General features: G+C 37.8%; 1 long non-coding RNA gene across 1 annotated transcript; it reads left to right on the plus strand.

Moving 5' to 3' along the window:
* Positions 1–20,803: 20,803 nt before the first annotated feature.
* On the plus strand, positions 20,804–112,469 carry LOC128854196 (uncharacterized). Its single transcript, XR_008453169.1, has 3 exons — positions 20,804–20,942; positions 40,381–40,455; positions 108,850–112,469. It is a non-coding gene; the product is annotated as an uncharacterized LOC128854196 (long non-coding RNA).
* The last annotated feature ends 31,710 nt before the right edge of the window (positions 112,470–144,179 follow it).

Here is a 144,179-nt window from a genome sequence, read left to right on the forward strand (position 1 = left end):
TGGGTGGCTACAAAAGATTCCCCATTGAATATTTAAGGCCATCGATGAGCTAAGGCTCTGTTGGTTTGATTCAATGCACACAGTTGTATTAAGATCATGTAAGTCTAAAACGTTTAACTTCTCTCTGTTAGGAGACCATGATCTTCTCCCCTTCTGTTATCAATGTGGGAGGATGCATGCACACTTGCACTAGCATGACTTCACAGACAACACAACAGCTGTAAGTGAAGTCAGAGCTGACAGCATTTTCCTTTTCACTCTTAATTTGTCCATGATAAGCAGAGACACATCACATTGAATTTCTAAACAAAAGCACAACATTCAGGAATTTGGTGACAGATTTGCTAGGAATTAACAAAGAGTGGTACTGTTCCAGAGGGGCACTGCTCTGAAAACTGTTGAGTTGGACCTTTGATTTGTGTTCTGTGTTCAGTCTTAACATATTATTTGGGGATTTGCTCATGTGCAGTTTTGTTAGGACCAGAGGTAGAAAGTTTTAAATCAAATCAAAGGTAGAAACTAAACTAAGTCTGGGTATTGGCTATATTTCTTTATGCAGTCTGTTACAAAGTTTTTGCAACCATGTGGTAAGCATTTGGGTATTCAAGGTTACAACTCACCAAGCTCAGTAAATAATGTGCAATCTGAGCAATAATTGACATTACAGAGGGAAAGACAGGAAAACCTCATTCCCCCAATCTTTTCCCTTTTTACCCACTGAATGGTCATTTTATGGATGTTAAGTGCTTTTCAGAATTTTGGCAGACTAAAGTCTGAATAAGGTCAGTTTGTTCCGTTTCTCCCCGTAAATTCCTGGTGACACATTATACTGCTAGAGGCAGGAAGAAAGGCCTTATTATTCCCTTGACAGGTCATTTTCATGCAGAGGAACTGAAATTATGAGTTTGAACTAATAATGTTTTCTCTCATTTCTCCACTGGAGAATTTTCCTTCCATAAAACAGGGTAAGAACTCAGCATTTTATATATACAAATTGTCATGATCTGGAGAGGTCAAGGTCAGGAGCATAAAATAAAGTCCCCTGTGGTACAATTGTTAACAACCTTCACTTCTGAATTTATTTGATATCTTTTGTAGTAGCTGCAGTAGTGGTATTCCTAAAAGTCAATACAAAGATGAAGAGGGGAAAATGAAAGTGATACTCCATTCTGTTGCAGAGAAATGATGAGGGCACCTCTGTAGAGCTGAACTCCCTAACACACTTTGCAAGTATTTTCCATTTGTGAGGCAAGTCCCTTTCACGGGCCCTAACTACAGCTCCTTCCTGAGGATGTGTGTGCCTCAGGGGTTTATATCGGGCTAAGTTGCCTGTTCTTTCAATAGCTGATAGTGGGTTGGGACATTGCATCAACCTATATATTCTCACAGTGACCCCATGTGTGTTTATTTCTTTCTCTTCAATGAAATCGAATATTCAGCCACCATTTGTTTTGTGACTGATATACAGACACAGTGCTTTGAGAAAAGGAAAAAGAACACTTGTGTTCAATATGTGAACTGCAGATATACCTTAGTTATCATTTGTGCTTTCAATTTTACACTCTTTTTTCATTATCTTTTTCTTCAGTTGTGAAGACATTAAACTGACACGTCTGAATGATACTATAGATACATATGTTAGGATTTTATCAAATATAAAAATCATGTAAGTTCTAGAATACTCTTAATCACTGTACTTTGTCAGCTCGTTGTGTTTGCAATTGAAAAAAATGTGTTACTCTCAGCTTCAATATAAAAATAACCAATATTTATTATTCTTACACCATGTTCTCTTATAGAAATACTCAGAGTAAGTATGTAATTTCACAATGGGCATGTTAAATAAATTAAGTGATCACTTAAGGGGTATGCTAAAACTCTTCTTAAAATCTTTCCTACAAATGTTATTGAGGAAGACATGTTTTGCAAAGTGCATGAATGATCTCAGCTGATAGTTATACTTTAGGCATCCTGTGAAAGAAAAAATCCAGCTATATAATTGTGGAAAGCCAAGGGTTTAGGAAGATTTTAGAGACAGATATATCAGCAATTGAAGATCTGACCTTGGACATTGAGTACTTTCACTGGAAATACCGACTTTGCCTCTCTGAAAAACTGAATCTAAGAGAGAGCAGGAATAGAAACTAAGGCTTCTAGTCTCACATGTTATCTAGGGACATATATTAATTTCCCTACTGTCTACAGGGAACTGGAACATTCTCTTACTAAGTGCATTCTGTGTATGAGAAGGGAAAGCAGCCATCCTTAATTTCTAAACTAGCTTAAATACCACTATGCCTTTAAAAACGTAAAAAAAATAATTAAATTGAAATGAAATGTTTCTAAAGTTTCCATAACTTTATGCTCAGATGCTGTGCTCTTTCCATGGATAAGTGTAGTCCAGCAAAACTCTGTTGACAGCAAACCTACATACACAGTGCCAGAAAACAAATGGAATCAATCATTAACTACAAATTTTGCTGGACTTAATGGAATCTGGAAATAATGCTAAAGTGGGCAGGGCACAGTAAGGGGTGATGAATGTCAGGCTAATGTGACACATTTAGCTTTCAGAGGTATTTACTGCACATTAAATCTGATTTGCCTTTAGATCACCCAAAGATAACAATTTCAGGGAGTACGGGTTGTGCCCAACTCTCATAAATCAATACACTATTGGAGCTTTGCTGATTTAGATAAAGAACATGTCTACTGCTATATTAGCTGTATATGCTTAAAAGCAAATTTTTGCCATGAAAGAGCTGAAACTAGAACTTTCAAAATACCCTTAAAGTGGATGTGAATCAGATGAGAAATACATGAGGCTAGAACCATTCGACGTGTTTGCAGACCAGAAAGCTGTACTGAAGGAAGATCCTACAGTCTCTATTGATGTACATTTCATTTCTGGGTAGAGATTAGTATCATTGTATTTATCACATGAAGCCATAAACCATTTTGAATCCTGGCTGTGTGAAAAAAATTGAGCTATCCCTTCTCTTGTACAAGACCATTTGAAATGGTAATGAAAAAAACTGCTCCGTTTAATGGTCTCTTGGATCAAAAGGTGATTTAAGTTAAAGATACATAAAAATTGCTAATTGCTGGTATGCAGATTAGTGCTGTAAATAAAGGTAGAACTGGAACATCACAGATGTTCGCCATGATTTCTAGTAACTTCAAGTACACTTCCTTTTAAGCCATAATTGATTTTTCTTTTTTCTTTTTTTTTCAGAAATTGCAATGACATCCCTACCTAAAGTAACTAGAGAATGAAATTAATATTAAGGACTCGTTTATTCAGATCCCTAGCCTCTTACGTATGTAGGTGGAGGTATGCCCACCCTTTTGTGGGATCTCACATTTCTAGGGGAAATAAAGCCATTTCAACATCATATGTTCTCAAGAGGGAGAAATTAGAGTGCAAAAGGGAGAGTAGTCATTTATTCCTTTTTAATGAACTCCTTGGTATAATCACTTGGGAAAATACTAGTTTAAGCCAGGTGTGGTAATTGTGCGTGTTATGTGAGAGTCTTCATGTGTTGTTCTCCCACTAGTTAAATGCTTGATAAAAGCTTTGTTACCCCAGCCTTTGTAAATGACACACAGACACCATCAGGCATAACCTCTATCCTCACGCAGATGGAAAGATTAGAGATGATCCCTGATTTTAGTTACCAATAATTCATTCAGGATTTTGAATTCATTGAATTTCCACCTGAGCTGGGTTACAGACAAAGAAGGAATTTTGTGTGGTGGCCTATGGAATGGTAAATTTAAACATCTGGGGCACCAGCATATATCTTAAGGAAGCAGTTAAGTATTAGAGTGGTTACAACGTGTTATTTATGCTAACAAAAAGGTTTGCATTATCTTTCATTCATGTACATATAAGTAATGTGAAAAGAATAAACACTTTATAAAGGAAGTGTAATAATCAAGAATTCCTTCAGTAACATCAAGTTTTACACACTGGTTGTTGTTTCTTTCATCTTGTTAGCACTGTGATTTTATGTAGAAAACAATCTTCTAAATGAGTATAAAACTTCCATTGTGAGCCAGGGTCTATGTTATTGGGGAATCTCTATTTATAAATTTTGATGATGTTTATAAATGGACTTTTTTTTTAGAAAAAGATCTTTAAAAATCACTTACAATTAATGCAGTTACTTAAAAAATATTGTATGTCACCTGCATCTTAATGAAGGACAACTAAAATATCTACTGAATTTCTGTTTAATTGATGAGTATGTGGGTGATTAGCTTTCAGAGATATAATGCAGTTATGATTCTGATTGCTTCTGGGCAGAAGATGCACGATCTTCAAGTTCAGTTTAATGAATGTAGAAAAGTACATTGCTTTAAGCCTCCATAACTAAATAAAGGCTGGAGCGTCTGTGCTATTTGTTCAAGAAGGAATAATTATGCCAATTTCTTCCTGTAGAGCTTCTAAAAGATTTCTATTTGGGAATTATTGTTTAGAAAGCTAAAGAGCAATTTTATAAATTTAGAGTATTCATTCAGAGAACTGATGCTCCTACCTTACTTTGTTTTTTTTCTGTAGGTAAAAATGTTTGTATTATCATTATTTTTGTTTTCCTTTACCAGATGTTTTTTCATAAATTAGGAAGAATAGATTAGTGGATTTCTTGTCCCTTCTGGTGAAGCATCTGCTGGTGAAAAGACTGGCTGTTTGGTTAGACAGACCTCAAAACCACCTTGAAGACAAGTCTTACATCCTTAAGAATGTTCTTGACATGAACAGACTAGGATGGAAAAAAAAAGCTTACAAAAAAACTGGGCAAAGAAATCAGATGTGAGAGAAGTTACTTTGCTTTGAGCTGAAATCTCTTTATGTCACTGTGGGAGAGTGCTGACTTTAACTTTATATACGGGTTGCAAAGACCCAGAGAAATTTGAATTGGATAGACAATCTGATCCTTGAAGTTAATCTCTAAAAACACTCTAATAAATGCAGGTAAAGACCAACAGGAAAACAGAATAATCTTCTGGCTTTTATAGCTTGCTTTCCAGAATCTGTTCTTTGTTGCTGTCTCACAGCTCTCCAGCGTATCTTAGTCCTGGTGTTTAGCCTGAGGCTTTTTGGAGCAAAGAAGCCTAACCCAATCTCCTGTCATATTAGTCTTTAAAAAAACCCCAAACTTAAAGTCCATATGTATGTATTTTAAACAACATTTATCTGTTGTAAGGAGGAGAAATGTGCTTGGGTAGCTGTGCCTGTGTTCTGATCATGAAGATCTTTTTCAAAGGAAAAATACTAAGAAAGGAAGGATTGGTTTGTGATTAAAGTCTGAGAAGGAGACTGTGGATCTTGCATCAGTCTATGGTTCTGTAACACATTTCCTGCATAGACTTAGGAAAGCCATTACCATTTCTGAGCAGTCTGCATCTCAAGATACACAAAAGGCTCAGGGGAGGAAACTATTTCTTTTCTACCTACCCTTTTATCCATCTTTCATAGATAGCCTCTGTTAGGGTCTGTCTCTTTCAAGTGCCTGCACAGTGCCTGGGAAAGCAGCTACTGGTATTGCTCAGTTTTGGTTTTACCTGGAAATAATGTAAACCCCAAATATTATTTAAAAAAAGAACAAACCCAAAACAACACAAAATCCCTCAAAAACCCAAAGAGGGAGAAAAAGGGGAGTAAGGCTAAGAACTCATTTGCCTGCCAGCCCAGCCTTAAGAATAACACAAATGAGGGAATGAAAGGAGAAAAAGAGAATCTCATCTTTATTATCCTGTAAACAACCTGTGAAAATGCCAGCCAGTTTTCACAGTATTTTATGTAGCTCTCAGCTGTCTAGGGCAAGGTCTCTTTGGGGAGAGCTTTGCTTGATTTTGCTATACTGCTTTGCTGGATAGAAAATTCCTCTTATTGTCAATGCAGTTTATAATCTTTGCTTGTTTATCCAGCTAAAACTGAAACACGGAAAAACATGTCTCGGTTAATGCTTAGTTAATGTTTCTGGTGGAAAGTAGTTGTATGAATCAAGTGTGGGTTTGTGGACAACTTTTTTTCATATAGGACATACCAAGAAGATTTGAAGCCAGAAACTCCTGCCACCAGCCAGCTGATGCAGAAAAAGCTATGAAACACCGTGCTGACATGATTCTGTAACTGTCTTGATTTGGGGTAGTCCTGAGCCACTGCCTCAGTGAACAATGTGGACCAGCCTCCCTTTGGTTGTCAGTAGTGCCAAGACTAGCATTAGCTCTTGTAGACCAAGACCTCTATCACTGAAGCAAGGCTGGATTGTTTTATAAACACTGTAAGACAAAATACTGAAGAAACAAACATAAGTGAGTGATAGATAAAATATATCCAAAATGTTGATTAAAATGCTTATATATGCAGATAAAAAAATCTATTCGTATTTTATGCGTGCGTGCATCCATGTCAATACACTTTATACACAAACACATCTACCTATCCATTTGTATGAGTGAAAGTAAACATCTAAGCAAACAACTTTCTAATTTCTGGGTGTTTTCTATCAGGACTCAGAAATCAAAAAGTTAACTTATATAAGATGCATACAGCTGTCAAGAAGTGATAAAAAAAATGACATAACTTTTAGCATCAACATCAGTCCTTTAGAAGTTTCTCCTTATGTATTTCTGATACAGTATCACAAACTTATGGTGCTGACAACTGACTACATTTTATATTAAATTTCTGACATTGTAGTTCTGATAGAGCTTGGAAAATCATAAGTAAAACTCTCCTAAACTCTACACAAATAAGGATGGTGTTATGGATTGGGAGCTGCATTTAGTTCTTTTGCACAGATATTTGCTGTAGTTTTCTGAAGTAAAAAAAACCTGCACATGTTATAATACAGCACATAGTATTGTTCTCTACACAGTACATTTTGAGGATGATTCCAGATGAGTCATAACATGTTTTTTTTTGTTTATGTTCTGCAAAAATAAAACAAAGGCAGGATTTTTGTATACATATAAAGCAAGAATAATAAATTCATCAATTTGCATTTCTTATGAGAATAAAGTTGAATTTCTTAAAAGAATAGGGAAATCGGAACATCTATGTGTCTTACTTTTTATGCACACAGAGAAGTTGAGCACTTCTGGATCCTTCTCCTTATTACTAGTGAATAACTTCTCACATCAGTTTGCTGATTCTTTTCTTCTAACTATACCAAGGAAACTCTCTGCTTTCCTTGCTGAATAAAATCTAAACAGGGACATTCACCTCTGCCTATTTCCACACAATTCTGCTACTAGTCAGTAATATAGGGTATACTTGTATATGTGAAACAGAGACACATCTTATGAGTGACAGTTCCCCAGTTCCAGGGAAGCATGTACCTAGAAGTTATCTGTGGGTAATCAGGAAGACTGGAGGGAAAAGTAGAATCAGTGGCAAGGACAAACGCAGTTATACCTTTTCATTTGAAATGCCCAATGCCATCTTCCCTGCTGGATCTCCTGATGGAAGAATCAAGTCTTTCTCTTCTCTCAGATATCATATCAGTAGGCTAGTAGGAACCACAGTCAATGAAAAAAGAAAAAGTTCATTAAGTATGAGTTCGAATACTGATACTTTGAAATGGATATGCAGCCAAGAAAACTATGTAGTCAATGTGTGTATGTGAAGTAATGGGGAGACAATAAACAGCACATACAACCTCCATCTCTGGCTTGAATGAACATCTACAAGTGGGTCTCTCAGGAGGCCACTTTTTGTAGGTGTTTTCCTGGTGTATTCCTCTATTCTGCCTCAGAGAAGACCTTAGCCATGTTAGCATTTACGTTTGGTTTTGCAGCTCAGGCAGTGCCAAGTGCCTCAGGTCTTTCAGCCAACTGTGTATTATTCCAGGCTGGTTACACTGTTCCTTTCCTGTGCTTTTTGTTTAAACCACCTCCACCACGCACACACAGAGCACAGCTGGGCTCACTGGAGAGGCTGGAGAGAGAAGCTCTTAAAAACAGTACTGGTATTTTAATTATAATCTAAGGATTTGAGAAGAGAGGTAGAGAAATTTACTCCTACTAACCGGTAATTGAAAATGTAAATAGTAATTAGCTGGTGTTGATTTCCCAAGGGTAAGCGTTTGCCTACCTGTGGTACTGCATGTGGCTGATGCATCCGGCAGAGAGAGAGGGAGACTATGGCTGCACACAGTGTACCGATGCAGTTCATTAGATGGTTCTGACTGGGGACTGGCACAGAGGAATTTTAATTAATTTCCTTAAAAGTGATAAATACTGAAGCCAACAGGTGAGATTTCAGAGCCATCAGTGAGTTTTGGAGTGTTACTAGCCTTACTTATTCAGAAAACTGTTTTTTATGGGGCCTTCATAAGAAAGCGGATGCTAGCCTGGAACTCAAAGCATCGCATCCAGCCCAGGAACCTGTCTCCAGCAGCAAGCAGTAGTAGGTGCTCAAGAGTTTTCTCTTACAAGAATTGGCTGTGGCAGTGTGTTGCAGAGATACGCAGTACAGCTTTTACCACTTAGTGTTCAGGCACGGAGAGAGGATGACAGGATGACCAGTCAGATATGCTCACTGTCTGTTACTGAGTTTCCCAGATTACTGTGAGATGTTTAGGGAGAAACTCTGTGAAGACTTTCAGCAAAATTTCTTAGCTAGAGGGGTGTAGGTCTTGTATTCAAAAAAAAAAAGCAATTTGAGAAATTATCATAATTTCAGCATTATTAAGAAATCACAAATTTCTGATCAATTGAGCTAGCCAATGTTGTACACCTGCTGTTGTTTCCAGAAGGAATAAATTACTCTTGTTCATGTATAAAGCCTCCAGCTCACGAAAAGCAAGCATAATGCTAGTGCCATAAATCTGCAGTCTGCAGCTGGGACTGGTAGAACCATGGTTCAGAAGGAAAAATCAGACTGTGTCAGGAAGTTTGTTGCTGTAACTTTAACATATTTCCAGACTCTTTCTTTTTCAGGATTCGGTTCCATTTTGGCATGGGGAGGGAGTCAGGAAAGAGAGGAGTAAGAGGTGCTACGGTATGATGGATTCTGGGTTCTGATTGCATGGATCATCTTACTGACAGAATATAGTAATCCCCAGACTTGCACAAATGTTACCCTTCAGGTTGTACAATTATAAAATATGAGTAAGGCTGGATTAAAGTAGGTTAGCAATAAAAAAATAAAACAGCTTTGTTAGAGTTGAGCACAGAAGCGTTATACAACCTTCTGTCTCTCTGGCAGCTGTTTATTTGAAATCATTTTATGCCCAAGGTTAAGATTCCATTTATTGACAACAAAATGTAGAAAATGTGAACTCTGACCACAGAAGATTTGAGGATAAACTTAACTGCAAGAGCTTGATTCACCCCCCAACAGCCACCCAACACTGCTTACTTTCCTTTCAGTTCTTTGTAGAATATGCTGTGATGGATAATATCACATCTACTTAAGTAGTAGCACAGAAAAACAGTAATTCAATATTTATTAAAATTGCATAAAATACTGTGCTGCGACTGCTACTTGATATATCTTATCCAAAGGCATATAAAAATATGAATATCATGGTCCATAAATATTTATCTGGGGGAAAAATTCTAATGATAGAAGTCTTTTTAATCTAGTAGACTGCATATCAAGATCCATCCCCAGAAAAACTCAGATACTGCAGGCAGTTTTTTTGGGTTTTTTTTTTATAATAGAAGGGGTAATTAATCATTAGAATAATTTGTCCAGGAGGTGTTCTGGCTTCTCTGTCACTTGGAGTTTTAAAGTCAAGATTAAAATGTCAGCCTAAAAGATTTGCTGTAATCAGCTGGAATTTATTGGACTTGATACCACAATGAATAGGCAAACTTCTCTGACTGTAATAAACAGGAATTTGGGCTAGAAGACCCTATCTCTTCCTTTCAGTCTTACCACATCCGGCTTTATGATGTCAGAGAGAGCTTTTAGGGACTGAATAAATACTTGAAAAGAGTTAAATCTATAGACTAGAGCTCATCTGAGATAAGGACAGACAAAGTGCAAGCACCATGCTCTAGCTGACCCTGCTCTAAGTGACCGAGTTGGATTAGACAGTTTCCAGAGGGTTCTTTCCCACCTCAGCTATTCTGCAGTTCTGTAGTGTAGAACATTTTTGTACAAACTCAAGTAGTTTTGGGACCAGCAGACCTCTGCCCATCTTCAAACTAGGTAGGACTAGGGATACTGTAAAGGTCTTTCTTTAACAAGGACCCTCAGATGCTCACCATTTTCCAGACTGCAGTTTGACAGCTGTGGTAATAGCCTAAGATGCCATTAAGTGGACAGGCAAAATACACCTTCTGTCTATCTGAGCATTTCTGTCACTTATTCATTATTTACCCTTCATTAGTTACTAAAGAATGTAATTTCCATCCCACCTCCTACCTCCAAAAATAGATAGACCCAGGAATGAATCTGCTAGTAAAAATGGTGAAAAAGCTGAGAAGATGAGGAGGCAATAATAGAGGTCCTATTCGGACCTGAAAGAGCCTTAATAAAGGTCTTATCTGGTCAAACGATACTGCTTTGGTCTGTGTGTGGGCTTGGGTATTGTTGAAAAGAAGCAGTAATTTTGTCTTTACACAGGAATCCGAATAAGCAGTCACCAAGGTCCCAGGTTGCTCTGTGGTGTTGTGTCTCCACTTGAGAGAGGAGACTGGTGTAGTGCCTGGTGGGTGTTACAGCTGCAGACAGCAACATATTGTCTAGCTGGTTGATATTTAAATATATTGGAAGGCCTCCTGAAACCAGAACATGGACGACTTTATGCCTAGCTGCTCTCCAAAGCATTTGGCTGCCTTGCTGGGGTGGGAGGTTATTTTCCCATGGCTTCTATCTAGAGTGTTAAAATGTATGTTAATTTAATTCTGCAGTGGTTTACTGAAGGCAGTCTCCAATGATATATTGGTTTCACAGCATTTCATTTTCCGTTTCATCTCTCAGGTAACAGTTCCTCTGGATCTTCTAGGCTCCTTAAATAAAATATAGCTTCTCTATAATTCTTTGCTGTCCCCTAAAAAGAAGTAGGAACAGGCATATGTCTGATGCAATACTTTTTATGCCACATGTATTGTTACCAGGCAACCATCCCATGCAGCTTTGGCAGAACAAAAACTTCCTCAGCCACTAACCCTTCAAATACCTGAACCAAGATGTGCCAGCAGAAAATGTGAGAGATCTAGGCGAAGAAATGCAGTAACAAAGATCTTCAAAATCAACAAATGATTAAGGACAATTGCACTTAAATTAGCACTGTGGTCACCATGCATGTTTTCCAAAATATTGCCACAAATGAGTGACACTTAGTTGCATATGAAGGTTAATTTTATCTGTTGCTGAGCGGGGGCATCCCAACCTTTCAGGTTGTCGATAATAGTTTTACTTTGGAAGGTTCAGTGCACTTTAATATAAAATTGGAAAAACATTCACAGCTTCCATCCCCAACTAGAGCAAAGGGAGAGAAGAGAGACTTGCCAGATCCAACCAAATTCTCTCTCATCAAGCACTACAGGCAGTCAATTGTGTCAACACAAAGCTGGTATAAAATTATCTTACCTTATAATGGCGTTACTGAAAAGTCTTCATTTTCACAGCCATTAGAATAAAAGCTGTGTACTTTGCTCAGCTTCCAGATTTGTGGCTGTCAGTTTTTTTGGACTCTATGCTTTTAAGTGGATAAGCAGAAATGAAGAATCAACAGGTTTAACTCCTTGAAATTCAGCTGGCTACAGTCAGCTGACATTTGCCAGACAACTTTTATTGGGTGTACTCATATATGCCAGTGGATTAAAGAAGCACAAAACAACGTAGGTAGAGAAACAATTCATAATCCATGGATATAGATACAATGACATTTGTACTGGAGGGCACAAACATCAGCCAAAATAAACCAGTTAGGTAAGAAGTTTTGGGATGGGTTCCTGCCACTTGAAAAGAGGCAATTTCCATCTTATCAGCCTTCCCTCTGCTTCTCTGCTGGTCAAAGGAGTCTTCATTCTACAGAAACACAGCTTGGTTCCTCAAGTGAAAAGGTGTTATAGTCCACCTAACTTCTTTTTATTCCATAAATAGAAGCAGGAGTAAGAGAATTTTGAAAAAGTGAACATAAATGTATATAGTTACACTCATCAGGTTGAAAAAAACCAGAATGGGAAACAGCAGGTAGATGATGAAGCTATTGGCACTCAAGGTCATAACTTTGCTCAACACTGGCATTTGTTTTGCAAATGTAAATGTTATGAAGTGCGTCTATAAATCATAGTGTGCAGAATCTTGCATATACAGAGGCTAAGTTAGTCCTTTCACATGCAAATAAATATCCAAGAGCCAAGAACAGCAGTGCCTGAGGTCCATTTGACAGTTATGTGATCGAATAGAGTTGACAGGTCCAGTCCCTCAGATGCTGTAGACGCAGCACTCAAAAGTGTTTGAAGACTTCCTAGCACATTGAAAAAGCCGGAAGATTAATGCTGACCAAATGTATGACTCAAAGGCACAAATTTATCTTTCTCTTTGATTTCTTTAAGCTTATTCCAGGTAAAATGTTCCTAAGGAATAATCCTAACTTCCAAACTGTACCCTGTTCTCATAAAGAAAGATACATTTTTAAATATGTTTATAAATTTCGCAGTTAGTGTTTTGCGGGCAGAAGGAATCATTAAGTAAATAATTCTATTTTGATCTTTCACACAAAATTTCTTTGAATGGCCTTTCAGTGAATTGAAAAGGGCAGGAACAAACCTCTGCATGTTATTTCCTTCAGCATTTCTATGGTTTTAGGCCCTTCTTCCTGTCATCATGTATCATGTCTCAATGTGTGATTTGCACTGGATTTGTGAACCTTGGCTTTTTGAGACTTTATTGCACTACTTTTTATTGTCTGTTAGTAAACATTTACAATTAAATCAACAGTACTGTATAACCAACCATGATCAAAATGAGTTTCCCGCTTTTTCTGGATTCTACAATAAAAGAATCACATAATGATAAAAGTATCGATGAAGATGTTTCCTCAAACTTTCTGCAGTGCTTTTAGTCTATGCATGACATATGTGTTCCCATTTTTATTTAAAATCTTGCATATTTATGAATTCCTATTCTTGGTGGTATGCCAGGGTGCCCTGTTGACAAGACAAAGAAAACACATGGCAAAATTGTCTAATTCTTTTCTATTTCCTTCTAGTAAAAAGAGATCATTACAGTCTGGCTTGTTCACATAATAGGGCTACAGGTTTTATCTCTGAATTCTATTCTGAATATATTATTTTAAATATGAGTCTTCATGCAGAAATACCTGCTTCTAAGAGCTCTTCCTGTGGCATTAAAATTAATACAAGATGTTATTTAAAAGGAGGATCACTGACAACTTTAGTATTTCTTTGAAGAATTGTCTTGTTTTAAAATGATTTATGGTAGCACTGATGCCTGCTAACCTGGACACTGCTGTTCCTGCTCATTATTGCAAACAGGGACATAAAATTCAGATAATAAAATGTTCTACTGCACAGATGAAATATTGCAAAAGTTCAGTCTTTCTTTCCTTTTTTTTCTGAGTGTGTGTCAATCCTAAAACTACATTGCATGCTTACTTTGCTGTTATTTTTTTCTTTTTAAAAAGAATTTGTTTTCCCCAAATTCAAATCAAATAACTTCTTTTCATCTCATAGTTTTAACAAATTTCTCATGATTAAGTGTTACAGTATTGTAATATACAATTGTATGTTGCATTTTGTGGATGTATGTAGATGATGTCTGTATTGAGACCCAATAAAAATTCTCTTACAGTAAAGGGAACCCACTTACAATATCAGATCCCTGTGTCTTGAACAATTCACACATCGATGATTTTTGATTTATGCATTTACTTGGTACCTGCATGGCTTTATCTTTGATTGTCATGGGGTGACTACGCATGGAGATTACATTTACCCTTCAGTATCTGAATTAAACTCTTTCCTGCCAGTTACATTACAGAACAAATTTCACAGGTAGATAAAAGCAATTTTTCCTGAGTTTAGGATACAGAGAGTGCTAGTATTGTAGTACTCGAAGACCCTAATAAAATCAGGTCTTTATTCTTCTGTTGGATAAACACATGCACATTACTAACTGGAAATTATTTTAAAATTGAAAACATTTTTCCATTTATATATTTTGGGAAAGGGGTTTCTAAGTATTTTTTCACACATTTGTCAAAATTGTGTGCAGCCACATTACATATGGATAAAGGCTTTGACCAGAGCAAAAATTATTTGCTTAGTTTATAGAGTTTCTCTCCAATTCAAGTTAAGTAAGAGAGTCCAACAATGGTGTGACAGCTTTTCCCACTGATGGGGACACCACTTACATCAGTCTCCAATACTTCCTGCGGAATTCTGTGTTTAACATCCTTTCCTCTGGGAAGTAAATGCAAAAACGAACTAATCATCAGGGAATGTCAGTGTCCACTCAGTACTGTTTTGTCATACAGCATCTGAGCTCTTGTCGTGGATAATGGACAGGTAATCTGATATGTCACTTTCTGTTTCCTTTTAGGATACATATTTTACAGCTTGTCATGTATAATAAAGACGTGACATGTGCAATAACCTTTTCTTTCTTTGTGAATAAAAATGTGTTATAATAGAATAGTATGGCAGAGTTTCATCAACCAGAACACTTCCACAAGTAAATTCCTTCATTTAAAAAAGAAGTGGAGGAGGAAAAGAATGTCAGGTTGTCTTTGAAACCAGGAACATGCAGGGTCTCGTGACATAATTTTTCAATATAATTTCAAGCAACAATACATAAGTGAATAAATGGATTATTTATCTAATTTGTATTTTGGATCTTTTTCTTAATTAATTTTTGAGCTTTCTGTGCATCCATGACCCTATAAACTGCGTTAAAATGTGGTTAACTCTGCAGGTATCCATCAGCTGTCAAGAAAAGCAAAGCAAACTTTCTAGAGAGCTCCTTCTCCAGAGATTCTATGTTGTGCACAATTTCATCTTCCAGCAAAACTCATATTATGAAAAATCACACCTGTTACTTTTAACAATGAGGAAAGGGGGGCTTTATGTGTTTTTCAAGCATGCATTTCCACACTGTCTTGTCTCACCAGAGGAGATTTTATCAACATCTGATGTACTACCTGCTTTGGCCCACTTCTGATTAAATTATATGATAATATTGCGAATTATACTACTACTTAATGTTTTAGGGGCCTCTTACCTGCATATATGATAGGGAAAATAACCTTCTCTGTCCTCCTGTGAGTTAACCTGGACATAGGATCATGATGAAGATTATCCTCTTGAGAAGAGCTAACTGGTGTGAACACTCTGATACTTGACTTTTTACATTCTAACAAGTCATTAATCATGGGAATCCTGTAGCTTGAGTCCTCTCCTTATTAATTCAATTGTTTCTTTCTTCTTCTGTCCCTTCCATTATACCTCTTGCTCTCTTTGTTTTCTTTCTATTACCACTCCTAGTCTTTAGGCATTTGCATAGGAAAATTACCGAAGAGTAATAATAGACAGACACAGAAGTGCCCTGTGTTTCTGCAAGTTGTCTTTGTCATTGTGAAACATATTTCTTTCCATTCTTGTAAGCATAATTCATGAATGTTTTTAGGCTTGAAACTGGCTGTGATACATGCTTTTTAGTTTCTAAAAATATATCTTTATAAAATTATTATAATTTGTGAGAAAATGACTTTGATACATAAGTATTTAACTGGGAAAAGTATCAACCTGTGCTGTATTCTCCTAAAGAAAAACATGTAACTTCACAGATGCTTAAAATCCCTGTAATACTACATGAAGTTTCAATGATACAAAGCTGACAGAAATATCCAAATGGATTTTGCAACAGGCAATTGTATAATTTGTATAATTATCAAAGAAAACATTTCTTATGAAAACTTGCAAATGTATAATTACAGGAGCATCTTAAGCATTCTGGTGTAGTAGTGTCTCAAAGAAGCAATATGGTTCAACAGGTATGACATTAAACTGGTTATTATGAGAACCAGGTAATTTTCTCAGCTTTGATTGCAGTGAATTTTAGACACTTCATGTTAGAGGTTATTAATTTGTAAAATCAGTTTAATAATTCCTGCCCCCACTTGCATATCTACGATGGAGCACTTTTAACTATGGTATCTTCAAATACTGAGGAGTACAGATTTGTTGGAAAAAGGAAGACTTTTAAGAAGGAGAACAATACTTAAACAGACTGATCATTTTAGTCTTTTGGCTCAACAACTATGCTTAACATAGAATTAATCTTCCAACTGAAAGTACTCTTAACACTCATGATCTCAGGTTTTTCAGCATTTCCTGCCTCTTAAAACAATTTAATTTCCTAATAAGGACTGAGGTGAATATGGCAATTCTCCTATGTCTGTCACATATTCTCCTTTATACGGACATGACTGGATGCTAACAGAATCTGCAAGAGTGGCCAGTCATACACAACATCGTAAAAAATGCAATGGCAAAGTTGTTGCAGGAAGGATATAAACCAGCAACACAAATGAAAAATGAGAATGTAGAGTGTGTAATCATCAAAAGAGTGCATGCATGGATGGTTCATAGTTTATGGAGATCATGTTGGCTTAATATTTTATTATTGGTCTTGAAAAAGGAAGATGATTTCATTGAAGAAACAGTGATTTCTTCCTGCCTGTTACTGAATTAGAAGTGGTTTTAATGGAATTAATTTGAGCTACATATTATTAATCGAAGGGTCTTCATTTCTAATCAACACCGCAAATAGATAGTAGCTGATCTCCATCTATAATACTGACTATATATGTACTTCTGCAGAACGAGTCTCTTTACAGGTCTATGTACCATACTTTAAGCCATTTAAACCTTTAGGTTGATCCTCTGCCTTGCTGTCCTGTTTAAGGTGGAATTGTGTTATCTTTCTTTGTTCAGAGCACGTGACAGAGCTTGTCCATCAGGACTTCCATGTGAGAGAGAACAACAGTCCTAAACCATGGACAAAAGAGTACATACTCACTATGGCAAGAAATTCTGCCTTAAATATAATCCCTGAAACTCACCAGGGCAGGAAGAGGAGTCACTTGGTTAGCAACAGTATTTTGCAATATCCCCTGAATTTCAAAATAACTTTATTTGCCAATTGAGACTCTTCAGTTCGACTGCTGCTTAGTAATTATAATGAAAAATAAACTGATCTACAGTCACTGCCACAAAATGTATCACTGCCTTTTAGAAACATTGACCAATATGCAATTCCTTTAAAGGCAGAAGCAACGCTCAGACTTCTGTAGCCTTGAGGCAAGTATTGTGTTTGACCTTAGGAGAAGTACTTCAAGGACAGCAGAACGGTTCTTCCTAACAGTCTTGGTGTATTTCAGATCTAAGGTGAAGGGAACAACACTTAAAGGTATAGTGGCCAAGACCTACATGCCTACTGAGGTCCTGACACTTCTGCAAAGATGGCCAATTAATACTGATTACGTGATACACATTCTTCACCTAAAGAATGAAAAACAACTTCTCATTTTCAGTAAGGTCATCGAACATTCAAGAGTAAATATTAAACTTCACTCGTCTCCGGGGCAAAATGGATCCAGAATCAGAGCGCTGCTTGCAGCAGGTGCCTTTTCTGCCTGGTGAAAGGAAACACAGCAGGACTTTTGGGTGTAGGGACCCCCAAGCACCTGTCCCACTGCCACATATAGCTCTGCTCCAAAGAGAGGTCACAGCTGTCATCTAAGCACATTGGTACTGTGCTTAGAAGAGCAAGCACAGTGGAGCACAACCTGCTCCCTGCTAGTGAGCTCTTCCTTTGTGTGCCACATGTAATAGACTGATAGGGTTATATTACGCTTCACAGCTCCCTAAACATAAATCCTCGCTGGAGTTCTGGGGAGGAAAAGGAGGCAGCTAAAATGAATAAGATGATTGCATGATAATGAAATATGCAACGCCAAAGGTACCTTGGAAATATTTGAAGCTCTTTGATTCTTTTTTTCAGAAGATGAAAGGAAAACGAAGTTCAATATAACCAATAATTTAGCGTAAATTACTTTCCAATTGTTTTAGTTTCACTCAGCTCAACATGTTAGTTATTTTCCTCCCCTTCCTGTTGGATGTTTCAGCTATTTTCAGGAGATAAAAGATATTTCACTCCAAAGAAACAGAAGAAGCTTTTTCATTATTATTTTGAACAGCAGATAAGAGAACTCCATAAAAATAATTCCAGAGTCAGACTACCTTGAAATCTGTGTGACAGAAGTCATGAAACAACTTTATCAAAATGTCTTCATAAATCACAGTAGCTGTCCACTGCTAGATTGAGAAAAAGCAGAGAAAACAATTAACATTTTAAGAAGTTGTCTGTTTCCTCCTTGTAATTTAAGGAGTTCTGAAGAAGCATATTGCAAGGTCCAGGTTTTTAGATTCGGTTATAATCTGGATATTTGCAGTGCTATATTTCAGTTAGACATAGTGGAAGTTATTGCTTAGGACTCTACAAATACAAGTTTGTTCTGTCAATCTCTCTTGAAGAAGTGTTGCTTTCTTTTTTTTTCGTTTCTGTGTCTGTCAAAACTTCAAAAAGTTAAAACTTATCATGAGGAAGAAATTTTAAAAGGAAAAACTCAGAAGTTAAATAGCTATAGTTTTGGAAAGTAACAATTTAATGAAAACCAGGATGATATTCAGTCTATATTTAACTGTAACAATACTTGTGTACAAATTTTGTAGAAGATATGGACAAATAAAGGGTGAATTTCTGGCTTGAAATACATCATTTCTGATGACTTCCTCCATGAAGTAAAGCAGAAATGTTTAATTAACCACGAAGTAATAAGAAGTACCTGTGAATTTTTTCTAAAACCAGTAAATACTTTTTAATACTTCATGCAAGTAAAATGAAACATATCAGAAAGCAACTAGGAAATATTTCCGTTTGGTGTTTTTGTAGCCTTCAAAGTTTTCTGTTACTTGTTTTTCTGAAAACTTTTATCACGTTACAATTCACTTTTTGAGGGTGTGATATAGCTAGAAAGAAGTTGTTAGACACTGTCTATTAGAAGGAACTGTTACTACACTAAGTTGAAATGACAGTCATGTCTTCTGAATTCACAAATAAAAGATGCTGATGCTTGGAAAGAAATGGGCAGATCCGGCAAAATGGTCTCAGCTGAAGAGTATGTTGACTGAGGTCTGAACACACAAATTCTGGCCAAGTGGTCTGAGATGTCTTCAGAAGGAATTGAGCTGCATTTAGATGCATTGGTGCAAGAAAAGCATGAAGAAGAGGGGCTCCATGTTGGCATGGTGCAATGTAGGTGGCACGCCAGGAGCTGTGGAGGGGCAGGTGCTGGTGCCTGTGAGGGTTGTAGTGGGAAGTGAGGAGGAAGGATTTGCAAGGCTAAACAGAATTTTGCACATGGAAACTGAAAGTGCTGTGTTATGCTGCATCCAGGTGAGTGTGAGAATATAGGCAAGTATAACCTGTCTCTACAAGTGAAGTGAGGACTATGCAGACCCACTAAAGATCAAATATGGGCAGAAAAAGGCAGTGAATTAAATGTCCCCTTGGAGATGAACAAAAATACATCTTACTTGAAAAAAAGGCTTACTGGACACCATTTAATGGTATAGATAGTTGGATGTGTTACTTATTAGTACAATGTAATAGACTGCTATGGGAGAATTTTCTGTGCTTAAAAAGGGAAGACAAGGAATATATATTCCCTTAAGAGTTATAAAATGAGAAGCACGGTGAAGAGTCCGAGTATTTATTTTCCAACAGGGCAGTAAATCTGAATCAATGGACTCCACTTGTAATTTTTTTGTAGCTGTAATAAACTTTACTACTGTAAATTCTGCTTATAGACCTAATCTTTAAGGATAAGAAGAGACAGCATACAGAGTGGTTTCCTTAACAACTGCATTTATGTAAACAACTCTCAGTTTATAACTGACAAGCAATGGTCTCCCCCTCCACTCTGTGGTGATAGTGAGTTGCACCTATTAGTCTAAACTAAAGATTGGTGAATGTTTCAGAAAGGAAATAAAAATTGACGGGCAAAGAAATGGTGAACCTAAAGTTAGGTCCCTGTCATGTGTACAGCAGTGCAGTAAGAATCCAGGCCTCTGAATTTCAGCTGAATGGACTGCAAAATCAGGGAATGATTCAGTAAAGTCCAATTCATTTGGGTGTGTGTATTCTCTAGAGCAGTTAGAAGTGTTATAACTTGAGAATAGCATTAAACCAAGATAAAGTTCAAGCCAGAAATGGATCTATGTTTAGTTCCCAAATGAAAAAATTGCATCATAAAACAGGCAAGGGATAAAATTTCCTGAACTGAACTTGTCCTATGCCTGCCAGCAGGTATCTCGAATTGCAGCCATAGAGGCTCCTGACAGTGAATGCACCCTACCTGCCTACCCAGCTCTGAAAGGCAGAAACCAGGTGAACTTTCTGAGCTTAGAGAACAATAGAACAAGTGAAAGAGGGGATAAATGCTGACAGCTGCTATTTGTGAAGAGGGCAGTAAAATCTTCCTAGGATTGTTTTCAGAACATTGTAAAAGGCTGGGGAAACAAAGCTCGTACAGAAACAGAAGCTTTAGGTATTTCTTGGGGAACTTTGGGGAAGCAGAAGTAATTACATTTCATGAATATACATTAAGGAATACTTATTTTGGTACAAGTCATAAATCACAGCTAAATACTGGAACCATGAATGAGGATTTTGACAGCAGACAGGCTTAAGAGTTTGGTGTTGATTTTAGCATTGGCAATGGCACATTTGCTGTCAGCCCTACGAAAAAAAACGAATGCATCTTTCTAAAGGAGCGCAAAGACAGTGCAGCTTTATACCAGCAGAACCTTTTCCTATCTTTGCCTAATGATCTTCCTCTGTCAGCTAAGGAGGACATCGAAATCAAGGAAAAGCTCCATTACAGGTAAGGTATTTTGTGTGTTTTTGAGGTAGAAAAAAACAAAGATGAAATTATGCTTTACTAGCACAGGAAACTCAAGTTAACTCTGAGAATGACTGTCTGCTGCAGTAAATCAAGTAATAATAACAAAATTTTGCTAGGAAGGCTACTAAGACGATTCTGTGTATAGCATCAAGGTGCAGTAATGAAAGCATGGAAACCCCAAAATTATCTGTTTAGGCCAGCTGGCCACAAAACGGAAGTGTTGTATGTGACTTATGTAGGAGCTATGCCAGACGCAGCACCACCATTCATGCCAAAGTGCTACAGAGCCCTAAAAACAGGAGAAATTTGGCTATGTAGACAAAAAAAAAACAAACAACCCCCCCCCAAAAAAAAACCCAAACCCAAATGATAAAGAAAACAATTAATATTACTTAGTTGTGGCTGAGAACTGATGCAGAACTGCTGCATGTAATAGCAACCTCTTCTATGAAGGCATATAAAACTGTGAGCCTTAGTTGTTACTTACAAATTGCAAAACTCAGTTAACACTGGAGATTTACTGTCTATCACCCAGTATTGTATGAGCTGGGAGAATGTTTTTGGAAAATGTTTGCAGGAGCTCTGGTCAAAACTAAGATAAGACATTGTAATGAGAGTATACTGTTTCTGCATAAATTTGCATTGCAAACAATGCTAGTGGTACTGCTTTTAAAATGCCAGCTGTAGACTAGATTTAATTACTAAAACCTGGATAACCAAGAGTGCTGGATTATGAACAAGTAGGAAATAAATTCTCTGAATACTGAAAGAATTGTAATATACATTCACTAGGATATGCTTCCTAAGACAGTCAGTGCTGGTATACCATTACAGAGGAAGAAAAGAGTGGAGAAAATAGCTCTTAAAGCACATAGTGTTACTTGTAATCTATTTAGCAAAGATCAAAGAGGAGGATAATGAAGAGTTCTGTTGATCATTTTGCAATCAGATGGAGATTTGCAGAGGTTACAAGATGAGGCTTCTGTGAGTGGTAAGAAGGTTACAGCTTTTGTTAGCTTAAGGAGGAGGAAGAAAAGATGGTATCAGAAAATGCTCACGAATTAAAAAAGAAAGCACTTATTCTGGGAATTATTTTCATAATGGCATTGAAGAATCAGAAAAAAAACTCCTAAAACCTCACTTCATCATGGATAACACTAGCCAAAGAGAATTTTCCAACTTACATTAAAATTACATTTTTACTGCATTTTTTTATTTGTTCTTCTCCAGCCTAGTTTCCTATTCTCTGTGCCTGCAAGCTCACATATCTGTTTTCTCTAATAAATTCTGAATTCTTCCACCACTTTAAATCATATTTTCCAAGGGATACAAGTTTCATATGTAGCACATTCCTATGACATTCCTATGAATGTATTAGTATGTCCTGTGGAAAAGACTGCAGTGTGAGTTCACTGCGTTTCAGTGAGCCCTGAATCTACATTACTGTTTGTGCAAGATCACAAAGTCAATAAAACTGGACTGCCCGGATGCTCACTGATCTACCTGAGGGAAGATATTGTTTCAACTGGGAAACATGCATCGAGGGAACAAGCCATGCTGCAGTTTTTAAGTAAAGCTTGAGGACTCCAAGGAAGCATGAGATTGACACTGAGTTTTCTCATACTTAGCCTAAAAGTTAAGTTTCTTGAACCGAAGTGGATTGCATTTTGTTAGCACTGTCTTCGTTTGTAAAGCTGTTGTGATCTGGTTTCTGCAGAGTTTAGTAGTAACATTTATTGTTTAATATTCTAGCCCCATCCAGAGACATTAATATTTCCTCTGCTGAAAGTTTTTCATTTTGTAAAGTGACATTTGCCACTGAAAATAAATAATGTGTACCTCATCTGTGGACTCCTCTTCAATTGTACCAGGCATAGTATTCAGGTACAGAAAGTACACAGTTTTCTCTTTCTTCTCCACTTACAGATTCAAATAGAAATATTTAACCTTTTAAAATCTTATTGTAAGCTTGCTCTATATAAACACTATACTCAAAGTCATTGTCTCTTTCCAGGTACTAAGGCCTCATATCAATAGTGTTTTATTGCTGAAATTAATGCAGAAGGGCAAATGGTGACATGCCATGTTCATCTTACATACTTAATGGCAAGATCTGGGTACTGCCATTTCCTTGACTGAGGTATCTTAGTCCTCAGCTAAACTATATTCCTTCTTCACCAGGGAAGCAGAATTTCAAAAATTAGCTCCACTTGCTTCAGGTCACACATGCATTTCTTTACTACCAGCTTTGATGTAAAGCTTTTGATGCTTTCTCCAGATTTCAGACAAATCTGTTGCTTGCTAGCTCGAGGCATCATAACAATTACTTTCTTCAGCTTTCTGGTTGTTTTCCTAATCATTTGGAGTTTTTTAGAAAAACTGTTTTGAAGAAAAACATTATAATCCTTCTACCTTCCAATTATAAAAGGTCAAATATCTCAACCTTTTTTTAAAGGTCAGATATGTTAATATTTTCCTGAAGAAATTACCTTACTGTCAATAGGTTGGCCAAGGAATAATTGGATTCTGAATATTACTGAGAAAAAACCTCTCTTTTCATAGAGACGTTCTCTATGCATTTATCTCCAGCATCTTTTATCTCTTTACGGCAGTCCCTGCCCCTTTTCCTATTAGACACTGCTGGCCCAAATACTATTGCCAAAACTTCTTTGAAAAACAAATATTTGTCTTGGGCTATAAGAACGGTGAATGATGCTAGCTCCATCTGAGAGGGTCAATTTATCATCTAACAAGTGACTGCCTATTACATGTGGAACTATACAAAACATCCCCTTTGGGTGTTTCATTTTTAAATTTTATTTCATTTTTTTTTGTACTGCTTTGAGGAACCCATGCAAACTTCGGAAGTTTTGTTTAGATTAAATTTCCCAAAATGTGTATTCCACATTATGTCCTCAGCATTGCTATCAGACTACAGCATGAGAAAGCTTTCATTTAACATGTACCATTCACCCTGGCGGCATCCGAATTAGAGACATCATAGTAAGAGGTTCCTTACTTATTTAGTTCCTTTTTTCCCCACGCATTGTATTTCAAACAGCATTCAGATATGCGAAGACATTTAAACATTTTTAAAATTTTAAAGCCCTCCAGGGGTCCTTTTTATTTTTCAGGGGAGGATCAAGGGAAATGATCCTATTTTGGACTGAAATGACACCTTCTTCCATATCTGTAAGTGAATCAAAATTGAGTCTATAGACAGACTAGCTATATCCACTCAGTCAAGACCTACTTAAGTTATATCCTGATGGGAATAGACACCAAGAATATCATATTTGTATGGGGTCATGTTTTGATTAAATACATCAAAACTTATGATTTTTGTTCTGCAAGAAACAGGGAACTCTTAAAATTATTTCTACTTTAAACTGAACCTGAATCAAATATTTTTGTCCTCCCTGCAACACTGCTTTCCAAAGACATTTGTAAACAAGTGCCCGGTGTGTCATTTGGGATTACTAAAGTTTTAATTTTGCATCATCTTTCATTTTATAGTGATTACATTTATTATTTTAAGTACTTTTCTAGTATTCAGTAATGCAATATATGGTGAGATAGATTTGAGAGTCTGAAAAAGATTGGTTAATTAGAAAACTGTTTACTGATGAACAATTCCATCTTGAGATAAGAACCCATATGAACACACAGCACTGTCACAATATCAGCTTAATGGACGCCAAAAGTTGACCACTGTGTGTGACTGGCAATACTGACATGGGGAAAGGAAGGTAATTCCCAGCATCTTAAAAAGAATGTAACCAAATACCAATGTACACCCTACGAATGTCCTGCTCCATGGCTTTTCTACTAGGTCCAACCAGCAGACTGGAGGCTATTCTACCTTAGCAGGCACAGCAACCCTTTAATAAGTCTTCTGGTAAATTCAGCTAACTAGGTATCTTAATTAACTATATTAGTCAAGAAATAGTGTTGCACTACAGGTCATGCTTTTACATCTCTGGATTATGGACAGTTTCTCGTCTATCAAGATGAGAACCTTCTCCCCTGACACCTGAAATCAGCAGACAGCAGGCTTCCAGGTGGATGCCCTGTGTTGAAATCACTTCCTAGATTTTCTTGAAAAGAAAATATAGATTCTTGAATAAAATAATGAAAATAGATTCTTGAAATCACCTCCATTTTCGTAACTCCTTTCTATCATCAGATCAAAATGAGGAATTGTGATATTTCAGAGGACTGTGTTTTGCAGAAAGTCCCACAGGTGTGTCTCTGAGAAGCAATATTTGGTGGGCTTTTTGTACTTTAAAATAATGTCTTCAATATAACATTCACAGAAAACTCAGTCCTTTGAAGAACATCTCTCTTTTCCCTTGTATCTGGGCAAATTTCAGCTGCTCAGTAGAAAGATTTGGAATAGATAATTCATGTGTGCATTTTTACTTTTTTATTCCTAGATGAATGTCAATTTTTAGGGAGCAGTATGCCAATGACAGCGTAGAGAAATAGTGATTGATGAAGAGTTATTACAACAAAATGTTATTACATTAACATTACGTTAAATTCTTGATGAAAATTACATAGTAGAGATTATTTTCTCCAAATGAATGTTGAAGAAATATAATCAGAGGTCATCTGTATAGTGAAAGTGACTACATGAGTCTATTATTCACAAAAAACAGTTGCTCAGGCATATATTAACTTCCCTAATTATTTAAGAAACTATTTAAAAATGCAAACATTCACAAATTTTAAATAATTCTTGCAATTAATAATGTTTTGACAGTGAGACAAACAAAATATAACTCTGAGTATTTTGTTTCTCTATCTGTAGTTTTCAGGATATTTATCCTTATTTTTTTCAGAGTGTGCAGTTAAGACTTGCAGACTTCGGTTTTGATAAGAGGCTCAGGTCTTTCATCACCTATATTCTACCATTTTAAACTTCTGGATTCTTCTACCAGCTAACTGTGGTAGCAGAGAGGTTGATATGAATTAAATAGGGGCTCCACTTCTTGCTTAGGTTTTCATGACTACAGTTTCAAGAGTTCCTTTGCTCTGAACTATTAGGAGAAAACACATTCCACTATTCAAAGTCTTACAATGTATTTTGAGCATAGGTTGTTCTTTTGTTTGAAGATCCACTTGTCACAAAAGTAATACCACATTGATTCTCTGCAAACCCCAGGACTGTAGACACTTAACTAGTATTCCGATTTTTCAGTGATTATATGGTAGATGTGGAGAATAAATGATTTTTCTGCTGTCATAAGGCAGGACGAGACTTTTTTTCCGTGCTCACTGCTTCTTTACTCCTTCTTCGTTACTCATTATATAACAACTGGTTTTATTACTGATCCACAGAAGCAGATCAATTCACATTAGACAAAGTATTGCATTCACCTTTCACAGCCCTAAACAAGCTATAAGAATTCAGGCTTATAGGAATGGTACTTAAAGCCCACATCCACCCTTCATCATTATTTCTCTTTCCTTTATTGAGTGTTATCTTCATCTAGGTAGCTCAGTAAAAAAGGAGATAGCCTGAAAGTCTGAAATAAGATTTTTGGGTTTGAGTTTACCGACCATTTTGGAGTAAATGAGGTGGAGCACTGCATCTTTCAGTCCTGTGCCTTGGCTACAGGCAGCGATGTTGTTCTGCCTGTCCTGTTGTAGCTTTTCAGTGCTTTATAGTGAGACCTGCTTTCCTTGAATAAAGTCCTTGCCTCAGAAGAGCCACAAATTTGTCACATATGTATGCCAATCCTAAAACTTATTTGACAAATTACCATAATTTTGGTTTTAATACATATTCTGAATCTTAAATATTCACCACTCAAATTTACTGAAAAGAGGGCAATTGTTTTACACTGATTTATATTCAATGACAAAAAAAAATTTAAAACCGAAATCTGTATTTTTTCCAAATTACTGCTATCCTTAGACTAGAATAAATTATATCTCAGGGGGAATTATGAGCCTAATCTCTCTGAATAGATACCAGTCTTGTATCTCAAAATACCTTGTAAATTTTAATCCCAAACACAGAGAAGTAAGTAAAGATCAACTAACACACCTATGAACTGATGGCAGTAGTACAAAGAAGAAGGAAATTTAACAAAATACATTGTGTATCCTTTGTTTATCAGAAGCTTTCAGCAGATGCAAAATAGAAACTGAATTTTCAGACAGAGTGGTAAAGCAAAGTATTTTTCAAGATTCTGAGAAGACAAGGAATGATAAGTTTGAAAAAAGAATGTAAAAATTAAACCAGTAACATCCTTTGGAGTGTCCTTTCCATTTAAGATACACTGAATTGCTACCGGAAAAATGACTCAAAAGGAGCAGACCTTAAAGGTGAAACTGTCAGTTCTGAGAATGCAGTGAACACACAATACATGATTTTTGTGAGGGAGTCTCACAAACTGAGCTCCAGTCTGGTCCTGTGGCCTTGACTTGTGGCATGCTTAACTTGTGGCCCATTAATAGCCATTTTCCAGTCCAGTTTCATCTGAAAAGAGTGAGTTAATCTCATGTATTCGTGGAATCATCTGAAAAGAAACCAGGCTATGCACTCCAGAACTTTGTGATGGGAAGGGACTGACCAGGAGAAGAAGTTCAAAAGCAGACACAGCTGATCTGAGCTGAAAGTCTGATGTAGGCTCCCCCTGGCTTTACCTTACACTTGCAGCCTTCCAAAGAAAGACAAAACAGAAACCAAATTTATGATGTATATGCTGATTCAGTAAATGCTTCACTTATGGCATAATCTAAGAAAAATATTTGGGGGATGGTGTTACAGATATTGAACCATATAATTTATAAAGAACAACTTACAGTAGTACAGTGTTTAAGATACAGTTCTTTCTGAAAAAAATGAAACTAATTGATACAATGAAATTTCATATATTTTGGGATCAAATCTCTTCAGATAACAGAAACAACTTTGTCTGCTCAGAGATATGGATACCAGATCTACAAATGGAACTGAGACTTTTTCAGGTTTCATCATAACTAATAAAAGCAATGTAATCCAAACCAGTCAATAGACAGAGCTGTGCACTTAGCTTTCCTCTAAACTGTATCCCCAGTAACAACTGGTGCGACCCATCAAGAGCAGACAGATTGTCTAGAAGTTGCAGATGAGAATCTAGCAAGCAATTGTTTGATGATGTGCATGAAGGATTCAAGTCTCATTCACTTCAGCGCAGCTGATCTTACTCTATGAGACTGCTATTCTTTTTGTCACTGGAGTGAGTAAATAAATACCAAAACTAAGTGTGAAAATATTGTCAGACCAGAACTACCTTAAGTCCTGTTTCTTCAGTTCCGCTTTCTCTTTTCATTCTGTCCTTACTAGCTGTATATTTTACCTACATGTCTATATTTTTTCAGTTCTGAAACTGAACTTTTGGCTTTTCTCAGTTTACAATTTCATCATAAACCCTACATTATCAGATACAGTTCTAAATTATTATATATATATTGATATGATGTATATATTTTCTACATTGTCTTATGTCATTTTTCAAAATATTTTTTCTCAAGCATGTGATTGAACTTTCAATTGTACAGTTTGGCACTTAGTTGTTAACAATGTTTAACTTTCAAAAATTACCTACTTCGTTTACCTATAAATAACCTGAGTATACAAAAATATAGGGAAGAACGATTTGATAAAACCATGATATTGAAAAGAAGAAAAATAGTCAGTTAGAAAGTTAAATTTTCTGAACTTCTATATTCCCTCCAAAGAGTTTAGAAAAAGATGTGATGTGGTTTTTGATATTTTTCAGCTTAAAATTATTGAATAACTTACAAAGTTATCTATGATAGTTTTAAAGATTGTAGTGGGGAGGAATTAAGTTATGAAGTTAAAATTAAATTATGGGATACCTTCCATTAGTAGAGATATATTCCCAGCAATGCTGTTTATACACAATATGTCCTACCTTATAATCACATCATAAACAAGACAGCTGCTTATTGCCTTTTTTATTAAGTTATTATCACAGACTCACAGACAACAGATCCTTTGAAGATGCAAGTAAGAGAGGAGATTTACAGAAAAGTACTGTCTAAAGATTATTGAAGAATTTCAGGGTATGATTTTACGTTACTGCTAATTGGTACATCCTTCAATGGCAGAATGAAATCAGAGTAAATTTTTTATCTTTCCATATTAAACTGGATCCTTTTACGCCTAGTCCTTAGGAGCCCAGAATCAGTGCACCAAAAATTTTAAAGACAATGTCAATCATCTTTAGTACATGGAGGCTGGTTGCACCCTTAAGACAAGGAAGTAATAAAGTCACAAACTCTTCCTGTGGAGCAGTGAGTCCCAAGAATATGTGGTATGGCTCTTCCTATTGACATAGTCTGTCATGAAGATTTCTTAACTTCAATGATCTCATTAAAGATGGGATTTTTCAAAGAAGCTAGCTGGGTTAGACTAGCTATCTAAAATCTCACTGTGATTTATTGTACCTTGCTTGCCTGATTTCTTTGAAAAATCCCATGCAGCAATATGATGGAATATCTTAAACTGCCTTTGTAGTTTATACAGCTTTCATTAATTCTTCTCACGTGACGAGGAATGACGAACAGTTAAGTATAATAGTTAAAAACTCAATTTATGTATATATATTAGCCTACCATCCATAAATCTGGAATTTTTAATAATTACGTGTCATGCATTTGGACAACAAGCAAAAAAACAGCATCTGTTTTTTGATCATCCATAGATGTGTTGCTGTTTATATTACAGGTTCTAGCTCATTGCAGTATGAAATAAGTTATTCAGAAAATCTATAGATAGATATAGATTCAGTGTGGGATTGAAATATCTTCAGTATCACTGCGTTCAAAACTGAGAGTTGGTATGGATCTGTTTTCTCATGTACAGGATTAGTGGGCTAAATTCAAACTTTGCAAAAGATTAAAAGGATTATTTTAATTTATTATTTACTATGAGGGTTATTAACTGAGTAGCAAAGCAAGCAAGAAACAGGCTAAAGGGAACACGTTGATACTGCATTGAAATGGGAACTACTGTGCTAGAAGGGAGTTTTAGTACATACAATTCTGAAGGTTTCTTTAGTACTTTCATTAGAGTAACTACTAAATAATAAAAGTATTTGTTCGAGATACCACACCGTCAGGAAGAATTCAATTACTTAAAGACAGTCGTTAGAGAAATAGGATGAAATTTCATACTGTTATATGGAAACACTTCCATTGAGGAATTAGTACTGTAAACGAAGGAGTTACCAGTTAGAAAATACAAAGCTGCTAAAGACTTGGAAGTACTGGTGGATCAGAACGTAGGTAAGAAAGTGACTCTGAATTTGCCATCCCTCTGTAACTCTTGCCGTGATGTGGGATGGGGCAAAGAAGGTGCTTCTATCTCAATTTGGCAGTAGGTACCCAGCCAAGACGTAAGTCTTGAAATTCATATGAGGCACTGGGAGGATTTTGGAGTTCTAATTCTCCAAATTAAGAAAAGAAGAAAAATAAAAAAGATTAATTCATGACATGGAGTTAAAAAAAATATTGCTCAACAATGTAGATGAAGTTTTAATTAGCTGAGTGAGTATATTTCTAAAACTGCATGGATTAAACATGAGAGAGGGAAAAGACTAATTTATGTAATTAATAGTGGTCTGAAGGAAGCAGAAGATAACTACAAATACAGTTATATTGACAGCTAATTTATAGCTTCTAAGACTCAAAGGACAGATGTTCTGAAATATCCTTCCTACAGTGGAAATCTAACTGATATTAAGTGAGAACTTGGTATATATATATCTGAAAATATTGCTTGATATGGTTACCTGTACCAGTAAGAGACATCACTAGAGGATCCAGTAGGTCTCCTCAATTCCTTTGTTCATTGAAAAATCAGCCATTTCACTGATTGCACTGAGGCAATTCTGAAGCAGTAAAGTGATACCTTATGTACACTCAACAAAACGATTTAATTCCACTGGTGCCCCAGTGCTCATACAGCACATTCTTTCCATTTTGGTAAAATTTTTCAATAACTGAATTTCTGTAATAGCTGCAAGAATGTATAAAACATCTTCACTTCATTAATTAGGCGGCCAGTGCAGAATTTTAAGCAGCAAGTGTTCCCAAACATCAGTAATTTTGCAGATGTTACAATGGATGGAGCTACAGTGAATAAAAGTATATTATTTACAGTAACGTGCAATTAGACACACCTAACTGCAATTGTTTATTTTAATACAACTGGGGAAAAAAATCCATTTCAACAGCATGAACATCACTTTAGATGATATGCTGTCTTTGTAAAAGATCTCAACTTCCATCCTCTTGGCTTATACCTATCCTTGAGAATTTGCATTCTTTTCCAACTTATTTATATCCTCCAATCTGGCTTATTGTCTTCTGACATGACAAATAAATTTCTGTCAACCCCTTTCTGACAAAAACTGCAACTTTTTTTTTCCAGCCACAGTGCTTTTTTAACATTTTTCGATCATTCCTGAAGTCTCATCTGTTTCACCTCTGTCACTAACTCTGAGAGCCTTTTCTCTTTGAAACCGTTAGTATGACTGCGAAAGTGAAAACATGGTGACCCAACACTATGTAAACAGGGAAAACGTTCAGTACACTTCCTCTGAGCCTCTGTTCAAGGTTTTCTAAGTGTGGCACACCCAGATACTAGAGTTTAATGTGCAGAGAATTAAACTGGCTTTTTTTACTTATTATGTTTTCTTCTTTATTCAAGAGAAGAGATGCTCCTTTTTACTGCCACATGGCATATATTGTGTTCAGTTTGGGGTCCCTCACTGTAAGAAAGACATTGAGCTACTGGAAGATGTCCAAAGAAGGGCAATGAAGCTGGTGTAGTGTCTAGAGAACAAGTCTTATAAGGAGTGGCTGAAGAAACAAGTTGTTTATCTTGGAGAAGGGGCTCAGGGGAAACCTTATCAGTCTGCACAACTACCCAAAAGGAGGTTGTAGTGAGGTAAGTGTTGGTCTCTTGTCCCAAGTGACAAGCAATAGGACTAGAGGAAATGACCTCAAATTACACCGGGAAGGTTCAGATTTGACATTAGGAAAAATACCTTCTCTGAAACACTAGAACACGTTGCCCAGGGATGTAGTCAGCATCTCTGGAGGTAATTAAAAGGCGTGTAGATGTGGCAATTGGGGACATGGTTTCGTGGTAGACATAGCAGGTTTATGGTTCATCTCAATGATCTAAAAGGTCTTTTCCAACCTAAATGATTCCATGATTCTAAGTCCCAGATGCTCCTTCATGATGCATGACAAAAAAAAAAGTCACATATCTGTCTATTTGAGATTTTTCTTAGTGCAGGTTAATGCAGAAAGCATGCCGTAGTTATTCATTTGACCTCATCTGTCAAACCTAGGTGGGTGCAAGGGTAGGAGGCACTGGGTTATGTACCAAAGGTCTCGAGTGGTTATACATAGAAAGCTTACATACAAAACACTCTTAAAAAAAAGGGACTGCAACAATGCCAACTGAGTGAAAGTGCAGGTTTGTGTGTTGTGTGCCCTTGTTTGTGTTTGAATTTATGCATACATCTAGGCATAGCTGTAATTAAAGCCTGTATTTGTTTTCAAAGTATGTATTTTCATTCATTAACTTGTATGTTTGTTTAAAAATTGTCCATACTTTTCATCATATTGAACATTTGCTATTTGATATAGAAAGCCAAAGAGCAGAGACACAGGATAACTGAAATCAACACTACTTTTTTAACCAATAACTTTACTCATTAAGTGGAAGAAGGTTATTATATTGTGCAATTCCCTGCTACTTTGTTATTTGAATAATCAGTTTACATAATGAGATTTGAGAAATCCTACAAATTGCCTTAAGTTTACTGAAACAAGCATGGAATGTTTAGTTTAACTCAAATAAATAACTGTAATGTTTCATCATAGTAATTAGAGTTATTTTGTAACATCTAGATATTAGGGCCCTGATGCTTCATTTATGATTAACACATCATTAAAGCAAGCACTTTATAAACTGGAGATACAAAGACAAATATCATCCTGAAAATCTTCTTATTTTAAATGTCAGTCAAATGCAAACAAAAGTCAGAGGGACATAAACCGATATTTAGCCTGCCAGCAGGCTGCTAAGTTTAAGATGCTTAAGATCACATCTCAATGAAATGAGCTGACACTGTTCTTTGAGAAAGAGTTCACCTGCCCCTGGGCGAAAAAAACTACTACTTTCACCTCCTAATTTCCATTATATTTCTGGAATATAATTTGGATTTTACCATTCTGAGGACTAAATTTCTTCTACGAGAGTTTGTAGATGCAGGAAAAATACAAACCAGTACCCCCTAGCAGAGCAAGCAGTAAGTCATGTATGTCAAAGGTATCAAACCCTCTCTCATTGCCCCCACAGCCAAATAAACTACTGAAAAGAAAGGAACCCCTCAAAGCCTTTTTAGGAATAATGGGACCCAGGAAGCCATCTTCCTCAGTGTCTTCACCAGCACTACTTAATGTTAATACGGGAATATTCCTTAGCATTACAGCCAGGTAGCAGAGAGCATTTCACCAGCACATTCCCTCCAACAAAGTTCCCCTCCCTTTCCCCAGTTCAGAGTAGATGTGTCCAAACTGTACATTATTTGGAGTGATCTCTGCATCCATCCTGTCCATCCTACTGGTCCATGTTCAGTATGTTCAGGCCTACTTAATTGGGGGCCTCTCTAGCATGTTGTACGTGACATCCTTCCGTTTTACTTACTCTATGCATATATGCACGTAGAGACTGCACACACAGTCTCTACAAAAGGGAAACAGCACCCTGTACATACAGGACTTTTAGCAGTTAACGTTATAATGTGCTTTCCATAGCTGCATGCAATGACAGTCTTTCCACAATTGTGCCATTTGATCATATTCACACCACATAACTTTAATACCTTATCTAGCCTAGGAATCATTCTCTTAAGGATGGGGCCAGGTGAGATACCACTTGCCAGAAGCATTGCAACAGAGCAGGAAAAACTTCTTCCAGGACCCCTGGAATGTAGACAAAGACTTAAAATAGATATTAGAGCTGCCTTCATCATCCTCATATGAGGGTGGGATTTCTTCCCACCTAGCTAGCCATACAGACCACTCTGTGCTGCTTTACACAACCTTTTTGATGCACCTTGAAAAATACCTTCTCTCCCTTATTTGGGTTATTATCTGATCCAGTGGAACACAGCCTTCATAGGACGAATTTGTATTGTATAGAGGCAGTCTTCCAGGGTGCCAAGGCAGCCTCTTGGCCTACCTGAAACTACTGTAATTGGGAAGAAAAGTCTCTAGTCATCTGAAGAAGGGGACTGATAACTGATTATCTCAATCAGGGACTCTGGACAAAGAATACCCATTGTTATAACACAGTGATCCAGAGCACAAGGGCACTTCTCCAGTGTTCTTGGGGTTCTGTGTGTCTGGAAAGAGGTCTCATCACCGTGTGAGAAAGAGTGACCATCAGTCATGACCCCCTGGACACCTGACAACAGGATCATGGCCCAGGTATTGTAGTCTGATGCAAGTAGTAGAAAGCTGCATTAGCGTGATATCTTACAAGTGCAGCCAAATATTAAAACACCAAAATGAATATTCAAATATCTGATGAAAGTCAATTATCTCAAAACCCTGTAAGTATGTGATTACGCAGGAGGCCCTTCGAGCTCTTCTCAAACATAGCAGGCAAAGACCAGTAATCTCCCCCTGAGCTGGAACACCTCTCAGTTGTAATGCACATCCTTATTTGCTAACAAAGCAAATGAAAAAGCCTCAAGTGAAGTTATCACCCCTTGAGATCCAACCATTGCCTGTCAGGAATGCTAGTGCATTATACATGAGTGTTCTCAGCAAATCTCAAGAGGGAAATTTTCAGACTATTCTTTCTCTCTCTCTCTCTCTCTCGCTCACTGTTATGACCCGTATGATTAAGTATGGATATGTTTTTGTATGCATACATATCTCTACATCTCTGTGATTGCATATATACCCATTACACTGTAGTAAATAGGAACAAAACTCATTGTTTTCAAAACTAATTGTTAAGAGATTTGATTATAAAAAATACATTGAATAATTTTTCTTGCTTTGATAATCAATTGATAATTAAGTGTCAATCAGAATTTTGCAATTTTACCTTTCCCATTTTGAAATATTGTCATCAAGTTAATTTGCCCCAGATAGTGAAGAGACTTCTCTGCAGTCACTGAAACCAAAATATTAATGGAATAATACAGCAAGTATGTAAAGGGTACTTACTCTCAGACCTGATGTGAGGACAACAAGGTGCCCATGAAAGCTCTAGGACTCCTAGAATGCTGAATAAATCAAGCTTTATGCGACCTCATCCATACAACTGATTATTAGCAGTGCTCACAATAGGTTGTTTCCCAGATGATTGCCAAATTTCATTCTAGAGAAGGCTAATTGAATTACACCAAAAGAGAATTTGAGAATGCCCTCAAAATTATGCAGTGTTGCTGGCCATGCATTTCATACTTGAGCTTGTTTCCTAGTGCCAATTTTGAATATGTATAGACATACAGAAGACACTGAGTACTTCAATTCTTTCTAGAGCCCTCTAAGATTACTCATACTGCAGGCAGGGAACTTTACCTACTCTCTACTTCCTTGTTTATTCATTAAAGCATGCAGAGAAAGAAGTGGAAACTTTGTAGAAGGAAGATTTGTCAGTCAGACTAGCACAAACAAAATTAAGGGCCCTAACCCAATCTGCTCCTCAGCCAGTACTGTATTCATTAATGCTGTCTTTACAAGAACTAATGAGATTAGTGTACCTCCAAAAATGCAAAAAAAAAAAAAAAAAAAAAAAACAGAACCAAGAAGGAAGGCAAAACATACTTCATTTAGCCCTGGGTCTGCTCTCCTTGCTCTTCATCTTCTTGACCAAACGCTCCTATTCCTTACTCTTCTGACCTCCTCTGGCAAGAGTGACATTTTGACCTCCTCTGGCAAGAGTGTCCACTGCAGTACTGAACAAGTCAGATGTGCACACTAATTATTTATAGCCAGGTTGCCAACTGGTTACCCAGTCTCATGGCTGTGAGCTTTATGGGCACTGGGGCCCTCTAAATATTCTTAGTCAGAGGACTTTTAGTATCATAGTATCATAGTATCATCGTATAGTTAGGATTGGAAGGGACCTTAAAGATCATCTAGTTCCAACCACCCTGCTATGGGCAGGGACATCCCACTAGATCAGGTTGCTCAAGGCCCCATCCAACCTGGCCTTGAACACCTCCAGGGATGGGGCATCCACAACTTCCCTGGCAACCTGTGCCAGTGTCTCACCACTCTCATGACGCAGAAATTCTTCCTAATGTCTAGCCTAAATCGGCCTGTCTCCAGTTTATACCCATTCCCCCTGGTCCTATCCACACAAGCCTTTACGAATAGCCCCTCTCCAGCTTTCCTGTAGACCCCTTCAGGTACTGGAAGGTCAATATAAGATCTCCTCAGAGCCTTTTCTTCTCCAGGCTGAACAGGCCCAACTCTCTCAGCCTGTCCTCGTATGGGAGGTGCTCCAGCCCTCTGATCATCATTGTAGCCCTTCTCTGGACCGATTCCAACAGCTCCATGTCTTTCTTAAGTTGAAGATTCAAGAACTGGAAGCCGTATTCCAGACAAGGCCTCACAAGAGAGGAATAGAGGGACAGAATCACTTCCTCGACCTGCTGGCCACGCTTCTTTTGATGCAGCCCAGGACACAGTTGGCCTTCTGGGCTGCAATCGCACATTGCCGGCTCGTGTCAAGCTTCTTATCAGCCAGCACACCCAAGTCCTTCTCTGCAGGGCTGCTCTCAATCACGTCATCCCCCATTGTGTACTGAAAACAGGGATTGCCCCAACCCAGGTGCAGGACCTTACGCTTGGCCTTGTTGAACCTCATGAGATTCTCACAGGCCCAGTTCTCCAGTCTGTCCAGATCCCTCTGCATGACATGCCATCCTTCCGGTGTGACAGCTACACCACTCAGCTTGGTCTCATCCTCAAACTTGCTGAGGGTGCACTCAATCTCACTGTCAACATCATTGAAAAAGATATTGGACAGCACTGGTCCCAGTACAGACCCCTGAGGGACACCACTTGTCACGGTTCTCCATCTGGACTTTGAGCCATTGACCACTACTCTCTGAATATGACCATCCAACCAGTTTCTTATCCACCTTACTGTCCACCCATCAAATCCATATCTCTCCAATTTACAGAGAACGATGTTGTGGGGGACTGTGTCAAAGGCTTTGCAGAAGACTAGATAGATCATATCCATCGGTTTACCCATGTCTAGTACTGTGGTTACCCCATCATAGGAAGCCACCAAGTTGGTCAGACAGGACTTGCCCCTGGTGAAGCCATGCTGGCTGCCATTAATAACCTCCCTGCCCTCCATGTGCTTTAACATAGCTTCTAGGAGGATCTCTTCCATGATCTTCCCAGGCACAGAGGTGAGGCTGACAGGTCAGTAGTTCTCAGGGTCATCTTTTCTACCCTTTTTAAAAACTGACACAACGTTACCCTTCTTCCAGTCACCAAGGACTTCTCCTGACTGCCATGACTTTTCAAATATCATGAAGATTGGCTTGGCAACCACATCCGCCAATTCCCTCAGGACTCTGGGATGCATCTCGTCAGGTACCATGGACTTATATGTGTCCATGTTTCTCAGGTGTTCACAAACCTGACCCTTCTCTACTGTGGGAGGGGGTCTACCCCCGTGGTCACCATCTTGCTGTCCCATGATCCAGGAGAGGTGATGAGAGCAGTTATCAGTGAAGACTGAGGGAAAAAAGTTGTTGAGTACCTCAGTCTTTTCCTCATCTGTTGATACATGATCCCCATTTCCATTCATCAGTGGGGGTACGTTCTCTTTGATCTTCCTCTTTTGATTGATGTACCTGTAAAAGCCCTTCTTGTTGGTCTTCACTTCCCTTGCCAAGTTCACCTGCAGCTGCGCCTTGGCCTTCCTGACTTCATCCCTCCACAAATGGGTGGCATCTCTATACACGTCTCAGGTTACCTTGTCCCTGTACCTGACTCTTGGATGACAACTGACAGCTGGATAACTATTGATTCAGTCTTAGTGCTTACATTGGCTCACAGTCCCACTGAAATCATAGGAACGCTAGGCAGGAATTGGAGTGTACCAATGCCAAGGCAAAGATATTTGGTATAAAACACATAACACATACCACAAAGCTTGTTTTGCTTCAGTTAAGTATTCTCTTGTGATGTAACCTAAAAATTGAATCTGAGACTCTCATAGATGCTGAATAGGGGTTCAAATCTCTTGACCAAATGTCTTGAAATGTTTCTTCTATCTTCTTATTCCAATCAACAAATACACCAAGCAGAAAAATCCTTTTCTGTCAAGGTCAAATCCAGAGATCTAGATAAAATCCAAGCTCTTTAAATGCTGTTTTGATGGTTGATGAACATAGATTAACATGGATTGTTGGATATTTGTTAGTTTGTTCTTGATGTTTTCCTGCAGTGAACTACTAATGGATATTTTCTTTTGACAACTCTTTAGTTTCTTAGTTCAACTAAATGCAAATAAAGTACAGGAAGAATATGATTTTTATTTTTTTTTTAAATTGCTGATTTTCTGCTGCATCTGTTTTCTTTATGCAGTTATTTTGTCTCCATGAGATCTAAACAAGGATTTTCCTTGATTACAGAATCATAGAACCACAGAATTGCTGCATTGTGATAGCACATTTAGTCCAAGATTTCTCTAGTCTGTCCTCCACTACTGTCTGGTTGAGTTTTGAAAATCTCCAACAATGGTGACTTCGCAAAGTCTCTGGGTGACCTATCCCATTGTTCAACCACACTCACAGTAAAAAACAGCAGTTTTAATGTTTAAAAGAATTTCCCAGATTTTTGTTTGGGCTCATTCCAACCTGTCATGATACTAATGAGAAAAGTCTGTCTTCTTCACTCCCTTCAGTGAGGCGTTTATACACACGGGTAAGATCCCCTTGAGGTTTCTCTCCTCCAGGCTGAACGTCCCAGCACTTTCACCTTTTCTTTTGATGCGAGAAGTTCCAGTCCCTCAGTCACATTTGTGGCCCGTGGCAGGACTCATTCCAGCATGCCTATGTTGCTCTTGTGCTGGTGAGCCCAGCACTCCACTCAGCACTTTAGAGTGAAGGATCACCTCCCTCAACTGCTGACAGACCTGTTGGCCACCATTCTGCAAGGGCATATTGTCTCCCTGTAGTCAATCCATTATCCATGATGGAAAGTCCCCTGTCGCAAAGCTGCTCTCCATCTGGTCATCTGCGGCCTCTATTGGTGCATAGGGTGATTCCTCCTCAGGTGTGAGACTTTGCATTTCCCTTTAGTAAACTTGAGATTCCAGATGGCACAATTCTTCAGTCTCTTGAGGTTGCTCTGAAAGGCAGCATAACTATCTCATTTACCAATCAACCACTAATGTTAGTTTTGGGTCATCTGCAACTTTGCTGAGAGTGTGCTGCCTTATGATCCATGTTATTAATGAAGATCTTAAACAGTATTGGTCTCAGTACCAGATCCATGGGTACAACCATGGAATTCCTCCAAGCAGATCCATGAGCTGTCCAGACTCCAGGGCTGTGATCCTACAATTTGCCTTGTTCCCTTCTCGCAGGATCCTGACCTCCAACATCTCATGGTCACTGCAGCCAAGACTACCCCTGATATTCACATCCTCCACTGGTTCTTCCTTGTTTGCAAATATAAGGCATAAATCAGTTTTGAGCATTGTGAAGACCTCAAATTTAATGAAGTATAGGCACACACATTCTAAAGGCAAAAGAATAAAGAAGTAGTGGGAAACACATGAAAGAAAAGCTATGCAACATCAAAAAGGTTGGAGGCAAGCTCTGTGTGCAGAAGCACTCTGCAATTTTAACACCTGCTACAGCTAATGGCACTAGTGAATACTGGAAATTAGGATTTAAAAGCTGATCTATTATGTGCCACTTATTTCCATAGTCCTTTTTTTTCCAGGTAGTTGCCTTTATTATTTTATTTTATTTTATTCCTACAAAACACAGCATAACAATTCCCTGAATAGTTTCTCATCTGGTCCGGATAATGCTTAAGATGTAGAGTAGGAGGATTGACAAAGATTGGAGTGAACGTTTCAGAAGGCATCACTGAATGGGCTGAGAGTATAGCAGATGTCTCCTAGTAATTCCCACTGTTGTGGTCCCAGATTTGTGAAAAATACTAGCCATTGGAGACAAGGCCACTGGTGGATTGCTGATGACTCTGCAACTACAGCTCCAGCTGTGCATGATGTGTTAGCAATCCACATATTTATAATAGAAAGAGCAATTTTATATTTCTCTTACTGACTGTGTAATCTTTTGTCATTTTCATACAGAGATATTCTCTGAGTGAGAGCTTTTCTCTTCTGGATTGCACCTAACAGTCACTTCTACCCACCTGTGCAAAGCAGGTATGTGCTGGATCAATTTTGATGTGTAGAATATTTATTTATATTCACATGTAAATAACAGTACACAACTAAACAGTTCTGAATGGTACATGCAGTATTGAGGTGAAATAAGTAATTCACATGGAAAACAAGATGTGTACCCTATGAGCATAATAGTTCTGTTGTTGGTAAGAGTATATTTACAGTTACTGAAACTTTTTAATGTTTTCTTACTTCTGGGAAGTATATGGATATCTCTCTTTCCAATAGTTCTATGAATGCCGTCCTGCTTTCTTGTCACCCTTCTACTTGTGAAGTTCTTTATAAGCCTCTACCTTTGTCTTAACTCTGCAAAACTGAAAGGCTGCTTCCTTTTTGCAGAAGCCTTATTGCAATGTGAGTCTGGGCAACTATGTCTCACTCTCCTAGCTGCAGTCAAGTACTTCTGGACCTGAAAACAAGTGTCTTGGAATCCCATCTGAGCAGGAGATCATATTTTCTCTACCCTTTCAACACTTATATTGGAGAACTGACGTTGTTCCCAACAAAATGCACAAATCACTACTCAACTATCAGTCCATAGTTTACGAATGAACCTTCTCTCTTTCAGGCTGAGACTTACTTACAGATCTTAACAAATTATGTCTCACAACCCTAAGGAAGGCAGTGTTATAACTGTCTTTATTTTGCAGTGAGGCTGATAGTAGCACCAAAAAGTTCAGTGAGTTTCCCCAAGCTGCAGAGCCAGTCAGTGGGAGGAGCAGAAAGATAGTTGGCATCCTTGAGGAAAAAAAATACCATCATTGCTGAAGCTACAAGCCTCAGCATTTTTACATAGTCTAAGAAAGACAGTTTTAAGATTCCTAGGTTTGGAAAAGTCTTGACCCCTTTCCTTTTGTGCAAGCTATAAAGTATGTGTCTCATGCCTAGTATCTGTGGTATGAAGATTTTGAAGTTTTTTCATAACGTTTTAGTGACAAGAACCTTTCATTGACACAGATGTTTGGAAAGAATATTGTTTTACTCCGGAGTGTTTCTAAATAGTACTACTTTATTGCATGGAACTTGGTCTGGTTTTAATGAACTGCAGTCTTTTAAATGCACCAGGATTTTTTTTTTTTTATATTTAGTGTGAAAGAGATAAAATAAATGATATTTCTTATTGTGGCACTCATCACAGACAGCTTATGTCAGATGCATAATTTGTTTATTGGTCAGAGGACACTCAGGCATGCCTATTGCAATTACTAAACTCCCTTTTCCAAGTACAAATCACTGTTTATTCATAGTGAGACACACTTAAATAGTCTGAATTTGCAGCATGCTGAGCTGTGTGAATAGTGTGCTGATTTCTTTTCGGAAAAAGAAAATGGCTGTTAAAACTCAGCTGCAGGTAAGTCAGCATTGATCATTCTACAGGGACACATGCTGCACCAGTAGCACAGTGAATACTTGCAAAAACCACCTGAGTCATTTTAAACTTTCATTCTTGTTCATGCAGAGAGGTTAGCCCTTTTCCTGTTATTTCTTCCATGATAATTAAGGGACGTTGACAGCCTGTAGAGGATGTCAGTTTTCAATCAAATAAAGTTGAACTAAAGCACAAAGAGTCTGCATTTTCATTATGAATTTTCAGGCTCTCCCAAAGCCGAGAAATCTTACTGTTTAATGGAAAAACAACTATAATGACTATTATTAATATTATTAAGTCTTATTACGATGATGGCACCCTAGTCCCAGCCAGGATTGAAGCATTTTTTTACCCTCTCTGCATGCTACTGAGGACACATAAAATAGCTCAGAAATGATGCCTAACAAAAAGGACTTGCTGCCTATGTAATACCTGTCCTTTCTGCTTCCTTCCCACCTTGCTATTTAGCATGATGTGCAATATACTGTGAATTCCTCTTGTGATCTCTCACATGATTATTCCTCTATGAGTTTGTTTTCTTCACCATTTTATTTTCTCTCTTATCCCATTTTTGCATCCTTAGTTCAGGGATCCTCATCCATTTAATAGATAAAATTTCACGAGCCTTCTCTTCTGCAGGTTAAACAGTCTTAGCTCTGTCAACCTTTCCTCATCGGAAAGGTGCTCCTAACCCTTAGTCACCTTACTGGCACTTTGTTGGACTCTCTTCAGGAGCTCCACATTTGTCTTATACTGAGGATCGCAGAACTGGACCCAGTATTCCAGATGTGGCCTCACTAGCACTCAGTGGAAGAGAATGGTCACCTCCCTCAATCTGCTAGCATCATTCCTCCTGATGCAACCCAAAATACTGGAAGCCTTCTTTTCTGCAAGGGTACATTGCTGGCTTCTGTTCAACTTGGTGTTCACCAGGACCCCCAGGTCTTTTTCTATCAAGCTCCTTTCCATTTTGTCAGCCCCCAGCATATACTGATGCATGTGATTATTCCTCCCCAGGTGCAAAACTTTGCCCTTCCCTTTACTGAACTTCATGAAGTACCTGTCAGCCCATTTCTCCAGCATGTTGAGGTCCCTCTGGATGGCAGCACAACCCTCTGATGTATCAGCCATTCCTCCCAGTTTACAAACTTGCTGAGGGTACATTCTACACCATCATCCAGATCATTAATGAAGATGTTAAACAGGATCAGATCTAGAACTGACCCCCGGGGTATATTGCTACCTGCCAGCCTCCAACTAGACTATGCCACTGATCAACTACTTCCAGGGCCTGGCTGTTCAGCCAGTTTGCAGTCCACTGTATGCTTTACAGCCCACAATTCATCATCTTTATGAATATCTAATGGGAGATGGTGTCAAAAGCCTTGTAGACAACAGTCATTGCTCTCCCTTCATCTACCAAAGCAGCAATTTCCTCGTAGAAGTTTATCAAGTTGGTCAAGCATGACTTTCCCTTGGTCAATGTGTGCTGACTACCTCTGATGTCTTTCTTGTCCTTAATGTGCCTGGAAATGTTGTCCAGAATTAGTTGTTCCATCACCTTTCCAGGGATCATGGTAAGGCTGACAGGTGTGTTTTTCATAGGTCTTACTTGCTATTTTTTAAGATAAGTGGTATTATCTTTCCTCCAGCAGTCAGGCGTTTCTCTAAGCCACACTATCATTCAGAGATTCAAAGTAGGCTCACAATGACATCACATATCTCCTGCAGCGCTCATGGATGCATCCCAACAGGGCCAATGGTATACCCTACTTGCTATGTCTTCCCTGACCTGATCCTCTTCCAGTCCTCAAGAGGCTTTGATCCACATGAACTATATGAGAACTCTGTGTCAGGATGGGATGAACCCAGGCTTGGAACTGCTGGCTTTATCTTTTAGAAACTCCTGAAAACAAGACTGCCCAATTGTCCTGTAGTAAACAATGTTGCAAGACTGTAGTGTTGATGTAGATTGATGCAACACCTCATAGAAAGAAAGGCTGGATTTAGCTAAAACCCAAGTGATTTTGGTCTCTTATGCTTCGGTACCCCCAGCAGCAGGATGACTGCAAGCAGCCTGCCAAGCAGCCCGGCACTGGGACACCTGCACCCAGGCAGCCTATCGAGAGTTGCTCACAGTGACATGGAGGTTGAGGAACATCAATATTTAAGCTAGTCCCCACACCACCTGGGGTCTTAGGAGTAAGAATACAATAAGGAGTGCGCTGGTGGGTTTTGATACATCCCATTATACCCTTCAGGTATGATAATCTCTCTATCCTGTCCCACTTCTGTGTGTCTGAGAGTCATTAGGATTCAGTCACTGTCTTTGTTTCAGATCTGGTTGTTCTGAGTAATCACAGGTAGATGAAGTGCTAGTATTTTCATGTTCTGCCACTGCAGGTTTCAGCAGCACAAGCCATTTTTTATGCCTGGCTGGCATTTTGCATTCACGTGTTCATATTCATTCTGCATTCATATTGGAATATACTTTTTTTTTTTACAGTTTTCCACAGCCCTAAAATATTCCTGGGTTTCTACTGTCTCATACATTAGAGGCACCTTAGCATCTGCTGAGCAAAGAAAATAAAACTTTCATGATTCACAAGTTTTCTTCTCAAAACTCTTCCAAGTTTCTGGTGTTGCTCCACAGTGTTTTAGCAATATAGTGGGATTGTCAACTCTCTACTTTCCTTACTCAGAATCACACCAGAACTACAAATTACTTTCATAGTTTACTTCCTTCTATGCAATCATTTTACCTATAAATTCTAATCTGATCCAGACTTTATGCTTCCTATCTCTGTTTTATTGGACTCTGCTGAGCTTTGTGGTATGCCTTTCCACTTCATTTTACTCCATCATTCCCCTTCCATAATCCTTTTTTATCCATGACAAACTGGAAAAAGGCTTACAAGAAAAAACAAGACACACTTGTCATTGATAGGACAGAGAATGAAGTCTGTTTAGTAATGGAAAAAAAGCCCTTCTTTTGCTTTTAACTAAATTCTACATACACTTTTTGTGAGTTGTCATAATATCCTTTCATTGACTGTCCTGCTACATATTCATCAAGGCCGGCCTCCTTGCTAATCAGAATTTTATTGATTATAATAGAGGTGTAAGCTGACATCAAATGAAGACCCTCATCCAGGTTTTCTATTCAGCATTTATAGTTGGGAGCAGCAGATGACTGCCTCCTGAGTTCTGTTTGACAAGTCACTGTTATAAGAAAGTCAAGATGTTCAATGGAAAACTAAGCTATGCAAGAATCAGGCAGACAAGATAGTTGCTTAAGGACACAAAATTCTAAAAAGGGAAAAAACACCTAAGGAGAAACTGAATAACAACTAAAATGCCATCTAGAAAGTTCAAGATGTTTAATAGCCTGGAAGCTTATTCATATCTGATGTTCTTAAGAAAACATTATGATGGTAAAGAATAATCTGTACTCATTTGAGCAGCTAGGGTCTCTCATAACTAATTTCAGTAGGACCATAAAGTCATAATTACGTATAGGTTTAATCAAGAATATTCCAGGACAAAATCACTTTAAAGAAATCTTATTTTCACACCTGTTAACAAAGAAAAAGTATTCACTGATAATTTTTAACCTGATAAGAAATAACATTTTTATATGACCATTAGAGTGTAAAAAAATAAAAGAAATAAAGGAATCATAATACTTGTATTTAAATAAATAGTTTCAACAGTTCTGAATACAGCAAAAATATCAGTAATATGTACATAGGAAAATAATTCAGTCTGTTATTCAACGATAGTCCTTGTTTCTTTCAAAGCTTTTCTTGCTGTTTTCTGCAACCTGGTGGCCCCCATGTCTGCAGTGCGAGGAACTTCCTGTTGTGATATGTGCCTGAATGAATTGGCAGGATGGATGGCAATACAGAACTGGTGATCTGATACTGTTATACCTGATCTAATGAAAATCTTTTCCTCAGTTGTACAGCAATATTTATTTATTTATTTATTTATTTAGGAGGAAGCATCTCTTTGTTCAACAATATCCTCACTAGAAGGAAGCATTAAAATAAAAGAGAAAAAAATAACGGCTTTTCTCTGCATCAAGTCTGTTCTAGTTGCAGAACAGATTGTGGTAGTCTGACTACTGTTAAGGAGGGGTGGTTTTGTAAGGACAGCCAGTGTGCTGTTCTGGCCACCTTTGGTTCAGAAACAGAGTTTAAACATACATAAAAAGTTATACTTGGAACTTTATAGCCTGCTCATAGGCCAATGCCAATCACTGCATGTGGGCATTGGTTTTGCAATAAATCAGGCTTGAACTACTGAAAAGCAGAAAATAAAAGAGTAAAAGAAAAAGAAATTATATATACGTTGCATACAGATATATAGCTGCAAATTTTATCTATTTTTTTTTAATTTAGTATGTTTTACACAATCTATGAAGGTAAAGATTTCATTTGTAACTGTGAAAATTTACAGAAAATAGAAATGGGAGAAGTATCCTGGCCATTGTGTTTCTAATCCTTAATTTAGTGAACCTGCTGTGCCACTCTGAGTAAATGAGACATGGAAGCACAAAGAAACAATATATAAGCAATATGCCCTTCAAGCTGAGAAAGTATTAGTACAAAAAGGGCAAATTATAGAAGCAGCTAATGACTGTAATAGTTCCCAAGCTTAAAAACAGATGCATGCTCAATGCTTTACAATTCTCATGTAAAAGCATTTACAGTCTTGCAGAGACATAATTGAAAGGCAAAACAAAGAAACCTTTAATCATAGCTGGAACATATTTTTAAAACACCAGAAAGTTAGGGGCTGACTGATTGGAAAAAGAGTAGTAGGAAAAAATGAGTCCTAGTCAACCCTTATTTTTTCTAGGGTAGCTTGTTTGAAACCAATACTCACTACAGAGTTCTGCTGAAATCAAATGTGAAGTAGTCTTGTTTCTCTAAAATTAACGTCAATAACATAGAACAGCTGGCAGCTGGAGGTAATCCTTAGCATGAGGTCGGCAGTAATACAGGGTCCAGAGTTCACCCTCTCTGATTGATTTAAGTCAAACTCTGGCCAGCATAGAAAGTTGCCACCATCTCAGGAGCAACCTGAGCGAAGGACCTGTGAGAGGCTGTTCTTCATATGAACATATTGATGTCTGGATGTTGGGACATAACCAGATGTGCATAAATGACGTGGTGTAAATTTATTAGCTTAGCAGATGGGATATATCCAGCACATAAAATCCTGAGTCTGTTTTGCTTGTGAGACATGACTTTAAATGGCTCTTATGAGAGCAGCCATGGTGAATCATAATAAAGAAGGTCAAAGTCTCATTTTTATGGACAGTTCTCAACACCAAGTCCAGCCACTGAATTGGTAACACCTTAACTGGCCTTTGAAAATGTGTTCCTGACTCAAGATCCCAAGCAGCTGCATTCCTGCAAAGTGTTAGATTACTGTGCAACATGTGAGAATGACTTTTTACTTCTATTTTCACCATGCAGGCGAAGTAACAGGTGAAATATAGTTGTTATTATAGAAATATTGTATATAAGAGGAACATGGGCCAAGTGCAGAGTCCTGGAAAGCTGCCTGGCAGAGAAGGACCTGGGAGTGTTGGATGACAGATGACTGAACATGATCCACATGTGTGCCCAGGTGGCCAAGAAGGCCAATAGCATCTTGGCTTGTATCAGAAAAAACCTGGCCAGCGGGAGCAGTGAAGAGATTCTGCCCCTGTACTCAGCACTGGTGAGGCTGCACCTCAAATACTGTGTTCAGTTTAGGGACCCTCACTACAAGAAAGACATTGAAGCTCTGGAGTGTGTCCACAGAAGAGCAATGAAGCTGGTGAAGAGGCTGGAGACTAAGTCTTATGAGGAGCGGCTGAGAGACCTGGGGTTATTTAGCCTAGTGAAGACCAGACTGGTTGGTGGTCTTATCACTGTCTATAACTACCTGAAAGGAGGTTGTAGAGAGGTGGTTGTTGGTCTGTTCTTTCAATCAGTTATTATTTAGGAAACTAGCCTTTTCTAGAGAAAATGTAATCACCATAAATGATGAATTTTGTATCAGTTGTTATTTCTCATAAGTTCTATTCAATAAAGGTAATCAAGTATTCTGTGAGGTTATGTTGTTATCGGTTCCGTCTTTATAAACCGTTGCTAAACAGAAATATAAAAAAAAACAGTTGTAAAATGCAGATGTATTTTAATTGCATACACTTAAAAACAAAGATATATCAAAATACCATACCGACACTGCAGTCTCAATAAAATAAAAATTTAGCGTGTACAAAATTAACAGTAGCTGCACACACTTAAATTGAGATCTTCAGAGTTCTGATGATACTGTCAATTTATTTCATAAATAAAGGGGTTTGTGAGTTTATAAGTAGCTCCTGGCAGCCACACTGAAGCTGTTTCTTAATTCGCAGTTCATTTCACTGCATCGTTTTGGACATTTTTTTCTGAATCTGAAAGATGAGTTTTATATTGTTCATACAGTATCATACTGTGATATATCATGTCTGAGGTTGTTAGGAAACATAATGGAGGAGAGGAGAAATGAAAGATAATATTTTTATTTCATAGAATCATCTAGATTGGAAAAAAAAATTAAAATTGTCGAGTCCGACCAGAAACCTAACAGTGACAAGTCCACCACTAAGCCATATCCCTGAGTGCCACATCTACAATTCTTTTAAATACCTCCAGGGATGCTAACTCCACTACATCCCTGGGCAGCCTGTTCCAATGTTTGATAACCCTTTCAGAAAAGAGATTTTTCCTAGTATCCAATCTAAACCTCCCCTGGTGCAACTTGAGTTCATTTCCTCTTGTCCTATCCCTAGTTACTTGGGAGACGAGACCAACAACCACCTCACTACAAACTCCTTTCAAGTAGTTGTAGACAGTGATAAGGCCTCTCCTCAGTTTCCTTTTCTCCGAACTAAACAATACCATTTCCCTGGGCCACTCCTCAAAAGACTTGTTCTCTAGACTCATCACCAGCTTCATTGCCCTTCTTTGGACATGCTCCAGCACCTCAATGTCTTTCTTGAAATGAGGGGCCCAAAACTGAACGCAGTGTTCAAGGTGCAACCTCACCACTGCTGAGTACAGGAGACAATCACTTCCCTGGTGCTGCTGTCTACACTATTTCTGGTACAAGCCAGAATGCTATTTGCCTTCTTGACTACCTGGGCACACTTCTGGCTCATGTTGAGCTGGCTGCAACCAACACCCTCAAGTCCTTTTCTGCTGGGTAACTTTCCAGTCACTCCCTCCAAGTCTGTAGCATAGCATGGTTTTGTTGTGAGCCCACATGCAGGAGCTGGCATTTGGCTTTGTTGAATCTCGGAACATCAACTCAGCCAGTCCAGATCCCTCTTTAGAGCCTTCCTACCCTCCAGGAGATCAACATTTCCACCCAGCTTGGTGTTATCTGTGAACTTACTGAGGGTGCACTCAGTTTCCTCATTCAGATCATTGATAACAATATTAAACAGAACTAGCCCAAACACTGAGCCTTGGTCACAGGAACACCACCTGTGACCAGGCACCAACTGGATTTATCTCCATTCCTCTCAACCCTTTGGGCCCCATCATCTAGCTTTATACCCAGGAGAGAGTATGTCCATACAAGCCATGAGAAGACAGTTTCTCTAGGAGAATGCAGTAGGAAATGATGTCAGAGGTGTTACTAACTTCCAGGTAGACAAGGACCACAGGCTTTCCCTCATCTACTAAGCATGTCACCTGGTGATAGAAAGAGATTAGTTCAATCAAGCAGGACCTGCCTTCCATAAATCTGTGCTGACTGGGCCTGATCACCTCTTTGTTCCTTATGTGCCATGTGATGGCACTCAGGATGACCTATTCCATACCCTTCCCTGACACAGAGGGCAGACTGACAAGCTCCGTAGTTCCCCAGATCCTCCTTCTGCCTCCTATTTACACACTCCAGGTGGGATCCAGCTGATGTATTAAAATGCATAAATTAAAATTTTGTCATTTAGGTACACACTGGATCTTGGTAAATAAGCTCCCATTATAATCAATGAGGAGTGAGCTTATACCTGTGGAATCTGGAGAGCTATTCAATTTATCCTCAGGTAAAAGTATATATCTGATTGGCATAATTTGCAAGCCAAATCTTGTTTCTCTTCTGTGTCCGAGTTTCTTTCCAGCAAAGGAGGAAGAGCCACAGCAGGGGGAAAACCAGTGTAGAGCCAACAAATGACCCCGCAAACATGTGAGATATGACTTCTTTAGGCTTTGTTTCAGTCACCAGTGCTGGAGGTCTCATACATTCCCTAATTTCCTTCTGAATGATCAGAGCTTCTAGAATGCTTCTGGAAGTCTGGTTTTCCACCAAGGCTCAGTAAGAAGGTTGCCTCTTCCTTTGAAATAGAGAATATGTGTTTCTCACTTCAACATCTCTGGCAAACATGCACTGTGTGGGATGATATTTCGTATTTGTCTTGAATTTGAAGCTGAGACATCTCTTAAGAGAAGTATTCTCTTGTGAGCATATCTCATTGGGTCTTCAAGATGTTCTCTGCCTATACATGGGTTCAAAAGGTCCCAGGAGCACTGGGATGAGCCTACTTCACAAGGTGTAGCTGTGTCCTGATGTACAGCCATGTACAAAAAATGTATGGAACCTTCTTAATATAGAAGACATAAAGGCTTTAACTTCAGAGTTCATCGTCACTTACACACTGAGAGGAAAATATGGTATCCGTCTTTGTAAAGGAAGAGACGAAAGACAGGCATGCCTTCAGAAATCTCTCGGAGAAGGATTTTTATTTGCAAGGAGTATGAATTAACTGTTTCAGCAAAGGAGTGGAAAACATTGTTATTTTATGACGATTGTGTAATCTATTTTAAATCTACTCAGTGCTTCAGAAAATGCAAAGAATAAGAGCTCATGACTTCTAACTCCTGACACCATCCAAGATCAGATTGGCATCTGGATTAAATAACTTGACATTATTGGTATGATATCGATTTGTAAAATCCCATGTTATCATTATTATACCAATTATCAATACATGCCCTTTTATTTTCCAGTTTTATTAAATATAACTCTGGAAATTAATATATACTTATTATAGTGTTTGTTATTTATCACATGTGAGATATTTCACTTGTTTCTAACAAGAGAAGAGCTCCCTTACTCTCTCTGGCACCCAGGCAAGCTAAGTTCTTGTTTCTCTAAAATTCTAAGCTAATGTCTACCAAGAATATGCTGTTTACAGTTCATTCAATTCATTGCAGAAGATATCTGAATAACTTCCTGTGATTCCTACCCAAGCTTCTCATAGTTTTATCTTTAAAAGGAAGCCGTGATCAACAGAAAGGGAGCTGAAGCATATAATTTTGTATCATGGAATACAAAAATCCTTGAAGATATGAGGTGCCATGTATTCATGGCTTTATCTTTGAACAGCACCAATTACATGAGTACTTTAAGTACGTGTCAGGTACAATTAGTTTTTAATAAATCCATAATTAGGCTAATTACATACTACAACTCAAAATGCTGTCTAAATTTCCTCCAAGTCAAAGCTGCCTATTGCTTTTCTTACCCACTGGTAGTCAGGACAGTATTTACCACCTTAGTTCCCTGAATCATGAGACTTGTTTGAATGAAGTCAGTGATTCCTGGCTTGAAAATGAGCATGGCACAGATATACTGCTCTTTAACAAATGAATCAGCCAACACATTACCTGTAAGAACTGATAATCTGCCCCTTTTATGTCTCTTAATAGCGGTGAAAAACACCTGATTATACAAATATGTATCATCTAATTTGGTTACATTAGTTCTTTTCTCTTATTGGCTGAAATTGCCCTTTTGTAATGTAACAGCATAAACACATATTCAAGCAAAGGTGAAAAGCAGCAGCCAAACCAAACTGAAACTCCTCACAATAGTAACCCCTTTGTGTGAAACTTAAGTATCTTCTTAATGTGCTTTGAAGTAGCACTTCACAGCCTCCAGAACAAATGGAATAAACATATTCTCAGTGAGTTTAGGGGAGGAGGCAGAGGATAATCTAAAAACTAGATGAAACACAATTACAAATAAATTATTTCTTGTATTCAATAGAGAGTGAATTCTCGGTTTTAGGCTTGCAAAGAGATTAAGGACAAAAATCAATGTAGTTTACAGATTAAAAGCCAGAGCATAACAAAATTTAGGCAGAAAAAAATTTTATATTCTAGAAAAGAAAATTTAAATTAAATAGTAGAGAAAAAGATAACATAGTGAAGAAAAAGAAGATGGAGAAACCTTAATTTCACTGCAGAGAAGATATAAGTCTTCTGATATAAGTGAAAGTAGTCCAGTACAAATTTTGGCATATATCAAAATTGTTAACACTGCTGTTATTGTCTTGTAAATTATGATGGCTGTTGGTTCCTTAAGTCCTAACTCAATGTTTATTTAAGGTATTCAGAAACTTTATAGTGACTTCAAAACAGATCTGAATTAAAGCTTGATTTTTGAAAGAAAAGGTAACAGCTTATTCACTTTCGGAGAGTACCTTTATATATATACTGCATACAGGGAAAAGAAGAACTCAAATAATATGACTTGCCAAAGAAGCTGGGGAATCTCTTTTGGCTAAAAGAGGTAAAAAAAATAGAAACAAAATGATGCAATTTGTCTTTGGCAGGCAAGGAACAAGTGAAATGACACCAATTTATCTTGAAAGAAGCAAAAATGGAAGTAGGAGAAGGCATGAAAAGGCGAGAACAAGACTTCTGAGTAAAATTCTTCCGGTTTTTCCCTAGGCTAAAAATAAATAGGTAAATAAACACATTAAAATATTTACAGCTTTTTTTCAAAGTACAAAAAAAAAATCGTCATTTCACAGATAAGATGGAGTGTACTGATTTGATCTCTCTCTGGGCCAATAGTCAAGGCTTTGAATTCTAATAAGGGAAATTTGGATTCCCATTTCAGCTCCAAACGACTAATACAGTAGGTTATGTTAAATAAACCGGAATATAGGCCATGTCCTCATAGGAACAAGAAGCAAAATCTTGTTCTTGTCTATGCCAGTAGGGGTTCTACCATCTACCTCATGGAATCAGTGTATCATCTTCTAAAAAAATGTCTCCCGATGTTTCCATACTTTCTCTTCACTTTCTAGAGATCATATTTTTTCCTAGATTTCTCTGCTGAATTTTGGCCCTAGTAATTAATGTGAAAAATTTCCCTTCATGAGTGCTGTCCTTACGTGTTTGATCTAAGCCCACTGAAACCATACTTCATGCATCTATCTGCTTGCTAAATAAGTTTATCCCACTGAGGTCTATGATGATGCAGTCAACCAAAGGAAGCTAGTATACGTGAGTTAACTTAATATGCTTAACATATTTTTCCTGATTGCTAGCTTGCCGATTATCAGTCAGAAAAAAAGCATTCTGCTGTGTCTATAGTTTTATCTAAGTGAGTTCATACTATGGTAAGAACTGAACATAATATGTAAAGTACTGATAAGGACCTAGATCTATTCTAGATTTGTATGCTTGCCCACATTATTTACTTTTGTTTCAATTACCTACTGTTAAAATACAGAAAAATTGCATAAATCTTTGCTAAGTGGTATAGGATTAAGCTTATTATTTAAAAAAGAAAAAAAACGCAACAAACAGCCAAAACTGTCAATTACTTCAGAAATTATTGTCAAAGCTTCCCTTTACTTCGTAGGGTTAGGCTGTCACCCCTGAGAAGCATGGCTGTAGTATTCTCAGTGTACGGATCATAGCCATCTAAAAGCTATGTAGCCACCTATAGAGACAAATCTCAGTAGATGATATGTCTAATTTGGTAGGGAGCAACTTCTGTGTGAGAAGAAATCATACGTCTCTTAGTTGCTATACGAACAATTTTCAAAGAAGATCAGTAAAGTTAATAATGGGCTCAAGAAAAAGTGCATCCAAGATAGCTCACAAGATGTTTGGAGTTTAGAAAAAGTGGTGCTGGCAGATTAGTCTTCCATAAAAGTTTTAATTTTAATTTATATTTAGAAACACATAGTGTCATTGTTATTTATAGAAGAACCTTAATCGTTGAGATGAACTACTTCATGCATTCGTAGTGGTAATTACAAAATGTTTGGTTTGTACATCTTGGTCTAGTATGGAGGATGTGACAGAAAGTGTGGGCAATGATGCTTGAAAGAAAGCAAGCTGTTCCTGCAGACCTCTTCTTTCACCATCCTTACACCCATAGGCTACAAACAGCTTTAGGACTCAGTATTGGAGAACTGCTTGTTTAGAATAAGGCCTGTAATAGTTCTGTTCATTCTGTTGAAACCCCACATATATGAAATTTGCTGATTAGTATTCAACAGGCTTGAAATATAGATGCAGAAAGCCATAAATACATGGCTGGAAGGGGCCTGGTAAAGCTGTCTAATCCAATTGCTTGCTGCAAGGCAAGATCAAATGCAGCTAAAGTATTTCTGACGGATGTTTATCCAGTCTATTCATAGAAATGTCAGTGATGGATGTCGTACAATGTCTTAAGACAAGCTATTCTCAAGACAAAGAACAAAATTTCAAAATGCAGCCTTGTGTTCTGGGGCTAGGATCTAAATGACAGCTATTTGAGAACTTTGTTGCACTGGTACTTAGTGTGGTTTACATTAAGATACATATCACGCATAGGATGTTGAAATTCTATCTGCTGCATGATCTGCTGTCAATTGGGACTGCGTAAGGTGACTGGAGCATATATGGTGAATCGATTATCTGATAAATGAGCTTACAAAATATAAAATCTTGCTGTCTGGCTATGTGGCTTAAGGATAACTGTCTTAAGGATGCTGTCTTTAGCCATATTAAGAATACATACTGGCATCTTCAAAAATGTCCAAATGGTTTAGGATCAGAAATGTCATTAAAAGCTAGGAGACTTCTCATTCAGAAAGTCAGGTGCACACTTCAGAAAAGTACATACTGCTCTCTGCCACTTGATAGAGATTACCATTGAAGGTGTAAACCATAGTGGTGTTAGTGTAGGATTTGTGAGTACTTGCTAAAAAGATAGTGTTACCTAAAAGTGAGTATGGTCATGGAATATAATAAAGCAAACATTTCACAGATTGGTATACATGTAGACTTCACTGCATTTTTTCCTTTGTGTACTTTCAAACACCTGCATAGCTTAATAGATATTTGAAAGTAGACGAAGAAGATAAAAATTCAACTTCTCTTTCATGACTCCAAAGAGAAAACGATATGAGATACAATTTTAAATATGATTAATAGCATCTAGTTGCTTGTATATATACATATATACACAAAGCTGGGAGGAAGTGTTGATCTGCTTGAGGGTAGAGAGGCTCTGCAAAGGGTTCTGAATGGGCTGTGGCCAATGGGATAAAGTTTAACAAGGTCAAGTGCAGAGTCCTGTACTGGGGACACAATAACATCATGCAGTGCTGCAGGCTTGGGTAAGAGTGGCTAGAAAACTGCCTGGCAGAGAAGGACCTGAGGGTGTTGGTTGACAGATGACTGAACACGAGCCACAAGCGTGCCCAGGTGGCCAAGAAGGCCAATAGCATCTTGGCTTGTATCAGAAAAACCATGGCCAGCAGGAGCAGTGAAGTAATTCTGCCCCTGTACTCAGCACTGGTGAGGCTGCACCTCAAATACTGTGTTCAGTTTAGGGACCCTCACTACAAGAAAGACATTGAAGCTCTGGAGTGTGTCCACAGAAGAGCAATGAAGCTGGTGAAGGGGCTGGAGACTAAGTCTTATGAGGAGGGGCTGAGAGACCTGGGGTTATTTAGCCTGGAGAAGAGAAGACTGGTTGGTGATCTTACCATTGTCTATAACTACCTGAAAGGAGGTTGCAGAGAGGTGGTTGTTGGTCTATTATCCTAAGTGACAGGTGATAAGATGAGGGGGAATGGCCTCAAGTTGCAACAGGGGAGGTTCAGATGGGACATTGGGAAAAATTTCTTCACTGAAAGGGTTATCGGGCACTGGAACAGACTGCCCAGGGAGGTGGTGGAGTCCCTATCCCTGGAGGTATTTACAAGATCTGTAGATGAAGTGCTTGGGGATATGATTTAGTAGTGGGCAGGTACAGTTGGGCTTGATGATCTTAAATGTCTTTTCCAACCTAGTGATTCTATGATTCTACAGAGCACTGTTCTTTCAAGGTTTTCATGCATCCTCTCACACTCCACCCCACAGACTTAGGAGTGTTATGAAATGTTGCAACTTTAACATAAACCAGTCTTTGAGCCCCCTCTAGCCCTACCACATCCTCCTTAGGAGTTAGTACAAAGGAAAAAAATGCTGTTAGAGGTAGTTCTGCAACTCATTTGAAAAACATTCAAAAATTCTGGTGTTTTATCTCTTTTAAATGTTTTCCTATATCTGTGCTTCTTTTGTTCCTTGTTACTGAGGCAAATCACATCTCATGAGGAGTATCGAAATCGTTTTGGTTTAGACTGAATGTTAGGAAAAATTTCTTCACTGAAAGGGTTATTGGGCACTGGCACAGGCTGCCCAGGGAGGTGGTTGAGTCACCATACTGGAGTTATTTAAAAGACAGGTAGATGAAGTGCCTGAGGATATGATTTAGTAGTGGGCAGGTACGTTTGGGTTTGATGATCTAAAAGGTGTTTTCCAGCCTAGTGATTCTATGATTCTACAAGATTTTTTTCCCACGATATTTTAAATCTTCTAACCTTCTCATTTCAATGCCCCTTACTCTAAGAAAATAAAATATTTCATGAGGTACAGCATTTTCTATCAAAGCATAAATGGAGCTGACTCAATGAGAACAGCAATACTATGCAGCATGTTTGTCCACGTGCTTTGAGAAGTTGATAGAGTAACGTGATCCTGAAGAATATAGCATCATTTTTATGGAATTCTTTTCAATGCAAAAAATGCACTCTATGCCTTTCAATATCTTTTTGGAAAATGAAAGGTGTTTCTGAGTATTAAAGGGAATCTATCAAAATCACAAAACATGCATCAAATAAATGTATGAATTTAAGTTTTCGCTTTGCTTTTGTTCAGATATAGCTGAAAATCATTCAAATGGGTAAGATTTACCATAACAATACCATAACTATTACTTTTTCTGTTCCGTGAATTACAGAAATTTATATTGTTTAATTTGCTACAGGAGAGAGTATTCAACGCAAGATCTCCACTCTGTATTTGGCTGAATGCGTTCTTCCCTGCTAATAAAGTCAAAGGATCTGTAGGAGGCACAAGAGGACTTGGGTGCGTCATGGACTGTCAGAAGGATGAAACATTGGCTTCTCCTCTGTATAAGCCCATATGCCAAGAAAAGAGAGAGATGAAAGACAGATGTATTGAGAAGATATTATCCATATCCCCATTTCTAGAAAGTATTCAGTATTTATCATTTAATGAAGAAAAGCCACTAATTTCTTCCTCTATTACAGTCCTGATTTGCTTATAAAATACTTTCCAAGGCTTAAAATGTACACTGAATAGATGAGGGGAATTCAAGGTAGAGGAAACATTTTGAGAGGTGCCAGTGAAGAGTAATTTAAAATTTTAGTTTTTCTCTTGAGTACAATAGCAATATCAGTAAAAAAAAAAAAAAAAAAAGAAAAGCTAATGACTGGACTTGTTCTATCAGGCACTGCACTGTGCCTGCTGTAATTCATTTCTAAACACCATTCTGTGGAGGGCACTGCTTACATTTCAGTACCTTTTACAAGGCTACCAAGAGTTTTTCATGTCGCATAATGGTTACTTTATTAAAAGGAGTCATCTAAGTAGTTTCTGAGAAATACACAATAACTTAAGTGGTCACACATTACGAGCTGTTCCTCTGAAAGGTTAGCAAACACCCTTCAGGCATCTGTTTTAAAAACACTTCACAGCGCAACTCAGCATCTTAGATAACATATTTTATTCATGGATTATCAAGTTTACATGTTTTATATATTTATGGAATTCATAATCCCACATGGTTCTTACCATAATGCATGATACAAGCATTTAATGAGAAAGCATGGACGTACATTTACAAAAATGATATCTGCTAGATTGCTCTATTGAATGAACTGCAGTGACTACACTGATTTTTGTCTTCTCTGTTCTGCATTTTTTTGTCCATTTTCGAGGCTTCCAGCACTACACAATTTTCAAAACAGCATTCTGGTTAAGAACAGTCTTATAATATCCTTAAAAAGGCTATTGTTTAAGTCTCTTAGTATTTCTCAGGCTACAGGATGGAAACAAAATGGGCTTTTCTTCAGAGTGTAGAATTTCCTTCAGGAATATCATAATTTCTCATACACTCTTAAAGACAATGAAGAAACAGGCATTCTGGCTTTTCAGTCTGCAGATGATATATGTAATTAATTCCTCAGTAGCTTTTGAGCTGGAAAGGACGATATCCAACAAACAGTGAATAGAAATGAATGAGCTATACATATACAGAAGCTTAAGATTCTAACCAAATTTTTCAGCTAGATAACTGAGATGGGCTTATGAATGGACATAAAGATGGATATTGTGCTAAAAGCAAAAGATAGTGAGGCTGATTGTTCAGTCAAAAGAGGGAAAGATATACTTGAAATTAAGAAGAATTCAACTTCATGAAGAATCAAGATTTCAACTTGTAATGAAGACAGAATCAAAGTTAAGGAAACTCCCAAGTTTCTGGGAAGACTTTAGTCAGTATGATATAATGATGAATAACGATGAAGGTAAACTAAAGTTGTCAGTGCAATTATCTCAAGAGCTATCCGAACAAAACCATGAAATGTTGGACAGAGTGAACAGCAGAAAGGAGTCCAGTTTCTTTCTGACTGCCCATATCTGCTTTACGGGACAATGAGACAAAGGAGAAACAGTGACAGTAGAAAACATAGTTTAATTCCAGGCAAGAAGGACCTGTTGCTTTCTTAAGCTTCTCCTTCACACTTTCATTTATTCTACTTTGAAAACGGATTCAAAGTTTTGTGAGCCTTGAGAGACAGAGTGAAGATCTTGGGTAGAGTAGTAAACTAGATGGCCTTCTTGGAAAGAAAACACAGTGTTGAATAGGTATTTGCATGTTGATAAAACTGCAGAGATAAAGAATGGGGAAAAATGCCTATGTTGCAGAAAAAAGTCCCATCTGTCTGTCTTAATTTTGCCTATTTCCCTTACTTTCCTATACACTGGAAAATATCTTCCTATCATTCCCTGTAACAACTACAGCCTTTACAATTAATTTTTTGAAGGAAAAAAAAGAGCAAAAATTATATTCTTTGAAACTAGGACTTTTGCAACTCTGTATCTTGTAATAAACTGAACATAGTAACTTGAGTCAACATCTTAATCAACAAACTAAATGTGATGGTAAATCCCTCATGACTGACCTTTACATAGATAAAAATTTTGCACATAAACGAACCTCTTCTTTTAAAGATGAAATTTTATCTAGTCAACAGATATTAGACAGACTATTACAAAATTTCCAAGCTTTTATTGACATTGATGACCTGTGTATTATGATTCATAATTTGAGTAGAAAAATAGAATGCTAAAGTCCCAGAAGAAGAGATAATTTTGAGATAATTTTGACCTTTTCTTCATATATATATTTATTGCTCTTTCCAGAAGATGCAATCTAAATAGTAGTTAAAGTAGCAGCCCAATATGTTTTCAAAAATTGTTCCAGCTGTGAAGATTTGCAGCCACATCATTAGGATTAACTTGTGATCTAAATGCTATCTTGCAGTGCAGGTATCTGCTACTAAATATTAGATGCCTCTGTGTGGAAAACATCTTATTACTTGCCTAAATATTTAATTCAGAACACTCACGTGAACAACTGGCTCTGAGAGAACACAGAAGGAGCCTGGAGATGTCCACCGGAAAAAAACAAACCAAACCAACCTGAAAATGAGTCTGTTTTTAAGCAAGAAGCCAAGACTTTTTGACCTTTTAAAACCACTACATTTGGAATAAAGCAGATATAATAAGGAAAAATTAAGGATGAAAGATACTTATCTTCACTAAATATTGACAAGATAAGATTGCCACATGTAGCAATTCTGTGTCAAACCTGACCTTGTGAGATTGATGGACCTTATGTTTACCCTCTTTGGTGATATGGACACTTCACATTACAGCTTTTCACAGGCACTGCATGTGGAATATTAGTCTGGAAGCAATATAATTAGTGCAGAGTACCATTTGAATCAGTTAGCAAACTTCCTGGAAGGTTAATCAAAATATTCTACAAGTCTCTAGGCTAACTCCATTTGCAGAATTGGAGCACTATCAGAGCATTATGCTATGCAATACAGATGTACCTGTAATATTATCCACCATGCTCTAACATCTTTTGGGACATAGTGAAGATGCACCAGCTGATTATTGTTACTCTGGTCTGTTCAAGTTATTCAAATCAGTATGTAGCAGATGCTTGTACATCCATTTGGATCTAACTAGCTTAAGCAGCAGGTACTCCAAGGCAGAATTCTTGATTGTCTAAGAGTGTTTTTATAGAGAAAATTAATTTCCCTCCACAGAAAAGAATAAGACAAGGCGTTGACCAGGAAGGAAAAGAAGTCCTCATTCACAAGTATTTTCAAAGTACAATCTCTTTCCTCGTTTACCTTTCCTGATGAAGTTTGCTTTAGTTACATATTTTTTGTTATCTGTCAATATAAACTAGTTTATTAGCTCTTCTTTTCCATAATTATTTAAGGTCGTAGCCCCATTTAAGGCTATTTGTACACAGAAGGTAACAAAATATTAGGATGCTAGGTCCTAATTAACTGCCGTTGGTTTAACTGCAACTTCTGCATGCAAAGTCTTGCAGCCTGTGAACGTTTTTCCTCTCTTCTTGCACACAAAAAGAGTAGCAGAAAATATTGACAATGGTTTCAGATCATGAAGCTTGAACAAGTGAGTTGTAACTTTTAAATCAACAAATCCTAGAGAGTTAGATTTGGGGCCAAACCTATCTATACCTTTTCTATTTTCCTTTCATTTGGTCAAAAATCGGGTAACCAAGTAATTACTTTCTATCTTCTGAACTACTATGTAGTATGTATGGTTATTTGTACAAAAGCAAATGCTCTTCTGCCATCTGAATAAAATGACTGGTATATCAGTCTGTAAGTTCAGATGCATACAGCTGAAATTCTGCTATGCATAAGCCTGAAAATTTGACGTATGAAAAACAGATGGCAAATTGCATTTGCTTCAAAGACAACTGCAGTAAACAAGCACAATAGCTTTGCGAAGTTATTGGGTTGCAGTAATCATCTGTTTAATTGGGTTTCATATGTGTAGGATATCTGCAAGCATAAATGAGGTGGTTAAATCAGTCAAAAGGTTTTAAGGATTGTACTTACACAGGCTACTTGTTATCTATTATAAATTTTGAATCTTTCTCTGCATCACTGTCCATAACATTAGTAAGAACAACAGTAATAATAATCCAGCTGGGAATAAATCTTTGATGTTATTTGTGTGGCCAATTGTGAGAACATAAAATAAACCCTACCTCTAGTGTATCTGCCAGCAGTGTCTCTTTACTTCTGAAACTGTGAATACACTTTGGAACTGTGAACAGAAGTTGCCTTGGAGAATATATTTTATGTAAATACTGGAGGAAAATTGGTTTATGTTATGAAAAGAGACTCTGCCTTTGTATACTAGAAAACAGATGGATCAATAATAGAATATATGTTACTCTATATTTTTATTCCATGCAAAAAGCTGAAAAAGTCGGCGATGCCATACTGTTATGTGTTTTTTTTTTTTAAATGAGAGCTTATTCCATACAGAAACTGAGAAAGTTAGGTTATTTACAAGATTTATTACAAACCAGAGATAACAGACAGTGTGATTCTTCTGTGAAAATCTGACATATATACTGACTATATGATTATTTGCTATGTGTTTACCAAAGAGTAAGAATTAGTTGCTAACAGATTTCCTATTATTAAATAAAGGCGCTTTTAAACTTCATTAATTCAACTCTTTTATCCTTTGTGTAAGTATAAGCAGTTTATAAAACATGCTGAATATCTATTGTGAACATTTTCTGAATGTCTTGGAGGCAAATACAGGCACTGCAGTAGGCAATATAGTAGATTATATCTTTCCTTTAACCACTTCAACCTGTATGGCCATTGATTAGCTTTACATCAGAATGTTTGTGAGCTATTTATTATAAACTCCTTGTACATATGTATATTCACAAAATTCTAGACATGATCGAAAAGGCAAACAGAGAAATGCTTGTTTGCTTTTATTTCTAGGTATGCTGGAACAGAATGAGGTATATATGTGAGAAAAGCAGTAATACTCCCAAGACTGCTGATGAGTTGTCACTCCAAGTCTTAGTGGCTGGCTTTGAATGCAGGGTAGTTACACAGGGTGTAAGGTAACATATTTGAATATCCCACAGTGTTATGCCCTGATCCATAAGATACACACTTGTGCCTGGGACTTCTTTTGGCCTGCACAGTTGAAGAAGGTGGTTCGATCATCTGTGTGACCATCCCTAGGCTGACAAGGTCACTGCCAGGGTGAAATATGAAGCAAAATTTATTCGGTTTCCATCAAAATAAACAGACCAAAAAGCTCAGGTGTACAGCTGAGGTGGGGGGCTTGGAGGGAGGGCAGCTTCTCAAAGTTGCTAGAACAGATTTCAATCTCATCAGATTACAATCTGATCTTTGGTCACAGCCAAAGTCACTAAGATTTGATTTGACACACACTGATACCAGTGAATAAACACAATAGGTTAAATGACAGAGAGAGAGAGCAGGGTGGGAAAGACAGAGAGAACAGAAAAGGAAGGGGTCACCAATGGGCAGCAGCAGGTCCTTGGGAACATGTGTCTCTCCAGCAGCAGCTCCAGCAGCAGCTTCTTCCTGGCCCCATGATCCAGGCTGGGTTCAGTTGGTGTGATGGGTGCACACACCCTGTGGCTACTTGCAAGTTCTTTTATAAGGCTAGTCCATGCCCCATCAACACCTGATATATGGTCTTTCCACATGTGCAGGAGCTCCTTCAAGAAGGTCTGGCCAGGGTAGTCGGGTGGATATGTGTGTCAGGAGGGTGTGTGTGTGGAGAGCACCTGCCCTGGCACCCACTTCGCCACCACAGCAGCCAGCTCAGGACTTTTTTTCTCTGCCAAGTGAAAGGTTGTGAGGAGGGAATCCCTGCCACTGCACCTCCTTCCCCCAATATTCTTTGCACCACAACAAACAAGGCCCACATACAGGCAGGCAGCCCTCAGACAATAGTGTTTGAGACAGACAAGACAGTAACTCAATCTTACACACGGAAACAACATGTCTGCAAAGAAGTCCACCATGAAGAGTTTGAAGCACAAAGAACCAACTACAATTTATGAAGCCGGCACAGACCTCACATTCACCGACTTTGAATGATAAGTCCCTGTATATTGAACTGGCATGTTCAGAGGGATCTTCCCTGAAGATAGGTATGCAAATCTTAAGAGAGTGTACTGGTTTTGGTTGGGGTAGAGTTAATTTTCTGCATATGATGGAGCAATTTTCTCCCTGTGATGCAGAAAATAACTCATATGGTTCTATATTGTGGATTTGTGACCAAAATCACACTTGTTTTATCTGTTGCTGAACAGTCCTTACACAGCACTAAGACCTTCTCTGTTTTTTATGGTACCCTGCCAGCAAGTAGGCTGGGGGTGCACAAGAAGCTGGGAGGGGACACAGCTGGGACAGTTGTCCTTAAATGGCCAAAGGAATATTCCATACCATATGATGTTACACTTAGCAATAAAAGCTGGAGAAAGAAGGAAAAAGGGGGACGACTAGAGTTACATCACTTGTCTTCCCAAGTTATAGCTATGCATGATGGAGCCCTGCTTTACTGGAAGTGGTTAACACCAACCTGTCAACATGAAGTAGTACATTAATGCCTCATTTTGCTTTTCTTGCACATGCAGCTTTATCTTAACCAATAAGTTCTTGTACTTTTACTTTTATGAGTCTTGCCCCCATCTCACCAGGGGAGTGAGAGAGCAGTTGTGTAGGGCTGAGCTGACAGTTGGGGTTAACAAACAACAGTCAGTCAACATTTTCAACATATGGACAGAAAACTGCTTAATAGTGCCTCCACTACCAGTGCATTAGCTTCACTTTGGAAGCTGTCTTCATACGTTTTACCTGTTGTGAAAAAGGCAGTAGGTATATAGGAGAGAAATGGTTTGAGTCAGAGCTGCCAGATGGGAAGGGAGGCATTCAAAATAACATGGGGATGGAATCTGAAGCACAATGTAGAGTTAAGCTGTACTTATTGGATGTTATCCGTCTAAATTACATTTCATTACATTGATTCAATTGCAAGCCACCTTTGATTTCCAGCTGGATTTAAATATTTTCAGTGTTGTTATTGTTTCACTATATAAATTAAATTTTCTGTTTGAAAATTTTTCCTCCCTATTGATTTTTTTTTTTTTCTGTTATGACAAATCAATGACAGAGTACATTACATTTTCATCTGCTAGAAAAGCAAGTTTCTTTCCAGGGCACTCTTCATCCTTTGGATTAGGATGCTTTGTTACAAATTACCCCTTCTAGCAAGCTGTAATGTACGGTCTGTATTCATAGGACAAAGCACTTTTTCCGTTTAGCAAAATCTAATTTAGATTTTACCTGGCTCACAAGATGGATAATGCTCCTAGAGGTAAAGCTTTCCTGGTCTAAATAGTTAGGTGCAGACAGTCATATGTTAGCTCAGTCTCTGCTCTGAATTGGTGAGATGCAAGCCAGATTGCACGTGAAGGTTGTTCAGTCATATTAATTCTTGTGTGTTCTCACACTGCCGATTCCTATCTCTCAGCTGGGCATCCACAACTAACCTCTGGATGGGGCTCACCTCCTTGTGCTGTACAGCAAGAATAGTCAGAGGCTGCCTGAGAACATGACCTCCCATAGCTAACTACAACAGATGTGACCATGCCATGGGGCACCCTTGCACAACTCCTCCACGAGGCAGCCCTGGACACGGAGTGTTGGCAGGCAGGACGCTCATCATGTCACGTGTCTGGTTGGGCTATGAGCCTTATCTTCAGCATGGCATGGGCATAGCCAGTAACACAGGCAGGGAATCAATTAGCAACAGATGAAGTAGAGAGCCCCTCGCAAGTTTTGGCATATCTCCAAATCAAATCTATGGTAGGAAAGGCTATTTGTCTGCCCAAACTGATGTAGCATGCAGAAGAGCAGGTTATCATAATGCTTTCCAAGAGAAGGCAAACATCAGTTAACACTTTGCTGTCATCTTTTCTTCCCTTAATCTGGTATAGTTAGCATTCCACATGTGCATGCGCATGGAAAGGAGAGACTGTTGGGAAGGAAAAAGTTAAAGTGAGAGGAATATTTTGAGTGGTTCCTAATAGCTTTTTGTTTAAAGTTGAGACTTGTGTTTGATTCTGAAAATGTGTTAGCTTATAATGATTTTCTGTAGAAAAAAATTTAACAGCTCCTCTTAAAGCAGCATTTCTAACTCTCAGTCTTGCTTTCCATGCAAAGCAACCACGCGGTGGAAAGGCACGGTGACCTCAGACAAGGTAATTTCAGAATGTCTGATATCGGTCTTGCTCCAACCTTTATGCATTTATTTAGATAAATTTAAGACCCAGAAGTGAGAGGCACCAACAGAATTGTTTGACTTCACTTCGTGGAACAATATTTACTCCTTACGTTACATGGGAAAATATCTTCTGCAGGTGCTGTAGTGTTTATTTCATTCAGCTGTTGTGTGTAAAGGAATGCTGCATGTTAAAATATGCATATCAATGTGGACATATGTAACAAAAATCTATGAATTTAGAATATAAATAGTACACATTTCCAAAATTAACAGATATAGTTCCTCTGACAAAAACAACACTCTGCAGACTGAGTCACAGCAAAAAATGCTGGATTCAATAAGGTTGTTCACGGGTATGGTTAACATACTTTCTTATAATTGCTACAGTGTGAAAAAGAAATGCTAATGTATAAACTAAAAAGAAATTGTAAGACTTCTCTTTCATGCAATAACCAAACTATGAGCTCCACTTTTTTTTCACCCTGTGTAAGACTTGGCTTATTATCCTTCACTTTCAAGCTGCTCTAGCAAACAGTGCAAGCCAGGTGACAGTGAGAAGACCTGAACTGAAAGCCGTTGCTGAGAGGTGGGAGTTAAGAAAGGATCATAGCAATCATGAGGCTTGGCCTGGGTTTAGCTATATAGAGAGTATATTTTCTACCTAAGATAAATACTTGTTAACATTTTTATGTTACTGAAAAAGCTTACGACAAATAATGCCTCCTGAAATACAATACTTCAACGTTGCAAACCAAAAATGTCACTCAGGGTTAAAATAGAGGGAAAGACTTTTAAAATAAGTTCAATAAGCTGATGTGAATTGTACACAGACAAATATACTGTATCAGGGTCTTGTGATAAACTTACAAAGGCAGACTCTTCAAACATAGTGCTATTCAACCATTTTATCTGTCAAGGAGGTGCTTCTAGAATGCAGCAAACTGAATTCCTACCTCTGAAGCACCTATTATAAGAGCTAAAGATGTGTAACCTTGGGACTCACAGCTGTGAGGAAAATGGAGCTGCTTGTCCACTAAGTCATAGAAGGTGAGCCTTACGTACACAGACATAGGTATAGGAAGAGATTTTGTCAGCAAATTGATGCAGTTGTACCTGTAAATACACTGTAAAAGAGATTTATCAAAGATATCAGCATCCATCCTTCTCAGTCAAACAATCTAAAAATGTTCTTACTTCTGGCAACATTTTCCAGGCTGTTTGTATTTTAACTGCCTATCAACCCTCAAATCTATTGAGAGTTTTCAGTGTGGCCACTAGTCAGGCCACTGTCTAGGAATTCATGCATTTCATCCCTCATGTGCTTTAGGTTTCCACGTTCTGACATTCATTCTGTCCTTTCTGCTTTTAGACACCACTTATGGCACGGAGCAGCTTCTTAAGACCCTGTCAGGGAACTGGAGGCACCTTATTGCCCCATAGCCTCCTGAGTACGTTTCTGTGATTCCACTCCATTTAGCCTGAGCATATCCTTTCTCATTAGCAAACTCATAACTCCTCAAGGGTCTAGTATTGCCAGATGGGAGGAATGAGAATGAATGTCACTTGATATTAAAGGTTACATAGAAGTTTGTGCTATTCTGACCACTCAGTCCCCTCTCCAAACTTTCACTTGCCTTCTTTCCAGCTAACTCTGCTTATGGGAAGCCATGGGAGTCATATACATGGGTTTCCCTACTACAAGGAGGACTAAGGAGAGCTACCCCTCAGTATAACCTAATCGAAGTGGCTGAAGCAGAAAAATGGGTGGGTTATATTTATCTTGCAGATTGTCTATCAGGTAAGCCTCAGCAGATGATCACAGGCTCCTACTAGGTGACATACCACAGCCAAGTGATCCTCCACAAGCCATCTTGCCCCTTTAGACTGTATTTATCATCCAGCGTGTATGGACTTATGGTGGAGCCACCTCAGTCTAACAACACTCTGGTTTTGGTCCCTGTTGGCATTCTTAGCAACATTTGCATTATAGTTTAAATGAAAACAATGCATTCATTTTGGAAATTAATCTCCCAGTGGTCTCCTTTAGCTATGTTCTTGTTCACATCATGGAGCAATCTCAAAGCACAAAAACTGAATTCGTTTTGCATGAAATTAAACTGATGATAGGTCCAGAAGAAAACTTAGTGCATCCCAGCTGCTGATGGGAATCCAGTCCCATGTGCTTCTCTCTAGACCTAACCAGTACCAGCCCCTCAAAAGAAACTCACCTAGAGTTTATTTCCAACACTAAACTTTGGGGTCTACAAATCTGTTCCAATTGGGCTGCATTATTTAATAACATAGTTATAGCCATTACAATGATAGACATTGCTGAACCTCGGAAAAAGATATATTGGAGCAATTAGAATCCTAAAAGCTTAAGGTTACGTGCAATACCATTCATTTCAGTGAGCTTTATAGTGCTAAATGTCTCTCTGAATCTGGACCAAAGCATTCATAACTTTTCACACCTACTGTGTGGGCTGATTTTCCAAATCATCGTACCAATACAGAGTAGTAGCTATATCGGTTACTCCACAGTGGTGAATGTGGCAGTGCCCTCTGGACCAAATTAGTGGCACATTTGTTTTATTCCTTTTTATGCTGTTTATATAGGATTCCTTATGTCCTCCCTGAGACTTGTGTAAATTACTGCCTGCAAGCTGAAATTGTCAGAGACTGCTAATAACTATCTATTTGTTTGCAGTTAATTCTTATGGGGTTCCTAATGAGGGAAAAATGCAGCACAAAGAATTGTTAGCTTTGTTTCTACTTTGTCTCAGTACTCAGGAGGTTTTCTTACAGCTAAACCTGAACTGTACAAGTCCGAGGGGAGACCTTATTGTTCTCTACAACTACCTGAAAGGAAGTTATAGTGAGTTGGGTGTTGGTCTCTTCTCCCGAGTAACAAGTGATAGGACCAAAGGACATGGCCTAAAGATTTGCCAGGGGAGTGTTAGACTGGATTTTAGGAAAAATCTCTTCTCTGAAAGAGCTGTCAAGCATTAGAACAGGCTGCTCAGACAAGTGGTGGACTCATCATCCCTACAGGTATTTAAAAGAGTTATAGATGTGGCGCTTAGCGACAGGCTTTAGTGGTGGCTTGGCAGTGTTAGGTTTACTGTTTAACTCATGATCTTAAAGGTCTTTTCCAACCTAAATGATTCTGTGATTCTGTACCTGAATGACCTGTTGCTATCAGGCCAGTGAAAACAGGAACCTGACTTACCACCTCTATTTTAAAAAAATGTCAACTTCCTGTAAGAAAATTATATATAGCCTTCCAAACAGCATATGATTTCTGGCAAAATGAAGGAGACAAAATTGACACACATTTTTTACGGAGGTGTAATGTTATGTTTGGAATTGTTGACTCAGATAGGTACTCTTTAACAGTGACCTCCTGAGGATGATAATGAGGTGCCTTGATTTAGATTGATTACTTCTAATTCTATGTAACGTTAGATGGGGAGATTTTGAAATAAAATACGTAATGCACAAACAACTTGACTTCTCCAGGAGAAAATGTTACACAAGGGGACATTATTCTAACTCAGCTTTTGTGACTTTCTCATGTTTTGTCAGGAATTAATCGGGGAATATAAGAAGAAATAAAGCCCATCTGCAACAATAGCTCTTTTATCAGGAGAAAGTCATTCTTTTTCCTTGAATGAATTCCCGTATCTTGTGCTCTAATCCAAACATTGATTAACAATGCTCCAGTTCTTTGTTTGTTTGTTGCTTTTTGGCAGACATTGTGGCTTTCATACTTTAGTCCTTAATTACTTGTCATTTCACCTCCTGATTGATTTTCAAGACTCTCTCAGCACATTTCCCACAAAAGATTCATTTTCAGAGTGCCTTGTAAAGTATTATTTATTTATTTGTTTCCAGACAATGTGGCCCCTGCGCAAAGCCTTTGTCTTGTGTCAGAAATAAAACTGGCTGCGAAAACGTAGAAAATATTTCCTGTGCTCCATGGATATATTTACAGAAGAGTTCTTTACTGCTTGGCAGAAGGTTGTCCCCTTTGTTGCCCCCAACTTTGGCCCCTTTCGAGGACTGTTGTCACTCCAGTAGTGTCAATGGCACCCTTCCTCCCGAGGAAGAAAGAAGCCCTTGAGAAATAAGCTGTCAGAATAATAGTCTTATGTCACCACCCATTGTGCTGCCATCCCTATTAATTCTCAAGGGTACACTATATGAAAATTGGGTTCAGTCCGTGTAAAGCTGGCTAAGATGGTCACAAGAAGATGAGGTTTTGTAGCCCAAGAACTACCCTCACCATCTCTCTGTGCAATCTGTTCTTGATATGCTTACTATAAAAGCAGATAGTCAGGTGCAGCAGGAATGCAGGGGAGTCTTAGAAGAGGGATCTCTTGCCAAAACCAAAAGCGCCCTCCTTTTTCTCATTTGCAACAGCAGGAGCAGAAAGCCCTTCTCTTTGGCAGCATCCTCCAGCATTGTGACACAGCCTGCAACTATTTTTTTCCTTCTACAACAGGAACATGATCTTGTACAGGTCCCTTCTTTCTCCTCTTCTTTCACAGAAGCAGAGCAGAGGGAAGGCAGGGCTGGCTCACAAAGTATATTCCTCCAGTGATGAATGCATGTTCTAAGGAGGTGAGAACAGTATGTTAAAAGCTGGAGTCCTGTCCTACAATAGAGCAAAGAAGGGAAATCCAGTGGGAGGGAAAGACCCTCTTCCCTATACACCGCCCTAGGGATCCGCCTTGTTTTCTTCCACCTCTCCCACTCTTCTTCCAAGCTTCCAGGGCTTGTTTTGCTGTTGGGAAGAGGTGCAGCCATAACAAACAGCATTGCAGTGGTGGCAGCTCTGACTGAACAGAAAACTCATCAGGATTGCAGGACAAAGTAAGAGAGAAAAAAGTATTTTCTGTGGTATAACTTTAAAATTACCAATTTGGGCAAAGACATTTAAGGATAACTAGAGACAGAGAGTACCAATAATAACCAAGAAAATCTTGCCAATCAAAGAAGGAAATAAATGAGGTATAGTTGAAGGAAGATGCACACATCAAACTTCTGCAGAGGATGAAGGTAATTGATTCAGTTGGAACTAAAGCATAAATAAGTGTATTAGGTATCACACTGCGTATCTCTAAGTGAAGCGTCTGGCCCCGCTTTCCTAAAGAAGTCATTCCCCTCAGGTCTTTTCTCTGCGAATGCTCTGTGCAGGAGTATTGCATAGAACTTGAAGAATGTTCTGAGTGTGATCGAAATAAGAAAAATTATCTTAGTAGTAAAGGATTATTATTAAAAATAATAATGCTGATAACAAAAAACAATAATAAAATGCTGATGATAATTAATATGAATTGCCCATTTATTGTCTTAATGTCATAAATTAGGGAAGTGTTGAACCTACTGACATAAACATGAATCAGCCTGTTAACATTGCACTTAGCATACCTTTTCTGTGATTTTCTCATAATACTTTTCATTGCACAAGGAGATTTGGCTCCAGATTAAGTTGTGTTCAAATGACTGACCTTAAGAGTATAAGAATTTTGCTGAAGTCTGAATAAGTAATTCAGAACAGTTGGTATTAAAGTAGACATGAGCTCTTCACTTTTTTGTTGCTCTTTATTCTAAGGAGGAAAAGAAAAACTGTGTGAAAAAAAAATGTTCTCTGATGGCTTGATAGTGTAAGACAGTGAATCATGACACTAGAAGCAACTTAATGTGTTATTATTTCCAAAACACCACATCCAAATAAATGTGCCCTCAAATTTAGGAATTTATTTGAATACTTTACACCGACTACATGATGAGTGTTTCGATAGAAGAACCAAATGTTTTTCTCCTAGTTCAAAATACTATTCCATCATATAGTGAAATCTATTTATACTCTTTACTTAACTAAGTCCAGTTTCACACAGTGTATTGTTCTTCTGGCTTCACTGAAATGTGAGCTTTCTTGCACGGATGTGTATTCAATGGCACCTCTGATCATGAACAGGCAGCAGAGAGATATAGACTGAGCTTTCAGCCCAGCTTTTGAGTAAACCAAGTAGCATTAGTAGCATTGAGCTAACCCTTGGGGACCTTAGGCTGCAAGTGATCTCCATGTACCACAGAGGAACTTACAAAACCTTCTCAACAAGACATTGAAGCCTATTAGTCAGTTCAGAGGTGATGTTACTCCTGCCTTGCCAGCTACCAACTAATACTGAATCCTTTCTGAAACTGCTAGATCTGCCTTGAGGTACAACCTACCAATTATATTACGTTTATTCACCATCCATTTCTTTCAGTGCAGACTGAAAGTATGTTCATTTTTTTTATCAATTGCACACCTGTATTTCCTTAGAATAATAGTAAAAAAATACATAATTTTTTATCCAGAGCAAAGCAGATCATGCAGCAGAGATACAAATTCAGTGCAACCTTGGAGTTGAGCAGATGTTTATTACAAGGAAAGTTAGTACTATTTGTTACCTTCAAACATTGCTTGAGTCCTTTCCATCAATAAGTTATCTAATAACTGTCACTAAAAGCCAGGAGCAGTCATATCACTAGACTAAATGTGGGCAAATCTAATCTCTCATTGATTGATCAAACAGTAAAATTCATCTTTTTCTTGTCGTGCTGCTGTCCAACAGTATGCCAAGGTGTACAAAGAAGCAGAATTGGCTGCACTTTAGGAGTCCATCAGGACACTATTGAGGGGAAATGTCATCTATTTTTCTTATGTTCTTCCCTTGTCAAAACTGTAGTAATTCTGTCTTTTAAGGGACAGGAGAATTACAGCAGACTCAAGCTTAGCTTTCCATAGTGACTGTCAATGATATTTCCCAAACCACCCTTATTTGCATCCACAGAGCTACCAGATGATGTGTGGCCACCACAGTGTGTATTCAGAGGATTTAGTATTACTGATTTGCTATGTAGATGAGAAGGGTAGAACCACAAGGTTCAGTTTTGGTCAAGGAACTCATTTTCTTTGTAAACGATCCTTATATGGGCTAAACATTCCATAACTTTCCTTTCAATTCAGTTATTGCTCTCATTAGGATAGATGGATGAATATCTAACTGAACTGATGCAGAGGAGTGGGTCTGCAGTCACACTGAAATGAAACAGTGTCCTAGTTTAGCAACACCTCAGCTGGTCAGTAGCTAAGCTTTTAGTTCCAATTCCACCCCCACAGGAAAAGGGAAATGAGAGAAAGAGATATATTCATTGGAAACTAACACTAAAACATCTTTAATGAGACAATAATAATAAAAGGAAGATAATAATAATAAAATAATAAAATATATAAAAGTATACAAAAGCAATTCAAACTTCCCTGATGACTGTATGTCACCACTGACGCTGCAGGGGAGGCACAGGGAAGGTCCTGGACTGGACTCAGTGGCAGGCAAGAGCTGGATTCAGAAACATGTGGATGAGTTCAGGGACAGACAGACAGACAAGGTCCTCCCTGAATGTCAGCCACTGATCACAAGGGACTGACTCTTGTGGTCTCCAAGCTTTTGTACTGAGTATGACGTATATGGCATGGAATATTTTGTTGATCAGGCTAGGTCACTTCTTCCATCCACGCCTCCCAGCAGATGTGAGCCTCTTCACCACCAACTCTGGGATGGCCTTAATTTACAGAAGTACAGGCGCGAACAGTGGCCTCTCTGCAAACCAGCAGCCCATTACCTTGGTGACAACCGTCAGGTTTATCACTTCTGGCTGCTGTCTGGAAAACTGTGTTGGTAAGCCTCAGCAGTTAAGTTTTGAGAGAGATTTAGCTAAAAATCAGAGAATATATTCTGCTTTAGCCCAAACCAGAACAAACAGGTTACACAGCATCTCATTGTAAAGACCAGGAGGGGAAATTGCAGTAAAGCAATCAGCAAGTAGGTCCTGTTTGGGAAGCACCTGAGAGGTTGCCTTGTCTACTGGTAAGCTGATAAGTGTATTCAAGGTTAATCAATCCTCTATGGTTTACCTCATCCTGACTCAGGTGATAAGAGATCCCTTACCATTTGTTATGGCTAAGCTCATCATCATCATAGATATTTTGCCATCAATATATCTGATATAACTCTTTATATTACATCCTTCTTTTAACCAGGCTTCAGCCTGTGTCCACTCCTTTATCCGTCAGCTGCAGCTACCAAAATGTTTCCTCTTGATTTTCTAGTACACTCAGCCCATTTCTACAAAAAGCTATGTGCGTAGCTTTCTCTGCCTTTCTCTATTTTTCCCTTTTGTTTGGTTTTTTTTCCCTCTAATATACCAAAAATCTCCAGTAAGACAGAGTCTGAATTCTTATTTACGATACAGTTCCTCCATAATATCCTCTAAGACCACCTCTATGAGAGACATAGTTATGCTGCATATCTTGTGATGTTGGTAGAATACAGAATACCATCTAGAAAAAAGATTATCCTCTCCTCTGTAGGTGTGTATACCTGTCTATGTCCTCCAGTACACCTTCAAGATGTTTTCTGCAAAATGGCATCATCCCATTGAATGTTCACAGTTATCAAAGGTCAACTGTCCTTAATAAGTTACTCCATCTCCACGGGCAAACTCCCTGACGGGGAAAGGTGATAGTTTCATTCTGTTAAAGGTCTGGATTGCATTCAGCTCAGTGAAAAGTGAATGGATAACAGCATTTCTTTGAAAGAAATTTTACTTGCTGCCATTTGTAGAAGAAAAATAATCCCTCCATAGAAATCAGAACTAAAATTGTCCCTTGTTTCAATGGGAAATCACACCTCCCCTCCAGACTCACTTGTCATTGTAAATGCTGGATTTTATGTTAACTGTTAAAAAGAGCGCTTTTATTAATCTAATTGTGTTTGGGCTCTTTGGCTGTCATCATAAGATTCCTAGAATAAAGAAAATCCCCCAAAACTTCAGCAAAGAGAATTCTGATTGATTGAAGAGCTACAGAGCACGTTTGTGCAAGAACGCAATATCAATGCAATATGTAATATCCCTTTCTATCGCTTTCAGGCTGAATATAGAAAGGACATCATTCTATTGTTACAAAGCTAAGAAGAAATGTGGAACTGTGGAAATTTACTAGTTGTGACTATGCTGACTTGAAAACGAATATTTTGATGTGATTTCATAATGAAATTCAAAATAACATAGTAATTCACCCCAAGACAGAATTTTCATAAGGGAAACTCCTTTCTGTGGATTGACAGTAGTGTACAGGGCACAGTATGCGGGCAAAAAAAACCCAACCCAAGCTGATCTCAATTAACCCACCAGGACCAGTTGGGAAAGGTGGTTTTAGGATGCTTATCTCTTTAGTTATGAACTTCCTACGTTGTTAATACCTCCTTGTGGTATGTCTTCGGTGTGCTGGAACTTCAAATCACTTAAGAAAGAATGAGTATTCTTAAGATTCCCATGACTGCATTGCAGAATTGCTAGCCCTGTTTAACAGTTGCTGATTAATTTTTAAAGCAGCACTTAGAAATGCAATGTAAGCCTTAGGAAAGGGTGTGATATATTGTCTGGCAAATCTGATGGTGTTTTCCCTACATGGGATATTTTGCCTGTTGCTGTGATAGTCATTCACAGAAAAGGGAAATGGGGAATCTTCATTTGGAAGAAAGCCACTGGAGGCTGCTTAAAGTAGATCTTCACGTATGCAAAGTTAAATTGTCACAGTGAGCAAGACTCGTTATTTTTAGGGGCTAATCAAACAAATTGCACCGATAAGCAGGAGAAAGTTGGCTGTTCTCTAAACACAAAGAAAAAACACTCTTTGTTTGTTACAGTCACCATATTAAAATCAGATGAGTTCTGTGAAAATATAAAGCTGCAGAAACATTCCGTCTCTTGGTTTTTGGATGATGGCTCCTACAGATCTATTAATAAAGTCCAGATATGATACCACAGTGTCTCAAACAGTCTATGTTTGGAACAATGTCTGCTAGTACACCAACTGCCTGAGAAGGCTGGAATAGGGGAACAGAGGAGACTCCGAACGGATAATTTGTTGCAGATATAGGCTATGAAATGTTAATTACAGGACTGGAAAAACAGTATCTTTTATGTTATCACTTTTGCCTGGGTGGCCCAGTGAGATAAGATATTGTTCTAAATTCAAATTAGTCAAAGAAAAGCTCAATTTACATAGCATATCAATGACTTAATGGGAGAGAAATGAGCTAATCCAGATAAAAAGCATGACACTCCTAATCTGTTTACACACAAACAGATGGCAAAGCTACATTTAGTTCTACCTACAAAATCTCCTGCTAAATTCTTCCCCTGTTCCCTGGGCACTCCTCTTTGCTGGGCTGTGCCTGCCTTACCACTGCAGCAAACACGCAATAGGACGGTGTTTAAACTGTCAGTCAGGGCATCCAGAGGAACTGTTGAAATTCAGCCACGTGACACTTCCCCTATTTTAACACTAACCTGTTACATTTGAAGAGCACTTCTGCTTTTATCTACAATAGGTGGAACAAGCCAGTTTATTTCATGTCAATACATTAAGTAAAACATTAGGTTAAGCCATTCAGCTAGAGTAACTGTGAGATGCTTCTGCTGCAGACCTTGGAGTAACAGGTTTTTGGAAGGTAATTACATGATAAGCTGTGGAAATATGACATATATATGACACATAATTCAAAACCTAACCTATTTCCAACTCCATTATTATCAAACCAAGTTTCAACCTCTTTGCTGACTGTTGGCATATGAATCAACCTCTGACCATCAGTGTGACCTGACTGGAAGCTCAGTTTGTGTTTATCATAGAGGAATTTGTCATCAAAATGTTTAGTGTACTCGTGAACATCACCTGTATAATGCCATTTCTTATTAATTGCATTCTGTAAGTAATTAATATTCCAACCTACTAATATTTTCTTCTGTTAAAAAAAGAAGCTAAATGAGAATGGTGACCGACTTACTGCTGATGCAAGCGATTGCTTATTTTTCTATAAACATATGTCTGATCTCATGTTTTTGCCATTTAATATAAAATGATGCATCTTTCTTGACTAGGTGTACCATGCAGTATCAATATCACGTGTGCCGTCATCTGAAAAAAAATCATGTTCAACTCAGGCTGTCTAATATATTTTGCAGTTAGTCTACTCACCAATCAACGCTGACAGTGAGCAGCACTGAAGGCTGGATGCAATATTTCTAAGGTGCTGTAGAAGTAAGGTAGCAAGTGCTTGGCTTACATTGGAATTCCATAAACAATAAAGAGGTGAGTCTACTAGGAGGCAAAAATATCCATAGATACATGGTTATTAGAGGAACTCTGAGACAGAGCATAATTTATGTCTCTAAAAGTAAATGTCAACTAAGTTAGTTTTTCATCTTAGTCTTAGAACCACTCTGTTCCTAGGTTCTCTGAGATTGTGATAAACTACTTAAGTAACTTGAAAATTTAAGCATGATTTTTTTTGTGTGTGTTTAGACCAGTGGATTCCCTGCCTATCCTGGCTAAAATTGTATCTTTTTAGTTCTGCATACACTTCTCACTGAGGTGGTTTCTTCTGTCCCTGTTCTCTGTAAAGATGTTTTCCAAATGCTACATATTCCTCCCAGCAATCTAGTCAGTCTGTGGGCCTGCATCTTTAGCCCATTTCATTCAAGTGCCTCTGAAATTACCTCATGATACATTCACCTTAAGTGCCATAGCTTTGGGTGTACCGTCTTGTAACTAGGTTGCCTCACTGCCAATTAGAGAGAACAGAGCATGTGTTCAGAATGTTCTAGGACATTAAAGTGATTAATAGAGGAGAACAAACTGTACCAGTTCTAAACAAAAATCTTCCTTTCAGTAATCCATTTTGAAAGCAAGTGAAAAGATATTTTTCCTCATGTTTTAGTCCTTAACCTATTCAAGCAATTGATTTTAAAAACTTCATGGTAAGGCATTGGGGTTTTTTTTTTCTCTATCTGATTTATTCAAAGCCCTCTACAGTAAGTATATTTCAAGCTTATTAATCATAAATAGCAGTGAAAATAACAAATTATTAGGGCTGTGTTTTCACAAATAGGTAAATCAAGTCCTGAGTCACTCCCAGTTCAGTGAACAGACTCCTACTGACTCAATCAACTGTCGGATCAAGTCCTTAATGCCTATTTCCTGAACACATTTGTGCACACCTGCAACACTGGTGAGATACAGAAAGCTACAATGGAGTCTCTCTGGTTCCTTAGTGTTCACAGGTAATCTACAGAAGCCTAATCCCAAAGGTGCTCTTCTATCAGTTTCCATCTAAAAGATTCCTTTCATGGAAATACAGTTCTGTTAAGCAAGTGCAAAACCTCTTCAGACCTCCATAGATGCTGCTTTGTTATCTAGTCATGTAGCTGTAAGGTAGGATGGTGGTAGGTGTCACTACGTCCAAGTATGCATGTCTCTTGCAGTGAATAGAGAAGTCAGCTGTCATGAATCCTCAGCCAAGAGTATAAATATAAACACAGAAAAAAAAGAGAACACTACTGCTGTGATTGATAGGGGATATGAAATCTTCTTCCAAACAGCAGGAGAATTGTCTGGCATTTGAAGATTTAACTTTGCTGACACTACTGGAGAAGAGCGGTGTTTTAGCTTTGTAAATGTATGTGTCTTGTGGTACCCGGAAAAATGAAATGTCTCAGAACACCTCATCTTGAGATAAAAGCTGCCGAAACCGAAAGGTAAAGAAAAGACAATAAAGCAGCGAGACAGAGTACTGCGGAAACTGCAACTCAAATCAAAAAAAGAAACCCAAGATATATTCTACTTTAAATATCAAAATATTTGAAAAAAAAAGATTTAGTTAATGAATTGCAACCAATTCTTTCTCTCAGGACTAGAGCAAAATTTTGTCAGGGAACATGCGATGGGAAAAAGAAGAAAATTGTAAAAGAGGTGTTTTGTTTCCCTGGTCTGAAAATGCAAGATGAAACTGAAGACTTAACAAAAATGTGATGCTATTTGAAAACCTTCCATATGTGTTGACGCACGCTGGGACCTATGGCAATATTTGGAGCACCAGGCATAGTCAAAACTTGAAGGATTTTGTAAAGGAGCTGAGGGAAAGATGAGTCTAAAATGAAAACAGGCAGAAAACAGTGGAGATGACCTACAGAAGGCACGTGAAGTTGCAGATGCTAGTTTTAAGGAGAAGCAAGGAAAAGATCTGAAAGAAAGTGGGGAAAGAAAAATGATTTTGTCAGGTGGAAACTAGCAACTAGCTGGAGCAGACAGGAATGTCATTATGTGGATAAGGAGGCAGATGTAAGCAGCTGAACTCAGAACTGGAGTGATGTGACAATGAATGAAAAAAAAAATGAAAAATCAATGAGAGGAGTCCAAGATATGTTTAGAGGATTATGAATTCCCTTAGGGATGTAGTGAAATTGGCATTTAAAATTTAACAGGAAAATTCATTTGAGTTGGATATGAAAAATCTCCATTTAAAATCTCATATTGTTGTAGTTACTGTTGAAAACATCATCATTATTATGTTTTTAACTATTCTGTTTGTTGCTTAAAAACCTACCAAAGCAAGAAAATTTTGGTATACTTCCATATTCAGGGCAAATGAAAAGGAGCAGGATATGTCTCAGATAAGTAGTAATCTATCACTGTGTTGGGCATTTTGGCAAAACTAGACAGTAATTTCCTTTTCCTGTGAACTTACATCTGAAACAAAGACAACAAGTACATGCAGAAATCAAACAGACAAATAGGGTGAAGAGTGTGTTACTGTGACACATTAGTTTCATTCATTTTCCATAATAAAGACGAAGGAGAAATGGAAGGAGAGGGTACTGGACACAGCAGTCGGAGTCGGTAGGCTGAGACCCTTACTTGATAGTCTCAGAGGGGAAAAGAACAGAAGAGTACTCTCCAGAATAGATACTTCCTTCAAATTAACTAATTTTCCAGCCCCATGGAAAGTACGGAGTGAAATTGATAAGGAGGAAATTAGTGAAAGTTAAAAACTCATCTGAAGGGTCTGATATTTAAAGTAAACACTATCAGCATGGCATCATTTATGTTTGATAAAATTAGCATGTCCAAGGTAACAATTTCTCAGCTACAAATTTCTTCCTAGCTCTATTTTTACCACATAAGCAATAAGAAATATTTTATCACTCTTTTGTAATTAAGCTATATTTTATCAACCATAAGAAAATACATATGACATTACATAATTTTCTGAGAGAGATCTGATTTATTATATTTCATATAGAAAATCTTAGACCTAGAGATAAGCTTCAGACGACTGGAAGGACATCATGGAACTGGCTAAAAACGGCTTTCTTTAGACCTTATTTGATAAATAAACTGTGAACTTAACATCTGTCACAGGTTAAATCAGGACTAATCTAAGTTTGAATATATAAGGAATGAAGTCATAGCAATGCAATTAATGCCAGTAAATGTAATGCTGCATTAGCGTAGTTTATATTGATGTCTGGGAAACAAATATGACATCAAAGCTGCTACAATGTGTGGATGACACAGAGTTCCTTGGAGGAGTGTGCTTTAGTGGGAACAGACAGTTGCACACTACACTCTTGCTTGTAAGGCTTTTGAAATCCTTGGTGGGCAGATGCAGTGGGCAGGGCCAAAGAATGATTACAGCAGACTTGAACACAAAAAGACAAATCTGTACAGGAGCCTTCTTTGCAGTGCTTCCTGTTTCCCAAGTGACCTCGAGTCATACATATTCCCTTTATGATGCTGAGCGGAGTCATAGTCCCCATTCAGACAGAAGTATCATAGCTGTGAAAGCAGAGCACTCTGTGTACCCCTTACTAGGTAGGATGGATACAAAAACAATCTTTGTTCTATCTTTTCACCATTTACTCTTGCACAAAACAATCCTCCAGGAACTTCTCACAACATTTTGGTTCCCCTGTCCATAGTTTTAAAATTGCAGAGCAGAGAAATGAACCATAAAAGTGATACTTTACCTAGAAAATTACAATGGAGATTAAAAAACACTGTCTGTTACATTTAGTAAATAAATGCTGCAAGGTTACTTGCTTCTAGTGTATGTGCATCTTCCCGTGGGGAAAAAAATACTGGGAATTAAAGGGCTTTCTGTAGAAAAGCATAATCAGGACAAGTTGCTATGAGCTGAAGTCAGAAAAGTTCAAGTTATAAACTAAGCACGTATTTTTAACCAGAAAAGAGAATAATTGAGGACTACCCAGGAAAAAATTGCATGACTCAATTTGTGATTTTTGAGGCTGAGATATGGTGTCTCTGTGGAAGACCTGGTTTCAATTTGTATGACCTCAACATAGAAAAGGTCAGCGAAGTATAATGGCTGAAAATGTGTTGAAGATTTGAGTGGATTATTCCTTGTGACATTTACAAGTCTAAGAATCAGCACAGAAGTTACTCTGGTATATACAGCAGCAGGAGAGCAACACAATAAATGATACAGTAAATATTGCATTTTCATTAATAGACAGTAATTTTTGTTTATTTTTAAAATTTGCTTTTATATAGGACCCCAAAACCCCAAACAAAACCACCCTAAAGAAGCCACTTTAAATTAACCTTTAGTTGTGAATTAGAAACAAAACCAAAATAATTCTTGTTCAGTGAACGGTGCCATGTTTCAGTTTTCCCTTGAATTAGCATTTCCCATGCAAGACCTGATTCGTACCATCTTGAGAGTTATAGACCTTTAAGAACATACGCACAGTCCTGTAGTCTCAGTTCTACAGAGAAAGGGACTAGGGATATCAAGAACTGTGGTTTCAACTGAGATTCTAAAACCTCCCTAGGCTGCCAAGACTTTCCGGATGCTACCTCTACAAGGTCTATTCAACGAACAGCCCACATATGATCTCTTGAAACCTGTCTTACCTTGAATGGAGATATCTTGGGGTCAGTGTTTTGACATTTCCTTGATAAACTATTTCAGCAGAAATTTTATGGACAGCTTTAATGCTAAGAGATTTAAAATAAAAATCCAGGATCCAAGCGCCCATGATTTTATTTTTCTTGAGAACAACCCTTTCTCAAATCATAAAAAACGCTGCTCATGCAGCATGTTTATTCCCAGCTCAGAATGTATTCCATCGCTTAAAAATACCATTTAATGAAAGGAACACTTGATGTAGCTGTTGCCATAGTAACAAGACATGTTTACACAGAAGACAAGATGGAAAGTAGTGTGTGTGAGTGGGGCTGCAGGAGCTGGGTGGAGTACTGGAACTGCACAAACTCTACACCTCTATTTATTCTGGATTTCCTTCTGGGTTTGTTCTGTGCAGGGATGATTTGTGTGCAAAAGTTATAATTAGTTGCATGGAGATATAAAAGAGATATAAAATAACATGCAAACAAACGTACAGTAGATTTACTATTACTGGACCTCAAAATTTCTGCTTTTTGCAGAGTTAAAAAAATATCAGCAATCAATTGCACTTACTTAGCACCATCTCCAAGAGTTCTGGTACAAATATTTCAGTACTCAGACTCACCACCAGAAGTACTGATATGTCTTGTTGGGTGACAAAATCAGAGATTAGTTTCTCAAAACCTCAACATGTTGGGTATCCTTAAGCATATCGCCTCAGAACAATCCCATGTTTAAAATAAAGAATCACTCTTCCTTCAGATGTCTTCAAATGATTCTTGATTGTCATCTTTGTTTTTTGGTGGCCTTTTCCCGCTCGGCCCAATCAAAATCCTCTAGATGTGCGGTGCCCTGGACTGGGCATATTTCTTTAGCAGAGCATAGATAGAAAGAACAGTGTGATTGCCTTTGTGTGTCAACATTTGTGTTTCCGCTTCTCCGTACATATTTCTCAGCATCTTGTGTAAGTCAAGCTGAGCTTGTGACCTACTAAAGTCAAGAAGCCACCTTCTATTATCAGCCAGTGATTACTAGTCCTCAATTGAGGTGACTGATTATTTCCTCTAAACTGAAGGTCTTTGCCTTTGTCCCCGTTGAAGAGTATACTTGTTTCTTCTTGCTGACAGGAAATACATTTTCCTTTTAATTGTTTCTTCTGAAAGTGGATATTGACTTCCACTCTCCACTTCATCATGCTTGCAGATTTTAATAGAGACATTCCCTCTTCATTACGTAACACAGAAGAGAACCCTAGTCAACATTTGTTTGATATATTCATCATTCGGTCAACCACTGGGGACTTTTCTCACAGGTTCCAGACCAGCTGAGTGCCATTCAGCAGTTCCATCTGGACCATGTTTCTCTAATGTCCTCATGAAGTACTTTGTGGGAAATAGCATCAAAAGGCTAAAGTGAAGATAATCATCATTTACAGCCTTTCCTCCTACCTACCAGAGCAGAGAGGATTTGTCCTTGATACCTGCATGTTGGCTACTGCTTATCTCTTAGATGCTTTAAATTAGATAGCTGGGTTATTTGTTCCAGCATTTTCATGAATAGGGAGTTAACTGACATTTCCCATGGGTTTTTTCTTCCACTTTTCAGGACTACTACATCTTTCTCATATTTCTGGAAATTCACCTTTTCTTCAGGATCTCACAGGTAGCTGCTTCAGCCAGCTCCCTGTGTACCCTAAAATGAGCTTCATCAGATTATCTTATACATAAACATCTGATTTCCCTGAATGTTTCATTTCCTGAACTTTTCCACTTCTATCTAAAACTTTTGAACAGTTCTCTAAGTTCTTGCTAATGTCAGGCCACTAACTCTTTGTGTGAACACTCCACTAAATGGCGCTGAATGCTTCAACCTTCACAGCATCATCAGTTATTGTTTCTCCATCTGACTGAATAATGGCCTGAGCAGGCCATTTCCTTCATTTTACCCTTGTTACTTTACTAAACAATTCATTGTTACTCTGCATTTCCTTTGTTAATATTGGCTTATTTGGTACCTATTAAGAGGTTATTATATTATCAAAACAGACAAAAGCCACCGTCTTTTTTTTTTATAGGCAAAACATTGGGACACAAGAAATTGCTATTATTATTGATAATCTAACTGCACCTCTGGTACTTGTTGATCTCCTTTCTAAGGTCTTACTGCATGGTCTGTCATTTTTCCTCAGAGAGGAATACTGTACCTCTCCCACTTTGATACACAGCCCTGGGGTGCAATGGCCCAGCACTAAATGAGATTGTCTCAGCAGGTCTAAGTGCTGTTTTGCACTTCTGTTCTTTCCAGAATCAGTAACATGTTGCTAATAAACTGACCAGCCAGCCTTCTTAAAGCCAAGTATTATTTATTTAGAACCAAGGCTTTTCAGAGAAAATCAATCTTTATGCAATAAGCTGTCTACTCACATGTTTAGCTCGGTAGTTGTCTAAACATGGTGATCTTGATAGGTCTAAGCTTCCAACAGACCCTCTCTAAGATATAGGACCAGTAATGTGTTCCTTTAGTTCAAAGATCAACTACCTCATCTTGGGGATAGAGACAAGTAGTTTCTATGGAAAAAGAGGCTTTTATGTTATCCATTTCAAAGATGAAAATGCTTTAGAAATATTTTTTCATAGCTTTTAATTCACCTGTTCCTAGCACTGGCAAAACTGTTTTCTAATTTTGGGAGATGAAGCACAGAAAGAAGCTGTTGCCATGGATCCAACCTCCCCCCACCTCCCCTTGCCTTCCCACTGTGTTCATTTGGAAGCAATTTATCCAGATCCAGCTGTTCCTTTCCTGCTTGATTTTTTTCCAATGGCTTTCTATGAAGCAAAATTAATTTATTATTTACACAATATGTATCTCATTGGCAAAACTGCATACGAGGCTCCCAATATCACTGCATGGCACTTGTTCATGTTCTTGCTGTCTTACGTTATTCGTAGTATCATACATTATGAAATATAATTGTAATGACAGTAGGTTTCCTGCTCCAGGAAAAGTGTTACAGCTGTTCCAGAAAACTTCATTTTATTGCCTAAGATGTGTCTACATGGGCTAGTAAGAGATGGAATCCTACTTTTTTTTCACCCTGTTCTGCATATGCACTTTCTCAACTGCCTTTTGAGATACCTCTGGCTTCTCAAGGCAAGGGAAGAGGGTCGCATCAGGTTGTCATCAATCAGTGCTTAGAAAGGGAGACTTCTTCAGAAGTTTAATATCACTTAGGTGACTCCTCTTAAAAAATATTCTTAGAATTTATTCTTCAAAGAGGAACTGCAGAGTGTGTGGTGAAAAGGTCATTCAAATGTTTACGATTGTAATGACCCACCACAGATAAAGAAAAAAATAATCAACACATCAAAGCATATAATGTTGTTTCAAGTTCTCTACTGGAATTGTAGTTACCGTAGTAAGTCTGTATAAAAACGTTAGTTTTACACTGAGAGATAAAGTGTGATACACTATGTTATTACATCAACTGAGAAATTCAGAGCTGTTGCTACAGCTGTGCAAGAACTATTAGCAGGTGTGGTTCTAGGTCAAAGGCCATAATAGAGAATGGATGATTATTGCTTTCTTGTTTGGGGAATACCAAAGTGAATTCACCAAGAAGTGAATAAGAATATTGGACTGGACTGTGAAATTCTTCTTAGACAAAAAAAATGTTCCTGGAAGTTTGAAAAACTTGCAAATCAGGCCTGTAGCTTTTGACTAAAAGCATGGGAAGAAACTAGGAGGCCCAGATATGCTTAGGATTCTGCTGAGGGTAATACTAAACAGTTTAACACACTTGCTAGCCAACCTTTCGCTTTGCTTCTTGAGTCCTCCCTCTAAGTATTAAGAAGGATAATTTTGGTTTTTGTAGGTTGTAATTTTGATGTGGTAAAACATTCTCAATGCTCAGACATAACACTTCAATACACATGAATAACGCAGCCTTTCTGGGCTTCCTCTAATGCATCTAATTTATATAAATGAAGTATTGCGATGTTAACAGGGACTTCCTGCTGACTGCATGAGGCTAAACAGCTGCTGCCTGGGAATAGGAATAGTACATTTAAACATCAGATGTGGGCTGCATATTAAAAAGTTGAAATAAACGACAAACACTTGTTGAGACCACTGTTTATTCCTAGTACTTAGTGGAATCTAAAGGAAAGGGTAAGTTCTTGTGGCATAATTTTAGGATATTTACAGGAAAAAGTAAATACTGCTGCTTTCTAACTAATAGTTTGTACCTTGAATTTAGGTATATGCTTCTTTGGTTTACGAAGGGACATTTGAACATTTGGAAATTCCAAAATGTGATGGGCTAACAGATTAGCCATTCAAGTTGCAAGCTAGCTGTTGCTCTTTGCCAACAGGGAAAAATCCTGATGGCAGGTGAGGTTATTGAGGTATGTTTAGTGCTACAACCTATAAAAGCCCATAGACCCTGCCCCAGGAATGACACATTGCAGGCTGGCTACAGTGCAGTATCTGTTATATCCTTTCAGTACAAGCCATGAGACAGTAACATACATTCATCTAATAGCTCACACACAGACAAAACACCTGAGTACAAAACTAGAACTACTCACTAAGTGGCATTGCAAAGCTCATACATCTCAGGCACTGATGTCAGCTTTTTGTATACAAGCTGCACTTCATATCTTGGGTGGAACAAAGATCACGCAGCAGTTGAGATGTTATTAAATCTTTAAATATGTGTTTGGCTTTATTTTGGTTTTTCTTTGCACTTGTTTTGGTGATGGCTACAGAGTTGACTTGAAAACTTCAGTGGGAGAAAGCCATAGTACTCGTGTAAAACATTTGTCTAAACCCCTCATTGATGTTTTTTTCTGATTAATAGTCCAATCCTTATGAAGTCACACAGAATTCTGTTACTACCTAGAAAATGCCTATAGTATACATTGCCGTCAAACAGAGAGAAACCCCCAACATTTTAGGCAGAAGCAAAGTTAAAAAAGGCCACAACGTGAAGCTGTTATGTATTCAAATAGGCCAGAAAAATAAGGCTAGAAAGTAAAACAGCAACATAGAACATCTTAAGAAAAATGCAGACATTTAAAAGGAGATGTTTATATATTGAAATTTAGATGTTCAAAAGCATTGATATTAATTTAGCAGTATATTTTAAGTTAACTGAGTTAAAGCCAGCTGTAACAGATCAGCTCAGCTTTATGTACCTTGTAATAAGCTTTGGTAGTTCAGCAGAAAATAACGATAGTTCAGTTCTTCACTAACCTGAGCAAACTGTAGACTGTAAATGAATTTGTGTGTTCCTGTACAAGGATCCACTCACCCCAGCCAGGACCTATAATACCGTCAGTATAAAACTGTTTCTTAGTGAATCAGAGGAGCAAGATGAAGTTTTCTATCCAGAGTGTACTTTGTCAGGGTTGAGCACAATTTGGGGAAGATGAGCAGGGCTCTGGGGAAGATAAGGTCCTTTTGATATAAGATATATAGAAAATTATTTCTTTAAATATCAAAATAATATAATATTAAAAAGCCAAGATCAGACTTGCAGACATATTGTTCTGCATTGATCCTCAGGAGCTGGTTTTCCCATAGGCATAGTCTTAGGACGATATGGAAATAGACACCCCAGTTTTGTGGTGAAGAAATATACCACTGGCAGGATACTACATTTCTTGAGAGTCATTCTTTTGGTTATTCCTTAGCAGAGATGGTGGAGATGGGAGCTATGGTGAACACATGCACACTTGGTCCACTGGCAAAACATATTCATTAGGTCTGCAGACCTCTGCTAGAGAGCAAGCACAAAATTGCATGGATAAATGTTGAGTGCTTTGTGGTGGCTGGCTCTGAGGTCAAAATTACATGTTAATTTCCACTGAGAAGGTCATGAAGAAACTCCTTGTTTGCTCCACTTTTAAGTGGTCACACCTTGCAAAGGTGTGGTCACTGCCAGTACAAAGAAAATAATATAATCATAGAATATTTGGGTTGAAAGAGCCCTTAAAGATCACCTAGTTCCAAGCCCCCTGCCATGGGCAGGGACACCTCCCACTAGACCCAGCTGCTCAAGGCCCAATCCAACCTGGCCTTGAACACTTCCAGGGAAGGGATATCCACAACTTTCCCGGTCAGCCTGTGCCAGTGTTTCACCACCCTCATCGTGAAGAATTTTCTTCCTAAATTCTAATCTAAATCTTCCCCATCTCCAATTTAAAGCCATTCCCCCTTGTCCTATCACCACATGCCCTTGTAAAAAGTCCCTCCCAGTTTTCTTGTATGCCCCCTTCAGGTACTGGAAGTACCTCCTCTGGACTCATTCCAACAGTTCCATATTCTTTTTATGCTGGGGATTCCAGAACTGGCCACAATAATTCACGTGGAGTCTCAAGAGAGCAGAGTAGACAGGGAGATTCACCTCCCTTGACCTACTGTCCACACTTCTTTTGATCCAGCCTAGGATACGGTTGGCCTTCAGGGCTGTGAGCGCCCATGGCCAGCTCCTCATCAATGAGGAGGCAAAGTCCTTCTCCTCAGGGCTGGTCTCAATCACATCATCCCCATCTTGTATTGAAACCATGGATTGCCCCAGCCTAGGTGTAGGACCTTGCACTTGACCTTGTTGAACCTCATGAGGTTTACAAAGGCCCACTTCTTCAGCTTGTCCAGGTGCCTCTGGTTGATATCCCATCCTTCTGGTGTGACAACTGCACCACTCAGCTTCGTTTCATCTGCTAATTTGCTGAAAGTGCACTTGATCTCACTGCCTATATCGTTGATGAAGATATTAAACACCACTGGTCCCAGTACAGAGCCCTGAGGTCCACCACTTGCCATTGATCACTACTCTCTGAATATGACCATCCAACCAATTCCTTATCCACTGAACAGTGTACCCATCAAATCCATATCTCTCCAATTAAAAGAGAAGGATGTTGTGGGGGACCGTGTCAAAGGCTTTACAGAAGTCCAGATAGATCACATCCGTTGGTTTTCCGGTGTCCACTGCTGTGGTTACCCCATCATAGCAAGTCACTAGGTTGGTCATACAGGACTTGCCCCTGGTGAAGTCATGCTGACTGCCATTAATCACCTCCCTACCCTCCATGTGCTTTGTCATAGCTTCTAGGAGGATCTGTTCCATGATCTTCCCGGGCACAGAGGTGTGGCTGATGGGTCGGTAGTTCCCAGGGTCATCTTTTCTACCCTTTTAAAAAATGGGCACAATGTTATGCTTCTTCCAGTCACCAGGGACTTCTCCTGATTGCCATGACTTTTCAAATGTCATGAAGAGTGGCTTGGCAACCGCATCAGCCAATTCCTTTAGGACTATGGGATTCATCGCATCAGGTCCCATAGACTTATATATGTCCAGGTTCCTCAGGTGGTCACGAACCTGATTGTCCACTACAGTGGGAGGGACTATACCCCCCTAGTCCCTTCTTGTTGTCCATTGACCCAGAAGGGGTGAGGAGAGAGGTTGTCAGTGAAGAGTGAAGCAAAAAATTTGTTGAGTACCTCAGCCTTCTCCTTGTCTATTGATACGACTTCCCCATTTTTGTTCATCAGTGGGGCCATGCTTTCTTTAACCTTCCTTTTCTGGTTGACATACCTGTAGAAGCCCTTCTTGTTATTTTTTGTTTCCCTCACCAAGGCCAGCTCTAGCTTTGCCTTGGCCTTCCTGACCCCACCCCTACACAACCAGTCAGTGTCCCTATATTCTTCCCAGGTTTCTCGTCCCTGCTTGCACTGCCTGTGTAGTTGTCTCTTACTCTTCAGTTTGACCAGCAGGTCTCGTCTCAGCCACGTTGGTCTCTTCCCTTTCCTGAATGGTTTCCTGCATCTAGGAACTGAGAACTCTTGCACTTTATGGAAAGTATTCTTAAATATTTGCCAGCTCTGTTCTGCTCTCGTGCCTCTGAGGATCATATCCAAGGGCGTCCCGCTGACTAACTCCTTGAAGAGATGGAATTATTCTTCCCTGAAATTTAGGGTCCTGACCATACTCCTCGTATGTCCTATACACCTCAGGACCTTGGACTCCACCAATGAGTGATAATTGTAGCCCAGGCTGCCTCTAATCTTGACACAATTGATAAGCTCACATGCACTGGTGACCATCAGATCCTGTATTGCATCCTCTTGGCTAGGAGGGTTAAGAAATTATCTTCAATGCACTATAGGAGTCTCCTGAATTCCCTAAATCTTGCTGTGCTACTTTTTCCACATGTGTCAGGGTGGTTGTAATCTCCCAGTAGAATGAAAGCTTGAGAGCATGAAGTCTCCTGTAGCTGGAGGAAGGCTTCATCAGTAGGCTTTCTTTGATCAGGTGGCCTGTAGTACACAGCAACCACAAGGTTCCTTTTGCTGACTTTTATTCCCACCCACAAGCTTTCAACCTGTTCGTGGCTACTCTTCAAAGATAGCTTTTCACACTCTATCCATTTCCTGACATAGAGGGCAATACCTCCACCCCTCCTTTGTGGTCTGCCCCTTCTGAACAGCCTGTAGCCATGACTCCAGTCATGGCATTTGTCCCACTGAATTTCAGTAACATCAATCAGGTCACAGATTCCTAGCAGCACGGTATCTTCCAACCTTTCCTGCTTGTTGCCCAAACTGTGTGCATTTGTGTAGATACACTTGTGTATACTAATGTACAAGAAATAGAGAGCCTATAGTCCTAATTTCATTTTCTCCACATATGTTTACATGCATAAGATGATAAATAGATGCTCTGGCTTATTTTGCTTCGTATTACTGTCATGTTAGTGTTGTTATAATGATAATTAAGAGATTCCACCAACATACAGGTTCTCTCAAGTTTTTTATGCACTGAGACAGTTACATTTTGGCCAATGGCCTGGCTTTCCCTCAAGGTTGCATGAGGTGGACTGCAGTGTGTGAACAATGGAATGATGTGATCATGCTTATTTCAACCTATTGCAGTAAAACGTGTACTTTCTTTCTACAGTTGATTGGAGACGGGGGGGTGTTACATAAAGGAAAACAAACAAGTAAACCTGAATCCAGATTTGATTCACCATCTGAAGATTTATGAGCTCATGTACCTGACAGAAATTTGTCACTAGGAGAGCTAAAGCTTCAGAATAAAACTGGAAATAACACTTTCATATCTAAAATTCCTACACTGAGTAACTGGCACTCTCTTTCATAGCCTGTCTAGTAGCAGAATAAATTCTGAAACTGAAGTGATGATTTAAGTTGATTATATAATTCTTATTCATGTAATTTCTTACAAGCCACTGTTGTGCTTTGAACTTAACAGCCACTTATCCCATCCCAAAACAAGAAGTAGTGAATTAAGCTTATATATAGCTCAGAAGCAAATGTGTGATCCTTGTGGAATGATAGGTGAATGTAAACAGTGAAGATGCTTGTTTGCTGCTAGTGTTCAAACTGCTCAATGTTAGCTTGGGAATATTGTGCCAACTGTAGCGATGAACATTTCTGTAGCTCAAAGGAACACTTCACAGCGATGCCCTTATCAACACATTGAAAGGGTTTCACCAGAACTCTTTTGTCAGCTCCCTAACAAAACTTTCTATCACCCAATGCTCTTTGTTGAGATGGACATCTATAAAACTGACAGGAAAGAAAACAATGGCTTTATTCCCTTCTGTATGTATATATAGATCATGGTGTTTCTGGCAATTCTCCCATGCCATCTCACCCTCTTATTGATGTCTCTGTCTTAGAGACAAGTGTTATCTGGTGCTGTGTTGGGTATTATTATTTTTATTAAGATTATAAAAAATATTTTATGAAAACAATCCAATTTTTTTTTTCTCTCTTGATCTAAACACTTTGGTGTCTGGAGGAAGAGAAATCTGGATTTTAAGCTCTGATGAGATAATATATCTAGTATGCTTTTAAATAGATCTAGTGTCAGGCTTACGGGGCTCCTGCACTATAAATCATAACCCAGGATAGATTCCCCTAGTCTACAAATTGGTGTCTGCTAAGTTTTTGCAGTTCTCTTTCTCATTTGCTCCGTGATAGAAATCAATTGTACAAAATCATTAAACTTCCCTTTCTCTCAAAGAATCACCACGAAAACCTCAAGTCTCTTGTTTATGAAAGCTGATTCTTAAGCTTTTTTAATTGTCACTGGGCAATGGCCACAAGCTGTGATAAAAAAACACTACCTTTCAGCTATTGAATATTTGCATCCTCAATTCTTCTGCTTCTTGATCTAAACAGACTATGATGAAGATGTAAAAATTACTTTCCAGCCATTCTATTTTTTTTATCCCAACTGAAAAAGAAGTCCTTTCTAAGGCACAGGAGAGTTTTTGGAAGACATAAGCTAAAGGTTCCTGAGGATATTTATATAATTTTTATTTATTTACGTTAAATGAGAATTGATGGAAGAGACATGAAGTTTTCCTCTCTTCCTTAAACTTGTGTTTTGGTTGTGTGACAGTCTTTGCACAGGGAGAGACTTTCATTTCACATCTTCATATATTTTTCTGCTTACTCATTCATAGCTTTATGATCTCTCTCCTAGAGAAACTGATAGGGACATTGAGCTAATTATAATTCCATGAGAATGATGTGCACTCCGAAGTGCTGTACTACAGAAAGTATTAAGCTGAGTTAGTTAGTTAGTTAATTACACAGTATTATGTTGTTTGTCAAAGTCAAAGCAACTTGTGAAAATTCATCAGTTCCAATGAAGTTTAAGAAGGTCCGTAAATGAGGCTCTGGAATCTTGTGTCATTTCTGTTGAGAGAGGGAAAGAATAGGAAAGCTTAAAGCTAGCCTTTCAAATCTGAAAGTAGGCTTTTTGATTTAGTTTTATTTTGTCTGAGAACTTTGGTTTTGCCTCATCCAGAAACTATATTTCCTGAAACCTCAAAAGCTGTCAAAGCTGAAGTTAACATCTTTGAGTCATCTTAGTTTTCAAAATCGATATAAAATGGGCTCTGAAACAAGTCCTCAGTGGAATACAGCTGAAGTGCTATATAAAAATTACTATTCTCCTGTATTAACAAGCAGTTTTCTCAATTACACCACAAAATGAGTCCGTAACATCAAGTGATCTAACATCAATGAAATGTAGTTCTGTGAAACCACTGATGGGTTGAAATTGAGACTTTAATGAATCAGTATAGGTGCTGTATCAGAATTTGTTCAGCATAGAAAAGCTGTAGTTGTTGTAAGGACCAAAGGCTGGGGTTTATAAAAGAGCACCCCAGTTTGTCTTCTGGACTTTTCCTGTGAGGCCTAACAGAAAAAAAATCTTCGAGACTCCTTCTCATACACTTCTTTTTTTTTTTTAACAAGTCCTTGTCATAAATCATTCTGTCAAGAGATCGTGAAAGAAGTTAACTTTGAGATGGAGGAAAGTTATTCTGGTTATTCTACTCAATTTGATGACAAAAACATAAGCAAGGGTGACACACCAGTGTGTCAAGAGGAAGCCCTAAGGAGAGATTGAAAAATGGTCCTTGTGAAGACAAAATGGGTCCAAGCACTGCATAGCAGAAGTATGACCAGTGACTCTGGTGGAGGGGTTTGCTGGTACTTGCCAGCAAGCTGGAGGAGGAGCAATGTGTTTTCAGGGTGACCACAGAAGACTGGTGGATTGGTTTACACGAGCACCACGTCTGGCTTTGGATGACTGCCACGGTCAATCCCCGGTGTCAAATCCTGCCCTGCAGGATACCAGCAGCCTGGTGAAAAGAAGGATCTTGGTTTCAATTACTCTCCCTTACTCCAAACTCAAGGGAAATTAATGGCATTTGTCCAGAATTATCTTTAAGAGACCATCCTTATTAAAGCTAAGTGAGAACTTTTCCCCTTCTTATCTTTAAACACCTCAGTTTTAGTAAATAAAACTAATCATGAGTTTTTCTGGTGTTATCAAATAAGCATATATGTGGCTGAATGATACACTGCCTGTCATTTTATCTCAGTTTAAAACACAATATGTTTTCTAACCCTATGATGTTCCCTTTTGTTTTTCATAATTAGAAAAAATGTTGGCATTTAGACTCACCACAGTTTCAGATATCAAAAAATTGGCCATTTCATGTAAAATCTCTAGCTCACTAATTAGTTTCTAGAGCTGGAATAAGGTGCTTATAAACCATTTAAGTGTAACAAATTAGCATTATACAGAAAATGCCATTGACTAGGCTATTGACTGAGTTAAAGTACTCTTTAAAAACTTTGCAAAATTGAAAAGTAGCAGCTTTATAAATTTCAGATCTTCTGAAAAAGAATGGGGTTGTTTCTATCTTGTAATTTGAGCTAAAGCAGAATTAGTTTTTTAACTTTTCAGCTAAATCTCATTTAAGTAACTTCATTTTCTGAATATTAATTTCATGTTTTTCAGACAGTGTCTGTTCCTAGAAGTGATAACATTTAAAATTAATGATTATCACCAAAGTAACAGGGTATTAGTATGCAGAAAACCATTGTTTATACTTATTTCCATGGATACCAGGTCTATAGTTGAGTTGATGTAATCCTGTAAGTCAAAGGGGTGAAAAAGGATCACACCTGCATGGAGGGGCAGACAGCATTGTTGACACAAAACTGGCCAACAGATTATTCCATTCCATACATGTCATACTCAGTATAAAACTGAGGGATCATGAAGGTCAAACTCTAATTTTCATTGACCAGTCTTTAATAAAAATCTTATCCATCCTTTTGCCCCTGATCCCTGAATCCAATTCCTAAATTCAAATCCCATCTGCCACTGAGTTCAGCCCAGAACCTTTCCCTATGTCCACTCTGCAGCATCAGTGGCTGTTGTATAGTCATTGGTAGGGGTTCAATTTCATATACTTCTATATATTTTACTATTTTCTTATTGACAGTATTTTCCCTTTTATTATTATTATTTCATTAAAGCTGGTTTAGTTTTAGTTTCCAACCCAGAAGTCTCTTTCTTATTTCCTTCTCCCCTTTCCCTGGAGAGGGGTGGATTGGGATCAAGTTTAGTTGCTGACCTGGCTAGGGCACCAGCTGAACTGTGACACATTCCTAAGTCTATTTACTGATATCTTTGAATAAGTACCTTCTAATTATTTTTCCTCCAATGTCAAAAGTAATGCTTGCAATGAAAGTGTGAAAGCCATGGAAAAAGATAGCCAAATAAATTCCTGAATGGTGTTTGAAATAAACCCATTTGCAGCAGAGAACTCACCTAATCATAAGGACATTTACCTCTGGTGAAAATTGTAGCTGTTAGACAATTTCAATTACTCTTAACTATCTAAGGTACCAAACCAGCAGATAGCAACACATATATTTGACTTCAGACAACCTCATTACTGTGTTGAAGCCATAGGAAAGCCCAAATGTTTGCGTAGCTGGGACATAATTAGGCATGTCCTATTTTCATTTGCATACAGCCACACAAATGTACAAAGTAAGCGCAAAGTAGGCATAAAAATGAATAGATCTGAAAATCAGTATTTTACCCCCACCCACTTCAGATTTATTTAGTCCCGGTATAAGTAGCTATACCGGTCAAAAGAACAGCTGGTTCAGGTCTGTTTAACAAAATTGGGTGACTTGGGCCTGTAAAGGACAGCAATATGTTTTGTAAAAAGAAAAAATGAATCTGCCAAACTCATTTATATTTACTTCATGTTTATAACTCATAGGCCAAGTTCTGGGGCATCTACAGCCTGTGATCTCAGAGAAGGCAATGGGAATGCCAGATATGTACAGAGAAAGAACATGAAATCAAATCTGTGCCAATATCTTATGGTTAACTTGTAGGTTATGACAACATTTGGAGCCATAGTTTTACCATCAAAGTGAGAGAACAAGTAGATTTGTCGTAAAATTATAAATTGATAGTATGATTTGGGTTAGAAGGGTCTATACAGATCATCTAGCTCCACCTACCCCTCCCCACCATTAGCAGGGACACCTTCCACTAGATCAGGTTGCTCAAAGCCTCATCCAACCCAGCTTTGAACACTTCCAGGGATAGGGTACCCAGGATTTCTCTGGGTAGCCTGTGCCAGTGCCTCATCACCTTCACAGTCAATTTTTTTTCCTAATATTTAGTCTAAACCTACTCTGTTTCAGCTTAAAACTATTACCCCTCCTCCTATCACTGCACTCTCTGATAAAGAGCCCTTCTCTCCATCTTTCCTGTAGGCGCCCTTTAATTACTGGAAGGCTGCTATAAGGTCACCCCAGAGCCTCCTCTTCTCTGGGCTAAACAGACCCAAATCTTTTAGACTTATTGTTTCACATGAGGGGCAACAACATTATCTAGTTTTGTCAAGAGTGGCTAATCTTTTCAAATGTATCCTAAATGGAATTCTCACAATATGCGTATCATCATATGTAATACAAACTAACCATAAATGACTGGGTGGCTAATATCTTAATAAATTCAAATATAACTGGTTATTAGTTATAGTTGTTTGGGATGTGGTGAAATGATGTACCTAGAAACAATCTTTTTTTGAATTCACAGATTCCTTCAGACTTCATAATCCTTGAAACTATCGGTCAACCCACATAAATGGTCAGATACAATTCAGTCTGCATCTTGAGAAAAAAGTGTGAGAAATTTCTGTAACGTCAATACACTATTGGGGTTTTTTTTCAGTTTCACTTCTTTTCTCCTGCTATTGAATTAAAACAGGACAGACTCCAGTTTCATTCATTTTATTTCTGACTTTTCAACCTCTACTTAGCCATAGCTCCCAACAGCACTACAACAGATCTTTCAGATTATCAGTAGTGTAGAGAAGAAGACTTCTCCACTGCAACCTTGAAAAAAATTAGCTTCAGTTTGTCAACTCAGAGTTACATTGGAATAGATGAACAGAATTTTTCATTTGCTGAACAAAAGACTCAGCATAAAAATAGCTCGAGTCAAGCCAAAGTGAAAAAAACTCTGCTTCCATTTTTAATAAAAAAAAAAAAAAAGAAAAAAACCCTTGTATTTAAATTAAAATTCATTATCTCCTTTCCTTTGGAGTGGATGCAATGCTTTTATCTATTTAAAAATGATGGTGATCTCACAGTGGAAATTCTCCTTAGGAAAAAAAGCTAGGCCTAAAACATTTTGTTTCTTCATCTTAAAAAATCCAAAGCTGTCATCAGGATTTATTTTGCTGCCAAATATATGAATAATGTGAAGTTGTTTTGCTAAGCAAAGTTACTTTTCTAAAAGTTAAAAAGGATCTCCCTATCTCCCTTTCAAAAAATAGTTTAGTGACTTGTGTTGTCCTTGTTGCACTCGCGGAAGATTATCATCAGAGATTTTTCTTCTGTCAGTGCCAGTAGAAGAAATTGTATACAACAAAGGAAAAGTAAGTACACCTAATCCATCTAGTTCCTATTTAGATAGCCCAGGATATGATCTATTTTCACTTCTGTTCATCTTAAATACCAAAGGCAGATCATCCTACTTTTTATTTCTGGCTAGTCCTTTGATGGAGAGGCTTGCTGCATATGGAGACTGTGGTCTACATCAGGGTTAGCTCTGGTGTCTTTCACTACACTTGCTCTCCCTTCTCAGATAACAGCAGCTTTTTTTCCTTTCTCTAGGAATGTTTACTTCTCTTGGGAGTGATCAGCTTATTTCCTGAGCCATAAAAATACATTAGTCTTATCAGCATTTTCCTGTGTGAACATCAACAGGGAAATAATATGTGCGAGGAACTTAATTATTCATTAGCTTATGGCCAGCTTCTTCATACAGCTTCCGCTTTTATAATTATCACTTCAGTTGATACAATAATAATAAGCCAATAATATTGTGCCTAAAACAACTCCTCTATGAAAGAGGTAGAAGCAGATGCTTAGATTAGATAGCTGGCAGATTTCTGAATTTTTTCTTCTGTTGTGTGGAAATCCCTGGGTAGGGATATTCAATTTAAGTCATATAACTTATCTTTCCTTAAATTGCACCCCGTCTGCGATTTAATGCCAGGAAACCCATTCAGAAGAGTTCATCATTTGTCTACAAGAAGAAATCATTTTCCTCTGTTGAGTTTCTGAAGCTTAAAAATATATTCCCAGAACAGGTCCAGCAGCATACAGCGTGAATTTTTTAATGCACTTTTAAAATAGCAAACGAGATTCTGTTGACTATACTGTGCACTCTACTTTTCTTCAAATCACATGTGAATATGAAGTTTCTCAGCTCTTTTGTTTGTTTGTTTTGAACAGAATCACAATTACATGTGAATTTCACAACACGTTCAGTTTTTAGATTTCATGAAGTAGTCACTGCTGATAGCTTATCTGATAGATCATGTCGGTTCTACTGTTTCTTTTACATTGCTCTGGTTTTGTACTTTCTGTATTAAAAGTGTGTGTATGTATAGAATACATGTATGTGTGTACATACATACATACATATAGATTTACTAGCAGTTCTTATAAGCATTCTATGGTAGTGACCTATTTGTCTAAGCAGTAGGACTGTATGGTCAAATAATGGTAATATCTAGATTTGTTCTCTGTCCAGGCACAAGATAGTGAAATATTTTCAGAAAGTTTAGATAAAATGCACCTCCTAATATTTTACTCCCTGTTCATTGTACAGTACTTAAGAGGTTATTAGAAAGAGGACAGACATCAGTTGTTTGCTGGGCATTTGACTGGAAGAAATCGGCTAAATTTGCAACAAATAGTAATCAGGATAGGGACTGGGAAAATAAAATAAATAGGATGAATCTCTGAAAGAGGAGCTATGGAAATGTTGCTAAATTTCTTTCTTTAAGAGTTAGTAGAATATGCTGTGAAAAAATTGTCAGCTATGGTCCAGATACACCTGATCCTTTTTCAGAACGAGGAAAGTGACTCTACGGTATACTGCAGTTCTTTGTGGACACACAGTATTTGCATGAATGGTTATCTAAGATCATTTATGCAAACCACCATCATGTCCCTGGCTTCTACTTCTTACATAGAAAATGTCTTGCTTAATTGTGATTTTAATCATCCATAATTGATAATCTAAATTTAGAAAGTACCATTCTGAAGAGTTCACTGATTTGAGGCATGTAACTGTTTGGGGTCTCACTTTAAGGCAATGATCCTGTGGTTCTCGGAGAGATCTGAACTTTCAAAGTTGTTGGGACTTCTCTAATATCTCAACTTGATCAGAACTTCTGAAAAATCAGGGTTTCAGTGTTACATAGAGGTAACACCTCCCATTAAAGACCTACTTGCTTTTAAATGCCTAGTTGATGTGCCCGCTTCTCTCTGGCTCTTACCTGAAGGCCAATGAAAAGGAGTCTTTCCATTTTTTCGCTTGACATTGTGACACAGATGAAACTACGTGATTATTAAAGCATATTTTGAAAACTGGTCTGTGTTTTTCATAGGGAGTTCGAGCATATCTGTATGCTCTAAAATACTGTAGTATGTGACTGAAAAGAAGGAGGAAGAGAAAATCTAGACAGACTATTCAGGTACATACGGAATATAAAAATTTTATTGTCGTCTGATCTGTTCAAAGGAGTTAACAGACTTGTGCAGGTTATCCCAGAGCACTGTATTCCTAGGAATATAAAAATATCATAATAGAGTTAAACAAAAGACAGAAGTCATTGGGCTTTTTGAACTAGCTATTTTGTAATTAAAAGTGTCATTCAAGAGAAATATGTTGGTTAATAATTTCATCTCCCCTAATGAACCTCCTTTCTCATCACATTAATAATTTTAGTTTCTTCCAAGTAAAAAACAATAGAAAAGTTGCTTAAAATAAAACCCATAATGCAGCCCTTGAGTTAGAAAGTCTCAAAGCACCAAGAAAATCAAAATACCTGTTGTCATCTGTGGTAGTTCTGCTGTTTACAGCCAATATGATCACTCCAGGCTTGATGTGTCAATAGTATTATGATGTAGTGATTAGGCAGTAGGGATATTAAAGTTCAACAGATTTATTGGAATATGTTCTGCATGAGGAAGCTTATACTCCCTCTGATTCCTAAAACCTGGCTTTTCACATGATAAGATTAGTGACAAACTGGTTATACTTCATCATCATATGAAAGTAGATGCCTATTATTAATACAGCAGCCTGTTTCTTCTCATTCACAGTAATTCTAGTGATATGATGCATTCTGTCTCTGTCTAACGTTTTTCTAAGGAATCATTACTCTATGGGAGAAATCATATCACAGCAAAATACTCTCAGTTTGAAGGCAGCTGTCTTGAACCTAATTTCCACCACACATTACAGAGGACATTGAATATGAAGAGACATGTTAGTTAATTTCCCAGATAGGCAATTTCATTTAGAAGAAAGAGCAGAAGCAAGTGGAAATAGGATAAGAAAGGGTGAGAAAAGGTCTTGCCTGCCCCTATAGTTATGAGGAATAGTTACAAAATGCTCATCCAAAATCATTAGCAAAACCCTTAAGTCTTTTAAAAGATTCTTCCAATCACAAGTGTGCAGCCTAGATCACAAAGTGCTCATTGTATATTCAGCTGCCGTAAGTTGTCTAAGCGCTATTCACACTGGGAAAACACATATTTAAAACATCATATAAAGGTGGTCTAAAAATTGATGTTTCATAAGAAAATTGCATCATTTTCAGAAAAAAAAACACCCCAATTTTCATTTTTTTTATTTTTTAACACATAGCTCTTTGGTATGTCGAACAGTACTAGGAAAATGCAGAGAACTTTTGAGTATATGGTCATTTCCTATAAAATCCTATATTTCAGTAAAGCATTCAAAGTTTCATGCAGTGGTCTACATTACTTTCTGACTTCTGGGCTGATCGACATCTTTGGTTGTAGGTATTTCTCTAATGAGTCAAATCTTATGAATTTTTAAGATTGACGTTTAAATATCAAAGACTCAATTTTTTTTTTAAATTCTCTTCAATCCTCTTTACGTTCCTATAATTTTTTTCTTCTGATTTCTCAAGTATATACATAGCATTGAAGAGCATCTAAAAGGACCACACTTGCTATAAGAATAGGATGCACGATACAGGAGGCAAATACTGAATGGGAAAGAAAGATATATGATTTGACTCAAGCTTCTGTATAAGCAAGCCATTTTTTTCTTGCAGTGTAGGGTAAGAGACAGAAGTGTTGCTGCCAGCAGAAGGAGTGTTCCCTCAAATGAGCAGTGCACGTAGACAGGTCTGCAATACTTTCAGTTTTCGTTGCAGCTTGTACAACTTGTTCTGCCTGTGAATAAAGGAACACAGGTCAGCTGAAAGATTGGAAAGAAAAGGATGTTTCGGGCAGTGATTTTGTGATGTTGTACTTGAAAGCATGTCTGCTGGAATGAAAGCATATTATTTCCATGTTGTTTACCAAATCAGTGCCTAAGAGGACTACTTCTCAATTGCACTTCTGCGCCTGAATGGAGTGTTCCTCTGTGCCAAACCTTGTTGGTATTACATCCATACGGTTACAAATTCTGAAGCTCCTGCAACTCCTTTTCCATAATGTACTTTTTCCACCCTCCCCCACAACCTTATAAACAGGTTTTCTTTTGCTCTCATGAGCTATTTGTGAATTTATACATAAGAAGCCCTACTCCTACATTTTATTTGGGTTTGTAGGCACTTTGGTTACTTGATTGACAAAGAATATGAAGGTGGAGGTGTGCGATGCATCCAGTGTCAGTATTATCACATTACCTTACAGAGTCCTATACAAACATAAATTATCGGATCAGAAATAGAAGTGAGAACAGTCCTGATGTTCTTCAGAGATTTCAGAAATACTCTAGTGGGTTTGGTTGTAATTCAGCCAGCTGAAAATGGCTGACTGGACTGAGAAAGTACTGCAGTGAGGAGGAAAATAATTTTTTGGCAGTGATCCTGCTGCTGTAATTTAACACAGATATGAGTGACTAGAACTCAGCCAATTCACAGAAACATATTCGATATTTTCTTCAAAATGATATATCATAAATTCAGTTTACGAAAAGACCAGCAACTTTTTCCCCCCAAAATATGTCAAGAAATTACAGAAAATATTAGTCAAATGTATTATCTACTTTTTACCAACTCTGTAAGTTAAAATGAATGCTAGAAATTAAACCCTTTTAAAAATTCTTGTTTCTTGTTGCTGCTATTAAAAAAAATGTATTTTTTAAATTATTTTTCTTATTAAACACCTGTTTTTCTGTAAAATAGAATTTTACAATTTAAAGATGAAAAGAGCCTAGTGGAGGAAAAAGTTTCTGAAAGTCATGCTCTGTGCCATCAGATCAAAACCCTTGTATCTTCTTTTTGCAAGCCAGGTTTTGATGTCTGGGGTTTTGGGGCCGGGGTTGAGTTGTTTTTTGTTAAGTTACTCTGTAACCCAGAAAGCCTAGATCACAGGTCTAGCTATGTCAATCACTGGCCAGTGTGAAATTACTCATGGTGTGCAGGCAGGTGGGGAAGAATTTCCACAGAAACGAGATACCCATATTGTTATTAATACATTTTCCACCTCTTTTTCCAAAGACTGACAGAGCCATAGCTGTCTGCATACCTGAGCAGGCTGTGTAAGTGCCAAAAGCACAGCAAACTTGCAAAGTTTGAGAAAGGATGTAATCATCCTTCTTCCTGGGTGTATATTTTCCCCCCAAGAGCTTTCAAGCTATCCATGTTCTTCTAAAAATAAACATGTCTATGAGCAATGCAGCAATACCTTTACTGCTGGAGACAGGAATGAGTGCCCAAAGGCAAATGAACCCTCTAAGCTACTGACACAACGCACTTTTATAACTGGTGAAAGGAGGCACCTCCTTTCCCCTAAAGTTTGACCCATAGGTAAAAAAGAATCAAATATACTGTTTTATAAACAGAAGTGACATTCCAATGAATAACTAAGATGAAAGATGATCAAATCAATTAAAAAATTAAAAGTGAGGAAAAAATATCTTTAATTGCGATTGAAATTAATATTGCACGTGGTAGATAACATAAATCAAGATGACACAGAAAACACTTGTTACAGGGCAGGCAATGCCTTCTTCGACTTCAAAATGGTTCAACTCTGTTTTAAAACAGAAAATATGACTGCTAGCAGGACCAGTTCCTGCAGAAGCAGATATATATGCTGCATAATTGATGAAGAAGTGACATTACCTTTCTAATCTGTGTAAGTCTCATATAGCTGTCAAAAGCTTTGTAGGAAAGTCATAATACAATTGGCGTGCAAATGAGGTGGGAGCTGATTGACTTAGGACACAGAAAACAAACTGCCTTTTTCTGCCTATTCCTTCCCCATCCTATTACCAGCAGTCAGACTCAATCCTTTGCTCTTCCAAGGTCTTTCTAAAAGTGTCTCTATTCAGACCCCTAATTTTTACCTCTCTGCACTCTCCACTATTATCACATCCACTTTTAAAATGTATTGATTTTATAAAACAACAACAAAAAAAATCTCCACTACATGATTCTCCGATTTTATTTTAATTTGTTTTCATTTATTTTAATTTATTTTTGGTTTTAAAACTGTAAATTCAGGCACTGTGTTACTAGCCCATAGAAGAACCAATGCCTCTTTTATTTCAGGCTCTGGCCTTAGATGACATCTTATTATTCAGCATGCGAGAATGTGTAAGTAACATCAAACCAAGCAAGTTTCTTGTTCTATGCAGCTCAGTATAGTGTCTCTATGTAGGATGTTACTACTCCTTGTATGAACTCATAGCATTAGCTTATCTATCTCAGCTTCTCAGTAAAAAATGCTTGCTTCCTCCCTGGATGAAATCTACGATGCTGAAGCATCCTCTTGAAAAACTTATTTGTCATACGAGTGGCAAATGCCGATTTGTGTATGCATGAGCGATATATCTGAGCAAATTTTGGTTGCTTTGATTTCAATGTAGTGATCATTTAAAAGAACAGCACTGCTCCAGTTATTGTTTGAGTGGTTTTAGGAAGGACAGAAGAATCTGGTTTTGGAATCTTTCTTTTCCAATTTTTGCTCAGATCGAGGTACTCTGCAGACATTTAAAACAAGAAGCCTAGCTCTACTGTCATAGCTTGTAACACACATTTGTGGTTATTCATTGCCTTCATTATTAATCATTATCACTTGTTTAGTACGTAAAATGCACTGTGTGTTTTAAAGATTCATCAAAACACACAATTTTCCAGTTGAAGGGTCAGGCTGGGCTGTGTCTGCTTACAGTGTGTAGCTGTAACTCTGGTTAGGGCTGTATTTGGCACAGCCAATTCATAGCGTGAATTCCAATGTGCAGGTATCACAGCAGGCAGTCCTATCAGGGACAAAGGAAAACTGCCTTTGGAAATTCCCTCCACCCTTTCTTACTCTATTTCGGTCGGGTGTTTTCTCCCAAGATACTCAGTGGGACTGTTTTTTCTTTTCATTCATTTCATACAAGGGTAAAATAATAAACAGCTCTTTAATTTAACAGCTTTTTATTTTGTGTGTGTATGTTGCTCATTTCTAACAGAGGTAATGGCAAAGTGGGATCTGCTACAGTGACTACAGCAAATCTACTTGAAAAGTAATCTGCTACTCAGTTGGGGAAGCACAGGACATTCATGCTGTCCAGCAACTTGGTTATAGAGTTCTTAGTCTGTGTTTTCCCAAAACATTTCCAGATCTTCCTGATTTTGTATCCCAGACAGCCCTACTTAAAACACACTCATGACTATCAAGTTCGTCTTTGCATAAGTGTGAAATAAGTCGTATGAAACATACTGCCATCATATTATATTGTTGGATAACATTTTATAAATCATGTACTAAACTGCGGTAATAGTCAGCTGCAGGTAAAGTGTAAGGAAATGTGCATTATCAGGACTGTAGATTTAGGGTTGCATTTGTTTAAGTTTTAAGAACAATTTCTTTTGTCACTTTAAGCATTGTTAATTGCTGCTCTTCAGTCCAACCGCATGATGGGCTCTCAGAAATTCTAATAATGAAAACAAGTAAAATTATTCCTCTTCACTTCTTTCTTCCATATTTGGATACAAAATGTTGCACAGAGTTTCATATTTATACATGATTATTCCTTTGTGACAGCCAGGCTGTTCAATTATTTAGTAAAATGCCTATAAAACTGTGATTTAATGATTATGTATTCTCCTTATTTCCAGGAAGACAGTTGTCTTAGTGATAGGAGATTAAATAACAATCAGCCTGTGCTGCAAATGGACCATAGAATTTGAATCTTTCATGTAGCTGCTAGGATGCATATCACATCTTTAAATAAGACTGAAGGACTGAACAGACGTATTGTACCAATATACAAAGGGTTTAATTATGTGCTTGGCTTTTAGAGATGTTTCAATAATATATTATAAAGAGCATTTTAGCAAGAAAAGCACTTGCAAGTAGCTTCAATTGTTTCAGAACTGTTAATATATGTTAGACCATCTGTTGGTGACACCACACAAGAAAAAGGAGCTGCTCCATTTTGACTCTGTGGGTTCCTGAAACAGTAAAGCAGAGACACTTGTTTCAGATCGGGAAACAAAGACATGCTGAAAAAAATCCTGAAAGGAAAGATGGAACTAGAATCTAAGTCTCTCATACTGCAAGTTATAACTAGAGTTAGAAGGCAGGAGATTTCTCAACAAATGTGCCACAATTACACAAAACAGGCCTGGTGCTTCACGTACTAATTTTATTTTTGCTTCAAACATAGTATGAAATGCAGTGGACCACTTCATTGGAAGCTACAGATGTAAATGTCTTGTTTGGATATGCCACATTATGAAACCAAACATGTTTGCTAAAAAAGAAGTTTACTTAAAAAAAACCCAAAAAATAAAATCAGGTGACCTTAAAAAATCAGAACCGACAATAAGACTGCCAGAACGTTTATTTCCATTTTGGTGTAACCAGAAAAACATCTCTATGGGAATGTTTTTGAAGAAGTCCAGTCTTTGAAGTCAATAGTAGAAAGGACTTAATTATTTTTGTCTGCATTGCAAAAAGTCTGCTTTGAAACAGCACATTCAGTCTGGTGACTTACTGCATTACATTTAAGCTCTTCATTCTTGCTTTCCAAGTTCAGCAGAATTCCACAGAGTTGTCCACAGCTCTGCTTCAGTTTAATTTTATCCTCACTTCTTTACTGCCTTCATTTACTCTTAAATTTCTCTCTCCATGTGCCTTCTTTTCCTAAGAACTCATTTTAGCTTAGCTGATTTGTGAATTATTCCTCCGAGGCTGTGTGTACTCTCTACCTTTGCTTGTGTGTGCAGTTAAATTTAGACAAATTCCAGTGTATTGTGCTGTCGTCTGAGTAGGGATCTGTCTTCTGGGAAGCTGTAAAATGCAATGCACTCGTACAATTGTGGCACAGATAATGACTAATACTAAAGGAATAAAGTAGGATAATTTTAAAATAGCATTGAGTTGGAACTAATCCAAACTGCATGGTTGATTGAAACAAGTTAATGATGCTCATCAATATCAGTCCTTCTTAGTCATTTTCCCCTCCAGGTTGTTATAGGTATTTGAGCTTGTATCCAGACATTATGACTTAAGGTAGTTTGTGTTTGAGAAGGAGCAAGATGACTGTAGAAGGTGTTGAAGAAGCCATGTGTATGCCTTAGACAAGTGGTCTTATTTTTCACCTTTGTTTCAGGTGCTAGTTTATTTCTGTGCAGCTAGGTAGAGGCTTATTCTCTATTCATTTTTGCTTAAGTCTCCTTCTGGGAGAAGGGACAATGTGCTATGCTGGCAATTATGAAACTCCAGGCAACTATTGTGAGGAATATGATTTTTGCAATCCATTTATTAAAGGCTTCACATTTTAGTCTCTCAGGTCAATTAGCCTGTCCACCTCTCCTTAATATAAACTCTATGACCTTCCCCAATCATTTCACATCTAGAGACCATTTGAACCAGTTTATTTTGTCCTTACAAAGAGAAAGATCAGCATAAAATATCTAGTGCTTTCTTACTGTCTATTTATCTGGTCTTGAGTTCACTGAATAGTCAGTATTCAGCTCTTTCCTCTGGGATTAAAAGTTAAGAGGAGAGAATACCCCTTTTGTAAGAAGCAAGCTTTGAAAACTCACTTGTAAGTGTATTGCTGATTGATTTGGAGCAATGAGACTAACCAGCCAGGGCTGCCAGACATCTCTTTTTCCCTTAATAGAATCATAGAATAGTTAGGGTTGGAAGGGACCTTAAAGATCATCTAGTTTCAAACCCGCTGCCATGGGCAGGGACATCCCACTAGATCAGGCTACCCAATGCCCCATCCAACCTGGCCTTGAACACTTCCAGGGATGGGGCATCCACAACCTCCCTGGGCAAACTGTTCCAGTGCCTCACCACTCTCATGGTGAAGAAAATCTTCCTAATGTCTAACCTAAATCTGCCCCTCTCCAATTTATAGCCATTCCCCCTGGTCCTATCCCCACAAGCCTTTATGAATAGCCCCTCTCCATCTTTCCTATAGGCCCCCTTCAGGTACTGGAAGGTCACTGTAAGATGTCCTCTGAGCCTTCTCTTCTCCAGGTTGAACAAGCCTGACTCTCTCAGTCTGTCCTCATATGAAAGGTGCTCTAGCGCTCTGATCATCTTTGTAGTCCTCCTCTGGAGCCATTCCAACTGCTCCATACCCTTCTTACATTGAGGATTCCAGAACTGGACACGGTATTCCAGATGAAGTCTTACAAGAGAGGAACAGAGGGAACTCGACCTGCTGGCCACGCTTCCTTTGATACAGCCCAGGACACTGTTGGCCTTCTGGTCTGCAAGTGAAAATTGCCGGCTCATGTTGAGCTTCTCATTGACCTGCACCCGCAAGTCCTTCTCTGCAGGGCAACTCTCAAGCACGTCACCCCCATTGTGTACTGAAAACAGGGATTGCCCCGACCCAGGTGCAGGACGTTACACTTGGCCTTGTTGAATCTCATAAGGTTCACACAGGCCCACTTCTCCAGCCTGTCCAGCTCCCTCTGCATGACATCCCGTCCTTCTGGTGTGGCAACTACACCACTCAGCTTGGTGTCATCCTCAAACTTGCTGAGGGTGCACTCAATCTCACTGTCAATATCATTGATAAAGATATTAAACAGCACTGGTCCCAGTACGGACCCCTGAGGGATACCATTTCTCACGGATCTCCATCTGGACTTTGACCCATTGACCACTACACTTTGAAGAGAGAATTCATTTTTTTCTCCCTAGTGTATGGATATTCTTCCAATTGCACCATGAGATCATACATACTATTTTTGGTGACTCATTTTCAGAGTTTGTTTATTAAAAGAATTGACGTCTTTCACTTAATTTTAGCTGTAAGCCACATCTTCTGCTGTTGTGTCTTTGACTTCTGGCCCTAACATGACAGCAGTGAAGACTGTCTATCACAAAGTAGCTCCTATAGGATCAGAAGTTGATGCTTATAGATGGGCATTCCTTTTTTTCCTTTTTTTTTTTTTCAAGCATGAGTCATATATGAAAAAAAGGTAAAAAAAGGAAAATTACTTAAAACTTATGTATTTCGGTTTTGTACATGGTGGTGATAAGAGAAAACCAACAGCTGGTCCCTGGGCTCAGCTGCATACATCTGGGAGAGGTCTCCCAGAGTGGACAAAGACCAGGGGCTGTGAAACAAGAAGGCTTCTCCTCTGCCTACCAATGAGGAAAGATGAGGCTGTAGTGACCACATTCACAGCTGCTGCTAAATGGCTCCCCCCCAGCCAGGTATCCAATTTGGTGACGACTAGTACAAACCACTGGCAATGAGTCAATGATCTGTAGAGAGGTAATTTCCAAGCTTCTCATCCATCGGATGTGCCTTGCTGTGGTTTTTACACAAACATATTTGGTCACAATGTGTTGGACACGTATCACCAAATGCTATTGAAATACTGAACTAATTACTGGTTGTGTACTTTGATATTGGTCCAATTTGCATTATTGTGACAAGTGCCAAAGATCTTGCTAAGCTTTCGAAGACTATGAAAGCAGTAATTTTTCCTGCCCATCTAGAATAGCAGGAGGATTTCCACTTCAAATTGTTCAACATTAACTCTGTTTGAGAAGGCTAAGCAGTTTAAGTAAGAGGACACATTAATACAGCATTCTTGCACATTTTGAACCTGATGAAGACCAGGCCAGCTTCTTCTTGTGTTAAGGCACAACAGAGTTGACAAATCAGTTTGTAATAAAAGAGACAGGCAGGTAACAAGGGTGCAGGAGAGAAGGGGAGTTTCGGTTCAGTAATTTCCAAGGATGTAAGGTAGTTAAAAAATTATTTGTTCCATGAAAAACATGCTGGACCAGACTGACACCGCTATCCTTGGATCTCCATGGGCTTAAGTGCACACTTTTGGCAAGGTAGTCACCTGAAGATGGAGAAGATAAGGTTCCCTCACTCCATTGTCCATATCTAAGTGAACATTGCCTCTCAAGTCTAGATAGTAGCAGATAGTAGCAGTTAGGGTGACCCAACAATGCAGGATTTGAAATTTTATTTTCCTGCAGTCAGCATTTTGAAAACCTGAAGTTCTATTTTCTAGAGAAAGGCAATAGGGATTGGACTTCTGAGTCTCAGAAATAGGCTTTTGCTTCGTAAGTGACGTAAGCACTTGAGGTACTTCCATGTTCCTGATTCTGTAAATCTCACATTACTATTATTTTTCTAATTTTCTTTCAGATGAAGAGCTGTGTCTGTGATTCAGAACCACTCTTCCAGCACCACAGGATAAATACCAACAGAGACAATGCTGATCTTCGTAACTAACAGCTCTTCAAGCATGATAAGCTGTCTGATGCAATGAAGTCACACTGTCATAAATAGACACTGAGTGCTGAAATGTGACAGATCAGGTCAAACATTTTTATTCTGTCAGTTTGAATAATATTGCAGGCCCAAAGGCTTCCAACTGGCTGGGTTTTAATTACCGAGGTAATTTTCCATGCATGTGTCTTTGCAATGCTGCACTGGAAATACCACAGCACTGAGCACAGGCTTTTACTGATTCCATTTATGAGAAAAACTTCTGTCTAATTTAAGAGTGTAGCAGTATACCAGAAACATAAGGTGTAAGTTTGATTTCACACTCACATCATGTACTGAAATCACTGCGTTTTTGGAATTAGACAAGTTCAGTGGGATTTGAGGACCTCATTTGTGGTTGACACTTGAATGGAACATAAAAGCAGAGCTATACTTTGTGTTGAGTTTCCGCTATAGCAAGCAGGATTATGAAAGTTTCCTTACTATGAGGATGTGGGATCGTTAGCGACTGCACTACTGAACTAGGCATCTCACATCAGGGAGCGTGAAGGAAGAGTAATAGGAACACAGCAACCATGAAAATAAAAGGGTGAAGTACATAAGTACACTCCTGAATCCAAAGCGTGTAGTATTGTGTGGATCATGGCTGGATGGATCTTCTAATGCTCACAAAACACTAGCTTCAAATGGGTAGGAAATACTTTTCAGGAGGGTCTTCTTTTCAGATGATTAAAATATATTGATTTGAGTGGTCTTAATAGCTGCTCAAAACAGTTCAGTTGCTGCATTAAGTTTATGTCTCAGTACCTTCACATGATGTGAATAAGACAAAGAAGTACCTGGACACCTGGTATGAGATTACCCTAAGAAACACAAGAGTTTATGGCTTTATGGCATTAGTATTAAAGGATTCTGACAAGAGGCTGTGGGAGCTGTGACACGAAACTGTGGTTTTATTGCCTTGGCAATAAAAAAAGGGGCAAAAAATATCATATCCCAAGAAGATCCACAGTGTGGGACATGATCCGACTCTGGAAAGATAAACATAAATCAAGCTGGCAAACAGACACACTAGTGGTGAGGGAATCATTTGAATGCCTGGAACAAGGCATCTCAGTCAAAGCAGGGGATTTGCTAATGGTTACAGGAAGACCTTCCGGCTGAAGTTAGATTCTAAGGACACGCTCAGCAGGGAACTGGCTACGTAACTTGCTGCCTTCCCACCTTGACAGGGTCTTGGCTTCCTTTGTAAGGCAAGTGGTGTATTCACTGACAGTATAGAGAATAATTTCTCCCCCAGCTGAAAATATCGGCTGAAATCCCTGAGTAGCCCTATGAACTGTCAGCAGAAAGGCCCCTTCTGACCTGCAGATCTGCACTTACACTGTAGTAGATGTCCTGATGAACCCAGGACCTTTTTTTCCTTTTATCTGTCTCATTCTACTGTATGGATCTTAGAGCCATCTAAACTCTGGCTGTTCTTGAAAGTCATACGCAGGAATGCTCCTTCAAAAAAGCAATGCCATAGTAGCCAGAGAAGGAATGAATATAATGTAGAATTATATCTGCTTACTCCCCTGGTACATGTCATTTTTTAATATATGGTGAGATTTTCTCCCTGATTTTTCTGAACTCTTTTGGGTTTGGGTTTTTTTTTGTAATTGTCTGACATATTCTCCTTGCTCCATTTTTTTTTTCCATATAAATAAACATTCTAACAGTTATTTAAAAGAATATAGCAATGCTTTCTATCTCTTAAGATTTTTCCTTCTTCCCCAAAAAAGTCTTTGGACTTCAGAGAGTTCTGTTTAAAAGCAAAACTGGAGTTTGTTTCATTTGTTTTGGTTTTATACCTTATACATCCAAGTGCAAGGTGTAGTACCATTACGAAGGGTTTCTTTATACTTTGTAAAGGTTACAAGGAGAAAATTATGGAGGGAAGAAAAAACAAAACACAGAACAAAAAATTGAAGGTGTCTCCAAATGACAGCCAACTAATCTTTTCTTTTTGCTTTTGTCAGTAAGAGCACAAAAGAAGAATTAAATACCATTGCCAATCTGGACCAAACGTTCGAATACACTCTGAAAAGCCCAGCACAGTTCTTCTATGGCGCTTTGTCTCTGTATTTTTGTCATTTCAGGTATCTGCAGGCATCATATAAGCCCTAGGACCTCTTATTTTCTTGCTCCAGTGTTATTGTATTCTGTCACCAGTATTATTACAATGAAACTGGCAATGAGCAGAGACATATTTGATGCTTTAGAAATAATGAAATGTCACTCCCATTACAGAACAATGTGGCATTTAATGATTTAATGGGACTATGCAAAGTTTATTTGCATTATTATTCCACTGTAATGATTTTTTTTCCTGGCAGTGAAAGCTGCCAAAAATATCATTGAATGTTAATTCAGATGAACTTTAAAGGCAGTCACATAGGGAGTGACCTGAAATCAAAGCTCTTCATCCTAGCCTTCAAAGGAGGCTACCCTGGAGGGTGTCATTAGAAACTTCCGTTAACCTCGCAGGTTTCAAATCTGTGAAGACCAAAAAGACCACACACACACAGAGCAAAAGCCATTTCACTCTCAGAAGAAAAAATTAGAGTGTCGTAATTAGCTGGCAGAGGAAGAGATACCCCTGGATATAGATATCATTAACATGGCTAATTAAATATCAGAAAATGTTACATGAAAATATTCTTGGAGAAAATTAAAAATTCTATTTCCCAGTGATGGTAACTTTAGTAAATTTTACTTTCAGTGTTGGCTCTACTGAGTATTAGCAATACTAAGTGTCTCAATCCTTTAGTTAGTTGAGTGAAGGTTATCAGAGTGCATTACCACTGAGCTTTACAGCTGGAATGGTTTCTCACATAAGAAACACAAATAAGCTTATTCGCATGTATATGATGATTCTGCCTGAAAGGAATAAATCAGTGACTTTTGAGGTCCCTGTTTTACTTGGCTTTCCAAATACATATACACTGCAGAGAAGGGGTTTAGATCAGGTCTTTTAATTATTGACTCTGCTCTAGAATTGAATGAGGCTGTTGCATTGTTTGGTTGGTTGTTTTTTTTCCTCAGATACTAGTCTATTGAATGAATAATGAGGTTTCAAATGAAAAAATAATAACCGTTGACTAATTTGTGAGAAAGAATGATAAATTTTTTGGAAGTGGAATTTTTCTCCCCTGTTATTTTCTAAATATTTTGATAGTTTTGCTAGGTACAGCTATTTTACATTTAAACTTAGCTTTTGAAATTTTAATCCCCATGGAGTTAAAGGAAAAAACAAAACCTCTTCCTGAAAGACAGGCAGTTAAGTTTGGGGATTATAAGAAGAAGAAAAATGTGAGAAAAGAGAAGGAGAACGCTTTCTTTTGAAAAGTATTGTTTTTGTTTGGAAGAGAATAAACACAGTTTTCCTCTGCCAATAATCAACAAAAAAATATGCTGCTATAGTTCTACTCCAATCCCATTTGTGATCTCTTGACTCTGTAACGCCGATGACGCAAACCAGTATTTAAATCATGTGTGAAGATGCCAATCAACATTCAATAAACCTCAGTGTAACCAGACTTCAGCTCTGTGGAATAATTGCCTTCTCTTTTCAATGCAATACCTAGAGAGAAAACACGAAAACAGATTTGCTAACTGTTTCTTTCACTCCTTTAACTTAGAAACCATTTGGTGCCAGCCCTACCTAAAACAAAGCCAAAACAAAACACACCAAAAAACCTCACCCAAACAAAACAAGAAAGGATTTTACGCTTCCTTAGCACCTGGAAACTGAACAAGTACTAAGAACATGAATCTGAAAATAACATGCCAGCATTGTTATAGAAACAGGACCAAAACCAGAAGATTGAAGGTGTGCATAAAAGCGAAAAGTAAATGTATCCCCTGCAGATAGATGTCCGCATTCTTCGCTGTTTTATTTTTTTAAAAGCAACCTCTGAATACCTAGGTGGGAACGCTAATTAACCTGACAGCAGGATCCAGGCTGAAATCAGCTGTTGGCCTGCTGTAATCGTTAGTATCACTGTTTTCTCAGGGCCTTTGGAAAACAGCTCATGCAACTTAATACAGCTGTCCCGTACATATTCATAATGACAAAGCCTTTAATTACATGCTTGAACGGTGTTTTTCCAACTGGAACTATGGTGGATGAATGGCTTTCTGAAAAGGAATGGAAGAAATTCTTGGCAGCAGGGCTTCTGCCTTGCTGGCTGCAATAAAGAAGACACAACAAATACAACATGGGATACTAGGAAAAGTTGATTTTTGTGAATGGGAAGTGGCATTCTCTCCTTTTTCCTGGTCATGTGGTAGGAGCAACTGCCTTCGGCCAATCTGTGACTCTAAGTCTCCTCTGCATTTTTATGTGTCCACCTAAAAATTTGATTTTCCTAGGGAATTTTTTTGGCCAAACCTCAAAAATTAGGGTGCATTTCTTTATTCTAGCTACTGAACTAAGAAATATATTATATAAAATATTGCATGCTGAGCCATTGAGTACGCACATGTGCCTGCGGTATCAACAGCCATATCCTGTACTAAGAAATTCATGAGTTTGCTAATTCAACAATCCAACTCAACAGAGAATCGAAGTCAGGATTTGCAACTAAAAATAGGATTGTGAATTTTTTTAAAAAATATGTTTTACTGTGCTGAGGATTTGAAATAGATTACTAATTTTCAGTGGTATTTACCATTACACTACATTTAGATATTTAAGATCTGACTCTTTACACCATCACTCCTGTTTTGTGCCAGAGACTACTACAATCAAGAGTGCTAAATAAATTTGTAGTGACTTCTCTGGAGATCAGACCCAACCCCAATGTGTACATGTTAGCATGTGTAATATATGCAGTTACCTTATATGATACATAGGTTGCCCTCAGATGGAACACCGTTATTATATCAAAGCTGTGTAATTTAGAGATGCAATTCTTTTCTTAGAAGACACTGATCTTACTGTGAACATTAAGGATTACTGGGTATAGAGCTATCAAAAGGCATAGTAAGTAGTCAGCTGAATTTCCAGACTCAAGATAGTCACAAAAGTCACTTCAGCTAACTTTCCCCATTTTAAAAATAAGGTCTTTGTAGCAGGAATCAAGGCAACTAGGCAATTGCAGGAGATGTATTAATTTAAAATTAGAAAAGTGATTAATTTCAACACTTTTAGACATCTGTCTTGAGAGGGGATGTATTGTGCTCTGTAAATGCTCTTCTGCATGCCCTGACTATACCTGGTCCTGAATGATTACATTGCGTTAATCACCTACATTTTCATAGCTGAATTTAGATTAAATGATGCCTAAGTGTATGTATCCCCAGTGTACTGTAATGCTGAGGAGATTCTAAGTTAATGTCACCTTCAAAAGAATGAGACCTGTTTATTTTCCAAATAGTTAGGACCTGAGTATCTCAAAAGGTGTAAACCAAAATTAACACTGTGGCAAATCCATAAGAGGTTTTCTATCCTATGTTTTGCAATTAGCAGCTCTGAATTTCCACAGGGCTGATCGCAAAGGGAAAATGTTGTCTTCTGCAGTTGGAAACATATAAAACTATATAGTTTTCATTTTGAAAAAAAATTTAAAAAGAAAAAAGAAGCAGTGAATAATTCATAAGACTATTTAACTAAAAGTGTCTATCAATGTTTTCTGAGAAATACTTGCTTTAAAATGAAAAAGACAGGGCATGAGAAATTAAGCAATCTCAAAGACGCCCTGTATATTTTAGAAAAGAAAAATCCTTCAGAGGCCAAAATATTTAAACATGCCATATAAAATTCACTGCTATTTCCATTTCCAGAATGTCTCAAGCTTATAACAAGAGTCTATTGAGAATTTTTTTTCCCCTATTAACAGGTAAGAAACAAAACAAAACCAAAAGAATGCAAGTTGGTTTACTTGTGTGCTGACACCTCTACTATGAAGAAAGCATTCTTATTCACACAAACAAGGAAAACTAGCCTAGAAAGCACAAAAGTTAAAATCTTCCATGGCAATGCTTTACCTCTGGGTAACAAATATCAAACTAACAAACAAAGTCTGTAGCTACCACTGCATTTGTGACTCACTTAACAAAATGAATATCACAGCTACTTTGTTTCTGAATACACCAACAGACAAATAAAAAGGCACACTAACAGCAAAGGGGACTTGGTGTACCATCTCCACTGAGGTCAGTAGTGTTTCTTAAATTTACCAGCAGAAAAATTGGCTCAAAGGTAACACCTTTTCTAACCTGTATGCAAAAGTTTTCGTGAGATATTACAAATCCTTTTAATAACCCATTGGCTTATATTCTTATTATGCTTCACAGTTGTAATAAACTCTGAAGGATGCTAAAATGTGACCCATAATTAGAATTTGACATTTCAAGTGAACTGTGATAGAACTGCTCAAGTACAGTTCCTTGACATCTAGCTTCTAAGAACTTCAAGACAATGATCAAGTGGCAGGTTGCCTTGCTTGTTCTGAAGTAGCTGAAATCCACAGAGGGTACTGGTTACTGACAGTAAACTCCTGTTTATGTAGCCAAGTGCAAGGTCTGCACATCACACAAGTCCCTCATTTGCCAAATTTTGAAGACCAAAGTCAGCTTAATGAGGTTTGTTTTCACCCCTTGCACAGAGCAGGCTGCCTGGGTAGGCTTGTACATATTTTCCCCACACTTTTACTTCAATAATTTGTCAGATGTTCTGGCAATCAAAGCTAAAACCTATCAAAGAACAAAGATCACTTTTGTTTTCTGACAAATATTTTAAGTGACGACAGTACGTCAGTTTGTTAGAGGAATAAGTCTGTTTGCCTATTTGAAATGTACAAAAATTCATTTGAAAAGGAAAATCTTATGTTTCATATCATTTCATCAACTGAGCTACCTATTCACACTGTCATCTGGCAAACATTGGTTTATTCTCACGCCACATGACTGAGAAACTCATAGATCATCATCTTCATTTCACACAAAGACCCTGATCTTTGGGGAGAAAGGCTCAGGTCAGCTGCTCAAATGTGGCCATTTAGTGCTATTTGAGATGTCACTTGATCTTCCATTACTACTTTACGCAGATGTCCACCTCCCATAGGTATGTGCCGTACCAAACTGGGATCACAGGTATCCTTGTATAGCTGAGCTGGAACTTGACATCAATATGTAAGCAGCCGAATCAAACTGTAAGTGAACTTGTAACTGATCTCTGTGACAAAAGTGGAAAATTAATTACATTTCATTATGCAGAAGTCTATTTCTTACAGATGTGCACATTCTTGTCTGTAAATATTCTAAAATCCTCAATTGCTTTCAAAATTGGTGTTCTGTCTTGTAATTGCTCAAATATGGGATGGTGTAATGCTCCAGACTCAAACCTCTCAAATTAGGAGTGTCTGCCAACAAATTAGATGTCTACTCTTTTCTCAGAGACAATGAGGAGCCAGTGAATACTGTCAGTGGAGTCTAAAGCGCAATTCAACTCATGTTAAAGCAGATATTTGGTCAGTTGATCTTCCCCCTGTATTAGGGTCAATGCAGCCAAAACTGCCACCAGTCTTAACTTATTGGATCAGTTCTTTCTTATTTGAGATCAAAGTCTTCCTTAATCTTAACCATTATCTGCATCATAAATTGTCCTTAAAACACTCCAAAACTCTCCAGGAGAACAACCTTGGCCCTTTTGCCTTTCCTTCTACGGTGCAGAACTCCATAGACATTCATGATGTGTTGAAATTTTCTTTCAACAATTATCATTGACAAGGGGGGTTCATGGGCTGAACAAGCCCGTGGCAACTTCTCCACAACATCCTGGACTCAAGTCCCAAGAGAGCAGCAAATCTCGGGCAACATCAGATCTCACAGGTGGATGGGTACATCTGTGCACTCCTACCAAGAGATCAGATTGGCCTCCCAGATGACTCCTCCACCAAAGCTTGTCCCTCCTCTCCCCCTACCAGCTTCCACTCTCCCTCAGTGACTGCATGTCAGACAGGTGATCACAAGCTCCCAGACAGCCCTTCATCATCATATGACTCTTACTCATTCTCCTCAGCTTTGTTCAGTGCAAAGGGACATGTCCTATGGCACGTTCTTATTTTTGCCCTGACTCTTATGGTCTTATGCAGCTTCACACACTTCACAGTATGCCCTGTTCCATACCAAAAACCACATCAACCCCTTGATCCTTCCTGCAGCCCCTGGTGTCCCTGAGTAGAAGGCATAAAGCTGAACACAACCCCACTCTAACCCACTACTACTACCTGCCTGGTAGGCAATGGCTTGTGCTATGTTTTGTTTCTCAGTCGTGGTGGGCGCACCAGCTGTGCACCCATCCACTCTTTCACACATTGCTTCTTCTAGTGCTGTGGTTTGAGCTGTGCTCACACACACGTTGGCAGAAAAGACATTTTTTTGAAGTTCAACTTGCTGAATAATAAAGGATGGAGATGTGTGTTTGGCCAAAGAACGAGTATGATGGGTAGGCCATGCTTTGTTATATTCTTTGTTTTGGAAAAGTCATAAAGAATCAGTGATCTAGTTTTCATATGTGATATATTTACTTGGTAGTCATGGCACCTGGCATATTTGTTGAGTGCTGCTTCTTTATACTGTGCAGAGAAACAAATAAATAAATAAATATTGCTGCTGTCTTCCACTGAATATTCCATGGGGCTGACAGAGACATGGATACACTTGCTGACAAGAAGACTTTCTGTTCTGTTTGGTCTTGGTGTTTTTGTTGTTTCTTTATTCCCTGAATAGCAGCCAGCGAGCTTCGGAAGTGAGAGACGGGCATATTTATGCCATTTCGGTTGCAGCAGGATAAATAACTGGTTGTGACTGCTGCCTGTTTGTGCCACATTAACATGTAAATCATCCTGCACCTTGGCTCAGAATTGCCCTGAGACCCTCGTTCTGGGAATGGGAAGAGATAAAATGAGCATTCGTTACAAGAAAAGAAAAAAGTCACCCTGTCACGATCTATCACTCTTTCTTGTGCAGCTCAAAGTTGTACTGCTATAGTATACCTGCCTCCAAAGGAGAAAAGCAACCTTTGGGAAATGTGGCACGATGACAGCTTCGTATTTTTGGTACTTCTGTGCAATGGTGTAAAAAATTACAGACACTGTGCGTGCTGACTCTCCAGGCTGTGCTGGGAGATAGCTACTTCATTTCTTCAGCATAGCAATTGAACCAAATGAGCGTGATTGCAGTAATCAAGACATTAACAGGATATAAGTCAGGCAAAGTTTGCAGGGAAAGGAAATATCCACTCCCTGAGACTCTCAGCCAATACTTTATAATGAATAACTCACATGAGACTTTTTGTCACTTTTTCTTCTTTGTGAATCATCCCTAAATAGATTGAATTTTTTCTCTAGTGCATTAGTTAACTAAGAGTACTGATCTCAGCATTGTACTGTTACAATTCCCTTTCTGTACCTGATTCACAATCAGTTGATTATGACTATCTGTTATTCTGCATTTCAATTACTCAAGTAATTTTGCATTCCTAAAATACTGATGGTCTATAGATGTTCATTACCATTTTAGTCTTTACCCTCTACAAATATTCTCCAACATTTAGATACAACTACATTATTAAATATTTTTTGCAATGAAACACATTTGCTAAAATATTAAGGAAAAAATACCCAGAAGACATACCTTCACTAAAAAATTCTCAGCATAGTCTTTGCTGCATACAGAACAGTCTTTTAAAATAAGAATCAAATTATAGGGCTTTAAAAGTTGAGAAATGCCATTTTAGTGGCTATCTGAGAATTCTGCATCTAATCGCCTGTTTCTTTCCTGTAGCTTTTTTTTGTTCATTTTGATGGTTTGGTATGCAGTTGGGTTTTTTAAATTATTATTTCATTCTGCATTTTCCTTATTTTTTTTTCTAGTCCAAGCAATATTTATTACATTTGAAAAGTATTAGATAATTGACCAGGTCACATTCTTTCTGTTTTGACCATTTTTTATGTACTGCTACCAAAATTTTGCAGCCATCAGGGAAAAAAAAAAATATTCAAATTTTACTAGTCTTAGAAATGTTGTAAGGCAGATATAATTAAGAATAGAACTTTTAGCTGAAAAATAATTCAATCAAATAAGGAAAAATGTAACAATGAAGTATATAGACTCATTTTCGCTAAAAATATTAGTAAAACATGACTACAAAAGGAGATGAAGAATAAAAGATCGTGTAGGAAAAATATTAACCTAACAAAGTGTAAAAATTAATGGAACTTTTGGTAATTCAGCTGCAATAGTTCTTGTACAGAAGTTTCCGGAAAACATTACATACAGGACATTTTACACTGTATTGTCCAACTATATGTGTAAAATGTGCATTTCCACGTGCAAACTAGATTTGCAGAATAACTGTTAGCTCATAGTAAATTGCAACTTCATGTATCTATCTGTGCATTGAACAATCTATACTACAATTATAAACTTTCATCTTCTACATGTAATTGCCTCTGGGTTTTTGGTGTATTACACAAAAACATTTTTTTTTAGGTGTCTGTGGGAAAACTTCTCCCTAGATGTGTTTTAGAAGAAACTGAATTATAGCTTTCTTAACCACATACTTTTTGCAATCATCTACGTGCAAAAAAAAAACTTTATATGCCCCTGCTTCTAAAAAAGGGCTGTCAGCTGCTGCCATCAAAAAAAAGAAGAATAAAATCAGGGAATACAAGAGCAGTAAATGTGTTATGTTGTCATGACAACTGCCATTTCTAGTCTGGAGAGCTGAGAGAGAAAACATGCACGCACATACAAATAGGAAAGAAAACTTTATAAGATTTCCAGGTCGAAATTAGAATTGAGACAAACTATATCAAATATTTCCAAGAAAAGATGAAAAACGTTTATTGTATTTATTGATTGATATTTAAAAATGCTAAAACCCACACAAATACAAAGGAAAAATCACTGTCCTGAAATGTGGAGTGTTTGAAAGGAAAGACAACAATGCTGTTAGAAGAAGCAAACCTAATTGTAAGTTTCTATCATCCTAATTTTCTTGAAAATAAAAGGATTTCCATGGTATTTTATCTTAATTAAGTCACAGACACACTGATGACTTCTTTAGCTAACATAGCGTTTGTTAGGATAAATGTTTGTTTCTAGGACATGACTTTATATGAGCACAGTTTGTGACATGCACTGGGACTGATTTAACATTCAAGAAAATAGACAGCTTCTGCAGCTGGCCTTTATCCTTTGACTTATTTCACTTAGGTACACTAACAAGGAACTAAAATTTTTGATAGCACAGTTCTCAGTTTCCTGAACTCACAAATGTTCCTGTGCCGAACCTGCCAAACCCGTAACACTGAGTCAGCTTAAACAATACCCTATTGATCACATCCCGTGCCATGAAACATATATGAAAAGGGAAGATAAAAGCTGAGATACTGAGAGTTTTGCCTCTCAAAAAGTATCAAAATTATTCATACTTGATAAGCTTAGGTTGTAAAGCTCAAACAAAAGAAGCAAAGACAAATCTCAAAAATTGGATATGTGTCAAACAAGCCATATGAATATAATATATGCCACAATCAATATTGGACCTTCATGGTTTAGTGACATTATTCTTCTAAGTGTGGCAAAATAATTAAAAAATTAGAAAGCAACATTACTTAGAATAAGACTGTACTTTAAAACACTTTAGAAGTAACTTGTCACGTGTGTTGCTTTACTGCTGAGCCTGACTGTCTTGCAAAGGACAGAAAACTGAACATGCATTACTATACGTCTTGGTTTTCTCCCATTCCCAAAAATGGTATTGAGAAGATCTTTGTTCTGCTTGTGCAGTTTGTACATTTTACATGAAATTTCACACACATCTTGAAGTTGTGCCTGAAACAAAACATTTCCCTGTGTCGAAGCTAGCCTTACTCAGGAGGAGAGGAGAAATCTGGGGATATCAATAATTAAGTAGAGGACCCAGGAAATCACTGAAACTTGTTTTAGGATCCAGAAGACGATTATGGCTTTGATAATAATAAAAGATTCATGAGCAGTAGCAGTAGGGTCTATAAAAGGCATTGCAGATATTTCCAAACTGAAAGTAAGAAAAGATAAAAACAGTTTCATACTTAGTAGAACAGGGAACTAAGTAATAAATGATGCAAGCTAATGTTTTCAGTGAATTTTTGGATTTTTATACAAGGCATTCAGATGCAACCAGATGCTTAATGTAATTATATTAACAGTGCACAGGTGTGCAGATCAGAGTAGGGGAAAAGAACAGATAAATTCAGTGTATTACAGAATTTATGGTAGTGGGTATTTTAATGTTCGGGGCCTGATGAAAATAAGTGAGAAGGATAGTTAAACAAAGTTTTAACTTAGCAATTTGTTGTTGTTGTTATTGGAAGACAAAAAGTGCCCAGGAGACCGGAAGCACATTTTTTTAATTTAAAGAAAATCAATATAGAGTGAGATAAATCCTGAGAATTAACACGATTCTGATTAACTTAATAAAAAATAGATAGACTTCAATGTTTAAAGAATAGTAACGTATAAGCATATAGGAGAAAGAGAGGAGTAATATAAAGAGCAAACATTTTGTTTGAAAGCAACTTCTCCAAGTGAGCAAAATATTCATTTTAGCATGGCTACTAGTACAAACATAGACATAGATGCAGTATTATATTAACTTCAGTAAAACTACTGATACCAACTTACAGAATTAATGGCTAGAAATTGGAGAGGGGAAAATTTGGATTAGACATTAGGAAGAAATTCTTCGCACTGAGAGTGGTGAGGCACTGGCACAGGTTGCCCAGGGAAGCTGTGGCTGCCCCATCCCTGGAAGTGTTTAAGGCCAGGTTGGATGGGGCCTTGGGCAGCCTGCTCTAGTGGGACATGTCCCTGCCCATGGCAGGGGGATAGGAACTAGGTAATCTTTAAGGTCCCTTCCAAACCGAACCATTCTATGATTGTATGATTCATTCTGTGAATTAGGAAATACAGTTTTGGTAAGGAAAGATACTTTGGAAAAAAATGCCAGAAAATGGGCACATGCTTTGTTGAAAAATTTTGCTTAGATTTCACTGTAATGGGTTTCAGTCAAAAAGGCAGGCAAGTAAAATCTGTAGTAATCTCTTCTATGCCCAAGTTTGTACTATTATTTCCATTAATTATTCAGATGATGAAAAGGATAATATAGTTATAAAATATACAGATGACTTGAAAGAATTGCAGACTAAAGACTTTTCAGAAGAAAGGATCAGGTTCCAAAACAATCTCAGTGAGTTGGAAAAATAATCTAAAATCAAGGAGCTTTAATTTGATAAAGGTAAAGTGTGTAAGAAGGACAAACAGAATTACAAAACAGGGAACCCAGGGTTCCTTGGCAGCATTGCAGAAAAAGTATGGTAGATTACAATGAATTGCAAACCAGATATGAATAACCATCATGAAACAGTTACAAAACCTCCCAAGTCTCCTTCTGGGATATCTTACAGAGAGCACAATATACAAGGCAGAGAAAATAACTTTTTAATAAACTCAGATGTTACTTTGCATAGAATAATGTCCAATTTGGAAAAACAGTTTTAGGAATCATTTGAAAAAAATCAAAAGGGAAAAAGAAGCATGAGTGGATTAAAAATGAAGTTTGAAGGATCTGTATTTTAAAGATGAAAAGCAGTGTCTTTATGTAATCCATTTTCCGATGTGGCTACTGAGTAACGGGAAGAACAAAGTGGCTTAATTTTCAGAAACATTTTAAATCAGAAAGTAGGAAATGTATTTGTCTTTCAGCATAGTTAAGTTCTGGAAAAAGGGACTTTGGGAGGGGGGCTCTGGAATCTGCTTCTTTACGAAGATAACAACAATAGCAATAGTAACAGTAGTAGTAATAGTAGTAGCAATAGTAGTGGTAGTAATAATAATAATAATAATAATAATAATAATAATAATAATAATAATAATAATAATAATGTCATCATTCAAGACAAGCATGTTGCTGTAAGCCTACCAAACACATCAAAGCTGAGAGAAAGAAGATGTCCTGGTTTTCCCCAGGTAGCAAAACTCTGACTGCTTGTTAGCTAAGACCCTGCTCTATTTCACAGTAGTTAACAGGAATAATCCAATTCTCAGTTGCATGACCAGGGGCTTCCAAGCAAAGGGCAGCGAGTAATAGTTCTCCAAGATGTTGTGGTGGCACTGACCACAGAATATCACTTTCTTATTAGTGTAGATATTTCCAGAATGGAGACTGCTGAGAAAGGCACAGTAAAAAGTAGTCGTTTCAGTTTCAGACTTACTGATTTATTGGAATCAGATTAAGTCTCTGATTTGCCAAGATACTTAAGTAGTGTGTAAATTGTACATTTGAGTCATCTCTCAGATTAAGTATGTTTTATTATAACTATCTGTGTAGACTACAATTACTTCCATTGGGGTCTGGCACGTCCCAAAATTTGTGGTAGAACTCTTGACTTCTGTATTTAAATCAGAAGGGGCAGGACTTCAGAAAACACATTTCAAGGCATCATCATTGTCAGAGAGCTGGCCTAGGTTGCTAGAAGTGTGTCTATCACCTTTCAGACTTTATCTATGTCCGTGTACTATGTTCACTTTAATCTTATTGTCCATATCAATCACTGTAATAAAACCATTATCATGCTGCATCTTTCCCTATTCTTGTGCATATAGGTACACAGCTGTCTCTACCTATCAACTCCAGTTTCCTACACCTCAGTTCTATACAACTTGTCCTTCCTACTTAAATTCAAATACCTTGTGGCTCTACAGTAACAAAACCCCCAATGATCTTTTTTTACAATATAATGAGAAATATTTCAAAAACTCTGTGGAAGAACCAAATTGTTCCCACACATTCCAGGTTAAACAAACACTTTTGCTTCTCCCACTTACTGTCTTTCATTTCTCACTGCTTTAGTTCTTACTTAATCATGTGCTTAATCTTTTTTATTTGGTGGGGTATTATGTCTATTTTGAACTAGTTTAGAGACAGCACCCATGGAGAATATATTCCACAGACAGGAGGACAGGTGAAGTGCCTTAAAAATAACATGAGTTTATGATACTGAATGCAGTTCAAAGAACCAAAGCATGAATCTGCTTAAAGAATCAGAAAGGTTTGTTTATATATTTGAACAGAATATGAAATTCTAACTTCAAGTTACATCTTGTGAAATCAATGATAATTATGTTTGCATTGCAAGGATAAACATCTCATCTTATTTAACATGCCTTTCCTTTCATCTTGACTGCACGGAGTAGATTGAATATCCCTGTCTATTGCTTTTGGAGGTACCTGCCAGCAAATAAAAGTCAATGTAAATGCACACTCTGAAGTATTCTGTAGCACATAAGGCTTCCTGATGATTACGTGTCATAAAATTCAACCCACTTACTATATATGTAAAATCGCTAGTTTTTTTTTAATAAATGACATTTTTTTGAAAAAGATCATGATTTATTGGTCATGATGAGGAAGAACAAGAAAGAATAACAGTTCTCTGATTCACTGTGAATGCACATACCTATTAAATAATCCCAATGAACGTAAAAAGCAGCCATGTAATTTTCACTCAGTTACAAAACCAGAATAAATTGAAGGTTTCTAAAGGATGAAATGGAAGAATAAAGTATTTGAATTTATTGCTCATACAGAACATTAGCACAATCAATCCTTAAAAATAGTTCTTTTTAACAAGACAAATACATCAGCATCCAAAAATAAGTATCTGACAAAGGGACATCATATGAATAGAGGGATTGACTGTACTTTTCCCTAGTCTGATGAATTTTTGATAATTTGAGAGATCAGGAGAATTAGACAGTGGCTTGATAGGTCTCTCATTAGGTTTTAGGACATAAATAGTATGTCACACCTATTTGAGTTGGGTAATTACTGATGTATGGATAAACTAATGCAGAGGAGATTTGTCTCATGCAGCAAAATAAGTGCCGGGATTGATGGTATCTACTTATGGAGCATATATTGGAACCAGTCAGGAGTATAAACACAGTACAAACCCTGTGTGAGTGCAGCCACACTGCTCTCAGTAGTGAGTTCCTGCCCATGTCCGTAGGGGACATGCACTGTGAGGGTGAGCAAACTGACTTGGTGGTGCTGGCTCAGGGTGACTGGAATTACTTCGTAGCTCAGACATTCCTCTTGCACTGTCAAAAAATTATTTTCCTGAAGAAAAGAAAGTGGTGGTACACCATTCCATGAGCTCTCTTTGCTTGCTGTGGCTGGAAAAATAATTCTAGGATGCAAACATGGAAAAAAACCCTCTTTTACCACAAAATACAGATGAAAATAATGTATAAAATTGTTCTTTTTATTCTGTACTACATTATTATTAAATATCATTAAATTACTATTAATATATGAAATATTAAACTTCTCCAGAGTTTTGCCTCAAAGCAATCAGCAAATAGATAGCACTGAGTATGTCATCTCATAGCAGCTACTTTGCTCTCCTGTGATTAAATTTACCAGGAGAAAAATGAATATCTAACTTTTTGAGCTTATAGAGATGTAAAGACCCATAGATTCAGGAATGTCTGAACAAATGTAAAATACGCTTCTTCTCCATCTCAGCTCTTGGCAATACAAATTCCTTCAGTACAAACGGATGAAGAAACGTATAAACATGTATATGGTGATAAAGCCTACAGAATCATGGTAAGTAGACAGAAAGCTGAGCTGAGAAAACTTTTGCTTTCTTGAGGTCAAAATCAGAAGATCTGGAAATGTAAAATGAGTAATTATTATTATAAACATTAATTTTCAGATATCCATCATCCAAAATCCACATTGATTTATTTGGTTCAGCAACTGAAAATAGCTATTATCCAAATATTTTTTACTTTAAACACTGTTTATTAAATATGTGTAGAAGACCCAGAAAAAGCAGTCTCAGAGTAAAAGCAATTACATCAGAGTTCTATAAATTCTCAGTGTGAATGTTCTGTAGGCAGAAAGTACATTTATGACTGGGAGTAAAATGATATCTATTTGATGCTGTGAGAGATGTTTTTATGTCTTGTTTTAGTCTTGTGATGGAAGAAGGTACCTCAGAAGTTTATGGGTTTAACCATGCAGTTAATACATATAAGTTGGGGTAGCAGTTCTTGTAGGATTAGTTTTGATGATGAATAGTTGCGTGGTAAGTTCTAGTGTTATCATATAATGAAACAAAGTCATTAAAGCCATTCCGTAAGGAATAATTTGCTGTATAGATTTTTATTTAAGATTACAGACATTAGCTGCAAGTTAATATTTGGCTGGTAATACTATGACACTGGGAAGAACCATACCTCCAAACTAGAATTAGCTTGATCAGTGCAAATTAAGATTGGTTTTACAAACAGAGTTTAAATAAATGAAAAGTGTCATTGTTTTTAGGTATCAGAAGGTATCATTCACTTAATGAAGTTTGACTCAATAATCATCAACACCATAGTGATTGTCTAGTAAAAGTAGAAATGAATTTATGTTTCAATGAATGTCAGTCAGACAAAATATCATCAGTTAAAGCAGTTCACTACCTGAATTCTGTAACTGATTTTAAAAAAAAAACAAATACTCTGCATATTTTTTCTCACTGCTCAGAGCTTAATGTAGCTTCATTTCAATATCAGAAGTCTTAACTCTCAGCATGATATACACACAAAAATTTTTTTGAAAGAGGGAATTTTACACTGGATCTTCAGTTGCATGAGTGAGACAAGAAGAACTCTTCCAATACATATTGCATGACAGTAAATTCTCATTACATTCTTCCCCAAAGCCAGAAATCTATTGAAGTTTTTGGAGTAAGTTTGTAGTGTATATGATTTAGGGCCTTAATGTAGAGACTTCTGACTACATAGTGATCCTGAACATATTAGCATATGCTAGGTGCTTCAGTTTAAACCTTTTTAAGGTACTGAGGGCTAGACATCCAAAAGCCGAAGAAGAAAAAGCAAATCTAATCATACACTAAATTGTAGTCTGTCCATCAAAAGTTTTGTGTTAAGTACTGTTGTTCTTGTTTTGTGAAAAGAAAGGAGAAAGGGTCACAGGAGAAGTCTAGCAGAATTTAAATATGCTCCCTTTCTATTAAGTATTTCAGCGCCAGCTTCTTGTCCAAAAGAACAGAGCAGTGTGAAATGGGAAGTTCTGATCTTTTGTGTAAAAGAATACTGTATGATTTGTTTCATTATTGTTCCAAATCAACCAGTCTTCATTAGAGAGTAGCCCCATTGATATCATTGGGAAATTATATAATAACTCCTTTGTATGATTTCTCTTAAATGTTAAAAGTAATTATCCTGGTCATTTGCAAAGCGTTCTACCATTATTCAGAAGAGATCTTAAGAAGTCATGGCCTTATCATAGTATGAAGTATGTTTTGTGAACAGCACACTTATTATCTGTGAGGAAAAAAAGGTATGATTTGTTCTTTTGCCTAGGGCTTGCTGACATATATTGCACAGCACAAACTCTGAGGGAATAACTTTATTTGTACCACCTTATTTTGCCCTCAAAAGAGAAAAAGAGAAGAAAAGAATGGGGTGAATTCTGTCTAACCTACAACTACTCTTCCATTCAATGCATTCAAACACCTCCTAAGTATAACAATATCATCTTCATTCAAGACAAAAGATTTTCCTGTTATTAATATTTATATTCAGCTTCAATGCAATTTTCTCCACTGTGTTGATCTCAGTGGAGTGTTCTGCTTGGTCCATGAGTATTCTTATTCTTTGTTTCCATATATTTTAAACTTCTGTGATTCCGAAGCTTGGGGTCAAGGCTAAATTCCAGTTTTAAAAAGGAAAAAGAAGCTGAGGATTATTGTTATTATTATTATTAATTTTCCAAATTCTTGTGATAATCCAAAGTATAATAAATTTTTGTGAGAGTTCGTGTTTATGTGCATGTGTTGAATCAGTGATATTCAACAGGTAGCCTTAGGGCACTTATGGAACTGTACTACTACTCAGTTGCATAAAAGGGAAAACAAAGAAATACAGAGCAATATTGGTAGACTTAGTTTTGCTAAATAATGGAAACACCCAGTAGACTTCTTTTAAGCACCTACATACCAGTGCCAGAACAGACTTTTGTAAGCACCAAGATGATATCCAGATTTCTCAGTCTTTCTAACTACAGAATTATGGCATGATTTCTGATCTCCACCATTATTTTGAATGCCTAAAATACATTTTTTGTTAGACCTTAGGCCTGACTTGTGGCCTACTTAAAGGCCTACTTAAAAAATGTATAGAAGATGATCATTAAAACAAAGTCAGAGAGTGTGCTCTGAAAAAGAATATGTGTTAACATCTATTTGGGCTCTCTTCCACTTTAGTGACAAAGGATTTCATAGGTGTAGGATGCTGGTGGAATTGGTGCTCTGACACACGGACCAAAGACCTGTTAGATGTTTTTATCACTAGGGCTGACAGCGTAGATGCCAGAGGAAATAAATGATCCACATTTCCATGCGCAAGTTTGACAGAAGGCATCTTCCACTCTTGACATTGTACTGTGAAATGATCATATATTTGCATAGAGGACATATTTATGAAGAATTCAGCCCAGATAAATGATTCATCTGCCCAGAGTGTCATTCAGAAGTTACAGAATCCAGTAGATTGTTCAAAACCATCTCAGAACACCATTCTTCAACCTTTCTCAACTGAAAGCCCATCTAACCTTCTCAGCAAAATACCCCAAAAATAATTTTACAGAATATTTTCCACCAAAAGGGCAATGACAGGGAAAGGAGTACAGATTGACTGGGAATGATGCAATAATGACTTTACCCCCATCTGTGTAACCAGTGAACACTTTGCATGAATATGGAGTGTGGAAATGGGACAATGAAGGTATGGTACACAATGAGATGCCCACACATCACACCATCATCAGTATGGGTATCTAAATCTGCTTTCCTATAAGCTCTCCTCCTCTGCCTCCCTATTCCTCATAGTCCTAAGTGCTGTTCAAAACTGCTGCTGGAAGCTGACTACTCTTTGTCCAGCATTGTGAAGGAATAGACATTTTAGCTGATGGTCAAGAAAATGTAGACACTATCTATCACAGTGGGTAGTGGTGAGGCTCATGTTCTGGTGCTTAGTAGATGACCTTCTGAGGTTTTCCAGGCAACTGGCTCAAAAGCGTCAATGTGAAATGACATCTAGGAATGATCTGATCTTCACTACGCATACATAACATTCTTATTAGCTTTCATATGTAACTTCCTTTTCTCTCACCAAAAGTTTTCAGGATAACTCTTTCTTTTGATGATAACTCAAGATAAAGATTCATGTGCCTGACTTCAATTTTGAGATTTGAGTAAATTTGAGATTTCAGTAAAATGCTTTGCCAAAATTTTTGGTTCATGTTCATATATGGAACAGATGTTTCCAGTTTGGGAGTCTTCAAGAGTAGGACGGGATAAGGGACAGTCTGAGATTTCATGTCAGAACCTTCATCAGATACAGGAGAGTCCTGGAGTGGAAAAGCAAATTTCTTGATGAAGAACATCACGTGGCAGTTCAAGACTGCCGGGAAATAATTAATTAATTGCAAATTTTAAAAAGCTTAATTTTTTAACACTTTCCATTTGAAAAGACCTTCTGAAATGATCGATGATTAAAGTGCTTAAGAAGCATACAAAAAAATTTGGTGTGCCTGGCCAAACTTTCCTAATTATGTCTGCACACCAGGGAGTGGGCTTTAGCACATCCTAAACCATTTCAGAAGGATGGTCTCCGTTCTAAATAATTTACAGCTGAATTAAGAATGGACAGACAAGTGGACAGAGAGCAAAGAAAGAAACATTTTGGAGTAGACAGAAGCCTTAGCAATGAGTTCATTTAAGCTGTGACAGTCCAGAGACATCCACATGGAACAGAACAGGGAGAACATTTTGTATATAAAAACTATGCTCAGCACTCACAACAATGCACAAAATGTAACCTGAGGTTCTCTAGGGTATTATCTTTAAGGATAAATCCTTCAGGTAGAAACAGCATGGCTTATTTTGTTTTCATGCCAACTAGTTTCACAACAGCAAAAATCCTTCCACTGTAATAGAATTAATGAGGTTTTGTTAGTAAAATCAGGGTGCTGAGAGAAGCAAGGAAGCCATTGAAAAATGTAGGGGTAGTCTGCTGCAGAATGTGGTAGGAGCACTGGGTATAAATTATAAACACTCTGGATCAACCACAGATGTATTAGTTAAGCATTAACAGTACTGAATGTGTTTCATTAGCTTACTGTCACTGAAACAGAAGGTCTATGGAATATAATCATGCAGTAAAGTTAGGTTTTTCTCCACAGTCTTGTGTAGATTAAAATCAGAATTTTGCTTTCATCTGCAGCCATATTTTTCCTCCTCTGTATAATTCCAAGGATACAGATGTTAAATACAGGCAGAGAGGGTAATACAGTCTAATTTGGAAACTAGCCAGTATATACAAAGGGAGTATGGTCAGAGACTTTTACAGTCAATGAGAAATCAGAGGAAAATTAGAAAGCAAATTAGTCTAGAACCCTTCTCTGTTAGGCGGAATAAAGGATTGTGCTGCAAAAGGATATGGATGTCTGTTTGTCCATCTTTAAGAAAGTCAGGATGATTTTCAGCAATTAACCATATTCTGAATAGTAAATTTTACTGTCAATATCACTATTTTTCCTTATTGAAAAAGGACAAGTGAATGGTGGTGAAAGGACCATTTCAAAGGGGAATTTTTTATTACCTGATTTTTTTCTACAAATCTGATAAATATCTTGTGAAAATAACAGCTACAGAAATGCTTTCTTATGTGTTCTGATCCCCAAGGACTTGAGCCCAGAGCTATCCCTGCTTTCTTCTGCTCCCACCCAGATGAAGACAAATCAAAGTGACAAACAGAAAACACAAGGGCTTCTGGTGGAGCTGTGAAAGCTGAACGATCTATTGAGACACAGGGGAAAACATTCACCCATGCTACTTTTCTTTAGTATAAGGAAAATGTAGCCAAATCAATCAGCTCAGTGCAGTGAGAGGTTAAACAAAAAGCTTTTTAGCAATTCAGCATAATCTAGAAAATATCCAGAGCCTGTTTTAAATGGTTTATATTTTTGCTGTTGTAACAGAGTGTTGTGGAGCTGAAGCATCTTTTGTTCACTTCTGGAGCACTCAGAGGTTTAGCTCCAAAGCTCTCCATTGCACTCATAATCTAACTGCTGCTGTGATAGCTTTGTCATTCAGAGAACTTTAGTTAAAGACATATAGGGTGATTCATCTCCTTGTTCCGAGAAACTTCTTACCTTAATATGTTAAGTGAGACACAGACTCCATTTAGAGATGCAACAAACTTCTTAATCTAAGTATAGAGACTCTCCTTTCCTACAGCCTCTATGCAGCCTTCCTGTGGATGTACCATCCGTTGACTTGATATTCTTCCCTCAGGCTATGGAACGAAGAATTTTTTTCCTTACTGGTTCAGGATACCAGTGCAAGTGAATCGAAGTCAATAAGGATGTGATTTTTCAATAATGAGGTGGTGACAGGATGAGCCACTCCTCTGTGTTTATAATCGAGTGGTAGCTGTTCAAGCAATAAAAATTCACTCTAAAGTTCTTTCTCGTGCTGGATCTCATCTACCTTTTCTCAAACACTAACTCTCTTAATCTGTTAATGTCACGAAAGAATATACGTAAAATATATATTTATATTATCAGAAAGTTTTTATAATCTAATAGATAAAATAGCTTCTTGTCACAAAGAACAACATGTCAAATTGTGATGTGGAGGCTTCTATCGGTTCCTTCTCCCTTGTCAGCACAGTGATATATTTGACTTCTTTCAATGACAACTAAAAATAACTGATTAAAAACACCCTGAGATTTCACACTTATGAAAACCGGTTAAGGAGAAACAGAACAGGTCAGTCCTATAAAAATATGATGAGCTGTTTCACGTAACATGATCTGTTATTTTTCATTACCAGACTGCTTAGAAATCTTTCTCATTTCAGGCACGCAAGGAAATCATCAGGAAGAGATGGGAAAGATAAGTGGAGGCAAAAACAAGGACAAAGAACCACTCCTTTGCAGCAGGATTTCTAGCGGATTTAGAGTTGTGGTACTGCCAAACCAGCACAGAAAATAGGTTTCCACTCAAGACATGAGAAGTATTTCTATCTTACCAAAAATCTGGCCACAGAACTATAATTATTTTTATTTTTTATTTTGACATGAAAGACATTAATAATCAGATTGCAACCAGCTCACTGTATGTATTTGTCTGGTTCACTGCAGTCACTGATCTTGAAATCCAGTTTTCTTCTCTCTTCTGTAGCTTGCCTGTTCGAAATGAAAACTGCCCCTGTTGCTTGGCTCAGAGGTATGTAATTCCCAAGAAAGGTTGTTTTGTTTGTCTTTCCTCATTCTAATAAGTGGTGTGCACTGGAAAGGAGGTGTTAGCAATGGATGATCTGTTTTGCTTTTTCCAAGGGGTACAATCTAAGGAAGATTTGTAGTAATCCTATTAACTGTTTATATTATAAACTGGTTTAAGTAACTAGAGTTTGTATTTCTTTTTGCAAAGACTTCTTAATTGTGGAGTTTCTTCTGTGTGAAACCAAAGTGTACAGATATATTTTATTGGAATGTCTGAACTTCCTGGGCAGATAAAAATTTAGCATACTAAATGCTTAGAACTAAAGATGTACATTCAGCTTACAAAGAAATTAACTGGAGGAATTACAGCAGCTTCTAGTGAAATAAAGATTCAGTCTTGTGAAAAACGTTTTAATTGTAATTAACAGCTTGCTGCTGCCAGTTAAAATTTACTAGGCTAGTCCTTCTAATAGTTAAGGGTGCAATATTTCTGTAGCTTAATTTCTGTCATCTAAATTAGGTACCTGAATAAGAAGTCGAGTCTCCTCGGGCTGCCCTGGAGCAAGGTCTGTGAATGTAACTCAAAATTGAGAGTCTGAAGTTGAGGCATTCCAGAGAGAAGCTGGCATTGGATGTCTAAATTAAGCAAAGTGAATAGGCTCTCCTTTTGACCTCCTGATAAGAAGATGGGGAGCAGCCTGTAGTGCTGTACCTCTTGCTTTCATTCGAGTGAATGTAGCAAGGGCTACGCAGGCCTTTGTCCTCTTTGCACTCGCAAGGGCAGCCGCTGCTGCGACTTAATGCAATGCAGGGATTTGGAGTCTCCTGTAGGAGACAGGGCCCTATAAGAGCTGCACCCAGCTACGCCAGGACTGAAATTACTAAGGATTATTTATGCCAGACCTATTTAAGTGCCTGGCATATGATTAAAGAAAGAGAGAGAGAGAGAGAAAATTGTCAGCTTAGTAAAGAATCCAGAAATTAACTAAAAAGTAAAAAAGCAAAAACAAAGTGATTCAAGGGGGTCCAGTCATAAAACAGCATTATCCAAACTTTTAATATTACATGAACTATAAATTATCAAATGAAATAGTCAAAAGATATTCAGACATCTCTCTGCTGATACATAATCTTCTATCACTCACTGTCGCCTTGTGTTTATTTAATTCTCTGCACCACAGAATTGGCTTCAGCCCGTTACAGTTAATGTGTTAAGTGCTTTTTTTACCTTAAGATTCAGCATTGTTTTTATCATAATGTAACAGAAAAACTGAGGTATAAGTGAGTCATATTTTAGCTGCAGTTGATCTCGATGCAGCTTTAGCATTTCACACATTTTATAACAAAAGGACACATTAAATAATAAGAAAGTCCAAGCTTTCACGATGATCAGCAAATTTATACCACTTGCAAAACAGCTTGAGTAACAGAGTAAAAGATTAGCATGTGCAAACTTCTGAATTTTCTCTTATAGGTCACAGCTGGTGTTAACTGGAAGCAGTTCTTCAGCACTGTGACAGTTGAAGTCATTGAGGAATCTTCTTATGCTCCTTTGGGGTCTTCTCTTTCTGTTTCGTTTACTCCAATAGTTGTGACTATCATTTTTTAGCCTAATAAGACCGGCCTAATATACTCTTGTTTGCTAATGTAAATTCAATTGCTCTTTCGAGCTGTCCTACTAGCTGTTGTATAAATGACGGAAATATACAGTGATGATTTCAAGTCTGAAATTTCCTCTCTGTCTTGGATGAGATATATGCCAAAACATTGAAGCAATTTAGATCAAACAATCTAAATGACCTTTTAATAACCACCTACTCACTTATAGACAAATGGGTTCCGTTTCCTTCTCTTCTTCCCCTCTCCATTTACTTCAAAGTAAAACAGTGCAGCCTATTATTTTCTGGATTTGACTTTCTTTAGTGAGTCCTATCTTTATTGATCCTCCTGAAAGCTGGGTGCCATCTAGCCTGAGTACTAGCCTATTTTGTGACCAGCCTTATGGTCTGTTTAATGGGAGTTAATTAGAGAGACACGGGCAATTTAAAAAATTCAGGTTTGTGACTAGAAATTTCAATCCAACTTTTTCTTTGACTATTTTTTTTACTGGTTTAGTAACCGTGATGCTGAAAGTGGGGAGAAAATATATGAATTCCTCTTCTGATTCTCCCTCAATTTCTCCAACTCCTCAGTCAATCCTTCTCCTTCCTAGCTGGAGAGCAACTTCCAGTAGGAGCCACGTGCATGCGTAATATGGTTTGAACTTCAGTTGGAGCCTCCTTTGTGGTATACAGCTGCTCTTGTACCTACAACTACCATCATTACAACTTTTTTCTTGTTAATAATTGCATCATAGAACAGCTCCTAGTCAAAAGAAGTTTGAGGGCAGTCTTCTAAATACATAATTTCTTTTCGGTTGGGGTAGTGTATGTGTTGTAGGCACCAAATATTTCAGCATTTGCACTGGGAGAGAGAGATCCAGGATGGCCCTTTAGCACTGCATCTGGGCATAAAATGGTACATTCAAGAATGTCTCGGTTTAGCCTCGTCCTCAGCTTCGTCAGCAGCCATATGGGGAGCAGCTGTACTCCCAGCTCCGCCCTCCCCCCTCAGGGAGAGGGCAAAGGAAAAAGAGGGAGAGAGACTTGTGGGTTGAAAATCAAAACTAAAACAGCGTTAATGAAACAACAACAACAACAACAATAATAATAATAATAAAATAAGTAATAAATATATATATAAATATACAAATCTGAACTCCCAGATGAATATACGTCACCAGAGATGCTGCAAGGCAGGCATGGGAAGGTACTGGGCTATTCTCAGAAGCAGACGGCAGCTGGATTCAGTAACACAAGACTGGATTCAGGGCATAGTCTATAGGTGAGACCCTTACTGGATGTCAGCCATTGAAGAAGAGAGCTTGTCTCTCATGATCCCTCAGTTTTAAACTGAGTATGATGTATAAAGTACAGAATACTTTGTTGATCAGTTTTGGATCACCTGTCCAATCTGTTCCTTCCTGCAGGTGTGACCCTTTTTCGCCCTTTTGACCTACAGCATTCCACCAACTTCAATACGGTGTTGGTCTCCATAAGGAAAAGTACAAGCAAGGGCTTTTCTGCATAGCTGTGACCTGTTACTTTAGAGACAGCTATATATTTTAAGTGTTATCGCTTCTAGAGATAGACATTGTCTGAAAACATAATTAACTTTTGGAAAACGAAGTTACTTAGAAGAGGTTTAGCTGAAAAATTAGGAGATTGGCTTGGCATTAGCTCAAACCAGAACAGAGAGAGAAACAACACTGTACTACAACTACAAATACAACTACACATTACATCAATACCTATGCTTCAAAACAGATGCTACCTAATTCAGCTTATTAGATCTGCTTGTATTCCTTTCCAAATTCCCAAAGAGAAAATGAGTTTTGTCTGAGGAGAGATAAAAACCTTTTAAACAACACAAACATGCAATCAAACAAAATTGACACACTGAGTGACAGAGTAATATTCTGTAGAATTTGTCTGATCAATAAAATTCAACTTCTTGTAGCAGCAACTTAGGTAATGAGAAAATGACATTTTTAGTTCTTGTAGGCTTTTAGTCTTTATATGTTACTAGATAAGATTATGAAGTATAAATTTTTTACTCTATCTTAAGATTAACTCCCTACCCATTTGATTAGGTGTAGGATCTCACATTACTGTGTCACTAAGATGAGGAACAGAAGTGGCAAGTCTGGTATACCGGTACTGTCTGGCGCACTGGTACTGTCTGGTCTTAAATTCTCCTGTGTCTTGAAACGTGGTAATAACACACTGCAAGCTACCATGCCTGGATATTGCAACAACACCGTTGTGGGGTACTGAAGGTACCCCACAGCCCTTACAGAGGAAGTCAGAAGTTTGTTTTCAGTTATCTATTTTTGGCATTGACACATCTCACAGGTAATTATTTAGCTCATAGATTTGGAATGAGCAAAACTTGCTATTTATTTGGCTTACCGTGACCTATTATGGGGTGCGTTGCTGGAGTATGTCACTACAGCTATTTGTGCTACAAAACATGCACAGTTTTCCCTGTAGTTTAACAGCCTGACAGACTTTGTTTAGTTTTAAAGACGATTAGGTGTCCACAACTACCTGTTCATGCCCATAGGATGAACATCCTATTTTGCAAAGCTCTTTTGATTTTCAGAATTTGAAGACCTGAATAACTTCCAGCATTTGTTACATTCCAGAAAATGTAGTGCTGGCTTTCTGGAGGTATAACTGAGAATTTGCATGGTAAGGTTTAGTGTTGAAAGACTAAGGAGTATTTCTTCATGCTATCTGAGCATTCCAGCCTCTTCAGATAGCTCTGCCTTGTTAATCTAGAATCTGTATTATGTTCGTTTTCTGATTTGGATGAAAATTTAAAAGATCAGTCACCCATTGAAATAATTAAGTTATTTTTTAGATCTCTCAAACTGCATTTGAGTTTTGTTTAGCTATCAGAGGATCATTTACTCATCTACCTTGCACCTACATAGAGACATTCAGAAGAATCCAGAAGTATTTTGTTGGATTACTCACACAATTACTTCTACAAAAGAAAGCTAAGAGTCATTTGTGCACTGTGCAGCTCCAATAGATATGAAACAAAGATGCTTTATTAAAGAACAGGCCAAATCGAAAGGGTATTTCTGATTTCATATCCTATTTTTCAAAAAGTTTTGTTGTTTAGTGGAAAGATGGATCATAAAGGTTTTCTACACCAGAAAGTGTTATTGTTTGACCCAGACTAATGAGTTTTGATCTTTGAATTGCCAGTCTATTTATTTTTTTTGCTGAACCGTGCAGAAATCATGATTGCAATGACTTTGGGTGAAATCTCTAGAAGAGAGAGATAAAATGTAAAATTCAGAGAAATTATTGTAATAATATGTGTAATTAAATATAAAAGATGCAGAGAAAAGTAAAGTAGAGATTAAATGTTGTTTCTTCTTTGTCTTTCTTCCTTCCTACTTCTTTTTTACCTAGTCCTTTGTTCAGGAAAAATGAGTAAGAAAAAAAGAATCAACATTATGTGATAAATGGGACTGTCTGATCTGCACTGTCATCTCTGGAGAGCACTTTAGATAGAGGAAATGATTCAAAAGATGTCAAATCATCTGAATTTTTTTACAGCCCTCAGTGATCTTCAGATAAGGCCTCAATGTTACATGAACTGCCTCCCCTGACATCATAAGGATTTTAAGTAATAAGACTCTAGATAGTAATCCCTTTGAAATTACCATCAAAACTGTCATGTGCTTCTGGAGAAAAATCTGAAACCTGAAATGTAAGGCTACATGTATTCTTCTGGTCTGTCTATAGCTGACTTTTCTTTCTGGACTAACATTCAGCAATTATGTTTAACCAACTATTTGTGTTGTCTCTAATTTCTATTTCTATTATTTTCGCTTAACTAATTTCAGCTGTCATCTGTGTTAAGGGAGTAAAATTGATAAACAGCAGAGAAATAATAACAGGCTTTCTGGGCAATCCTCAGGAGGTCTGTTTTGACTGCTTTCAAACGTATGGGTAAGCAGTTAAACAGAAAGCTAGATAAAACTGATCAAGGTTATGTCCTTGTCAAGTCTTGTACTTTACCTCTAAAAAAATCAAGGAGTGGGGAGGTGCCAAGGAGCAGCGTGTGGGCATGCCTTATGAGGGGATGAACAAGGGTGACCCTCCCCTCGCAATCTAGGCTCTCACCAAGGGGTCCATCAACAACCATACCCAGAGCAAGGGTAGGAGCCAGGACCAGAGGCCACCCAGGAGATAGAGATGGAGACAGAGACGGAGACTGCCACTCCATGGCAGTGCCCAGGGAGGGGCTGAGATGTCCCCTGAGGCCAAGGCTTTTGAGAATGGGAGCAGGTGAGCCTGCAGTTATGGCCTTTTGGTACCCTCAGGAATCTGATAGGGGGCCGTGAAAGCCTCTCCACCGGATATATGACCTACACTAAATTGGCTTGTAGAGAATGAAGGGAATATTAAAGTGAACTACTGAAACTTGCCTGACATCCTTACAATAAAATCCCTACTTAAATGTGGAATAGGATTGTAAGGGGGTTTGGCATCAAAAGCAGCTTCTGGGGAAACTGCCTTATTTTGTTCGAAAACAGCACTTAATCACATTGATCCGACTTCCCTGAAAGTCATGCCACTGTTGATAAAAAAAGTCAGTTGTATACAGAGACCATGCAAAAACCTGTGATGTTGAAGGACATCAAGGTATGTGGTGGTCAGAAAGGTGCAGCATGGACAGTGGGATGCGAGGCAGCAGGACAGTGAGAAATGCAGAGTGGGTGGGAGCCTGTACCAGAGGATAAAAGGGAATTATTGAGTATAGGACAGGGTAAGCCTGGAAGTTCACTGACCTCCTGTCTGCAGATCTGGGCTTTGTGGTTGTATTGTGTCTGCCTTCCATGGCATGACCATTCAATGATATAGTATAGAGGGCAAGTATTACTATGCTATATGTCCTGCATATGGATGAAAAATCTACTACAGCTTCCAGACCATACAAGCTTTACCATGCTGTATGGTAGCGAGGTGGTTGCTGCTGTCCAAGGGCATTGGCTGCTCTGAGGGACAGATGGAAATGATGATGAAGTCATGAAGATGTGATTATTTTACCCATGTTAATGCTGCGTGCAGGACAACGTTTGTCCTCAGGGTTTGCTGTTTTGCATACTTGCTAGCCTGGAGTAGGATGTTTGGTTATGCCTAATAAACCAGATGTGACCTATGTCCTGACAAATAAAAAAACTCATTGTGGGTTATGAACTTCAGGGGTAGGGATAACAATACCGCTTCCCAGAAGTATTATGAAAATACCTTAAGAAACCAGCAAAGAAACCAGAATGAGTCCACTGGGAAGGCTGAAGAGTGCACAGGACATCTAAGGTGAAGGTAGACATATCCACTAATTGTGCCTTCACCTAGTCTTCAGGGTGGTGTACCAGGCATCTGTCTAGATGCCTAATAGTTGGTCATGAACATCCTAGCAGGATAGGCTGGCATTTTCTTTTCAATAAAAGGAAAAACCTTCGGGAGGGAGAGGGAGCTCTGTGAGTCATCCTCTGAAAGACTGGAGGTGAAAGCTGTGTTGTAAATATGTCTTCCTAAACCAGGTGTAGAAAGGCAAAAGATAGTAGTCAAATCACTGTGAAAAATGAGGATTTTATGGATTTTTACAGTGTGGATTTTTGTGCATTTTTAAGTGTATAATATTTGGTATTTTTTTTTCAGGTTCTTTTGTATAAATATGTTTCGTCCTTAATAGACCAGCTAACATTTTCACATTAAATGTTTTTAGGAAAAAACGTCTTTGTATATGTCTATTTATATTTACACGTTCTGAAATGGTAAAGGTTGCCTAGAGACATTAAAAAAGACAGTCATTTATTTACGGGAATGAAGATAGGTTTATGAATCAAAATCGTTTGTTTTGGAAAAAGCAAATTCAGCCACAATTATTTTTTTAAAAAAACATATGTTCTCTACATAGAAATTACTATGACTTGCAGTTTTATTTCTTTCAGCTTTACTCTAAAATATTTAATATCTTTAAGAATACTGGGATCCAGAACAAAACATTTTTCCTGTCCCCAAATTATTTTTTCCCCTTGCCTACTGCCAAAAAATTAAACTGTTTTTAATTCCCCTGCCTCAGGGAAATCCTTCCAGATTGACAGAAACCAAACAAATTTAGCATTGGTAGATCTTAATTCAAGATGGAATTTAATGACATTTTCATCCTGCTTCCCTAACAGTTGTTTTGAGTTTTACATTGTTGGGTTTTACATGCATTTTAGAGATATAAAATTCAGTATAATTGTTACAAATTGTTACAATATGATGGTAAGCATAGGGGCAAAAAAGAATATCACAAATAGTTCTGAGAAAACAGAGTATTAAAATTTGAAAAAATAATCTATGTTTTCCAGTTTAAAGGGTTTTAGATTTAGTCATATGTTTCTGCTCTTTTAAGAATTCACCAAGATCATTAATTTACTAATCTCCCCTGTATTTAAAGACCACTAATTCCTTAGCTACTTAACGTATAATTCCTCGCAAAATTTCATAATTAATTCATGCACACATTATACCTTTTCAGTTTTCATACTTGAATCTAATTAACTTATGTGTTTCTGTAAGGCCCTTAGAGGAACAAGTTATAAGAAGGATTTGGGGTTCTTTTTCAATAAATCAGAAAATTCAAAGTGATAATTTAATGAACGTTTTTGTCCAGATTTTTATCTGTTACATAATGGCAAATGGCACATTGAATAATGTGTAATGAGTGTGTAATTGAAATCACAGCCTGGTCTTCAACCACAGCAACTCAGTATTTTAAGGCAATACCTTCTAGCACTGTGTATTTACAAATGTTTATCAGTACTGCAAGGACAACCAACTGTGGTAGATTTAACATGTCAGCCAACTCCAAAATTATATTTATTTGAGGACTAGAAAGAAATTCTCCTTTGTCACTTTTTTTTTCGGGTAGCTAGGCATTTCTAAAACACAATGAATTTTTATAACATAGAAAATGAATATTTGAAATGATATTTCAAGGAAATAGTTAACAGTTCTTAAACAAATGAAAATAACTCTTGCTTTTATTTTCACCTGAAATGAGTTACAAATTCTGAGGAGTTTTATAATTATTTCCAGTTCTTTGAAAATTCTGTTGGTAAATTCAACTGTTAAAAAGCTCTTAATTGTCACCTTCACTATTAGAGTAAATATCTTTTTATTTTCTTAATAATTACCTGTATTAGACTTAAAAATTAATGTGCAGTTCTACACAAAACAGATAGAATTTCTTGGTTTAATACTTGTTTCTACCTCTCCTGGCTACAGAGAAAAGCTTGAATACACAAATTATAAAGCGCAAGCAGAATAAAAAGAGAAAGACATTGACTACATCATTCTTTGTAACTTTGGATATTTGACTCACAGTTCAAACATTTGCAGTTGACCTCGAGTTGCAGCAAAGTAGAAAGCAGTAATCAGCAGCAGTAGATGTACCCTGGCACTCTGCAAGAACAATTCTCATATTCCTCCAAAAACTTGGAGAAAAGATTTCTGCTGAGTAGAACTCATCTCAATTTTCATTTAGAATATAATGCTTAACCACCTTTCTGACAGCGCTTCCAATTCCACTTTTCACACAAATTTCTAGGTCAGACTTGCAGACAGAAAAAGAGATTATGGACAATTTAGTTTGGTTTCAAATGCATATCAGCATGTCTGAGAGAGCCTGATGTTTGAGTATATGAACAATTTCAAGTATATGCCACACTAGTTAGAAACTGCGTCAATGGTCCAGGCTGATTCATTGGGTAAAGCCCTCAGATGCACCCTTACCTTATTTGCATGCATGAAAACGCTTAAGCAGCATGCAGAGGCTTCCAAGAAATGTTATTTATTCAGGACTGTCACCTCCTTAGCACAGGCAGTGTGGGACATAAGCTCACGGGACTGCCTTTCAAGCTCTACTCCAGAGGTTGCACCAGAGTAGAAGGCATGCAGTGGGCAAAGTCTTAGCTTAGGATACTGTCTCCATCTAAATGGTGGTGTTGTGAGCTCATGGATACAACAGTTAAAGTCGGGTGGGCTTGAATGTCTCAGTAAAGAGGTTAAAAATGGAAACTCTCTAGGTACCAGAGCAACCCAGAAGTGGTAATGCACAGAAGTGATTGAAATCTTCTTCACCACTCTTCCTCAGTGCTGGGGACTTGAAAAGATATGTCTCAGAATGACACTCCTTCTTATTAGGCATGGAGAATTCTATCTTTTCTCCCCTGCAGTGCATGAGCATTGTTATATATACATCTGTTGAAGAGAATACAAGTCTAGAACAGCAGCAGAGCAGTCTGGCACTGTTTTTTTTCTCCACTGAGAGTTTTTCTGACTTGTGACATCTTCATAAAACACACGCTACTATTAAAAAAATTATCTATTATATTTGAAAAAATACAAACAGACGGAAAAAGATGGCAGCACTGTTTGTAATTTCATCTTTCTAACATATATCCACATTCTAGTTTCACACTGAGGAGAATTTACAGGTGCCTCAAGGAATCAGCTCACTTTACATCATATTTAGTAAATCAAATTCTCTTTGAAATACGTCACTGGCATAAATGCTTGGTTTTTATTACTATGTAGTGGTTATAAAATACAGTTTAAAGGAAGCTCCTGCTCTTTTCAGGAAACAAATAGTACATGAGTTATAATTGCCTCATTCCAAATTGTTCTGTCAGCTTAAAATGCCATATAAAATACTGAAAGCAAATTTTCTGTTCGTTTATTATGATTTGGTACTTATTCCTTGGTTTCTAATTTCAGCAGATTTTAACGGATAGTATCTCCTGCATAAATATTAGACATCTATTTAGTGTCATTTTAGCTTTGTTAGCATAGCATCACTATGTAAATAATAAATCGTTCCTTTCACAACTACGCCGTTAGAAGCCCATTTCTCTTGTAAATCGATCGTGAGGGGCCTCCAATTTTGACCAAGGCAAGTGACACCCAGGAAGAATAATTCAACAGGCACTTGCAGGTGTGAATATTGTCTGACCATGGAGAATTCCTCCTGGGAACTGACAGATTTGCCCATGTCGCAGCAGCAGCTCGACTCCCCAGAAGGCATTGAGTCCTCTGGTAAGGCATAGAGGAAGAAGACACCCCTCATAGCAGCTATGCAGGACAATTAAAGAGAGAGAGGATGGATGAATGCTTTGAAAAACATCATATGTACTGAAACCTCAGTGACAAGAATCATAAACCCTGGTAATCCCTGGCTAATTTTACTATTTTGCTGGAGCCAAGTTAATAAAAAAGCTTGTTGTTCAGAAGTAACTTTTATGGAAAATTTTATATGACAATGGAGATTCATTTTGAAGTCATTATTGTGATGCTAACTTTGTGATGTTGGAGCGAAAATAAGAATTTCAGCAGACTCTTACAAAATCATGCAGGCTTTCTGAAAGCATGGCACTTTCTCTAGGAAGACATGAAGTTTTTTGGGTCTTATTGATGTTATTTTAATTGCACTTGGGATTAATTTATAATAATAATATTTTCAAGGGCAGAAGGGGTGAGAGAGGACAATTTGAGCATCTAGAACTTGCTAGTGTTTGGAAGGGTTTCTTTAATCTTTTCTTCACAATCTGGTGGACAAGAAACAAATTTCAGCTTTTCAAAGAAACATTCTTGAAGAGTCATTTGAGATCAGATGCTATGGCTTTATGGAGAACACAATATTTGGAGAATTGTTTTATAATCTGATTTGATAAACAGTGGCATTATCACAAGATTAGGAAATTATTTAGCTGTGTTTTGTAAATATTTGCAACATGACCAGTGGCACAAATGTTCATGGACTGTTACTGATTCCAGCTGAAGCCAAACAGGAAAAGACACATGAATAAAATATAGTGACAGAAACAGAAACATTTGGACCCAATAGGGATTTGTGACCCACTGGGCACACTATTTTTTTCCTGGTGGCTTAGTCATCTCTTGCCAGTGAAAAAATTACTCACTGACCTCACAGTTGTACTGTGAAAAATACCATATTAGGTCAGGAATCTTTCTTATTTGCCAGATACCTGAATCCCACCCTATCCATCACAGAGCAATTGTGACAAGTTTGTGAATTACATGGGTGCTGTGCGGTTTAACAGTTGTCAATTCCCTTCCTCAAACTTTCAGAGTATGGAAAAGAAAACAAGACCTATTACAGTTGGAATAACAGAACACTAAGAATCTCAGGATCTGACCTAGCT

Source organism: Cuculus canorus, chromosome 1, assembly GCF_017976375.1.
Source record: "Cuculus canorus isolate bCucCan1 chromosome 1, bCucCan1.pri, whole genome shotgun sequence".
Classification (NCBI taxonomy): domain Eukaryota; kingdom Metazoa; phylum Chordata; class Aves; order Cuculiformes; family Cuculidae; genus Cuculus; species Cuculus canorus.